Here is a 140,183-nt window from a genome sequence, read left to right as displayed (position 1 = left end):
TACTGACCATCATACGTCAGTTCACGTATCTTGGTGAAGGGAATACGAATGGAGACCAAGCGTGTCTCTACGAGGTTTAGATCTGACACGAAGGGAAGCGTTGGATTGAACCCTGTCTCTTGCAAGCTCCACAGGCGGTTGCTATTGCTTGTCAAGTGTTTCTTGCACTGGTTGCAGACGTACACATCCACATAGCGTCTTCGCTTCCTTGAAGTGGATTCCACAACTGAAGGTAGAAGCTGACGTGTTAGCTGGCAGCGGAAAAGCAAGCGTCCACATTTTTCGCAAGGTGTAATGGGCTTGTCCTTGATGCTTTTGTTGTATCTCTTAATCGCCTTGCTCAACCTGGCATGGGTGCGTCGTATCTAAGCACCGGTGACCAAGCCCTTCTTGCTCTTCAGGCGTGAAAGCTTGCATTTCACGGCCCGGGTTGTGTGCAACGTGTGTGGGTGTTTGGCTTGGAACATGCGGACGACCTCAATATCTGGCAAAGCCTCATGCAACAAGGATAGTTGATGCAAAGTGGCCACCTCATCTTCTTTCCATCGAACACGTGCACGGCTTGAGCACGTTGTGAAGGTGGGAAGGTATGTGATGCCGTTGCTTGTTTCGGAGAGCAGAATGCCCTTTGCAAGAAATGGTTTCGATGGCATCCACAAGATGATTTTTCTCACGCTTCCATTTCTTTTCAAATACACTTTTAACCTACAAGTCCCAAAGCGAGCGAAGGCCGTTAATATGTCGAGGCTAAGGGCAAGTGAGTTGGTGCATGTTGAATACAAAGACGAGAATTTTGTGACTGTCATTGCGCTAGTGGCCCCATCAGTACAGAAGAAGAGGCATGCACCCGGGACAGCATGTCTATCATGAAAGAAGGTCTAAAACAAGTCGTTGAGCAAATTTGATCTAAGGTCATGCGGTGCACCTGTTGAGTTTTGGAGATAGTGTAGCACGAGGAAGATGTCTGAATTGTTCGGAAACTGTGCCGCAAAAATGCTATAGACATCGTGTTCGGCCAAGTGAGTCATTGGAAAGACACACAAAGATTGTAAACATTAAGTTAGCTTGTGTGTTTGTTTGTGTACGTGTGTTAGAGAGAGAGAGAGAGAGAGAGAGAGAGAGAGAGAGAGAGAGAGAGAGAGAGAGAGAGAGAGAGAGAGAGAGAGAGAGAGAGAAAGTCTGTGCTTTGGAAGGTTGAAAAGATGGAGAGGAAGGAAGAGTAGAGAGCGAGTTATGGAGAGACACCACGGACTTTCTTCTGAAACGGGATATACAATGGACAAGCCAAAATTTAGTTCATCGATTGTAGAGGGGTCTAGGTAAGGAAGGATAGTTATTCGTGGTGAAAGGCCAAAAGCTATTCAAATACATGCTCTCAAAGCATCTAGGTTTCCAACCGAGGAGTGAAAGATATCATAGACCCATTTGTGTCAATTTTGAACACACCCTCGACAACAGATGTCGATAAAATATCCCTTGCCTCTGGAATGCTCTCCATGTACACCTCCTTGAAGCTCCTTGGCAAGCCCAGAAGACGATCCACCATAGATCCTGACACTTGAACTGCCACAACACGTCTGTCAATGCTGCTTCGAATCTGTGTCTCCAGTCTGAGCGTCGTGTTGATGACGTGATCTTTATCACAAAGAGAACAAAACAGTCGGCCTTCAACCTTCTTCACCTTCGGTGAGTCACAAACTAAGCACTGGGAATGCAAGAGAGCTCTATTGAAGTTCACAAAGCGCAAAGTACCCACAACGTACAAAAAAAAACAAACGTGTAAAGACCACTAAAGATGTCTTCATCCGGTTGAGTGCAAACCATGCAAAGTCACCTCTCTATTGTAGCCGAGAGTCTCACACTATCTATGAAATGCTATAGTCAATTCTTCCTTCAAACGTGATCCTCGCACGGGGGCCAAAGTTGTGACATCTAGAACAGACAATGTGTGCACCTTGCCAACAAAGAGGCCAATATTCCTAGCCACAAACATAATCATGTCCTCCCTAGCCATCTGGGCCATGACCCGATCGTACTCTTGCTTTCGAGAGTTGACAAAGCTGACCTACATATGACAAAAGGTTTGTCAATATCGAAAGAAAGAAATGTTGAAGCCAATGCTTCTGATACGTAAAACTGCTTTGTCGTATGGGGTCGGGCCATCAGCAACAACCAAATCCCCAAATGTAGTACCAATTCTTTGATGGAAATTACGACTTTTCAGGACAACAAACGCCAGTGTCGCTAAGGGCGGACGTGGGCTAGTAGTCTCAGAAATTGCAGCGTCATCAAGAAATGTGCTTATCTTGGTGTAATGGGAATGGCCTATGAACTTAGAGAATAGCGGAATTTAGAGTGAGCAATTTTGAGAGCATAGAGGGTGAACTTAATTGGTAGTAGCAACTCTATCATAACACTTAATTAACTAGGCATGAACAATACTTTTACAAGAGAGAGAGTATAGAGAATATGACAACAGTTGAGGACCGGATTTATGTGGAGCCGGTCCCCCCTCCAAAAGGCATTTGTATTATAGATTCTCTCATTAAGAGAGACTTGGTACAATACAATCTTTGTGTTCCTTGAGACCTCCTTGGCAATATGGAGATAGAAGGTTCACACACCAAGCTTTTGCATAATCTCAACAATCAATCTTAGCTTGATAACAATCAAGAACTTGTGAACATCATTAATCTTTGTGTTCCCTAAATCATTTGAGTGCATGAAGATGTATACTTTTATGCATCAACTTGTGCTTAAAGCAATAATTAATCTACCTTGCAATACAATTAATCTACTTGCAATAAACCATTAGCCTTCTTGCAATAAGCATAACATGCACTTGTAGAAAGCATTAACTATCCCAAGCCTCAATCCCAAGACCTCAAACACCTTCGAAGGTGGAGAGAGCTAGCAGGGAATGAGGGTAGGGAAGAGGAAGAAGAAACATTTCATAGGAGAAAGAATTAGTTCCTCACTTATCATACTCTTGTTGCTAGCATACATAATAGCATAGTAATGGAGAAGAAGAAGATGGCAAGCTTAAGCATTGAAGCATAGCTCTTGGTTGGATTTGCATTCCATAGCCAAGAGAGTTGGTGTAGGCTCTCAACTTCTCCAGGAGCTTCGAGAAGGAGATGGAGCTCTTGCACTTTGCATAGCACCCCATGAGAGTGTTTGTGAGTGTGTGTGGGTGAGTATACCCCCTAAGCAACCCCCTAGCTTGCTTGGGTCGACCCCCCCTTGTAGCTCATGCTTGAAGCTCATTGGACCCCTCCAGGCCTAGCCAATCACAAGCAGGAGCCATTACAAGCAATAGGGGTAGCCTTGGGACAAGTGTCCCCCTTTCCCCTTTGAGAGAGAGGACTTGATAAATGCAAAATCAATTAATTAAATATCCTAAATTATCATTGGACCCCTTGGGTGGCCAACCAATAGGCTTCAGGCACACCATGAGGGCAACATGAGGAGGAACTTGACAAGTGTCCTTGCTGCCTCTTCAAGCTGGGGTTTCCCTTGTGTGTGTGTGTGTGTGTGTGTGTGTGTGTGTTCTCTCTCATCCCCCCCCTTGTAGGCTCGCCCCCCTCCTTGTAGGGATCTTTTTGACTTTGGATGAGCAAGTCCCTTAGTCATCAAGCATGACAAAGCACTTGAACTAGGGGGTGTTCCCACAAGCATCTCAAGGCACCTCAAGCACCTTAATCATGTAGCAAGTGAAGCACCTCAAGCATGGAGCCAGTCAAGCACCTCAAGCAGGACAAGCACCTCGAGCTTAGGCCGGGTTCCCACCTCAAGCTCAGCCCTAGCTTGCCTAAGGTCAAAGGACTTTTACACACATTATTGGAGGTCTTCAATGAAGCTAACCCTAAGGTCTTATGCTCCATTGGTTAGCCTTGCTCTTTGATAGACCATCTCTCATTTGGGCCCCTTAACCATTGGCCCCGTGTTGAGATAGATCTATAAGCGCATGTCTATATCTTAACCCTTGTTCCCGTGTATTCTCCCACATTAAGTGATCAGTTTAATATGAGAAAATCATTTGGGTTGGATAGATATTAATTTTTATGACATTACCTCTCTCTTGAAATCATAGTCGTCCTCGACTATGAGGTAGAGATGGTAAAGTCTCACCCATTAGTCCATTGGTCTTAGCGGGTAGAGGATCCATTTTTACCCTACGACATCATTCCAGAGTGGATGACTAATCCACTTGGTGCTTGAGAGACATTGTCTGCCGCAAGCATGTCTACTCTCTTTAGTCCATATCATACTTCCAAAGTAGAGTGACAAGGTCTACTTGGTGTTTGGGAGACGTAGTCACCACAAACATGATCCTAAGTATGCATACTTTAAAATTTGTGCACAAAACATAAAAAGAGAGTCTTATAAGACAAAAACATTGATCATTTAAAATGCATTTCTTTTACATTTGCTTACTCTTTTGTGTCATTGTAAGAATCATTAACAAGGTTCATATTATCCTTAAGCCATGTTCTTTGCATGCATTTAGCATCTTTGAAAGGATAATTAAATAAGATACTGTCAGTAATCTTACCATTTCTTAATACCTTGTCTTCTTGTTGAAGGATGAACTTGGGTTGGAGATCCTCTGCTTCATCCTCGATCTGTGGCGGGTCTTCATTTGTGTGTAATTTGCCTTAGATGAGCCTTGGGAAAGTTTAGTAAGACCCAACCTTTAAAAAAAAAAAGAAAGGATAAGGCTCTTTTGTGCCTAACGGCAAGAGCCTCTTTTGCCTAGCTAATAATTTGATATAGCCTGTTTAATCTTGTAAAAAGATTCTTTTTTATCTCGGCTATACTCTTTTGCAATGAAGATCTTCCCAGGTATCTTAAGCTACAAGGGACTTTCGGATCTTCCGTCTTTAGCCTTGAAAGGTAGTTTCTCCTTAGAAGTATGTTCACGTTATTAGAGACATATTGTTGTTAAGATAAGTACTTCTCTCATTTTGAGCATTGATCTACTTCGAATCACAGGCTTTTAGTAGATCAAGGGTTATTAGTTTTGTATCTTTTGGCCATCCATTGGAATAGTAGGCCGACATAAGAGGGTTACTCTAGTTCTGATAGAGATTCTATCAAAAATTAATGGTCATGGTAGGATTTCTATCCAACACTATTAGATGTTGGAAAGCCATGGTCCTTTTTTCATACTTCATCTTTTGGTATACCATACATTTTGAAACATTCTCTTGTATGTTATTGTTTCTTGGTAAGCCAATACAAGTATGCTTCTACTCCTAGCAGAGCAAATTCGAATTCCTCTTTGCCCCGCATATGGAAGGAGCATGGGAAGCAAGGAAGATATAGCCTATTGAGGTATGGAAGATAACCATCCTTTTACGTGAGTGGTTCTTTTTCTTCCATTTGTAAGGCTATTATCATATCCCTAAAGCCTGGGTTAGAAGCATATTTAACTATCATAAAACATAGCTCATTGTAAGTTGCTATTGATATCCTATCTACCCTTGGCCATTGGGAAAGTGCATCGGCTACATGATTGTGCTTGCCAGCAATGTGAGCAAAGTAGAATTTAAGATGCAAAAAGAAATTTTCCTACCTCATTTGATTGTCCGAGAGCTTGGTTTGCATCATGAATAGAGTCCGCAAGAAGTACTTCCGTGTGTCTAGAGCATTTAAAACAGCTCATAGGTCCTTTTGTATATGACCAACATTCGCTCATTGGAGTTGAGTCTTTGAATCTCGTATGCTATGGTATTCCCTTCTTGAAGCAAAGTTTTGCTCAAAGGCAGTCATCCAGGCATTGCATTGGACCTCAAATAGCTTTGAGAGATCCCAGAAGTTGAGAAATAAGTTTCTCTTTAAACTTTTTAGAAGTATTTTTCTCTCTTTGCGGTCCATGTGTACTTAACGTTCTTTTTTGTTAAGTCATGTATTGGACCTTCTATAAGCATGGATTTTTCCTATGAAGCATCTTTAGTATGCACTCATACCTTTAGAGCTTTGCAACTCATGTAGATTCCTTGGATTAGGCCATCTTTTATTACCTCTACTTTTTGTGGATCCATAGAAATACCACCTTTAGAGATAATGTGACCTAATTAGTGAATCTCTCTCGAAACTTACCAGTCCATGTTATTGCCTTTTTGAACTCCTCTTGTGGAGCTTGTAAAGCTCAATAAGGAGGCTTATTAGGCAATGAGCTTCATGGTAAAAGCTCCATTGTATGGCCATTGTCCCCTCATTGTGGAGATAGCTCACGGGGGTATCATCATTAAAAACATTTTGGAATCCATTTAGGAATTTAGACAATTCTTATTCCTCTTGATTCCCGTTATTTATTTATTTATTTAATAATATTGTAATTGGTTGAAACATTAAATTCATTTATAGACTTTCTAACAGAAATCATATATATGAAAATACAAATTTTCATTAACTTATGAAAGCATGCATATTTACAAGGGATAGGATACTACCCGACTCATAAACATGTATGTACATATCTTCTAGCATAGGAAAAACAAAAGCCTTTTTCTATAAGCATCCTCTTTTGGAGTTTCCAACATAGAAACTCAAGGTGGCTTGTTGCGTGCATTTCTTTGGGGACAAGCACGATAGACATGCCCTTGTTGTCCACACTTGTAGCATTTGTTATCCTTACGATAACACTCTAGCTCTATTGCAGAGAGTTTATTCTTACCTTTATAGACTCCTTTCTCCTTAACTTTGTTATCGGTGTTGCTAGAGTTGCCTTTGGAGGAAGTTTGAGCATTAGTCCTCCCTCTAGGCTCATTTTGATCCTTGACTTCCATGGGTTTAGAGTTTTTCTTAACCCCTTGTTGGGAATCGATTTGAGAGGCGACCATAGTATGGTGTATGACCGCCGATATGGTATTAGGCCTTTGTGAGTTAATATACTCAGCCTTCTCTTCAGAAATACCCGCACATAATTGTTGCTCTTGCTCCCCAAAGTCTATCTTTTTGTAGATAGTGGCTTTGAGAAATAAATCCCAAAACTTATCTACATACTTTTGGATAGACTCGTAGGGAGAGAGTTTCAAGTTTTGCCATTCTGTGAGGACATTTTCTTGAGCGTTGCTTGCCAGAAACTGTTTTATGATGGAGGCTCTTAAAGCCTTCCATGTCTTTGGAGCATTTCTTTGAGCTTGTAGGCTATCCCACCATTGTCGAGCGGAACTTTGGTAATGCATAGATACTTGACGCAGTTTAGAGGACTCTATGAAGCCCTCATCACCAAAGGCCGCATCAAGCTGTTGGATGAAGGCCAAGACCTTGTCCATAGCACCAAAGGTGCCAGCATAGGCAAGGAAAGTGGTGTTCTTCCCTCCCTCTTTGAACTTCTTTAGCTTCTTGGACCTTCTCCATACCGGATAGAACTTACGATGGCCTTTCCTCTTGGGCTCTTTGAGAGAAGAGCCGCTACCTTCATTGGAATATGAGGAAGTTGATGAAGATGGAGAAGAGGGTGACCTCTTTCTCTTCTTTTCCTTTATTTGGTACCTCTCTTCCCTTTTGTGATAACGAGGAGGAGGACTTTGCAGTGATCTTTCCCTCTTGGGGGAAGTTGGAGATTGTTGAGGCTGCCGTCTTCTTGGAGCCATATCTTTGGAAGTATTGGAAGACTCACTTCCTTCTCCTCCTCTTGGTGAAGGCTCTAAAGTAGAGACTTTATCTTTCTTCTTGGATGGAGGTAAGCCTGCTAGTAAACATTTAAGCGCTTCGTATGGGTTCTCCTCTTCTCTCGCCGTAGAGAGCCCTCTCTTGGAAATCTCATGAAGAGACTTCTCAGGTGCTCTCTCTTTTGGGGGAGTTTGGAGAATCCCATAACTATGAAGTTGTTGGAAAACTTCACCTTGTAGGAATGGGTTTTCCTTAGCTTGTTGCAGCTTAGAAACAAGACATTTGATAAACATGGGAGCATCATCATTAGCACTTTCATGTGCAAAATCAAAGTTATCAATGTTCATTCTACTCTCTTGATTATTGTCAGCCATGTTAACAAAATTTATGTATGTACTTAGTGTATGCTTTGGCAATTCAAAACCTTAGTTGCCACTCCTCTTAGCCTTTGAAAATCAGCTCTCAAGTATCTACACCCACGGCTCAAAGTGGTTAATTATAGAGAGTAGAGGAGTAGGTCTAACATAGAAGAATTGCCAAGGGCTAGCTCCTTTCAGACTTCTTATGGCTCAATAATGGTAAAGCCGTAGGCATGTCTAAAAAGACTCCATTATTAAGTCCAAAGCTCCCGAGGTGTGCACCATCCCCCACATAGTGGGCTTAACAAAACCGATATTAGATCCCAGTTCCACTTACCCTATTATAATTAACAACATCAACCATTTATAGGCTACTTAAGGACCCCTCTTCTTAAGCAAGAAAAGAGAAACCAAAGGCTCTGATACCAATGTAATGGGAATGGCCTATGAACTTAGAGAATAGCGAAATTTAGAGTGAGCAATTTTGAGAGCATAGAGGGTGAACTTAATTGGTAGTAGCAACTCTATCATAACACTTAATTAACTAGGCATGAACAATACTTTTACAAGAGAGAGAGTATAGAGAATATGACAACAGTTGAGGACCGGATTTATGTGGAGCCGGTCCCCCCTCCAAAAAGCATTTGTATTATAGATTCTCTCATTAAGAGAGACTTGGTACAATACAATCTTTGTGTTCCTTGAGACCTCCTTGGCAATATGGAGATGGAAGGTTCACACACCAAGCTTTTGCATAATCTCAACAATCAATCTTAGCTTGATAACAATCAAGAACTTGTGAACATCATTAATCTTTGTGTTCCCTAAATCATTTGAGTGCATGAAGATGTATACTTTTATGCATCAACTTGTGCTTAAAGCAATAATTAATCTACCTTGCAATACAATTAATCTACTTGCAATAAACCATTAGCCTTCTTGCAATAAGCATAACATGCACTTGTAGAAAGCATTAACTATCCCAAGCCTCAATCCCAAGACCTCAAACACCTTCGAAGGTGGAGAGAGCTAGCAGGGAATGAGGGTAGGGAAGAGGAAGAAGAAACATTTCATAGGAGAAAGAATTAGTTCCTCACTTATCATACTCTTGTTGCTAGCATACATAATAGCATAGTAATGGAGAAGAAGAAGATGGCAAGCTTAAGCATTGAAGCATAGCTCTTGGTTGGATTTTCATTCCATAGCCAAGAGAGTTGGTGTAGGCTCTCAACTTCTCCAGGAGCTTCGAGAAGGAGATGGAGCTCTTGCACTTTGCATAGCACCCCATGAGAGTGTTTGTGAGTGTGTGTGGGTGAGTATACCCCCTAAGCAACCCCCTAGCTTGCTTGGGTCGACCCCCCCTTGTAGGGATCTTTTTGACTTTGGATGAGCAAGTCCCTTAGTCATCAAGCATGACAAAGCACTTGAACTAGGGGGTGTTCCCACAAGCATCTCAGGCAAGCATCTCAAGGCACCTCAAGCACCTTAATCATGTAGCAAGTGAAGCACCTCAAGCATGGAGCCAGTCAAGCACCTCAAGCAGGACAAGCACCTCGAGCTTAGGCCGGGTTCCCACCTCAAGCTCAGCCCTAGCTTGCCTAAGGTCAAAGGACTTTTACACACATTATTGGAGGTCTTCAATGAAGCTAACCCTAAGGTCTTATGCTCCATTGGTTAGCCTTGCTCTTTGATAGACCATCTCTCATTTGGGCCCCTTAACCATTGGCCCCGTGTTGAGATAGATCTATAAGCGCATGTCTATATCTTAACCCTTGTTCCCGTGTATTCTCCCACATTAAGTGATCAGTTTAATATGAGAAAATCATTTGGGTTGGATAGATATTAATTTTTATGACACTTGGTCTCATGATAGAAAGCTAAAGTAACAGGGAATGGGTCACAAGGTCTAATGGTTTTCGACACATCGACATGCAAGGAGAACAAAGCTGACCCAGCACCGTTATGGTTTTTAGCCCTCACAAGAGGACAGTCAAGCCTGACGAACAAGCTGATCTTGAGCTCCCTGGTGTAGGTCTCAATGAAGGGATCCACAATCACGACCGTGATCGTGTCAATGCACTCGGCATCGACGATGTCGAACTTGAAGTAACGTGCATTTTTCTTTTGCCCAGACGAGATGGAATGGTATGTGCCATACCAATTCAAGATTTTCCCCTCTATGGAAAAAGGTTTACTATCCTCATCTATATCGCTGATCATGAATAGCGGCAAGGTTTCCTTGACTAACAAGCTTTTCCCTTTGTCCAGTAGCTTGCCACTGTCCAAGACATTCTGAGCAGTTGAAGATTGGCCAACTTTAGAAAATGAGGCTACAGCTTTCCCTAATTCGCGAGATGGGCAAAAAAGTTGTTGTTGATAAGAAGACGGTGCTTGTGCGCACTCCTCTCCTAGTGGAGAGTATCCTTTGCTTGCAAAAAAAAAGCAGAGCACCATCTTAACGCAACTCGACAGTAAAGAATGCACTGTAGCGAAGAACACCGTAGACACGTTAAGGCTGTTCCACAAAGAAGGATTGTGCGCATCGGCCATACCTGCAGTGCCAACGGGATCGGTAGAAGGGCTTCCTTGAAGCAACGCACGCCTACACCTCTTCCCAGTTGCGATTTCCTCGAAGGCCGGATCTGGCGGCGACCCGACAGAGCTTGACACCACCCGTTGCGATGAACGTTTTCCTGCAGGACATGGAGGAGACTCAACGAACCTACGCAGTTCTGCAAGAGGAAAAGAAAAGCAAGAATCCAATTAACCATACCATTGACTAGTTGAGGAAAGCAAAGAGAGTGTAAAAAACATCCTCCAAGCAGCACACTCACAAAAGCAAAGGAAGAACGAGGCGTGGAAATGAACTTATTGAAAGGATGCGAACAAGCTTGCACAGAATATGATTTCTTTTTGGGTGAGCAAGCAAACAAGCTATTTAATCTTGGAAAATGTCACGTTTCAAATCCCTCGCCAGGTTGCATACACAAGAAGATTTAGAAATTTTCTCATCCAGGAAAACAGAGTCTCTCAATGTTTTTCATACAATGCATAACATCATGAGCCTCTCCTCGAGAGGCAACGTATATGGAGGCCTCCGAGCCAGGAAGCAACATTGCGAGTTACTCAAGCGAGCATGAACATAAAGAGCGTCAGATGGAGCCTCTTAATTCACTCCCCTCAGGCGAGCGAGAAATGCGAGCATGTGTAGACATGCATAAGTCAAAAGCTAATGAAGGACTGATGCCCGAGCTTGGCCTTGCTAAGTCTTGTGAGCTGTTGCATGTAGAGACAGCTCGGAAAAGGTATAACCAGAGCATAAGAAGAGTGGGGCTGCGGGATACGAGACAACCGTTGCGTGTGCATGATGCTACTGCTAAGCCCCTTGCCCCGAATCGTACCTAGCCAGGTATACGGTGCCCCCCTCACAGAAGCTCATGATGTTGAGGTAAGTCACGCTGTGAGAATTCTTGTGCTTCTTGTGATACGCTACACATGACATGTATGGTATGGCAACAAGGAGTTAGGTGTGTGAATTATTACAGCCTTGCAATGGTCTCCATGCTGACAAGGAGTCTACATTGCTTGCACCCATCCGATCCCAACAGAAATACGCAAAGTATGAAGGCCATCCTTTACCGACCGAGCCCCATTACTCAAGTTAATCAATGCTCACATATCCCAGTTTGAAGCATAGATTTCCCCGTTTCAATTTAATTCAACCTTTGATTTCCAAGGTCAAAATTTGGGCAATATAGTTCTAAACACCTTATTTTGGACATTGATTCTGATTATCTATTTGAATGGACCCTAAAAAACAAGATCTAGTAGTGTTTTAGACGTAAGACCCACACACACACACACACACACACTCTCTCTCTCTCTCTCTCACTCTCTTACTCACTGTGACACACAATGACAATGTCGGAGCGTGCTGTCCTGGAACAGGATGCATCGGTGGCATTTGCTGAGCCATACAATACTTACAGAACAGATGATATGTTCTCAATTTGCAGCAGCTTTAGATCAAGCAGGGAGGAGAAAGCAAAGCAATCGCTAGCAAGAAGCAGGGTCAAACAACCTTTAGTGAACCTAGGGCCACGTGGCATTCATCCAGTAAATATATCGAACGGCCAAAAAATTGCAACAACTTTGCAGCCCAAACCCTATGGCCTTCCACAGGCCAAAAACAAAAAGAATATTTCAATTGTTCACAAACAAAAGGGGAAGTCCAAATCAATGCAAGAAATATAAAGCATTCAAATGTACTTCTAACTCTCTTCATCTTGAGGCTTGTTTCAGAAAGCAAAAAAGAAGCATCATGGAAGCTCTTTTAAGGTTTGTTCTAGGTACTTATGATAGAAATGCTTTCTAGGGGTTTTTGTGAGCCATGTCGCGTGGGTCTAAGAGGAGAGTGGGCAAGGAGGCCTATGCTACAGGGAATAACCTATGGGGGAGCCTAGTCGGGCAACCTTCTTCTCCTTTCCTTTACTACAAAACTGCTGTTTTTTTGGAAACGAGGGCAACGAAGCCATCCCTTTCCTTCGAAGATAAAGACTAACCCCTGTGTAGGTGGAAGATGCAAATCTAGCATCTCCCAAAGAGCTAGACCTCCTTGGTGGTGGGAGCACCTACCTACTGTTTGTCCAGCTCTCCTTACCATGATGCATAGCGACGGGCGATGTAGGGCCTATATCATCTTATAGAAGGACTCCTCGTCAGTCTATACATGCATGGGGTGTTTGGTTTGGGAATATGAACTATGGTGCCATGGCTCAATTCAAGCACGATGTTATTGTAATTATTTTTAGTTTTCAATGAGCTCTAATCACATGTATTTTTAGTTTTCAATGAGCTCTAATCACATGTTGTGTTGCAAAATATAAAATAATTTTTTTTCTCTTCCATTTAGTTTGTGAAGCTAATAGAGATTTTCTTTTTACAGTAATGCATCACTTTGCCCGACACCACCAGGCGCAGTTCCAGTGGCAACCTCTTAGGTATTTCTCTTCCTCGAGGGTGGCTCCCTGGTCAGCCAAGTTTATGTTGCTTTCTGCAATGGGGTGGCTCCCCGATTAGCCATTGTATCTATCTAGTTATGATATGTCTCTGAGATGATGATTGGCATGTTTTTTATATGTGGATGTGCTTGTCGATAGTAGTTGGGTTGTATTACTGTGATGACATGGCTCTTTTGGAGCATGGATGCTCTTGTAATTCTTTTTGCTTATTAATATATATACTACTTGCTATTGTGAGTAAAGTTAAAAAAAAAGTAATGCACCATTTTATCAATTTGTTTGATTCACTTATTGGCTTATAAACAAGCCTTATTGAAGAAGGGGGTCATGAGTACATTTGAATATGTATTTTTCTACGGTACTAATAGACCTATGTTATATAGGGTGCCTTGAAATAATTTTTTTTCTAGATTTGTAAGTAGTTCCCTTTATTTCATAGCCTCAAATAACTTTTTTTTTAGTTTTTGCTTCTAGAATGCTAATGCAAGTCTCACCTTGTCTTATTTAAAATAAGTACATTCGTGTATTGCAGCGAACAAGGTCTGTACCTGGTGGGATGTCAAGAAGCCTAAGCCAAAGAATCTGGTAGTAAATGTGGGAGTTGGCTTGAAGGTCATCCCTTTGTACTTTGGCACTTTTTTTGGTGCATGCTTTGAGTCTAACAAATTTAGGCATTCTGCAAGATCTTGCCGTACTGCTTTGGTCAAAATAGAGGGCCTCAAGGATGGGGAAAGCGACGTGCATCCAACGCCATAGTTAGGTACTAAAAATGGGAATCCACCAGATAAGAACACCAAGGAAGGAGAAGGAGCAGAATTATAGTGTGAAATACCTTGGAAGTTTAGAGAAGCCCACACAAGCCCCGGCAAGGCAATGGAAAGGCCACCCCAAGATATCGCTTCTCTTCCACCGCCTAGTAGAAAACGGCAACCCTAGTGTGTCAGAAGATTGTGCTATCACCCTCCTTTATGAAGAAGGATGAAAGATAGTAGATCTCAAACATCTCATGCAAGCACTTAAAATCCCGAGCTAGGGCGATTGGACAACAAAAAGAATGCCTCCCTGATATTCACAAAACCCCTTTCTTATATGACAACCTGTTGCGGGATACAGTCCATGAGTACTTTATGACTGGTAGGCTTGCAAACCCCCATGCTAAAACTAGGAAGGTGCCAATGGAGGAGGACAACACGAAAGAGGACAATGGGAAGAGTTCGTCGAGGCGAAGGAGTATGTACCCCTCTCCCAATGATGGAAGATTTAGCTATCCAATCATGGAATATGAAGGGATTGAAAACTCGGAAGAAGAACACCCTCTTATGGGAGGAAGTTAGGAGGGGTAAGGAGGTAAATTGCTGGGCCATTTAGGAGCATCACCTAGATGCTCCAGCAAAAGAAAGCAATCATTTGGGAAGAAGTTGGTGTTCTGTAGAGAGGGAATGGACAAGTACATTGGCATCCTCTCTATTGTGAACAGGGACCTAGAGCCAAAAGTGGTTTTGAATCATCCCTCTAAGACAGCTCTAGGAGTGGGAGTCATTTGGGTAGATCATCCAATCACCATAATAAACATTTATGGCCCCTACAATGTTAAGGAAAGAGCCAGATTGTGGATGCACCTCAGAGATTCCCCTATTGAGGGTGATTGGCTCCTCCTTGGAGGCTTCAATATGGTGGAGAATAGAAAAGCTCCTCAAGCCTATTGAATGATCGGGAAAAACTAAATGGTTGAGCCTTTGTGAGAACGGGGCTCTAATGGACTTGTGGGAGATACTTCCATGGGATAACACGTCGATTATTATGTACACCATCCTGTAACATGCAGGCACAGCCTCCCGGCTAGATAGATACTACTATTCTCACCAAGCTGACTAGATCCCGTCACTTTTTGAAATGAAGGTGGTGACAACACATAGCATGTTTGATCACTTGCCTCTATACATGAAACTCAAAAAACCCAAAGGGAGGGGCAGTGTCCCAAAGGGTCTAGAAGTTGCTTAACAAAGGGGAACACCTGCTCAAAGACCCCTTGTTTCAAAGTCTAACCAAAAAATCTTTGTGCAAGGTAAATAAATATGTTGGTCTAGCTAACCCTATAGCTTGGGATTTTTTTGCCAAAACTATTCAAAAAGCGCCCAAAACCTCAAGCCCTAGAGTGAAAAAGGCATGTGAGGAGTGACTAAAGCAACTAGAAGATGAAGATGACAAGGTCGGCTTTCGAAAAAGAGCACAAGAGGTGGCTAGAAGTAAAAGCTGGCCTCGATGAACAACTTGAGGAGGCTAGGAGGGCAAGATTACTTTCCAGGGAGACCTTTCTTCAGCCAGAGACCACCAATCAGACACACTTTTTCAGGGCCATGAAAATCAAGAGGAGTCGAGGCCTTGTCCACTCCCTTACGGATGGGGAAGGGAATCTTGTACGAGACCAAGATGAAATAGCTAAGCTAATACTTGATCATTTAAGCTAGATTATAGGCCAACATAAGCCCCGCTCTCAAGAAGTGGATGAAGCAAAAGCTACTATGCTAGTGAGTGTTAGTAAGACGGCCTCCCATTCGGAAGCCAACCTGCTTGAGAAGGCTTTTTTTGAAGATGAATGCTCGCTTGATCTGCAAGCTTTAGGGAAGGAGATGTTCCTTGGTTAGGACGGTTTGGCTACGAAATTATTCAAGGAATTTTGGGCTGATCTCAAGTCTCCGATTATGTGTATGGCTAACCAAGCCTTTCTCGAAGGGGCTTTGGACTCATGCATAAAGAGAGGGCTCATTAAACCTATCCTAAAGCAAGCCTAGTGCTCATAATTGAAGCACTAGCGTCCCATATCTATGATGTATGTGGCCTATAAAATCATTGCTAGAGCTGTCGCCCCTTAGGCTCTCCCACATCCTGGACAAAGCCATCTCCCCTCCTGACTACGGATTTACTTAAGGAAGGTCAATTTATGGGAGAACACCAACACTCACCAAGCAAGAGTGCATTCTTCTTCAACTCGACCTAGACAAAGCATATGATAGGATTACTTGGGCTTTCATAAGAGATATCATGAAATCGTTGGGCTTTGGGCCTCAGCTTTGTGAGTTGCTTCACACCCTTGGCGTTGGTAGCCACTCTAATCTCTTGTTCAATAATATGTGGGCCCTTTTGAACTCTTAAGATCTATTAAGCAAGGATGTTCTTTAGCCCCCTTGCCTTTTTCCATTGGCTCTCATCCTCTGATTACTATGCTCGAAGCTAGTGTTGTGACAGGGGAGATCCAAGGGTTGACCTTGCCTGGTAATGCCCAACTCTTGGCAAAGCTTTTCATGGATGATTCCCTCTTCTTCTCAAAATATTTCTCTTAGATAGTCAAGAAAGCTCTTGATATTGTGCAAACAATTGTTATAGCCTTTGGATCAAAGTGCAATATCAAGAAATCGAGATTGATCTCTCTCTTCGAAAATGACTCATTCGATCCATTTTTTGGGATGGGAGAGATTGTATCAAAAGGAACGATCTTCCGACATCTGGGAGCCCCCTTGTGGATTGACATAATGCAGAAGCAAAGATTCCAGTGGGTGTTGGAAAAGGTCAGATGTAAAATGAGAAGGTAGGAGTATGTGTTATTGTCCTTTCCAAGACGAGTTAAAGTGATTATTTTTTTATGATCCCTTACATTGCCTTTACTTTTACCATATACATGTGGTAGTGATGTCTGCGAACACACTAGGACCGTAGGGGCATTTTTCCCCTCTTTAGGAGGTTTTTTCCCCCTAGCATTGTATATATGCCCATCACTCTAGGGCTATCTAGATTTTCATTGCATACCAAGTAACACACTCTCTATTGTGTGCTTTGAGCTTCCTTCGTCTTCTCCAAGCTGTGTCCGCTTCTCTGCAACCCTAATTCCAACAATTGGTATAAGAGCAGGTTGCGTCCTCCCGGGCTCAGTCGCCGGCTGCTCCAGCACACGCCTGCTCACTCTCTTCGATTTCAGTGAGCTTTGGCGAGCGTTCGCAGGTCGAAAAATATTTCGGGTATGCTCATAGAGCGTAGTTTGCTCAGATTTTTTATTCGGGCTCATTTCGGGCTCCGTTTCCACTACAGGTAGTACTGCAAAGGCTATTTCGTCATTTTGTGCAGAGTTTCTGTCGGTGCCGTTTTCTGCATAACAGGTGCCTTATAGTCTTCTACGGTTTGTGCTATATAGCACGTGTTGTTCCCGCTACGTTTCTCCTATTTTCGGGCAGTTTTCACATCAGGTGCAACATTTACCATGGCTGACAACAACAACACAGATGTGTTCAAGATGTTTGCTACTGAGGACAGTTTCGATGGGGACAATTACCCTATGTGGGCTTATATGATGCAACATGTTCTTGTGTCAAAGGGCCTCTGGAAGATTGTGCATGGCATTGATGTACGTCCTGGTTATGAGGATGTAGGCGATGTTACAGGTCTGTTAGAGTTGTTTTGCCTACGGCAGAACGGATGTTAAGGATGCGCAAGCTCATGCATTGATTGAGTTGTCTATGAAGCGCACCATTGTTCCTCACATCCGTTCAGCAAAATCTGCAAAACAGGCTTGGGATATTTTGGTTGGTCTTTATGCAAGTCTCAATGAGGCTAAAATTGCTTTGCTGCGTAAAGAGCTGGAGTCGAAGATTATGCATGAGAAAGATGATATGGACACTTTCCTTGCTAGTGTCAAGGATATCAATGAGCAACTTATTTCTACAGGAGAAGTCATTTCAGAAAGTTCCCTTTTGCAGACTGTTCTTGATGCCTTACCAGATTCTTACCAGACTTTTGCTAGTAGTTCGAGACTTATGACCCAAGGAAATCCAGAAGTTGTCAAGTTTGATGCATTATGCACATTGTTGTTGCAAGAGTCACTTTCCCAAAAAAAGAAGGACTAGACAGCGTGTAGTTGAACAAGCTATTATTGCTTCTCAAAGAAATGGTGGTAACAACAATGCAACCACTTCTTATGGTTTTGCTGCGAGTGGCAAAACTTTTGTTCCTAATGCTTCTGCTGGCAGCACTTCGTCGGGAAATTCTGGTGACAAGGGCAAAAAGAAGATGCGTTGCCATTATTGTAAAGCTAATGATCACTTGATCAAGTCGTGTCCTAAGTTGAAGGCCAAAGAGGCTAAGAAGAAAGAGGGTGGTTCCACTACAAATGCAGCCATTGTTGCGTCTTCTGTGAAAGGAGACTGTGTTGCTGATGTTGATGCAGAATGGGCTTTTAGCGTAGAGTGCACTTACAATCCTGTTGTCCTTGATGCATGCTTGTCAGTTTGCTGCAGATTCACATGTGTGGTATTTCGATAGTGGTGCTACAAAGCACATTACCTCACATCGTGAATTGTTTACCTCTCTCAAGTCTGTCCCTCATGGGAATTCAGTCACTTGTGCCAACAATGCCTCTTGTCCGGTTCAGGGAGTTGGAAAGATTGTGCTTACTGCTGCAAATGGCAGTTCCTTCACACTTGTTGATGCACTTTATGTACCTGGAATCAAGAAGAATCTCTTGTCTATATCCGCACTTGCTAGACTTGGACTTGTAGTCAAATGTGGATGACAGATGTACAGTTCATGATCTCAGTTTTGGTGATGAAATTGTTGCATCTGGCCTTTTGTGTCGTGGACTGTATAAGCTCACTTTGTATGACAAGTGTGGACAAAATTGTTGTTGCAGATTCAAGGGCTATTTCAGATGCAAAACTTTGGCATGCACGTTTTGGTCATTTGAATTTTGCCAGTTTGCTGCGTTTGCAGAAATGTGATATGGTTGCTTCTTTGCCGCCTCTTGAAGCAACTGTCAAACATGTTTGTGAAGGCTGTATTTTGGGTAAGATGTAGCGTTCTAAGTTTCCCAAGGATGGTTCAGTTTGGGCCACATGGAGGTTGCAGCTTGTGCATAGTGATGTTTGTGGGCCCATGCAAACTCTGTCCTTGGGCAATTACCTTTACTTCGTGACTTTTATTGATGATTACTCCAGGCATGCATGGGTATTTCCTCTTAAAGCGAAGTCCAAAGTTTTTATGTGCTTCAAACAATTTCTGGCTATAGCTGAAAATGTCTCGAAATGTACTATGGACACCCTCCGTTCCGATCGAGGGGGGGAGTATATGTCTCATGAATTTAATGCATTTCTGGCTAGTCATGGGATAAAACACCAATGTACACTGCCTTATACACCTCAACAAAATGGTGTTGCTGAGAGGAAAAACAGGTCACTGATGAAAACGGCACGATGTATGGTCAAAAGTCAAGCTTTGCCGCATTCTTTTTGGCTTGAGGCCATCATGTGTGCCACTTATGTACTTAACAGGTGTCCTACGAAAGCTTTGTAGTCTATTACTCCATATGAAGCATGGCATGATAGAAAGCCTTCTATTGAGCACATGCGTGTTTTTGGCTGTTTGGCATCTGCTTTGGTGCCACAAACACAACGCAGAAAATTGGATAATAAGGTTGTCAAATGTATTTTTGTTGGTTATAGTGCTGAAAGCAAAGGTTACAGGTTATATCACCCGCAAACAAAGCATATTCTGGTTTCACGGGATGTAGTGTTTGTGAAAGATTCTGTTCAGCCCTTGCTGTCATGTACTAGAGACAGTAATGTAAGCTCATAGGACATTTATGACACTTTGTTGCCTCTTTTCAGTGGTGGAAATACGAATGTAAGTTCCAATGAGGCAAATGTACAGCCTATGGGAGTTTTTGAAAATGTTACAGATCAGCCTATTACTGATGCAGATGTACATGATGTACTTGATGAGGAAAGGGCTGAAAATGAGCACGCTAGAGGTATGCCAAAATGGATGGTGCACACTTTGCGTGATAGTAAATTGGATGTACCTTTGTCTAGTCGTACTTGTTCAGGCTCTTGCCATGCATCTTATGCATCAGATCGTTATGCTTTGGTTGTGTCTAGCTTACATGATATTGAGGAGCCTCTGTCTTTTGATGAAGCAGAATTCAAAAAATTGGATGGCTATCATGCAATTAGAATATGATGCACTTATAGAAAATGACACATGGACTTTATGTGATTTGCCTCCTGGCAAAAAGGCCATTGGTACGAAGTTGGTTTACAAGTTGAAATGCAAGCCGGATGGTGAGATTGATTGCCATAAGGCTCGACTTGTTGCAAAGGGTTATGCACAACAAAAAGGCATAGATTATGAAGAGACTTTTGCTCCCACTTGTCGTATGACTACTGTGAGTTTTCTATGTGCATTGGCAGCTCATTTTGGTTGGGATGTACATCAATCATACATTGTTACTGCTTTCTTGAATGGTGACATATATGAGGAAGTTTATGTAACGCAGCCTCGTGGTTTTGTCATAAAAGGACAAGAGGACAAAGTGTGCAGATGTAAGAAGGCTTTGTATGGGTTGAAGCAATCTCCTCGTGCTTGGTATGAGAAAACTGACACTCATTTGGTCAAACGAGGCTTTCGTAACAGTCCAACAAAAAGCACATTGTATGTAAAGCGTGAAGATGATGTACTTCTCATTGTGGTTCTTTATGTCGATGATTTGCTGATCACTGGACCAAATGAGAGACATATTGCTGAATTTAAGGCTGATTTGAATGCTACTTTCAAGATGAAAGATTTGGGACTGTTGCATCATTATTTGGGTATACAGTTTAAGCAGTGTGATGGTGGTATTGCCTTGTGTCAGAAAAGTTACATAGAGACATTGCTATGTAAGTTTGGACTTGAGGATTGCAAACTTATTGCCACTCCCATGTAAACAGGTTTGAAGTTGAGTCTACATGATGCTGGCGATCCTGCTGATGTCACTCTTTACCAAACTGTTGTTGGCTACCTCATTTTATGTATGCAACACGAGGCTAGATATTTAGTTTGGAGTCTCACAGGTCAGTAGATTTATGCATAGCCCAGGGTCTAAGCATTGGCAGGCTATCAAGAGGATTTTCCGCTACCATAGTGGCACTTTACATCTTGGCTTGTTTTATCCCAGGGGGGGATCATTGCCGCCAGACTTACATGCTTTTTTGGACTCAGATTGGGCTGGTTGTTTTGACATGAAAGTGTCCACAAGTGGTTTTTGTTTCATGCTTGGCAGTTCATGTATATCATGGTTGAGCAAGAAGCAACTTATTGTGGCCACTTCGAGTTGTGAGGCTGAGTACAGGGCAGTCTTCACAACTACGGTTGAGTGTGTATGGCTCAGACGCCTTATGGCTGATTTGGGTGTTGGACAGGACACTGCCAACACTATCTACACTCACAGTCAGAGCGCATTGGCAGTTGCAAGGAACCCAGGTTTTCATGCTCGCACAAAGCACATTGAGGTGCATTACCACTATGTGAGGGAGAGGCTCTCAGCAGGAGAGATCAACTTGGCTTATGTGCCAACACAGGACAACCTTGCAAATCTTTTCACAAAGGCATTGTCTCATGAAAAGCTTGAAGCTTTCCGCAAAGCTTTGGGCTTACTCCCCTTTGTGGACTGATCATGTCCTCGGGGCATGGCACTTCCCTTTACTCATGTGCCAGCTCTCGTTCACCACATCACTCCAGGGGGGATTTATTACCATATACATGTGGTAGTGATGTCTGTGAACACACTAGGACCGTCGGGGCATTTTTTCCCTCTTTAGGATGTTTTTTCCCCCGAGCATTGTATATACGCCCATCACTCTAGGGCTATCTATCTTTTCATTGCATACCAAGTAACACACTCTCCAAGCTGTGTGCGCTTCTTTGCAACCCTAATTCCAACATTTACTAGTCCGTTCCTCGATCAAAATAGCCAAATGTAACTGGAAAAAGATTTTGAAACAGATTTCTATGGAAAAATAACATTAATGACTTGATGCCTTGGCAATGGGCAAAATGAGAGTCAGTCGCTAGGCTAGTGGAGCAAGGTTGTATCGGGATAACCCAGTTCTCATGTTGAGGCGCCACATTTGTGGTCACGTTTGCAAAAAAATACTAGGCATGGCCTATTATGACAAAGTATATGATGGACAAGGCGAAGCTTTGCTCTAAAGGTGGTCATTGGAAAGGGTTAGAGACTTATGACAAACTTCTAGCCTGAGACTTGGTGGCATAATGAGTGAACTGGTTCAAAAATGTAACAGAGCATCAGAGGCATTGGAGTGGGGAGAGATAACCAGATATTTCCACAACTCCATAACACATTGGCCCCCTTTGGCTCTCAAGCTAGTGGCATATTATTGAACCCTTTTTTAAGAGAGATTGCAAGGAAGGTAAATAACAAACGGCTCCAACGACTAACCCATTTTTGGGATAACAATAGTAAGGGTTGGAAAGAAACAGACCTTTTGGCTACCCAGTATCACCTCAAAGGCACTAAGAGACTGCTAGTCAACAAAGCTGTAAAAAGGATGGAAAATCTCTTGTTGACTCTGTGCAAATCCATGTTTGAGTGGAAAGACTGTCCTTTAATATGGTCCTTCCCCCTCCCCTCTTACTCTCTCCTCTCTAATACACTATTTTTCTAACTTGGAAAGAAGCTACCAACTCAAGCTCTTTTTTAAAGAAGTCTCGCCATGCTCAACTCCCTTCTCCCTCCCCAATGCCTCTTGGTTCCCACTAGCTCCCTCTCTTAATGTCAAACATATTTTCTTCTCGCTCTCTTCACAACTGAACACTTTTTGTAAAACCTCCTTCTCTTCTTCTCGCTTCTCACCCCCTTCCTTTCTAAAAAAGGCCCTTCTTTCCTTAAAAAATGATCCTTCCATTACCATCAAGCTAGCGGACAAAAAGTTAGGACCTATCATCTTATCCAAATCCTAGTATATAGAGGAAGCTTCTAATCATCTCCTAGCTACCTACACCCCCGTGGCTTCAACTTTCCTCTCCTTTGTCTCCTCCCTTATTACTAATTGCGCTCTTCTTTCTTTTAAAGAGCAGACTTTTATCCTTAAGCCTGCTTCTTCTAAACCCCAACCTTGTCCCTTTTTTTTTGCTTCCTAAAATCCACAAACTCTCCTTAGTAGGAATTTGCTCTTACATAGGATATATTCTAGAGACCTCTATATGGCTCCACTTCCAGCTTCTCCCTATCCTTCTCACAAAGAAGCAACACCTTAAGGACTCTTTTTCACTCATCAAGGATATCTCCTCAACAAGGTTTGCTTTCCCTCTCTGACTCTGTCCAGCACCACTTTTCCTTACCCAAAAGGAGCCTCATTCTCTCTTTGGCCTCTCTTGTTCTTAACCACCACTACATCTCCTTCCAAGGGAACTGTTGGCCACATCGAAGGTACTGCCATGGGTTCCAATTTTGATGTCATCTATGCCTGCCTCGTTCTTTGTCACTTAGAGGATAGTATCAATCTTCCCTCCCATCCCTCTCTCCACTATTTCAAAAGATAAATTGACGATTCCTTTGGCATTTGGCAGGGCTCCTTTCTTTATCTTGAAAAAATCCTCAAGCTTTATGGGTCACCACTCCAAAACCATATCAAAATTTCTCGGGTTAAGGACCCTCCTTTTCTCATTCAAGGACTCTTGATTCTCACTGCTTTCAAAAAAGTCTTAACTCTTACAACTACATTCCCTGGCAATCTTGGCACCCACCCACTAGAAAGTTGCAATGATCTAGATCGACTATAAGCTCCAAAAACAATGGGAACCATGATCTAGTGTCATTCTAGATGGAGGTGCTGGAGTGAACATTCTTGGCGAGCATCCCATACAAAAATTGGGGATAATTGAGATGAAGCCTGTTCCATTCAGAATAAGGTTGGTAGGTCATAGAGTAGTCCAATCCACTGGTCTTATTGAAAACATGCAGATAAGGGTGGGGAAAGAGAAATTGAAAACCAACTTTCTGGTGTTGGACGTTCAAGGAGCTTATGGTATGTTGTTGGGAGAACCGTGACTCAGAATTGTTGGAGATATACATGACTATGCAAACCAAACATGAATGATTCAAGGCTCTAATAGAAGAATTCATATAAAGATATACAACACCAAGACATGGAGGCAAGCACGAAGACCAAAAGAGTTGTGTAAGAAGTATGGAACGAAGAAGATCGAGAGGATGCTAGCCTCCATGAATATCTTTCCCTTAATAGAGATCGACCTTTCAATGCAATACTGATGGACAATGAACAAGCTGAACGACAAAAGCAACAATACCCAAAACAATTTAGTGAATTCAACACTGAACAAAGACCAGTCTAGATTGATGGTAGAATACCATATCAGTTTACACCAAAAAAGCTTAACTTCAAATCAAAACCCAGTTCTAGTAAATGATTCAGTTGTTGATGAAGAAATTCTAGTAGTACTGCAACCAAATGTTCAAAATGATCTACTGAAAGTCAGCAATCCATTTAATGACTATGTTGCTGGTATCCAGACAGACAAGGAAACAGAGTCATTGGCCAAGAGAAAGGGAGGTGGGCCAAATTGGCTGCTTCCAGATGATCAAGAATTATAAGAATGGAATCTTGGCTAAGTGGAGAGTCCCAGAAGGATTAAAATCAACAAACATATGAAGCCAGAGATCAAGGAATACAAAGATGTATTCACCTCAGAACATAAGGATATGAAGGGAGTAGATCCAGAAGTGTGCCGGCATCACATACCACTGAAACTTGATGCCAGACTAGTACGTAAGTGTGATCATTGACATGTCTTTTCCCTTTTTAAAACGATCGATCCTAATCCCACAATTGTTCTAGACGTGAACAAAGACCTTGCAATATGTGCACTGGGAACACTCATTTGACATATGGTCCTTTTATCTGCATTTAGAGCACCATATTTCTGCTTTCCATATTGAGGGTCTTGTCTTGGCTATCTCAGTAGTTTGTGTGGACATTTTTTCAATCTTCTTGGTCCAAGACCCTTTCTTAGTTACCTTTGTGATCTGGTTGGCTTTCAAAAGAACTGGAACTGGAAGTGAATCCAGAACTCTTTTCAGTAGAGGATTCATCATCACTGGATTGTCTTCTCCTGTGGCCCTTCTCCTTTTTTGCATGCTGCTCCAATTTTGGTGCTCTTTGTACTAGGTCATGGAATTTCTTTATCGGTGTTGGTACCTCTTGCTCCCTCAACTTCTAACTCTTAAAGCCATTTAGGAAGCAAGCTCTCATCCTTTTCTCTGAGGATGGTTCTTGTAGTTGTCAGGTCAATTCTTCTATTTTTTCCACATAACTTTGACCAACAATTTGCCCACCTTGATCTTATCAAGCTCACAAAGAATATCTTCATCCCTCCTATTGTTTGAGTTTTGCAACTTAACGGCTTTAATGAGCTTGTGATGTGATCTTAGTCGATGGTAATACCATTTCCTAGCTGCGGCCTTCAGTGTTTGAAGACAATACTTTCCCCATTTATCTTCACCAATAACTTTCAGTTCTGCATACTGCTCAAAAGCTTTTATGTGTAATTGGGGTCATCCTTTTTCCCTCCTTTGAATATTGGAAAATAAATTTTCAGATGCTTAGCCAACTAATCCCTTGAATGTCCCAGTTAGAGTGCGCCTCTCATCGGCGATCACTATTACCCTTTTCTTATTGGTCCGACAAGCCCGATACCTGACTCTACCAAATACATAATACACGTCCGTCGTAGGTGATGGGGTGTCCGTGAGCCGTGAGGCTTAACATGCCCCCCTTCCTGATGTAGATTCCGTCTTCGGAAGCTATTGAGTTGAAGCTCGTTCGTCGAGGTGGAAGAGCATTTGAGATGAATGTCCTTAGCCTTCTTCAGTCATTGCAAAATCAAACAACATTGGCACAGTAATTGCATTCTCATAAGTGATTAAAAAGCATATGCAGTTTTAGGTAGACAAATTGATTGGTAAAAGAATTTCAAACAATTTGTCAGCAATGAACATTAAATTGCAATGTAATCAAATGCATAAACAGATGTAAAGGTAAAAAATTAAACAAGTCTGGGGTCGCTAATTTGACGGTCGAAAGGCACTAGAGATCGAATATTAATACCATGGGTAAGCTTCTTAATTTTCTGTGGTAAATTAAGTTGTTTAATCGCGAGAGCCAAGTATTCATGTTCGAGGGCTGACTAGAGGCTATATCTAGAAGACCTTGTAGTTAAGCTACCATAAAAGGAATTTCTCATGAAATCATCGCCTGATTGATTACTTTTTCTTTGACCCCCCAAAGTGTTTTCACAGTGATTCAATTTGATGTGTGTGCTTATTTTGTATGCCTTGGGTTTTTTGCTTTTCAAGGAAAAGCGCCCACACTGGGAACCTCTAGGGCTCTAGTACCATAGGCAATACATGTGAGTGAAGTACCAAATCAAGCTGAGATTTCTCTTCAAGCTTAAGATTTTACATTGTGGCACTTTGATTTTTTGTTTGTTCCTTTTCAACATTTTAATTTTGTAACTTTGGGGGGTCATATAACACTGATACACCTCCCCAGGCTCATCACACTAGTAAACTCCCTTTATAATACTTAAGCGAAAGGTCAATAGGGTCAAGCCCACTAGAAATCCCTAGTACATTTCACACAATGCTGCCTAAATCGGATTAAGAACCTAAGTAACCATTGATTATTAGGAAGGCATTCCCCATGGTATTAAGAGAAGATCTCTAACACCTAACTTGGTCAAACTAGCTTAGTTGGACTGCTTGATTTTTAAACCTAGACAAGTGATTATGAAAAAAAATTACATTGAATTAAATGTTTGATACTAAGCAAATGCGGTGAATATTAGGCTACCAATCACAATTAAAGCAGACAATCATAGATGCAAAAAAGATAAGGGGCAATGCTAATGGACAAGAAACACCTGTTTGTGTCGATGGTCGCGCTTGATTTGAGAGTGACTCGAGATAAAGATTCCATGAAGGTCCAAATCCTATCAATAGCAACACGCTCCTGTACACACTAGGAAACAAAAGGAATACCTCCAGGAGGCACATTAGTGGAAAAAGGTACCAACACTTATTGAACACAACAAAAAACATAAGGAACCCTAACCTAATTATTTGCACTCCCCCTAGAGAGTCAAGGGAATAGGATATTGTAGAGGTTGGGGGGAAACCTTAAGGCTAAACCCCTATCCTCGTCGTCGAGATAAACAAAGTCATCATCCATGAGACCATATGTGGCATCCGTGTAGTCAGGTAAATTTTCTTCTTCATCATAGGTGCCCATGTTTACTAAGAAGGTCACTAGACGCCTATAGTCATCTTGGTCAAAAAGGTAGGCTTGCGCAATGGGAGAAACGCTCTCTACTAAGTATGGATCAGACGTGGTCAAGAGACGTATCAGCCATTCTAACTCCTCAAAATTCCTCTCACATGCTAGCGTACCTATCAAATCCCATTCATATGCAAGCACTGGAAAGACCATGTGAAATATTTGTGAAAAGTAATGAGGGTACCTCTCGCCCAAGGCAGGAGTAGATGACTCTAGCGTACTAGCCATATCTGTACACGCAAATAGATGATGGTTAGAGTGCAAATATTACAAGGGTCGTGTTCTTGTGCATAATTTTTTTTTATGATTTTGTGTTATGGCTCTTGCTCTTTTACTTTTTTATCTTGTTTTTGTGAGTATAAGGCTTTATATATACATTCCTTGAGTTAACTTCTCAATACCCAACTCTTGCACTGCATATTGGTTTGAATTGCATTCACCTTCAAAGCACGATAGAGCCAACCACGGCTATCCATAGACACAATTGTTCAACCCATACACAAAGTCGTCACGGAGTACTCCATCTAGGAGGGGTGGAAGGGAACTTCAATAGTTTTTGCAGAATGACCTAATAATGCCCTTAAAAAATCATAATCAAAAAAATTTCAACTGATAACATCTCCCCGATAAGTGTAAATAGTGTAATAAGAAAATACATTTAAAAATAGCCTTTTTGGCTTGTTTTCATTAGTTTTTCTTGGTATTGAAGCTTAAAAATGGACAAATCCACCAAAAAGTAATAATATAGTATTCTCCAATGGATTTTCTTAATTGTTGATTTTTTAATTTTCTTTTTTATTATATTTTATTATTTTCTTTTATTTTTTTAATAAACAGGTCAAACATTAATAATAAATAGCAACTGAGCTCAAATGGAGAAAGTGAAGATATGCCGATGATCAGAGAACAAGACGGAATGCACGAAAAATTTGAATCAAAACGATAGACGAAAGCGGGAAGCCTAAATTAGGCTGCCAAGGCCTGTTTCTGCAGATTCTCGCAGAATGAGTTAACGGAGTCCGATTGAAGAAATTTTTGAATCTAACATAGATTTCACGGCCTAATAGGACTAACAGGGGAATTTGGGGGAAAATAGTTTGGGAAGTCCGAGTATAAATATCCAAGGTAGCCCAAAATCACCTCATTTCCACTAGTCACTCTTGGAGGAGAGAGCTTTCTACCTTCTTCGAGAGAGATTTTCAGAGTCCACAGTCGCCCATTTTCAGCACCATCTCACACGAGACATGAGGGGTAAGTTATAAACTCATCAAAGAACGTTTCTATACAGTCCGGTAGCAGGTCTAGGCTGCACGAACTCCTACGACATAAAAACGATCATAGCGGCCTGTCAGCTCAATCGAATCGGATGAGACTTGAACTGTAGCATGTCCCTAGATATTAGAACACCTCCATATCATTAGATGACCATTTGGCAGGTGTCGAGGGGGTTCCAAATAAGTAATCTAGGTTTTTGCCACATGCTAGAATTAGATTCTGACTCCACGGGTAGCTTATAGGCAAGGTCTATACACAATGTACCTAAATGGTTTCAAGAAAACAGTCAAGGCAAGCTCTCAAACAGCAGCAAACATTTCGAAGACTACAAAGTGTCAAATTTGACATATGAAGTTAAACTGAATCCGAATGAGCCCAAACTGGAGGAGCAGCATTAGGACTATGTAGTGGGCAAGTCCATGGCTTCAAAAGTAACCAAACAACTCTACACACCAAGTAGTAACAAAAACCCGTGATTTTAGAGTCGACAAGAGCACGAAGTGATGCCAGCACGACCAAACCTTACCAAATTCATTTTAGGACTTGTTTTAGATGTATTAAAGATGTTTAGGTCATCAAATTATCTTTTCATGCAAAAAAAGTGACTGTTGTAAATAATTATGATTATTTACTTTTGTACACATTTGGCTTGAAAATTATCTTGTCACTTCACCTATCCCTTGTACACATCTATCACATGCCGTGTGTCAAGTATGAGCCCAAAAGATCAAGAAAATCTTTGATTTTGTCAGAAAACGCACTAAAGGTTCTTCTGTCCAAATTTTAAGTTAATTGTCACATTTTTTTATCCAAATCACCCCATATCTCACGCAGAGGCTCTATATCATGTCTAAAACCAACTTGCAACAAAAAATGTCCAATGTGATGAAAAAGTTAATAATCACGACTATTTACTTTTTTACCAAAATGGGTTCAAACTTCAACTTTGACCTTATGGGACCAAAGTACATGATTTATCAATCCCACCAATCAAGTTTGATCAACTTTGGATCACAAAAACCCAAAATCCCTCTATATCTATCGTTTCAGACTCTGAAGCCTAAATCTAAAGCCCACACTCACTCAGATGATCTAAATCACATATGCTTCAAGCCTATGATATCAAAAATTCAAAAAGTTGGACAATTTTCCCAGTTGTAAATAATCGCCATTATTTATTTTAGTAATTAAAACTCAAGACATTTCAGAGCAAAATCTATGGAATTTTCTAACTTTGACATTGTAGTCTCCTATTAGGTGGAGTGCAAGCAGCTAAAAAAGCAAAGAAGAGGATGACTTAGAAGGAGAAGTTGCAAGAATTGCCACCATACCAGTTGGAGCCGAGCTCTGTGGAAACGGCAAAGGCAATCTACCTATCTAAAGAACAGCTTGAAGAAAACAACACTACAGTCTTCACCGGCAGGTTCAAGAGTGAAGATGGAAACCAGTTAGAGTTACAAATGCTACCCAAGAAAGTTTATGATACATCCGCAAAGCCAGACACTAAAGAAGCCAACAGAAGACTGAGACTTCAAGAATTCTACAACCAAGAGCCATGTGGATTAGATTTTTAGCTGGCCTATAAACTATTATCCACTATCAAAGAGGATGGATCTGCTCAGATCACGGATCAGCAAGGCCAGAAAGTTGAAGTGGTTATCAACAAAGGACATAGTGGTTGAGGCAATAAAGTAGCCAACTGAAGGAATGACAATGAGGGACAGGGATAGGAAGACGGTTGGCACATTCACCAAGGATACAGCTACTGTCACTTTCTCTGACCTAATTTTGAAGCAAGGGGAGGATCCCGCCCGTCTTTATCACCAACACTTCCACTTCCTCTCAAAGAGACCGTCAAACTACTCCGAATCATGCGGTTGCGACTACTTTCACACAGGTGTTGAAGTCAACAACAAGGCAAACAATAGATCATGCTCACTACGTGCTTACAACACTCAAGAGCACAAAGAAAGAAGAAAAGATAACATATCTGGGTGCTTCAGAAGTTCTAACAAGAATCACATACCATGCTATTGGAATGGCTGACAACTTGTCGCCAGCCCCAGATAAGAATACATGGATAGTCTCAGCTCAACCCTCTCCACGAACCACTAGATTAAAAGAAGAAAAGGGTATATAAATCAGATGAGGAATTAGCAGAAAGCGCGCCTAAAGCCCACATTAGTGAAAGCTCGGACAATGAAGAAACGAGGGCAAGAAGAAAGGAAATGAAGAAGAAAGCAGTGGTAGCCCACCATCTTGAAGAACCTCAGCAGAAGAAAGCAAGGTTTGAAAGAGAAAAAGAGTCTTATGAAAGAAGCCACCAAGCTATAGGAGAAAACCCGGAATCATGGAGTCTAAGGGAGATCAAGGGTCCAAGGGCTAAGAACCCCAAGAAGAGTCGTCCTAGAAGATCCGAAGGATTTGCTTGAGCGAATGTATGCAGAAGTCAAAGCCTTGAAGATACAAGAAGCTCTAGAAGCGCAAACGAAAGCAAGAGAAGAGTCGGCTGCACAACTAAGGCAAGCAGAAGCTACACAACAAAGTGAACCACAACACAAACAAGGAGAAATGTCTCCAAGACCCACTTCACCCACTACGGAACAAGAAGACCATCCAATGCCTAGTCCAAGCTCTTCACCAACTACCGAATCCAATGAAGGCGAGGAAGCAAAGGGAAAAGAGGAACAATAGGAGGAAGCGAGTTTTGAACAGCCCAAGGAAATAGAAAAATATGAAGCTAGACCTTCTACAACAACACAAGAAGAATCAGCTGAAGTGGCTACAAAGACTCAAGAAGATTCAGGTGAACCATCTACAAAGTCGCAAGCCGAATCTGCTGGAACTTCTAAGCAGCCTAAGGTAGAACCTAAAGAATGGGAAACAACGGATGAGGTGATAATCCAGGTTAATGAGTATGCAAAGCAGATGCAGCTAGTGACAAAAAAAATATGAACAGCAGCGCTTAGCCGTAGTGCCAAAGCTAAAGAATTGGAACAGGTAATAAATTCTCTATAAGGTGAGATCAAAGACAGGATGAGCATCATCGAGGATCTTCAAGGACAGATTAAAGAGCTAAAAAATGAAACGGAAGAACATCAAATTGTAAGGGAAAGGCAACAAAAAGAGATGGAAGATTTAGGGGAGCTCCTCACGAAGCTATCAGATGCATGCAAAAGCAAGGACCAACAACTGACAGAAGTGACCAACGAACTTTTAATCACTACTTAGTCAGTCCAAAATATCCAAGTACAATTAGATGTAGCCAATGCCTCATTGGAATACTCCAAGCAAAGAATCAATGAGACCAAGCGACATTTCTAAGGCAGAGCAGGGAAAACAAGGACCTAGAACTTGAGTTGAAGCTTGAACAGGCACAAAGATAATATCTCGCCTTAATGCTAGTACAAATAGAAGAGCAGTTGCTCAAGGAAATAGAGGATTTAAAGAGAGCCAACCACTTGCTGAGAGAAGGACATACAGAAGCTCAAGAGGTGGCAGGAACCTCTAAATAGCCAAGGATAGACATACCATCAATCTCCTTTGTGGATATAGAAACACAACCGACAGAAGGGCAAACTGGAGATTTTGAATTTCAAGTACCAATCACTAAAGAAGAACAATTGTCAATGGTCTAGCTTTCTAAAGCTAAAGAAGATGCACTGGAAGAGCAGATTGTCCATGAAGTAGATGCTAAATGGAAAGAGGCAATGGATTGGGAGTTGAGAGTTCTTCACTCAGTCAATGTAACCCACCTCACTCCCAACCAAATCAATGCTCAATGACATCAAAAGTCGTTGTCCTACCCTTTAATAAAGGTGGAGCTACTGCAAGTCAAGGAAAGACTTTACAAGGATATGCAGGAAGAAGGTTCAAATGCTCTCCATCCTGAGCATACTGCTCAAAGGCTTGTATGTGAACATTGGGGTCATCCTTCTTTCCCCCTTTGAATATAGAAAAGGAATTGGTTTCTTCCCACGTGGGCTTCTTCTTGTTGTAATGAGCAGTCTCACTGTCATCAGTTTCCATCTCTGTCACTCTCTCTTCGATTGTTTGCTTGGTTCCCTTGTGTAGTGAGTGATGAGTTTTTGAACTCCTATCTCTCTCATCAGTCTCCTTTTGACTTTTGGATCCTTGAGTCCTATTCCGTCTAGCAGCCCTTGTAGCTCTTTGACGCCTGGAATGACTAGAATGTTGCGACGCCCTTGATTTATCAGTAGTACCCCCTCGTGGAGCGACCTCGGTCTCATTCCTAGGTTGCGGCTCAGTTTTCAGAGCCTACTTCAGTCTCCTCTGGAATTGGACTGACTGTCTCTTGATTTTCCATAAAGAGAGTTTCTCGCCAACGACCTTTGGTACTTGTTTTGGTTGGCATTGTGTACATACAATAGCTCTAATACCAGCTAGGAGATATTTTGCCTGTCTCAGAGCTTCTTAGCTCAAACCACTGTGATTGCCAAAATGGCATGAGTTGGATGCGTTCAGATAGCTATTCCAGGTTGGTACTTAGAACTAAAGATGTCTGACTTAGAAGACTCAATGATTACTGGAAAACAATGCTAGAACTGAAAGAGGAAACATCAGAATCGACAGATGAAATACTAGAACTAAAAGAGATGACATTGCTGAGAGCATTCAATATCCCAAGAGCTGGCTTTGTCATTACAGAAGGGAGAGAAATTGCACCAAACTGATTACAAGAGCACAAGTACCTTCGGATGTAGACTAGTGAAGATTCTAAGGAGTCAAAAGCTATACAAAATGAGTAATGGGTCATATTTATAAACTGTCGGACTGGTGTCTGACTGACTGTGCACTATCAGTTGATGCGGTAACTCGCTGGTTACTCCTCCTAGAAGCTTCCTTCACCCACTAGTCCAACTTAAGGTCGGTTCCCGCCTACTACAGATGGTAACATAAACACCTTGCTTTCTTGACACATGCAACCCACACACACACACACACACACACACACAAGTAAAAATTAGACAAAATGCCTAGAGAGAGAGAGGGACAGAGAGAGAGAGAGAGAGACCTAGCATCTTGTGTGTCGAACGTCAACTATGGAGTTTTCTTACGTAGCATGCAGTGAGGCCGCTAGGGATGGGTAGCGATGACGAGAAGGACAATGCAAAGGACAATACCACTAGTAGTGATAATCATGCCTTAACTTGGACATTTGAATTTAATATATTGTTAAACTATGCCCTGCTAGTCTTGTAAGCTTTACAAGGGGAGGTATATAACTCATATAGCTATCTACCTAGCCATGCTTTCATCCACTAGTGGCAGCTATTAACTATTGTATATTAAGTTCCAAATTGTTGGACTTATCCAATGAAATTAAGATTAATAAAACGAAATTTAGTCTATGTGTGTAACAATTTTCAGAAACTTACGTACCAATTGCTAGATCAATCATGCTTAATACACTTGTATTGATAAGAAAGAAAGAGAGACTAATTGAGGGCTAGAATTATGGAGCTAAACCCTCCCCCTGATCAAAAGGATTTATATTCATTAACTCTCTTTATGAGAGAAACTTCAAATCCATACATGTTTTCCCATTCTCACCGTGACATTTTCAAATCAACAAGATTGAAAACTCTAGATATCGGCATCACCATAGTTGATTAGATGATTGTTTAGGAAGACAAGAAAGAATATATTATTTGTAGCAGATAGCAATAGCTTGATGTGTACATAATTAACGGAGATTTTTGGTTATGACTCATGTGTGTAAAGGAAGCATGAGAAGGGATCTCTAAGAGGAACCTATCAACTTGCAAAACCATCCATAAATCAGCCCTACACAACGAAAACCAACCCCTCACTCATGTGCATGCTATTCTTTATGAAAAAATCCTTGCTTTGTGGTCTAAAGGTTTGGCACAAACGGGGTGAAGGCATCTAGGACCCATTTTGATGTCTTAGCGATTCCTTAAAAATATGTCAAAATCTCCAATGAATTCCTAGGCACGTTTCTAGCATTAATAGGCCATGAATGCACCAGTTTTCCAAGTGCTCGTCTTTAAGTTGACCCGTAAGAACACTCTCAAAGCTCTTTGGGACCCTTTTAATGTCGTTCGGATACAATAAAGGCATATCGAAATCCCAAATAAATTTCCTATGCACTTTTGAAGGTAGCATCATTTTTTGGCACTTATAAGCCATGGATACAACCTTCTACCATCTTAAAGTTCTTCATTATTTGACTATTTGTACTTTCTCTCTCTATAATGGCCAATTCTAGTGAGAGAAATTTAAAGCAAATCAAAAGTTACTAGTGACATTACGTCACCCTTGAAATCATTAATCGTCCTCCTTTATGAGCATATACAAGGGATGTTGATCTTGGTCTCTTTACATTTAGCAAAGAATCCACTTCAAGCTCTTGACATCAATCACTAAATGGGAAATCTATTTGATGCTTAGGAGTGATATTGCCATAAAATACTAGCAAAAACATCATTCCGCAGTAAATTGCAAGTTTACTCAAAAAGAAAATCTATGTCGCAAATGTGTGATATTTGTATGCAAACACTTAAACTTGAAATCTTAAATTAGGAAAATTTAAATAAAAGAATTAAATTGAGAACATTTAAATAAAATAATTGACAAAAAGAAAAAATCTTCATTTGTCATCACACATGGAAAGGTTAGGCAGTGTATGTAAAATATTCTAAACATTTACCGAATGTTATCCTTCATTGAGGTTTCTGCATCTAATTAGTATCGTTCAAAGGATAGTTCTTAAACTTTCTTAAATACTTATGCCACTTAGTGGTTGAAACACTACATTGAGGTGCTTTTTGGTTTATTCTAAGGACATGGGAGAAAACTATCATGTCATCCAAGAAATACTTCTATATAGACTCTATGCTGGCAAAAACTTCTTCCTATCATTCTATTGAATGTGGAAAGAGCATTTGTTAGCCCAAAGGGCATAGCCAAATATGATGTTGATCTTAGTCATATCATAAAATATTCTCTACTAGCAATTGATTGTATTGTAGGCCTCATTCATACGGACAATTCATAATAAAGGTTTTTGTTCATGGTCATACTAAACGAGATAGCTTGATAGCATTATTAGGATGTTCGATTATGTGCTTACCCATTAGCTCGTGGTGAGGAAATTTCCATATTTTCTATCCTTTATTGCTTTATGGATCAAGGCTGAGTGAATTGGATTCGAGTTACAGGTAGTCCATTTCAAGAATGTTGATTTTGTAGCTCTCTTTTCTCTCTTAGCCCCAAAGTTTTGATGGCTTCATCATACAACAAATTGGTATAGAAGTTTGACTACCAAATTTTTGGATGATGGGTTTTATCAAATTACTTACTAGTTAGAAATTTGGTATAGGTGTTAACAAGAAGTCAGGTTGGCTACCGTCTGATGGTAGTGTGATGACCTACAAAGGGAAGCACCATCTTGGTTCATAACTTCAAAATGGTTAATTTTCTTTTGCAAGAAATGATAGATCAGTTACATGTGTTCATTGTAGGTGTCAACTTTGTCTCCTTTTCTGTGGAGTGCATGTGACAATAAAAGTGGGTTTTGAGATTTTTGGAGGATGTTATCCAACACTTTTAATTTGATTAGAAGCCTATTGGCTAGGATGAATAGTGATTTTTGTTGAGGATTATGATAACATGAGAAGTGCTAGGTACTTTTGATCTCCTTAAAAGGTGATTGTCTTGCTTAATTTGAGCTATCATCTTTGTATTGGCTCTATGAAAAATTTGTATGGATCCCTTGCTCCAATTGACTTTTGATGTTTGTCATAGAAGTCAAGAATTTACTCGCCTCCTATGGGGGCTTCTTAGCTAGTGCCAACCTTTCGTATACGGTATGAACTCTTTAATGGTCTTACAAGATCTAGAGCATGTGGACATGAACTCTATCTAAAGGAAGTATAGTTCCTTAGTTGGATATACCTTTGTAGATTCATGTTGAGAAATGTCTTACAGCATTTTACTGCATTGGAAAAAGAGATGTTTTCCGAATAGTGTTGAGATTGGCATTGATGTCTTGCCCCCTCGACGTCCTGCTTACAGCTGTATATCTCGAACCAAGGGCTAACAAATAACTCTTATTTGTTCTTAATAACTCCTCTGATACAAAGCTCTATTTCGGATTATCAATACTTACAAAAATGTTTCAAGCTAAAGCCCTTTCAAGCCATTGTAACCAGAGCTCCATTATGCCATGACAATATGCCAAGCTCTCTTACTTGTTCTTCTTAGTTGACCGACTTTTTATATATGTGTAAATCTGTTGGAATTAGGGTTGCAAAAAACACACACAGCTTGGAGAAGACGAAGGAAGCTCAAGGCACACAATAGAGACTGTATAACTTAGTGTGCAATGGAAAGATAGATAGCCCTAGAGTGATGGGCGTATATACAATGCACGGGGGAAAAAACCTCCTAAAGAGGAAAAAAATGCCCCGGTGGTCCTAATGTGTTCACACACATCACTACCACATGTATATGGTAACAAATCCCCCCTGGAGTGATGCGGTGAACGAGAGTTGGCACATGAGTAAAGAGAAGTGCCATGCCCTGAGGACAGGATCACTCCACAAAGGGGAGTAAGCCCAAAGCTTTGCAGAAAGCTTCAAGCTTCTCACGAGACAATGCCTTTGTGAAAAGATCTGCAAGGTTGTCCTATGTTGGCACATAAGCCAAGCTGATCTCTCCTGCTGAGAGCCTCTCCCTGACATAGTGGTAATGCACCTCAATGTGCTTTGTGCGAGCATGAGAAATTGGGTTCCTCGCAACAACTGCCAATGCGCCCTGACTGTCAGTGTAGATAGTGTTGGCAGTGTCCTGTCCAACACCCAAATCAGCCATAAGGCGTCTGAGCCATACACACTCAACCGTAGTTGTGAAGACTGCCTTGTACTCAGCCTCACAACTTGAAGTGGCCACAGTAAGTTGCTTCTTGCTCAACCATGATATACATGAACTGCCAAGCATGAAACAAAAACCACTTGTGAACACTCCCGTGTCAAAACAACCAGCCCAATCTGAGTCCGAAAAAGCATGTAAGTATGGCGGCAATGATCCCCCCTTGGGATAAAACAAGCCAAGATGTAAAGTGCCACTAAGGTAGCGGAAAATCCTCTTGACAGCCTGCCAATGCTTAGACCCTGGGCTATGCATAAATCTACTGACCTGTGAGACTGCAAACTAAATATCCGGCCTCGTGTTGCATACATAAATGAGGCAGCCAACAGCAGTTTGGTAAAGAGTGACATCAACAAGATCGCCAGCATCATGTAGACTCAACTTCAAACCTGTTTCCAGGGGAGTGGCAATAGGTTTGCAATCCTCAAGTCCAAACTTACATAGCAATGTCTCTATTTAACTTTTCTGACACAAGGCAATACCACCATGACACTGCTTAAATTGTATACCCAAGTAATGATGCAACAGCTCCAAATCTTTCATCTTGAAAGTAGCATTTAAATCAGTCTTGAATTCAGCAATATGTCTCTCATTTGGTCCAGTGATCAGCAAATCATCAACATAAAGAACCACAATGAGAAGTACATCACCCTCACGCTTTACATACAATGTGCTTTCTGTTGGACTGTTACGAAAGCCTCGTTTAACCAAATGAGTGTCATCTTTCTTATACCAAGCACGAGGAGATTGCTTCAACCCATACAAAGCCTTCTTACATCTGCACACTTTGTCCTCTTGTCCTTTTATGACAAAACCGCGAGGCTGTGTTACATAAACTTCCTCATATATGTCACCATTCAAGAAAGCAGTAACAATGTCTGATTGATGTACATCCCAACCAAAATGAGCTGCCAATGCACATAGAAAACGCACAGTAGTCATACGACAAGTGGGAGCAAAAGTCTCTTCATAATCTATGCCTTTTTGTTGTGCATAACCCTTTGCAACAAGTCGAGCCTTATGGCAATCAATCTCACCATCCGGCTTGCATTTCAATTTGTAAACCCACTTCGTACCAATGGCCTTTTTTCCAGGAGGCAAATCACATAAAGTCCATGTGTCATTTTCTATGAGTGCATCATATTCTGATTGCATGGCAGCCATCTAATTTTCTAAACTCTGTGCTTCATCAAAAGACAGAGGCTCCTCAATATCATGTAAGCTACACATAGCCAAAGCATAACAATCTGATGCATAAGATGCATGGCGAGAGCCTGAACGAGTACGACTAAACAAAGGTGCATCCAATTTACTGTCACGCAAAGTGTGCACCAGCCATTTTGGCATACCTCCTCATTTTCAGCCCTTTCCTCATCAAGTACATCATGTACATTTGCATCAGTAATAGGCTGATCTAAAACATTTTCAGAAACCCCCATAGGGTGTACATTTGCCTCATTGGAACTTACATTCGTATTTCCACCACTGAAAAGAGGCAACAAAGTGTCATAAATGTCCTGTGAGCTTACATTACTGTCTCTAGTACATGACAGCAAGGGCTGAACAGAATCTTCCACAAACACTACATCCCGTGAAACCAGAATACGTTTAGTTTGCGGATGATACAACATGTAACCTTTGCTTTCAGCACTATAACAAACAAAAATACATTTTATCATCCAATTTTCTGCGGTGCACTTGTGGCACCAAAGCATATGCCAAACAGCCAAAAACACGCATGTGCTCAATAGAAGGCTTTCTATCATGCCATACTTCATATGGAGTAATAGACTGCAAAGCTTTCGTAGGACACCTGTTTAGTACATAAGTGGCACACATGATGGCCTCAAGCCAAAAAGAATGTGGTAAAGCTTGACTTTTGACCATACATCGTGCCATTTTTGTCAGTGACCTGTTTTTCTTCTCAGCCACACCATTTTGCTGAGGTGTATAAGTCACTGTACATTGGTGTTTTATCCCACGACTAGCCAGAAATGCATTAAATTCATGAGACATATACTCCCCCCCTCGATCGGAACGGAGGGTGCCCATAGTACATTTCGAGACATTTTCAGCCATAGCCAAAAATTGTTTGAAGCAAATAAAAACTTCGGACTTCGCTTTAAGCGGAAATACCCATGCATGCCTGGAGTAATCATCAATGAAAGTCACGAAGTACAGGTAATTGCCCAAGGACTGAGTTTGTATGGGCCCACAAATATCACTATGCACAAGCTGCAACCTGCATGTGGCCCGAACTGAACCATCCTTTGGAAACCTAGAACGCTGCATCTTACCCAAAATACAGCCTTTACAAACATGTTTGACAGGTGCTTCAAGAGGCTGCAAAGAAGCAACCATATTAGATTTCTGCAAACGCAGCAAACTGGCAAAATCCAGATGACCAAAACGTGCATGCCAAAGTTTTGCATCTGAAATAGCCCTTGAATTTGCAACAGCATTTGCAAAATTTTGTCTCCACTTGTCATACAAAGTGAGCTTATATATCCCACGGCACAAAAGGCCAGATGCAACAATTTCATCACCAAAACTAAGATCATGAACTGTACATCTGTCATCCACAAATTTGACTACAAGTCCAAGTCTAGCAAGCACGGATACAGACAAGAGATTCTTCTTGATCCCAGGTACATAAAGTGTATCAACAAGTGTGAAGGAACTGCCATTAGCAGTAGTGAGCACAATCTTTCCAACTCCCTGAATTGGATAAGAGGCGTTGTTAGCACAAGTGACAGAATTCCCATGAGGGACAGACTCAAGAGAGGTAAACAATTCACGATGTGTCGTAATGTGCTTTGTAGCACCTCTGTCGAAATACCACACATGTGAATCTGCAACACCAACTGACAAGCATGCATCATGGACAGTAGGATTATAAGTGCACTATGCGCTAAAAGCCCATTCTGCATCAAGATCAGCAACACAGTCTCCTGTCACAGAAGACTCAACAATGGCTGTATTTGTAGTGGAACCAGCATTTGCAGTGGAACCACCCTCTTTCTTCTTAGCCTCTTTGGTCTTCCACTTAGGATACGACTTGATCAAGTGATCATTGGCTTTACAATAATGGCAATGCATTTTCTTTTTGCCCTTATCACCAGAATTTCCAAACGAATTGCTGCAAGCAGAAGCATTAGGAATAGAATTTTTGCCACTCGCAGCAGAACCATAAGAAGTGGCTGCATTGTTGTTACCACCCTTTCTTTGAGAAGCAATAAAAACCTGTTCAACTGCACGCTGTCTAGTCCTGTTTTTTCTGAAAAGTGACTCTTGCAACAGCAATGTGCATAATGCATCAAACTTGACAACTTCTGGATTTCCTTGGGTCATAAGTCTCCAAGTACTAGCAAAAGTCTGGTAAGGCATCAAGAACAGTCTGCACAAGGGAACTGTCTGAAATAACTTCACCTGCAGAAATAAGTTGCTCATTGATATCCTTGACACTAGCAAGGAAAGTGTCCATATAATCTTCCTCATGCATAATCTTCGACTCCAGCTCTTTACGCAGCAAGGCAATTTTAGCCTCATTGCGGCTTGCATAAAGACCTGCTAGAATATCCCAAGCCTGTTTTGCAAATTTTGTTGAACGGATGTGAGGAACAATGGTGCGCTTCACAGACAACGCAATCAATGCATGAGACTGCGCATCCTTAACATCCCAACGAGCTTGTTCTGCCGTAGGCAAAAGAACTCTAACAGTTGTAATCCTTGCAACAAGACCTGCAACATCCTCAACATCGCCTACAATGTTCCAGACACCCTTTGACACAAGAACATGTTGCATCATATAAGCCCACATAAGGTAGTTGTCCCCATCCAACCTATCCTCAACAACAAACATCTTGAACACATCTGTGTTGTTGTTGTCAACCATGGTAAATATTGCACCTGATGTGAAAATTGTCTGAAAATAAGAGAAATGGAGCGAGAACAACCTGTGCTATATAGCACAAACCGTAGAAGATTATAAGGCACGTGTTATACAGAAAACGACACTGACAGAAATTCTGCACAAAAAGACGAAATAGCATGTGCAGTACTGCCTGTAGTGAAAACGGAGGCCAAAATGAGCCCAAATCAAAATTATGAGCAGACCGAGCTCTACTAGCATTCCCAAAATATTTGTCGACCTGCGAACGCTTGTCAAAGCTCACTGAAATCGGAGAAAGTGAGCAGGCGTGTACTGGAGCAATTGACGACTAAGCCCGGGAGGACGTGACCTGCTCTGATACCAATTGTTGGAATTAGGGTTACAGAGAAACACACACAGCTTGGAGAAGATGAAGGAAGCTCAATGCACACAATAGAGAGTGTATAACTTAGTGTGCAATGGAAAGATAGATAGCCCTAGAGTGATGGACGTATATACAATGCACGGGGTAAAAAACCTCCTAAAGAGGAAAAAAATGCCCCGGTTGTCCTAATGTATTCACACACATCACTACCACATGTATATGGTAACAAAATCAACTTCCCATCTCTAGCAATTTGCTACTTGTACAAGCCTCCTTGGTTCTCCCGTAACCTTGTCCTAAAAGGAGCTTCAAGTCTCCACAGCTTTGGAAAAATAAAAATCCTTTCAAAACATCTCGAATGCAGAAGTGAAGTGTGAGTTTAGGAAATGAAAAGCCTAATGAAAGTGGAAAATTCAATTACTTTTGCAAGTTTCAACACTAGTTTAATACCACAACTTGATACTAGGATGTCCTTCTTAGGTTATTTCCATACATCTATTGTGAAAAGACCACCAAAAATCAGTGCTTCAATTTGTGCTATGGCCGACATATATACTTCCTAAGATAAGAAGTATGTAGTAGTTTTGTGAACCATATCTAGGTTGCAGACATGCCTCTATATAAATTTGCAATGAAGCTAAGAACCCCCCATCATCTCAAATATACATAAGAATTGGCTGTTTGCCACACATGTGATAGAAAAAGAATCCTTTTCACCCTCGAAAAAAATCTATATATGCAAGTGAGTGTGACTAAAAACAGAGGACATTATAATGTAAGACTTCAGAAGTTGTTTTCTTTTACTCAAATAAGTGCCCAAACAAATGGACCAATTTTCTCCTATCGGGCAGCACAAAAACGTCCTTTGGAAATTTCGGTGTCCAAGTACCGAACTAGTGTTAAGAAGATTCAAAACCAGGTCTCATTGCTTTCCAAGGAATTTGTCCTGCTAATTGATTTTCATTGTAACCATAGCAAAATCTACAACCATCGCACATCCACCAATCATTGCAAACCTGCAAAGCCAAGCTTACTTTGCTGCTTCAATTTTTGCTTTTCATATCAACAAGGGAAGTGGCATGTTTAAAGCACCTACCTATCTCAGAAGTTGACATCAAGATGCAAAATTGATGTGGCCATACAAAGAAAGCTACTTCTGATGGGGGCATAGAGTCCTCTGAAGCTCTTTTGTGACTCAAAATACAATACAGGCCATGAAGTGAAACTGTTTGCAAGCGACACAAGGGAGTCGATAGGTCTCAAAGTATCACGACCTTCTTCAGAGACTCATAAGACCGTCTTACAAATCGTAACTGCACCACAATGCCATTTTCACCAACTTGGCCACCAAAAATTACAAAGACTCCTCAAAAATCGGACGGCCAACAATTTGTTTCTTGGTTGGCTGTCAGCAACCCCCAAGATATGAAACAGGAAAAAGAGCCCAATGTCTTCCTTTATTTGAGTGAAGATGGACAATGTGAGCGTCAAAATACAACCATCAGTGTACATGATTCCTAGTTATAGCCGGCATCTCTACCCAAAAATACACAGGCGTGCAACCAGTAGATACATGGACCTCCTCCAGAAAACTCGCTTTCTTCAAAAGCTCTCAGAACTCTTCAATCTTTGATTGGTTTCTTTGTACCTACCACTAGCCTCTATCCCCAAGGATCATCCCAACCTTTTGGGCCTTCTCTCTTTACAAAGTCTATAATTGCATTGACAGCTTCTTTGACTCGGTTTGATAAGCTGTGATTTCCCCACTCTATCTCGACTTTCTCTGCTCCTCCCATAGCCTTGCAAAGCCTGCTTGGTAAAATGGAAGTTAGGCTTGAATCTCAATTTGCTACATAGAAAAAAATCAGCTTTAAATATGCAAAGTTGAAATTTGAATGGATAGATAAGAGCGAATGCCGAAGAATAGTTTGGGAGAAATGCGCACCTTTCTACTAACGCCTTTTTGTTTACATACTCTGGTACATACTCATCAGCCATGGAAAAAATAACCTGCATTGAACAGGATCCAGATCAAAATTAAAACCTCGAAGCTCTCCTTAAATATGTTCTGTTTCATGGCCCCACTTCAGCCTCAAACAATTCATTGTTAACACTAGGGTTGTGTTAACACAACTAACGTTTGTGTGAATTCTTGTTCTGTTAATCCACAAAAAACCTCATGAAGACCTTTTAGACATTTGTTCTCAAGGCTTCTTCTTGGCTCAATGATACCCTATCTTCTTGGTTTCTTGAAAAATACCGAGTCTCAAAGCCTATTTTATAGACTGAGGTGTTAAGCCAATAAAGTGGCTCAAGCCTCGAGCCCCTTACATGGCTAAAACACAAACCTAGCGTTAATGAGTCTAGAATGGGAGGGCACCACGTGCCAATGGAAAAGAATAGACTGAAAAAATTTGAGCACTTTAAATAACACGCACCACACACAAGACAAGGAGTGGCGGAGTTCCACCTCAAGAGAGCGCTAGCCCCAAGCCCTGGAGTCCCTTTTGGTATTTCTTTATATTGTTGCAACACAGTACAAGCCGCTACTCTGTCCTCTGCACTCCCATGCGGAGACGTGCCAGAGACTGAGCCCATGGCACATATTTAAAGGCTCTCCGCCTATCCAAAAGCAATACATGAAAAGCATCCAGTCCTAAAAGCATCTAGCCTCTAAAACAGCTAGCGTATTTTAGGAATTCCATACACCTGCTGCCACGTCAGCCAGCTGTTAACGCAAATCGCGGAAATCCGTCCTCCTCCACATGACACTGTCCACGCGATTTCCTGGTGCAGTCCGTATAGTAATCACGCTAGGCCTCCAAGGTTATCAGCTTGAGAAGAGTCACCTGTTGCGAGCTGTCGAAAAATTTCAAGTCGTAATTTGCTAGGGTTTCCATGGCAAGCATTTCAAGATGTCATAGGACGGGCGCCACGTGCCAATAGAAAAGAACAAACTGAACAGACTTTTACCACTTCAATAACAATTGAACTGAAAGAGAGAGACGACATGCGACACGGAGTGGCGGAATTCCACCCAAGAGAGTATTGGCCCCAAACCTTGGCACCCCTTTCGGTGTTTCTTTATATTGCATCAACACAGTACAAGCCGGTACTCCAGACTCTGCACCTTCTCCAGGAAGCATGCCAGAGAATGAGCCCATGGCCTCATATCTAAAGGCCCAAAAGGAGTTTACATGAAAAGCCTTCAAACTCAAAAGCATTTGGTCCAAAAACAATGCCCAAAAGCTGCCAACGTAATTTACAGAAATCCGTACAACTGCCACATCAACAGCGCAAATCGCGGAAATCCGTACAAGCTGCCACGTCAACATGTCAACGCAACTTCCGGAGCATCTGTACTGCTGCCACATCATCAGCTGCGCAAGTCTTTGTGTGTGTGTGTGTGGGTCCAGCTTTATTTTAATCCCTTTATATCACCTGGGCCCCATCGAACGGGGTCCCATAAGTTGGTAGGACTTCTTCTTCCGCTGTTGCTTGTTCTTCTTAGGTTTTAGGCCCCTCGGCCGTGATCTGAAGGTTGGCTCTGCTCTTCAGTGACTTGACACGTAGCAGTTTGTGACATCCCTCTTTTTGAAAGAAAGTAATCGTCCGCGATTACAGCATATCTGCAAAACAATTCAAGTTAGCTCAAACATTTCCGAGGGTCATTCCAAGGGACCAATAAATTTGCTCTTTTTTTTATTAAGGAGTTGGCTTCTCCTTTCGGCTCTTTTGATCAAGGAGTTGGCTTCTCCTTTCGTCCACATCAGAACTCTTGATATTCCGACGTAGTAAAATTAGCCATCACACCCAGACCGTATTGATCTTCTACGGGTGTCTTGATGCACTAAAATTACATACCCAGGCAATCTCATCCAATTAGAAATATTCAGTGGTTGACACATCACAATGCAACGCAAATGCTCACATATCCGAAGATACTCAAATAAAATTCAAGTAGTCTCTGGTTTGCTCTGTCTACTCTTCTTTAGGACCGGTATGCTTTCAAAAAAGCACACGCCTGATGCTCTGATACACTGTCACAAGACAGGCACCACGTGCCAATAGAAAAGAACAAACTGAACAGACTTTTAGCACTTCAATAACAGCTGAACTAAAAGAGAGAGACGACACGCGACACGGAGTTGCGGAATTCCATCCCAGAGAGTATTGGCCCCAAACCTTGGCGCCCCTTTCGATATTTCTTTATATTGCATCAACACAGTACAAGCAGGTACTCCAGACTCTGCACCTTGTCTAGGAAGCATGCCAAAGAATGAGCCCATGGCCTCATATTTAAAGGCCCTAGGCCCAAAAGCAGTTTACATGAAAAGCCTTCAAACTCAAAAGCATTTGGTCCAAAAGCAATGGCCAAAAGCTGCCAGCGTAATTTACGAAAATCCGTACAACTGCCACGTCAACAACGCAAATCGCGTAAATCCGTACAGGCTGCCATGTCAGCATGTCAATGCAATTTTCGGAGCGTTCGTATTGCTGCCACGTCATCAGCTACGCAAGTCTTGTGTGTGTGTGTGTGTGGGTCCTGCTTTATTTTAATCCCTTTATGTCACTTGGGCCCCATCGAACGGGGTCCCATAAGTTGGTAGGACTTCTTCTTCTGTTGTTGCTTATTCTTCTTAGGTCTTAGGCCCCTCAGCCGTGATCTGAAGGTTGGCTCTGCTCTTCAGTGACTTGACACGTCAACAGTTTGTGACACAAGATACCCACTATGCAAGAAACTACACTCCGAAGGAAGATGTCCAAAAAGCATGCAACTTCAGGCAAAAAATTACTTTACAGCTTGCCAAGTCCTTGGAGTGTGCGACTTGATAGCTATAAACATCCACCATTGCATGGCACTGCTTCTGAGAAAAGCTGTGGCCCGAAAGATCTGCCCGAGTCAATGCGTAGGGTTTGTCGAGAGGAGCTTCTTCTCTTGCAAGTGGTCTTGGGTTCTTTATGACTTATGCCCCGTAAGACGAAGCAATGAAGACGAGAGCGCGCTCGATGCACGATGGACTGAGGGTGGGAGTGGCTAATAAGTTCAGGGCAGGGACAAAAAGATTTCTTTGAATAAATAAAAAAATCTGTAAAATCTAGAAGAGCCGTCTTGCTCTATCTGCTTTTGAAGGACCGGTATGCTTTCAGAAACACACCTCAAGCTCAAATTCCATTGTAACAGAAGGGCACCAAGTGCCAACAAAAAAGAACAGACTAAACAACTTTAAGCACTTCAAATAACAACTGAATTGAAAGAGATGAGTGACACACGAGACGGAGAGTGGCAGAGTTCCACCCCAAGAGAGCACTAGCCCCAAACCCTACGCCCCTTTTGGTGTTTCTTTATATTGCTGCAACACAATACAAGCCAGTACTCTCTCTTCTGTACTTTTGGTATTTCTTTATATTGTTGCAACACAGTACAAACCCGTACTCTCTCCCACGCGAAGACGTGCCAAAGACTAAGCCCATTTATAGGCCCAGGGCGTATCCAAAAGCAATACATGAAAAACATCGATTCCTAAAAGCATTTGGCCTCTAAAAACAGCCATTGTAATTTTAGGAATTCCATACACCTGCTGCCACGTCAACCAGCTGTTAGTGCAGAACGCGGAAATATGAACTCCTACCAAATGGCACTGTCAACGCGATTTCCAAATGCAGTCTGGACAGCCTATCAACGTAAATTCCGGGGCTACTGTACAGTTGTGTTACGTCATCTGTTTTGCGCTATGTAGAGTTTTGGGTGTGTGAACTGCTTTATTTTAATGTTTTTAAAGCCTACGAACTTGGGCCACCATCAAACGGGGTCCCATAATTTAACATTTAGGCCACTCGGCAAGACTTTTGTAAGTTGATAAAACTTCTTCCCACCCGAGCACAAACGACGTTTTGGGAGTATGCCCTAGAACAGTTGGTATGATGAGGAGTGTAGAGAGATGAGAGCCACACTTCAGAGAGAGGTGTTCCTGGGAGCCATTACTCATAGGCAGTCATAGATAGCCTTCCGACGCCTAGTAGACGGAAGAAGAGGACTTACCTTGCTCAGTTAGAGGAGGAGTTGTGCAAGCTATTCATGAACCAAGACTCAGGCGAGGCATGTAGATTTTTTCGTGAGCATTTCCCCCACCAGCTATCACATCAACTGAGATTCGGGACGCATATGCAGCATTTCTTTACACAATTCCATGACAGCAATCTCTACCCGACCCTCCGGAGCCAGGCCTACAGACATGCACTTTCTTTACCGCTGAGATGGTAAAGAAAGTCATTGATAGGATGAGGACCAGGAGAGCATATGATCATGATGGATTGATGGTGGAGCACATTATACATGCTAGAGATATGCTTGCAGAGGTTCTTGCAGTAATGTTCAACTGAGCCATATGTGAGGGTTTTCCAGATGCATGTCTACTATGGCCTATATTCAAGGCAGGAGACCCCATGATACCGAGGAATTACCGTACTATCATAATTGGGCACACAATAGCTAGGTTGTATGCATCCATTCTTGAGCAAAGGTCGAGTAGATTGGCAGCAAGAGCAGGCATACGGGTATCAGGCCAGGCAGGTTTCACGAGGGGCTTTTCTACTCTTGATCATATATTGACACTCAGAGCTGTATCACATGGTAGGAGGATTTATTGTACCTTTGTGGATTTTCGCAAAGCATTTGAGACGCTTCCTTGAACTCGACTAATGCAAAGACTACAGAAGATGGGAGTACCAACAGAGCTGATTTGGGGAGTCATGGCTTCATACAAGACACTCGTGGGGCAGGTTCGTACTCTCGAGGTTATCTTAGCAGATTCACTCCATTGTTGGAGTGAAACAGGGATGCCACTCTCCCCTACATTGCTGACAAGAGCATATGCACCTTTGGGGAGCATGGAGAGAATGTGTTCGCAGATTCAGTTTCGGGAACCTCAAACAAAGTTGTGTCTATTTGACACATTGGTTACTTCAGCTATGCTCTATGGGTGCAGATATGGGAATCATCAGTAGGCCATCATAGGCGAGCTGGCAATACTGATGGATGGAGATGGATGGAGAGGTCTCTATGATTTCTCGGATGATTAGGGCAAAGGCCTCTATACCGCACAAGATTATTTGTGCAGAGCTTGCTGCTCCCCCGGGTCTCCCCAAAGATAGATATGCTCGCCTAGCTGTGGAGTCTTCCTCCGTTCTCGCATTCCTTCGCGTGGCACTGTGCGTACTTGAAGGGGATTAGCAATTAGCTAATCCGGTTCCTGTACAGAAAGCTCTTGCCTTGGCAAACGTGCATAAAACCCCCGAATTATACATGGTCATCTGAGAATCCCAACTAGTGGGGCATAACCATATGTGCAAAGGGGAGAGAGATGCGCGAGAGCAAATTGAGGGTCCCAAAAATTAAACAAAAATCATTGAAAAGAAACCAACAACTCAAGTTAGCAATTGCCACGTACTCGTGACACCTCTCATCTTAACATACTCAATTGAAAACTTTTTAGGTTTAAGATGTCCAAAGTCCAAAATATTCATTCACACGCGCGCGCGCACACACAACACACACAATTCCCTCAAAAAGTATCAATCTCGTCTATCTGCATCGGCCGGTAAACTAAGTTATCCATGTCAGCGAACTATACAATATAGGCTAATGGTTGTAAAAATTCCACTAATAGCATCGCGAGTCCCAATAATACAAGTACACAACTCTAGAGCTCAACAAGGAAAAATTTCACGTAAGGAAATGCAGGCTATTCCAAAGGGTAAGATAAAATAAAAAATGACAATGTTAGGGCTCAATTGCCCCAAATCTTTCATGTTTCAAATGTGCCAAACAGCATCCTGGAGGAGTGTGGCATCTAGTTTATAATCCCAAGTTCAACCATTGGCACTAATGGCACTATCTTCAAACTTATACAAGAGGATAAATACAGTGAAGACCTAAAGAACAGTAACCTGCAATGTTGTGTGAGGACATTGCATGCTTTTTTCCTACAATCTAGTATAGCAGATTTGAAATCTGATTATGGGCATGTGCTGAGCTTGAGCTTTTTCAGCAAGAATCTGACAGTGCTAGTCATGCTACCGTTCTGAACACCTTGCCAAGACTATAAACTTTATGCAACATCAGTACCATGAAGAACATGAAAAAGAGACTGTCTCCTGCCTTTGTAAACAACAAAACACCTTTTCATAGAATCCTATGAATATACACTGACCTGGCAATGAACTCTCGACATATGTCCAAGTCTCACACGGAGCTGTTGGTCTGTCAAATCAGAACTGAACATGTCATCATCTCCCAAGAAAGCGCATAAAGAATGGTACCTTCGCAGAATACGCATGGAGAGTTCATGTCAATCAATTTGGCACTGCTAATGAAAGAGTAAAACTGAAACTAAGATCAGAAAGACACACTTGCACATAATTTGAAACAAAAGCATTACCATTGCATACCATCAAATTTTCACAGAAACATGGACTTTAGTGCATGTTCCAGAAACTTACCTATATGCTGTAATTGGGGCCTCTGGTGATGCTTCACGAGGCATAAGATCCATTGATCTGCCTTGTTTTATCATTTCAGCAGCTAAATCAATCATTCCTGCTGTTCCAGGAAGAGTAGCCCTGTACTCTCTATCACTGACAGGAGCCTGCTCAGACAGGAGGCCTGCTCAGACATGCATTTCTGCTTCGAACGATTTTCTTTGACCAATAAGCAATAATAAATGACTCCAAAAACGCACGTTTGAGACATGTCACCTGTAAGATTGTCCCTCTAACAGCTCTTGAGTAGTGTGTTCCCACGCGCATGTAATGCACAATGTCCTACATTCAGAGAATGCACTATCTTGTCGATGAAAATCCTCAAAAGAAAGTAAAAGAGATGGAATTAATACTACGGGATGGTTTTTGACAGTGAACTAGTTTGTCAATGCCAGCTCTAATGATACTTACTTGGCAACCAGTGCTGTGTCCCAGAAGCATTACACCATTGGACCCCTCTTTATCAATCAAGTACGTAATAAGTTGATCAAGCTCCATAGCATCCTACAGAGTAAGGTTGCATTACTTGCTGAATGCATAACAAGAGACATTAACATTGATGAATAAACAGTTGGTTGCAAAAAGACGAGAAGATATTGCATGGCCAACCAACAGCCCTTGCTTATTGCAACTAACTTGCCATTGTACTTGCAATTAAGGTCCTCTGCCCACTGAAGAGGCTAGTTAGCAGTTTTCTCTACAAAACTTGTTACTAGAAGTTGGATTTACCCCATTAAAGAAATGACCATAAGAATCGACTGACATAAAGCATAACCTTTGAATTAGACCCATGTGTTTTAGGACCTCGTGTTCTGCAGAAAAATCTAAAGAAATAACGACATGTCAGAGCTCTAAAGCTTGCTACTTTAAAGTACATAGAAAGAATAATATCATTCAATAAAGATATTGTAGAACTTTAAAGCTCGCTCCATTAAATCTCATGGCAAGTCAGTTGGAATGGATCACAAAAGTAACCTAATATCTTTAAGCAGGCTGGTTGTTTCACCACTTGAAGCCACCAATAACTAAAGCCCATTCATTGAGCATCAACTCAAACACGGTTTAGAAGACTACGGAATGAAAATGACTTTGAATGCACGTGGGATCATGAGCAATGCGTATGGCACGACTATCCCCTAGTGAACCAGGCATGAGCAACCAGCCACGTAAATTACATCACGCAGGCAACCCATATATGCGACCAATCTATAAGGAGGGAAGGAACAACAAAGGCCCGCATGTATCAAGCACGTCTGATGTATCCCACCGACTCCAAAGAGAGTGGATAATGTCGAGCCAAAGGTTGGAGAGCACCTCCAGTAAAACCAATGGAGCCGCATTGAGAACGTGGAGGCAACGAGCCCTCATACGTTCCACAATGTGATGCTGACTAGTGTGGTATATATCTCACCTCTAGACTATGGATCGCCCTGTTTGACTATCTCTAGGATCATGTTCAAAGCGCCTCTGTAGTATCCGTCTGCTATCAGCATGAGCACCAGGTCAGTGTCAAAACACTCGTAAAAAAGCCGTTCTCCTTGTAGGTGCATGAGCCATGAAAATACACCCCACATGACGAAGCCAAACTGTATACCTACTCTCCTCAAAAGAAGGGCAAATGATATACCTAGATGAATCCAGGATAAGCCCACATTCACCCTTGAAGAAAAGTGCAAGGTATAGACCCATGGTAGTCACCCACAAGACGATATAACCATCAGCTCCATCATGCATAGTATTGACTAAATACCACGACATCCCCACTAACGTCGTCAGTGCCCAATAGTGGGTGTAGAACTAGGTACTAACATATGCTCCCCAACACAACACACACCACACGCGCACACACATGAGCATACATCAACACAAAGTTCAGCGTACTGAGTTTCTGTCATGACTCCGGAGATCAAGGGCAGACTCCGCCATAATGAAGCCTAGCACTAAAAGAAGCATGAAATCGAAAAAATTAGCACAAATGAGGTAGTTGATAGGGCATACGCACCACAAAAGATAGAAAGAATTAGCACAATATCAACTGGTCGTAACTCGGACGAAAACTTCACAATGTGAAGTCTGCATGTCCGCTATACGACTAAAAAATATACCTAGATGAATCCAGGATAAGCCCACATTCACCCTTGAAGAAAAGTGCAAGGTATAGACCCATGGTAGTCACCCACAAGATGATATAACCATCAGCTCCATCATGCATAGTATTGACTAAATACCACGACATCCCCACTAACGTCGTCAGTGCCCAATAGTGGGTGTAGAACTAGGTACTAACATATGCTCCCCAACACAACACACACCACACGCACACACGCATGAGCATACATCAACACAAACTTCAGCGTACTGAGTTTCTGTCATGACTCCGGAGATCAAGGGCAGACTCAGCCATAATGAAGCCTAGCACTAAAAGAAGTATGAAATCGAAAAAATTAGCACAAATGATCTCCAAATGATATGTGAGGAAGGGAAAATGTCACAAACCGTTGATGTGACGACCACTTAAGAGAAAGGGGGTTAGGACTCTCTGATCCTAAGCCTAGCCAACCTGTAGATCCAACCGAGGTGCCTAAACCCTAACAGAAGAAGAAGCAAAAAAAAAGTTGTACCAACTTACTGAAGCCGGCCGAGGGGCCTAAAAGATAAATTGGTTTAGAAATAAAAATCCTGACCCGACAACTTGCAGAACATTGGCGGAGGGGCCTAACCAAAAAAGCAAAGCAAACTCACAAACACATAGTTTTGAATAGAAACTAATATGGCATGTCTTACAGATAGCCCCACAATTTGCGGAAGTGGTAGCTCACATGGCAGCACTATACGGACAGCCCTCTGGGCAGGAGCTTTTGAACCACATGCGTTTAGATCATATGCTTTTCATGTGAGTTGCTTTTGGTGAGGCCAAGGACCTTTAAATAGTGTATTGGGCATTCACTACCCACAGGAGTTGCAGAGCAGAGCCACACGATTGTACTTTGTTGAAGTAATATAAAGAACTACCAAAAATGGCACCACAGTTTAGGGCCATTGTACTTCTCTATTCCGATTGGGGGAGTTTTCAGAAATATGGTGCAACCATCTGATGTTGACCCTGTGCAACCACCTCTGCCACTGTCGTTGCCACCACCTCCCCCACCGCCACCTAGATACAACAGTTGGAGTCCATATGCCAATCCCTACTATTGTAACGGGGACGGGCACCACGGCACCACGTGCCAACGGAAAAGAACAGACTAAACAAATTTAAGCACTTCAAATAACAACTAAATTAAAAGAGATGCACGACACATGAGACGAGGAGTGGCGGAGTTCCACCCCAAGAGAGCACTGGCCCCAAACGTTGGCGCCCCTTTCGGTATTTTTTTATATTGCTTCAACTTAGTACAATGCCAGTACTTCAGGCTCCGCACCTTCACATAGAAGCGTGCCAGAGAATGAGCCCTTGGCCTCCCAAAAGCAGTTTACAGGAAAAGCTATAAACTCAAAAGAAACTGGTCCAAAAGCTGGCGTGAAAAGATACCAGCACAAATTACGAAAATCCGTACAAGTGCCATGTGGCACTGTCAGCGCGAATCGCGGGACTATCCGTACAGCCTGCCACATCAGCATATTAGAGCGTTTTGCAACGGGGGTTCTGTATAGCAGCCATGTCATCAACTTTTTCGCCTTTATTTTATGCTTTAGGTTTCCTTGGCCCCATTGGACGGGGTCTCATAAGTTGGTGGGAACTCTTCTTTAAAAATAGGCCACTCGTCAAGAGTTTGCAAGTTGGTAAAACTTCTTCTGTTGCTTCTACTGTATCTAAGGTTTAGGCTCCTTGGCCCCGATCTGCATGTTGACTCTGTTCTTCAATGGCTTCACATGTCAACAGTTTGTGACATCCCCCCTTCTTGAAAGAAAGTAATCATCCGCAAGTACAGCATATCTGCAAAACAACTCAAGTTAGCTCAAAAATTTCTGAGGGACAATCAGTTTTTTCATTCCACATTGGAGCTCTTGATAACCTAGGTCGTTGGCTTCCCAGAAAAATCTCATCCAATAAGGAGTCTCATTCCAGATTGGAGCTCTTGATATCCTGGTCGTTGGTTTCCCACAAAAATCCCATCCAATAAGGAATGGTTGGCACATCACAATGTAGCACAAATGCTCGCATATGCATGTTACAAGACATAGAAACATAAAGTCGCCGATGAACACTCCCCTCGCCAATAACCATCCAGGTCCGGGCCATGAGCTGTCCAATGACTGCCTCATCACTCCTCCCACAAATAACCTAAAAAGGTCCGGGCCATGAGATAAACAGGCCTTTTACAACTAATTGCCCCCCAGGCCGCAACCTGCGTCGTTTCCTTGGCAAGCACCCCACTCTACCAGAAGCTGCACTCCGAAGAAACGATGTCTGAAGACATGTACCTTCGGGCAAAAATTTTCTTGAAAGCTTGCCAAGTCATTGGAGTGTGCGGCTTGGTAGCAATAGACATCCACCACTGCATGGCGATACCTCTGAGAAAAATGCCAGTTGGAAAATTCTTTGATCCTTCTGTTGCAAGTAATCTTTACGGCTTATGCCCTATAAGATAGAGCGATGAAGACGAGAGCTCGGCCGATAAGCGATGGAGTAAGGGTGGAAGTGGCTCATAAGTCCCAGGTCGAGACACGAAGGTTCTTTAATAAAATTCCCAGCATGAAGATTCTTGCTCTGTCTGCTCTTTGGTAGGATCGGTGTGATTTCAGAAAAGCACACGCCTAAAGCTCTGGTACCACTGTAACAGGGATGCACACAACAAGACCACGTGCCAATAGAAAAGAACAGATTGAACAACTTTAAGCGCTTCAAATAAGAACTAAACTAAAAGAGATGCACAACACACGAGACAAGGAGTGGCCGAGTCCCAAAAGCAGTTTACATAAAAAGCTATAACTGAAAAGCAATTGGTCCAAAAGCTGGCGTGAAAAGTTGCCAGCACAAATTACAAAAATCTGTACAAGTGCCAAATGGCACTATCAGCGCGAATTGCAGGCCTATCTGTTATAGCCTGCCACGTCAGCATATCGACACGTCTCGCGGGGGTTCCGTATAGCAGTCACGTCATCAACTTTTTCGCCTTTATTTTATGCTTTAGGTTCCCTGGTCCCATCGGACAGGGTCCCATAAGTTAATGGAGCTCTTCTTTAAAAATAGGCCACTCATCAAGACTTTGCAAGTTGGTAAAACTGTTTCTCTTGTTTCTAGGGTTTAGGCTCCTCGGCCGGGATCTGAAGGTTGGCTCCGTTCTTCACTGCCTTACACGTCAGCAGTTTGTGACATCCCCTCTTCTTGAAAGAAAGTAATCGTCCACGATTACAGCATATCTGCAAAACAACTCAAGTTAGCTCAAAAATTTCCAAGGGACAATCACTTTTCTCATTCCAGATGAGGGCTCTTGATATCGTGGGTCGTTGCCTTCCCACAAAAATCTCATCTATTAAGGAGTCTCATTCCAGATTAGAGCTCTTGATATCCTTGGTCATTGGTTTCCCAAAAAAATCTCATCCAATAAGGAATATTCCATGGTTGGCACATCACAATGCAACATAAATGCTCACATACGCATGTTACAAGACATTGAAACATAAAGTCGCCGATGAACACCCCCCTACAAATAACCATCCAGCACAGGGCATGCGTTGTTCATCGACTCCCTCAACTTCCGCAAATAACCTAAAAAGGTCCGGGCCATGAGATATAGAGGCCTTTTACAACAACACGCCCCCCAGACTGTTACAGACTTAATCACCCCAAGTCGGAAATCGACCACGATACACGAGAGAATCACTTAAAATACTTCACAACTTTATCACACTTTAAAAAATTGGAGTCAACACGGCCCAGCATAGTTCCGTGCCTAGAGGTATTGGCCCCAAAATCTAGCGCCCCTTTCAGTGTTTCTTTTTATATTAATGCTTGAGCAAAGTTACAACTCCCGCGGGACCTCTGCTCTCAGACTCTCCGTCCATATGCTCTGCAGAGTGAGACCCCAAGGGCTCTATTTATTCTTACAAGGGATGCCGCAAAAGCAATTGATTCAAAAGCAATCAATCCCAAAAGTATCTGGTCCAAAAATTGCCCCCAAAAGCAATTAGCACAAATTGCGGAAATCCGTACACATGTCAGCACGAAACACAAAGGTCAGTACAACTGCCACGTCAGCATGCCGACACAATTCAAGAGATTCCGTACTGCTGTCCACGTCTTCTGTAGAAATCCGTATTGTTGTCCACGTCAACGGGCACGACCGCCACGTCATCAATTTGTGACGTACCCCTCTCTCGAAAGAATTGTAATCGCTCTCACAAACTCGTGACGTGGCATGCTCGGACACACTCACAGCAACGTATAGGCCCGCAAAACGCGGAGATAGGTTGACGTGGCAGTTCCGGATTTTCCGCCGCGTTTTGCGCTGACAATGCTGACGTGGCCTGCCGTACGGATTTCCGCTTTTTACGCTGACAGTGTACGGAATTCCTTGATTTGCGTTGAATAACTTTTGGGCCAGTCGCTTTATTTAAGAAGCTTTTAAAGTTGACAGCTTTTGGGGGTCTGCTTTTGGACATCCCTTGTAACCAACAAATAAGTGGACAGGGCCTCACTTCTCACAGTATCTGGACGCAGAGTCTAAGAGTGAGCACCTTCCCACTCTCTTGTACTTTGAACACAAATTAATACAAAAAGAAATACCGAAAGGGGAGAAAATCTTTGAGACCAATATCTCTAGGCACGGAACTACGCCATGTTGTGTCGAATCAACTGTGAATTGTAAACTGTTTTGAAGTGAATCTCTGCTACGTCGCAGTAGAATCTTGACTTGGAGTGTCCAAGTTTGTTACGGTGATATCAGAGCGCGGCCGATTTCTTTTCTGCCGGGAAATCCGATCCTTTTCTGGCGACACTTATGGATTCCAACAAAGAACAGTTGACTTCTTCTACATCTGGGGATGCGGGAAGAGATCACGAAGAAGATTCTCACGAAGAATACGGCCCACCTCGGCCTACTCAGGCAGAGATTGAAGAGATGGAACGTCGACAATTGGTTTACGAGTGACAAAGATGATGATCAACATTGCGAAGAATACGAAATTTGCAAAAATTTTGACTCAGACATCCTTCGAAGAGGAGCACACACAGTGGCACAAGGCCACAGAGCCACTGTAACCGGCCCGTAGGGCGGTAGGCGTTGGCTTTCACCCGAAAATCTTTACTTTACACACACACACACAGAGCACTTTGCAAAGAGAACCTGCGACGGGAGTTAACACTTGAATACACACGGCTCGGAAGCTAGAATGCTCCGAGCAGACGCCGACAACTTGTAGGCCCCAAAATTGGCGCCCCTTTCGGTATTTCTTTATTCTTTAGGAGGGTAAATTACAAGGTAAGGTCCTGGGAATCCTTCACGTGTATCCACCTAGATACCATTTGATTTGGCCAAATTTCGACAGCATAACAGCCCCAAAACTTGTGCGAAACCAATTCCCCTGCTGGAACTCGCTTGCACTGTCGTATACCCTCTGATTCCTGTCCAAAAACAGTAAATTCAGCACGCTGTATTTACTGGTTTTTGCCCTGTTTTCAGCCCCAAACAGTCCCCTAACTGTCCTCTGCCAGTGTGGCACGATTCCCAATGGTCCTGGCATCCGTATGGGTGAAAAACAGTGAATTTACAGCGCATACACAGTGCTGATTTTGTACCTGTACGGTGAGGTTATGACCCTCACTAGTGCCTGCTTTGGAGCAGCAGCTAGCTACCCCTGTTCCTGCTCAAGGAGGCTCTTGCCTCAACACAAAAGCATGAACCCACACAACTATACATCAGTCAAATGAGGAGCCCTCTTGTGGGGCATCACATAACTGCACGTAGGGGAGAGAGAGAGAGCAGTGTGTAGTGTGCAGGGCATCACTCCTAGCACCACACTGTACATGAGAGGGAAAGGAAGCACTCCATAGCTCTTAACCTGTGACAAAAGCTGAAATGAGGCCTCTCCCAGCATAAAAATCAGCGCCCATTTTTTTGCAAGAGGAAAGTTTACGAAAATGTGACACTTGGCGCATTTTCAAGCATTTTCCCGTTTCAGGTTCGCCGCTTAAAAATATCCCAACCGACGCGTCAGTTGACTTCGCGGCAGAGTTATAAAATGTTCCCCTAGTCATACCGGAGGTAATGACGCGAACACATTTCACGGCCCAAAATAGCAGTTCCCTAAATTTTAGGAGATGCTTCCGTTGGGCTCCCACTGGTCTTCTGACCATCTATCCTCATTGGGACCGCATCCAAAAATGTAATGTGGCCCAACTGTCGGATACTTTTTGTTGGTAGTCCCACCTTGACTTTACGCCTTAATTGAGTTCACTTCCTAGTATCCACCAACTTGCTAAGTGCGACAGGGGGACCTATATGATCTTGCTCTGAGCCTAGACATCCTCTTACCATACGAATTCCAGTGCCGACCACTTCCCGTCTGCGGGTGAATCTACCGTTCACATTGGCCATACAATGTCCGACCGTTTGCTACTTCAAAAAGAGGGTCTTAAACAAATAAAATAAACCCCATTGGAAAGAAACCAACAACCAAGGTTAGCAGTTGCCACATCTCTGTGACATGGTTAATAACTGCCACGTCCTCGTGACATACCCCCCTCTTGAAATCGCAAACGTCCTCGATTGCATACCATAAATACACGCCATTGATGATCTTGTGCTATTAACACTCTTTTATCATCGCATGTATCCGCAAGAAAGGTCGTAACATACATAGATACAAATGACTTAATGAGGCCTTCATACTTTTGCCATTTCCATCTATGGCACTGAATTCATATGTACATTTGATGTACTAGCTCTATCATTACCCCTCCTTTGCACACGTTGGGTTGGGGCATAAGTAGGCTGTAACCCAAAGGCTTCAAGGTAAAGCTGCAATACATTTGGTGACTCTGACAGTTCATGCTCTTCCATCCACTTTGCATCCATAGGCGGATAGTTCTTGAACTTCACCAAATAACGTCTTGCAACTTTTCCTTTAACTTTTCTGTCCTTATGTGCCAAAACTTGCTCAGGTACCAGGATCTCATCAAGTTCCTCAACTTCTAGCTGATCCTCAACTGGCATATCTTCTGGCACATCACCCACGAAGGGTCTTAGAAGACTCACGTGAAACGCATTATGAATCTTCCACGCATCAGGCAATTTCAGCCTGTAAGCCACATCACTGATCTTGTCAAGCACTTGAAAAGGCCCATAGTAACGCATGCTGAGCTTAGGAAACAGCCGTTCCTTGCCCTTCATCTTCTTTAACCTTGCCTTTTCGAACCTTAAGAGAACCCAATCACCAGGTGATAGTAGCAATTCACGACGGTGACGATCAGCAGCCTTTTTCTGTTTTGCCTGAGTCTTCTCTAAGGCAACTTTAATCTTCTTATACATCTCATCCATGTTCTCAACATATCGATCTGCCTCAAAGATCTTGTCCTTTGTGTGCAAAATGGGAGGAACCTTTTTGCCGCCTTCAACAATTTCAAAAGGTGCTTTGCCAGTAGACGAATGCACCGTATTATTGTACGCATACTCAAGCATAGGCAAATACTGTTCCCACTTGCCCTTATTATCTGACACATAGCATTTCAGCAGATCTAAGACAGTAGAATTGGCCTCTTCTGACTGTCTATCAGTTTGTGGATGAAACGAAGACGAGAACTTGAGCGTAGTACCCATGTTCTCAAACAATCCTCTCCAGAACAAACTAGTCATGCGAGGATCACGATCACTGATAATCGATTGTGGCATACCATGGTACTTAAACACATTGTACATGAACAAGCGTGCCATCTGATCAGATTTTATCTTCTTCCTGACAGGGATAAAATGGGCTTGCTTGCTGAACCTGCAGATAATGGTCCATATACCATCATTCCCTGTTGGCGTCCTTGGAAGATCAAAGATAAAGTCCATAGCAATGCTTTCCCATGGCTTATCCGGAATCGGCAGTGGTTGTAACAACCCTGGTGCCTTTTGCCTGTCAAACTTGACCTTTTGGCAAACTATGCATGCTCGCACAAAGGCATCCACATCTCTCCTCAAGGTAGGCCAATAGAAGAACGTCTCTACCGCTTTAACTGTTGCATCAATGCCACGATGCCCTGCATACGGTGGGACATGACTCTCTTCCATGACCTTATGTCGCAGTGGCCTAGTGACACAAAGTCTGCCATGCATCATCATAAAACCATCTCTGAGGAGGTAGTGCTCGTGATGTTGCCCCTCTTGTAACTGTTCAAAGATCCTTGCAAAATCTTCATCAGCAGTATATTGTTCCTTCATGTCATCTAACTCATGATGATAAGGAATTGACACAGCTGAAATTTGTGGCTTTCTTGATAACGCATCAGCCACAACATTCTTCTTGCCTTCCACATGCATAATCTGGAAGTGGAACATGGAAAGAATGTTTGCCCATCGCATATGCTTTTCGGATAACTTTGACTGTGTCAAGAAGTATCGCAAGGTCTGATGATCTGTTTGGAAAACAAAATCAGCACCTAAGAGGTAGTGCTTCCAGCTAGAAAGCGCATGAATAACGGCCAAGAGTTCTTTCTCATAGACTTGCATAGTCCTCTCTGGCCCTTGCAAAATTCGGCTTTCATAGGCTACAACCCGTCCATCTTGCATTAGCACTGCTCCGATGCTACTGCCACACGCGTCACACTGGACCACAAATGACTTCCTGAGATCTGGCAAAACAATAACTGGATTTGAAGTCAACTTTTCCTTTAAGAGACTAAAAGCTGAAATCTCTTTTTGGGTCCATCTGAAAGTGACCTCTTTCTTTTGCAATGCGTGAAGAGGCGATGCTATCTCTGCAAAATTTATGATAAACCTTCTATAGTAGGAACACAATCCCAAGAAGCTTCTGACATCGTGCACAGTCTTCAAGTCTGGCCATGTCTTGATAGCTTCGACCTTTGCGGGATCCATTCTAACACCATCCTTTGAGACTATGTGGCCCAGAAAGTGGATCTCTTCGAGGAAGAATTCACTTTTCTTAGGATTGACAAGTAACCTGTGACTGCTCAGCTCTTCGAACACAATGGTCAAGTGACGCCTATGCTCCTCTTCATTCTTCGAATACACAATCATGTCATCGAAGAATGTTCCAACAAACTGTTGATGCGAGCGGAAAATCCGGTCCATCATTCTGTTGAACGTGGCAAGAGCATTTGTTAGCCCAAACGGCATCACTAGAAACTCATAAAGACCAAATGTCGTTCTAAACGCAGTCTTGTACACATCCTCTGGGCTTATATGAATCTGATGGTACCCACTCTTAAGGTCTATCCTGCTGAAAATTGCAGCACCCTCTAAACGATCAAGAATATCATCAATGCGAGGAATAGGAAACCTATTCTTGATGGTATTCTTATTCAACGCACGGTAATCAATACACATGCGCCATGAGCCATCCTTCTTCTGCACTAGGAGCACTGGGGAGCAAAAAGGTGAAGAACTAGGCTGAGTCAGTCCCTTCTCTAATAACTCCTCAACCTGGCCCATAATCTCTTTCTGTTGCGCCGCACTAACCCTGTAGGGAGGTCTATTTGGTGGGCTACACCCTGGCACCAAATCTATCCGATGGTCCTCAGGTCTCTCTGGTGGCAATTGCGACGGTAATGAATAAAAAAAACAGTCACTAAACTTTTGCAAAAATGCTGACCTTTCTTTATCTAACACAGATAAATTTGATTGATCACTATCTGAGACATCACGTGCAAAAATCAAGTACACAGAAAGATGATTCTTTATTACAGAAGTGATAGCAGAAGCAGATACAATAGGGACTGACTCTCCTTTAAGCTTTACATCCAAGATGTGAGTTTTGCCCCTATGCTGTACAGTGATCTTTTTGTTGTAGGCATCCAAGACTCCATGCACTCGGAACATCCACGGGATCCCCAACAAGGCGTCACAACCTTCCAGCGGCATGATGTAAAACTCTTCCGTGTCCACATACGACTGAATATGCAGACGCAGTTTTCCAATGATGGGAGTAACACACTCTGAGTGGCCAGGACATGCCAACCCTGCCTCTGCGGTGTACCCCATCTCTTCAGCTCTGATGCCCAGCTTCATAGCTAACTCTGGTGAGATAAAGTTGGCTTTGGCACCTGGATCAAAGAAGATGAGTGCCGTCTGATCCCTAACTTTACCCCATGCCCTGCATAACTCACTGGCATCTGTGCTGGGCCTGTCACCCACCATGTCTGGCACTAAACCTGCCGTGGGTTTAGGCTTCTTGCCTTTCTGGTCTTCTTTATCCTCTGAGTCAGCTGGCCTTTTCCTTTGTGGACAATTTATAGAAATATGACCAGGCTGCTCGCATATAAAGCATTTGTTTTCAGCCATTAGGACCTTCTTTTCCTCGAGCGACTTGCGCACAAAAGGCTTCCTTTTCTGTTTCTTTGCCTGCGCTCCAGAAGTCCCAGCTGAATCCTTGTCCTTGGTGGCCTTTTCTAACCCCTGTGACGCATCAGGAGCCGTTTTCACAAAGGGCTTCTTCGCTGAATTTTTCTTTTGTTGCCCTCCTTTATCACTGCTCGGAAATCCACTGTCCTCTCCTTTCAACAGGGCAAGACCAGTGTTCGCAACTTCCATAAGCTGAGTAAGGGTAGCCACTCTATTCTTTGTACAGTAATCGCGAAGCCCTTTAGGCAGCCCACAACAATACTTCTCTATCTGCTCTGTCAATGGCACAAATCTGTAGGAGGTCACTGAGAGTAATGCTTTACAAAACCTCCTATTGTACTCCAGCAAGCTCTTGCACGAAGCTGCCGTAAGCTGGTGCCAATCTGTCAGGACATCGGCTTCAAATTCATTTGATAGCCAAGCAGATGCAAACATTTGCTTGAAGTAAACCCAAGTGGCGGGTGCCTGTCCTTGCATTAACAATGTCGTCCACCATGTCAGCGCATTGTCCTTTAAGAAAGTGGCAGCTTTCCTGACCTTCGAGGCCTCTGTAAAATTCCCTCCCGCATAAGCTGTATCAAACTGCTGGAGGAAAGTGAGTGCCTTTGTCTTATCCTCGAAACCACTGAAGGTACTGAACTTTACCGCTGCACCACCTTCTTTGTAAGCCTTCGGCTTCTCTAGTGCCCCCAAGTTGTCATACGGGATGGTCTGCAACATGGGCACTGTACTAGGCATGATCGGCACGTGTTGGCCATTCACATTTTGCGTCAGAGGTGTGATATCTGGCTGCTGTCCAGAAAAACCAGCCATGCCAAAATGACCCTGTGGCACCCCAAACTGGCCCTGGTTGCCGTGGAAACCTTGCTGCATGCCGATAGTACCATACATGGGGTTTGGCATGATGCCTTGCATACCCCCGAACACTGTTCCTGGCATGTACGGATGACTTTCAGACGCATAACCAGCCATACTTTGGAACACTGATCCACCCCCGAAATACCCAGGATGTACCGTGGGTGGTGGAAAAACTGAGTGCATAGCCTGGTATCCAGCTCCCTGCCCATTCAAGACAGCATGCTGGCTCTGAAAGGTGGCGGGCTGAACTGGCATAACCTGTGGAATAGGCGTTCTAGCCACCTGTTCAAGCACGGGAGGAGCCTGCTTTGGAGCCCCCGACTCCGCAACATGCGAGTGTTCCCTTTCCTCCTGCGCCTCATGAAGTACCTGGGCTTGAGCTTCAACAAGCTCCGTACGCGGCGTAGGTTGCCTATTTTGCTGTTGCACTGGTGGCGCTTGCAAGAATTCCATAAACCTCGGATTCTGCACCAGCTGCGAAAAGACATTCACCGCGGCAACTAACTGAGTCTTAAACGCATCATCCTCAAGTTGCCCTGTCATAAAGCCCTGTACTACTGGAGGGACATTCACGTTGACAGGAGGTACAGACTGACGTGGCCGTGAGCTCTCGCCAATCTCAAAAACCATAGGAATCTCCTGCCTGTCCTTTGGAGAGGAACCCTCTTCCATAATTCCCTTCCCCTTGTCAGCCATAGTGTAATCCCCGCGTTCTTGCACTGTGTGTCTTTACCCTGAACAATCCAGGCTCACTCTTTGAGGAAAGAGTGATTGATATCCCGGCAATGGAACCATGTAACCGGCCCGTAGGGCGGTAGGCGTTGGCTTTCACCCGAAAATCTTTACTTTACACACACACACAGAGCACTTTGCAAAGAGAACCTGCGACGGGAGTTAACACTTGAATACACACACGGCTCGGAAGCTAGAATGCTCCGAGCAGACGCCGACAACCTGTAGGCCCCAAAATTGGCGCCCCTTTCGGTATTTCTTTATTCTTTAGGAGGGTAAATTACAAGGTAAGGTCCTGGGAATCCTTCACGTGTATCCACCTAGATACCATTTGATTTGGCCAAATTTCGGTAGCATAACAGCCCCAAAACTTGCGCGAAACCAATTCCCCTGCTGGAACTCGCTTGCACTGTCGTATACCCTCTGCTTCCTGTCCAAAAACAGTAAATTCAGCACGCTGTATTTACTGGTTTTTGCCCTGTTTTCAGCCCCAAACAGTCCCCTAACTATCCTCTGCCAGTGGGGCACGATTCCCAATGGTCCTGGCATCCGTATGGCTGAAAAACAGTGAATTTACAGCGCATACACAGTGCTGATTTTGCACCTGTACGGTGAGGTTATGACCCTCACCAGTGCCTACTTTGGAGCAGCAGCTAGCTACCCCTGTTCCTGCTCAAGGAGGCTCTTGCCTCAGCACAAAAGCATGAACCCACACAACTGTACATCAGTCAAATGAGGAGCCCTCTTGTGGGGCATCACATAACTGCACGTAGGGGAGAGAGAGAGAGCAGTGTGTAGTGTGCAGGGCATCACTCCTAGCACCACACTGTACATGAGAGGGAAAGGAAGCACTCCATAGCTCTTAACCTGTGACAAAAGCTGAAATGAGGCCTCTCCCAGCATAAAAATCAGCGCCCATTTTTCTGCAAGAGGAAAGTTCACGAAAATGTGACACTTGGCGCATTTTCAAGCATTTTCCCGTTTCAGGTTCGCCGCTTAAAAATATCCCAACCGACGCGTCAGTTGACTTCGCGGCAGAGTTATAAAATGTTCCCCTAGTCATACCGGAGGTAATGACGCGAACACATTTCACGGCCCAAAATAGCAGTTCCCTAAATTTTAGGAGATGCTTCCGTTGGGCTCCCACTGGTCTTCTGACCATCTATCCTCATTGGGACCGCATCCAAAAATGCAATGTGGCCCAACTGTCGGATACTTTTTGTTGGTAGTCCCACCTTGACTTTACGCCTTAATTGAGTTCACTTCCTAGTATCCACCAACTTGCTAAGTGCGACGGGGGGACCTATATGATCTTTCTCTGAGCCTAGACATCCTCTTACCATACGAATTCCAGTGCCGACCACTTCCCGTCTGCGGGTGAATCTACCGTTCACATTGGTCATACAATGTCCGACCGTTTGCTACTTCAAAAAGAGGGTCTTAAACAAATAAAATAAACCCCATTGGAAAGAAACCAACAACCAAGGTTAGCAGTTGCCACATCTCTGTGACATGGTTAATAACTGCCACGTCCTCGTGACAGCCACCCATCAAATCGGCACTCAAGAAACCTCCTGCTCCGAGGATGTTTAAAAAGCAAGAATTGGAAGAGGTGGTTGATACACGGATCAGTCAGCTTTTGGACGCAAACAACAAAGCCAAAAAGCACGACAAAAAGCAGAAGAAAGTTATTTGGGTCGTCAATCTACCTTTGCATCGCCAAGAAAGCAGAAGAAGAGTGTGCGATTTGAAGGAGTATCCAGTTCTTCTTCTTCTTCTTCTGACAGTTCTTCTAGCTCTTCTGACTCGAGCAAAGAAGACGGGAAAGAGAAAAAGCGAAGCAAAAAGCAAAGCTTTGGAAAGGGCAAGAAAAAGGCAAAGAAGCCTAAGTTTCGCCCAGTGTCTGAAAATCCTACAAATACCTCATCCTCAGATAGTTCGGACTCCGACGATCACAGATTTTACGCAAAGAAGAAGCATTTTTATAAAGCCAACGAGTAAGACTTCCTCGAAGATAAAAGCAAGAAAGCTAGAGAATTTAAAGAAGGTGGACAGTCAATTAAGTTTGACACTTTTTCTGGATTCCGAGATGCTTTGAGGGCTTTGGCCTTCATACAGCAGTTTGACATAGCTCTCTCTCAAGGGCATTACTCAGAGCACTCCAAGATTCGGAGGGCACTCTTTCTGTAAGGGAAATGCTTGAACATAGTGGTCCACCCTTCTACTGAACAAGGAAGCTCCGGTTAAATCGTTGAAATTCAAAAGGCTTTTTATTTCTTCTTGGCTGACTAGGGAGTATGAACGAGATATACGATCTGCTGGAATCATCTTCTGATGACCGGCAGAGATTCTCTGGACGCGTATTGCGAGAGATTTTGAAGCTCTTTTCTACTAGCTTCTTCATTTAAGAAGATCTCGTTTAAAGAACAGATTGAGCGGTTTTGCTACGGACTTCCTACAGAGATCCGAGATCACTGCTTAAAACAAAAGTCAGATTCTATTAAAGAATTGATGGGTCGTGCAAAACAGGGTTTTGCCATACATTCAGGCAATCTGACTTACCCCACACATAAGATCTTAACTCAGAGAACCGAACAGACTTCTAATAATGAAAGTAGAAAGAAAAAGAGCCCCCAAGAAAAGAAAGATAAGGATTCACGACCCCGGCTCACTCTTCGAGAGAGGGCCAACTACATCAAAGAGGAAAAGTGTTTTGAATGCGGAGAACATGGGCACATCTCCGCGAAGTGCCCTAAAAAGGCACAACAAAAACAGAATGAAGACAAACCAGAGAGTTCGAAAGCAGCTGAGCAACGTGGACGAAAAGGCAAGATGAAAGCAGGACTAGTTCCAGATTGCATGGGTACTGACCCAAGCACGATTGATGAAAGTACAGAACTTTGCCGAGCTTGGGGCAAAGTGAAAGATCAAGAAGCCCTGATTTTCTTTCATGGAGGAGCCAAGGCCAACTTCATTTCACCTGAATTGGCAGGGCGGCTCGAGATTACACCCGATTGGATGGGACCACAAGTAGAGGCAATTCTAGCGGCACCCAGCAGGGACATGGCCATTACACCTGTCATTGGCAAACTTAGGTTGCATTGTCGAGGGTATTTGGGGCACGAGGACTTCTATATAATGCCCTTGGAAGGTTGTGATGTCCTCCTAGGAGTCCCTTGGTACCATAAGAACAACGCCGTGGTCGATTATCGGGCGAAGAAAGCGACATTGACTACTGAAAAGGGCCGAAACATTGTACTTGATGTGAAACTGAAGAGCGAGTCTGTCCCTATTCTATCGGCTTTGGCCGTTTCGAAATTAATGAAATCCAGTCTGTTTGTTTACTCAATCTTTCTGAAAGAGTTGAATGATGAACATAGGACAAATATGTCTGACCTTGATAAAAAACGCCAAGATTTTCTCCACACTCATGCCGATTGCTTTTCTGAGGGCCTGCCAGGCGAGTTGCCACCAGCTCGTCCTGAGGATCATACCATTGATCTGATACTTGGAAGCACACCACTGAACCGGCCGCCTTACCGTGTGAGCCGAGCTTAGAATGAAGAGATTATGAACCAAGTGAAAGACCTCTTGGAAAAGGGTCTTATCCAGCCAAGTACTTCACCTTACTGCTCTCCAGTGTTGTTGGTTTTGAAAAAAGACGGATCTTGGAGAATGTGCATTGATTATAGAGCTCTTAATAAAATCACCATCAAGAACAGATTTCCAATTCCGAGGATCGATGATATTCTTAACGGACTACAGGGATCCTCTTGTTTCAGCAGGATCGATTTGAAGAGCGGATATCATTAGATCCGTATCGCGCCGGGAGATGTCTACAAGACAGCTTTTCGGACAATCTTCAATTTATTTGAATTTTTGGTGATGCCTTTTGGCCTTACCAATGCTTTAGCGACCTTTAACCGAATGATGGACAAGATTTTCAGAGAGTACAGATCTTTTGTTGGCACTCTCTTTGATGACATTATTGTCTTCTCCAAGGATGACAGGTCTTTCATGGATTGAGAGATCACAAGTTGGTGATCAATGCAAAGAAAAGTGAATTTTTCTTATCAGAGATACACTTCTTGGGACACATCGTCTCAGCAGCAGGAGTGCAGATGGACCCAGCCAAGATTGAGACTAGACGAGATTGGCCCTTATTTGAAGAATGTCCATGAAGTTAGAAGCTTCTTGGGCTTATGTTCTTACTATCGGCGGTTCATTAGAAAGTTTGCAAAGGTTGCTTCCCCTTTGCATATCTTGACACAGAAAGAAGTCCCTTTCTCGTGGGGACCCACACACGTGACTGCTTTTTAGGCATTGAAAGAGAAATTGACTAAAGGACTAGTTTTGACTTTGCCAATTTGCAGAAGTCATTCGAAGTATCGTAGTCTGGGTGCCTCTTAATACAAGAAGGCCATGTCATTGCCTATGAGAGCCGATTGTTTTCAAGGCCAGAATTGACAGCATAGATATATGAGAAAGAGCTTTTGGCAGTTATCCATGCTCTTACTCAATGGCGACATTACCTACTCGGAGCCGATTTTACGGTCTTCACAGATCACCAGAGTTTACGCTACTTCTTGTCACAGAAGCAGCTATCGAAAAAGCACATGCGGTGGGCGAACATCTTGTCACAGTTTCACTTCCACATTGTCCATGTGCAGGGATAGAAGAACTTGGTGGCAGATGCTTTGTGTCCCAGAAGCAGTTGGTCTTGGCTATTTCCGCGATACATCATAGAAACTTCGAGGACATGGTCGATCAGTACACCACAGATCCAGATTTTACAGATGTATTCGGTCGAATACAGAATGGGGAGGTAGTAGCGGGATATTCCATTCGGGATGGCTACTTGATGAAGAAAACGATGTTCTGCGTTACACAACCGTTGAGGGAAAAGGTTCTAACCGAATGCCACTCTTCACCATTTACGGGTCACCGTGGCATTGATACCACCTTGAAAGGTGTAAAGCAATACTTCTTTTGGCCGAGACTCGAGAAGGACGTGGACAATTTGTACACAGTTGCTTGGTATGCCAGAAGGTCAAGTTTGACAGGCATAAAGCACAGGGATTGTTACAGCCTTTACCCATTCCCACCCACCCCTCGGAAAGTTGTGCTATGGATTTCATTTTTTATCTCCCAAAGACACAGAGTGGGCACGATTGTATCTGGACTGTTATTGACAGATTTAGCAAACAGGTTCATTTCATTCCAGTGAAGAAAACAGTCAAGCCAGATCACTTAGCGAGACTGTTCACTGCCCAGATATTCAGATTAGATGGCATGCATGAGACAATTGTCTCTGACAGAGATCCCCGATTTACGAGTTTGTTTTGGAAGGCGATATGGGAGAACATTGACACACGGTTGCAGTTCTTGTCATCTTTCCACCCGCAGACAGATGGGCAATCTGAGATTGCATATTCCGTCGTACTGGATTTATTGAAGTCTTACGTTTCGGATCAAAAGACTCAATGGGAAAGGTTTTTACCTTTGGTGGAATTTGCCTACAATAACACGATTCACTCTTAGACGGGGAAGGCGCCATTTGAGATTATTGAAGGTGCTCAAAAGGTTCCACCCTTCCTAAGTACGAAAGATAAGATTTTTGAAGCCAACAATACACGAGGAAGCAGGGCCTCACTTCTCAGAGTATCTGGACGCAGAATCTGAGAGTGAGCACCCTCCCACTCTCTTGTACTTTGAACACAGATTGATACATAAAGAAATACTAAAAGGCGCGCCAGTCTTTGGGGCCAATATCTCTAGGCACGGAACTACGCCAGGCCGTGTCGAATCAAGTGTGAATTGTGAACTGTTTTGAAGTAAATCTCTGCTGTGTCGCGGTAGAACCTTGACTTGGAGTGTCCAAGTTTGTTACAATCGCCCTCGATTACGCCTGCAAAAAAAGACATAAGCTATAAACCAATTCAGTAGACACTAACTCTAAGTACCGACACACTAGACGACACAAATCCAACACTTGTACAAAGACGACAGTCACATCACATTCAAATCATATCACATAGAATCCATTCTGATCTAGCACCATGATTCCTGGCAATGTATTTAGCAATCGCATCTAGATCCGTACTCAACCTCAATGATGTCGGATTAACTAATCCTTATTGCAATCATGTTCATAGATTTTTGAAGACCGAAATGCTGCAGTCATTTCGTCAATCATTCAATGTTTCAATCTTGCACTCAAACTGAACAGAGTGTTTCAATCATTCACCTCTAGTCATCGTATCACTGTGGAGCCATCTCATCCCTCTGGAACTTTTGATGCCCTCACCACAGTTTCATTCAATCATCAATCATCATGATTGAAAATTCATGATTCTTATCTCGAGTATGATCGAATTCATTCTGGAGTTGTCATTGCTCCCAATTTGTTATCATCTCATTCTCGATTTCATCTGTTATCTGTACACAAATAGTAGAATCTTTCAAAAAACATTCAATTCATACATAAATCAAAGTCATCTTGAGGAATACCTATTTCGAGGAATTCCTATTTCATAATTATTCGTTCATAAATTCATAAAGCCGAATATCGTCAGCTCATCAATATCTTTTTCAATTTTCTATCTAGTATCTGTTTTAGAGCGAGTATCTCCTCACAAAATTCTATTTTCAATCTGTCAGTTGTTCTCATTCTTGTGCCTTTTTAGGGCACTGCGCAAATATATGTCCTTGTTCCCCGCATTCAAAACACTTTCTCGTTTTGAGATATTTGTCTTTTTGTTCCTTTGTCAGTCCGAGTCGTGAATCTTTCTGTCTTTAGCTTATGTCATCACTTGTTGAAGGTTGATCTCATGGATAAGTCAAGTTACCCGAATGCATAGCAAAGCCTTGCTTAGCATGTCCCATCAACTGCTTTATGGATTCAGATTTTTGTAACAAGCAGTAATCTCGTATTTCTTTGGGCAGTCCATAGCAGAATCGCTCGATTTGCTGCGTAAAACTGATCTTTTTTTAAAGGATGAAGTAGGTAGAAAAACATCCCAAAATCTCTCGCAATGAGTATCTAGGGTATCTGCCTTCACCATCCAAAGATTCCATGCGGTAATCACGTCACATTCATACTCTTGAGTGAGCCATGAGGAAATAAAAAGTCTCTTGAACTTCAGCCACTTTGTTGTGCTTATTTTCTTAATAGAAGAGTGAATCACCATGTCCGTGCATTTCCTTTCAAATAAAATGTTGCACTTCTAATCTTGAAGCGCTCTATATAACGCCCTCCAGAAAAATCTATGTCAAACTGTTCGAAAGTCTGAAAAGCTTTCAAATTTTACTACCTGTCCACCCTCCTTGAATTCTTTGGTCTTCTTGCTCTTATCTTCGAGAAAGCCGTATTGATTGGCTCTATAAAAGTGTTTCCTCTTAGAATAAAACATCTGGTCATTTGAGTCCGAACTCCCAAAAGAGTATGAATCCTCCTTCTATCCTCATCACTGGAATCAGAAGAGAAAGAGCTATCGGTACTGTCAAAAGAGGATGATTAGGAACTGGACACACCCTTGAAGCGTACACACTTCTTTTGTTTCCGTGCATTTGCAAAAGAAGATTGTCGACACAAATAACCGGGGTAATCTGTTCCCTTGCTGCGTTTCTTTGGAGACTTCGTGGCCTTCAATATTTGGTTGACTCGTCGCTCGATCACATCAACAAGTTCATCTTCAATGCACATCCGTAGAACAGGTGGTTTCTTCAATGTCGACTTTAATGTGACTCGATGGCCGTACCCCATCCACGTCAACATGTCAACGCAATTCACGGGATTCCGTACTGTTGTCCACGTCATTTGCCGGAATCCATACGTTGTCCACGTCAACGGGCAGAGCTGCCACGTCATCAGTTTGTGACAGAATCCGCAACCTACGTCCTTTCGAGATGCTGAAAGTAACCACTGTTCAGACTTCTTAATACTTCCCCCGTAAATAACCACAAGGGTCCGGGCCATGAGTAACAACAACAATACTCCCCCCGTAAATAACCACAAGTGTCTGGCCATGAGTTAAAACAACACTTTTCAAACATTCAATACTCCCCCCGCAAATAACCGCAAGCATTCTCAAACATCATTTTTCCCTACTCTACCCGGGAGTAAAATCACCAATCACTAAAACCAGCATTAAAACCGGAGTCAAACAATTCAAATCGGCACCAAGAGAGATTCAAAACAGATACCATCCATTTCAAACGAATTCCAAACAAGATCACCAAACAAGTTCTCAACACAACTAAGAAAACTGCTAAAAAAGCATTCTCAACGTCAATTGCACTCGAAAGTCGACTAGGCTTTCATGAAACCTGCACCAAAATTGGGGTTGGATTGCTTCCAGAAGGTTGTAGCCGACCGCAGCATGGTCCATAAACTCTCGAATAGTCGAAACAACCCTTGACAAACAGTGTTCCTGTGGCATTGGTGGTAGCCCCAAGACATAGCAATCACACTGCACCTCCAAGGTTATCAGCTCGAGAAGAGACACCTATTGCGAGCATAGTTACCAAGAACGGGAAACGGGAACAGGGAACGCGAAACGGCAACTGCCACAAAATGCCATTTCCTATTATGGGTACTCACGTTTGAGACATGGAACCGGGATTCGGAATGGGAACTTAGAATGGGAACGGGGAACGGAGACCTGAAAACGGCCATTCCCTGTTACTATGATTGCGAGATGTCCAAAAAATTTTAAGTTGTAATCTAGGGTTTCCGTGCCAAGCACTTCAGGATACCCCACTCTGCCAGAAGCTGCACTCTGAAGAAAGATGTTTGAAGGCATGTACCTTCAGGCAAAAAAAATCTTGAAAGCTTACCAAGTCCTTGGAGTGTGCAGCTTGGTAGCAGTAAACATCCACCACTGCATGACACTATCTCTGAGAAAAAACAGCAATTGGAAAATTCTTTGATCCTTTTGTTGCAAGTGATCTTTATAGCTTATGCCCTGTAAGACAGAGCGATGAAGACAGGAGCGCGCCTGATAAGCGATGGAGAAAGGGTGGAAGTAGCTGATAAGTCTAGGGTGAGGACACGAAGGTTCTTTAATAAAATTCCTAGCACGAAGATTCTTGCTCTGTCTACTCTTTGGTAGGACCGGTCTTCTTTCAAAAAAGCACACGCCTAAAGCTATGGTATCACTATAACAAGGACGGGCACCACTTCACCGGCGACCCTTTTTGTATTTCTTTATATTGCTTCAACTCAGTACAATGCCGGTACTCCAAAGCTCTGCACCTTTACGCAAAAGCGTGTCAAAGAATGAGCCCTTGGCCTCCCAAAAGCAGTTTACATGAAAAGCTATAAACTCAAAAGCAATTGGTCCAAAAGCTGGTGTAAAAAGCTGTCAGTACACATTACGGAAATCTGTACAGGTGCCACGTGGCACTGTCAGCGGCGCGAATCGTGGGAGTGTAAATACAGCTTGCCACGTCAGCATGTCAACGTGTTTTGCAAGGGTTCCATACAACAGCCAGATCATCAACTTTTTCGCCTTTATTTTATGCTTTAGGTTCCCTGGCCCCATCGGACGAGGTCCCATAAGTTGGTGGTAACTCTTTTTTAAAAATAGGCCACTCGTCAAGTCTTTGCAAGTTGGTAAAACTTCTTCTGCTTCTAGGGTTTAGGCTCCTAAGCGGGGATCTACATGTTGGCTCCGTTCTTCAGTGGCACGTCAACAATTTGTGACAAATACCCTTATCCTCGCTTTGCACTCCATCAGTGTCACGTGACACATCCAACCCTATGTGTCCGTGGACAAGCTACAACATGATCAGGGTTCAGTCAATCCATTCAGTTTAGATTAGAAGTGATCTGGCACTTTTGTGAGTCTATTCGTAGACCGTGCATGCCCAGTCACTTAGTGTAGATGAATATCCGCTGGTTGCACACAGCATGATCATAAGCATTCCCATCAGAATCCATAAGAATCCTTCAGGGGAATTTTCCAATGCATTTAGCCTATTTTCCCTATTTTTGACATTTTTCACTTATTATTTTTAAGTGACTTTTGTTGGAAAGTAGGTAGGGCAAATTGAATAAGTTTGTATATAAGCAAACCTAGACTAGCACTATTTGGCAGAAGAGGCAACAGGAGCCAAGCTCAGCAGGCAACTTCTCCAACAAGACCCTTGGTGGATTCCCTTCAAGCCAAAAGAACCTCCCCTAGCGTTTCCATCTTCAGCATCTCATAGCGTTTCCAGCAGATGCACCATCGCCAGCAAGCCCAGCCCTTTGACCGCCGGCATAGCCCATCACCTAGCGTTTTTGATCCCCACATCTCTAGCGTTTTTGACAGTTCAAGCATGGCGATTTTCAGCAGGTATGCGCAGCGTTTTTCAGCCATGAAGAGCCTGTGATTTAGCCCTAATAAGGTAGCAGATTCAGCCCGGAAAGACCATCAGTTTTCAGCCTTTAAGAACCTCAGTTTTCAGCCCTAAACCTGCAGATTTTCAGCGTCAAAGACCCACAGGAAACAGCCCCCAAATCAGCGTTTTTGGACTAGTCGCAGATTTCAGCCCATAGCGTTTTGGACAGCAGTAGAAAGATTGCAGATTTCAGCGCTTAGGTCGACTTCGTCATCATCGACATAGCCTAGACTTGCATCAGTCTCATGCATCACCATTGTACCAGTTTGTGCAATGGTAAGTAGACCACTCTCGCCGACGAGAGTGGGGCCTTCGGAGGAGGGTTTTCCAATGTCTCTGGTGTCGTATCTCTCTTCTCTCTCTATCTCTGTCTCATACACTTGCACGCACAGTGTCCATTCACTTTGTTTGTGATCATAGCATTCTCTCATTAAGAACGGAAGGCTCTACCTTCCATAAGAACAAAAGGAACCTTGAGCACAGTTCGAAGCACTCATCTTGAGCAAAGCGCAAACATTCATTCCGCTGCACCTTACATTGGTATCAGAGCTTTGGCACTGTTCTGTATCACTCAAGGAAAGAACCACAAGAACCACAAAAAAAAAATTTGCTTGTTGCGGTCGCACGAACCCAAGTTCACTTGGGCGTGTTGATTCCTAATCGTGTTTTTGAAGAGTGACAGGAATCCCAGGAAAGAAGCGCTTGTCCAACCTCCCCTTGTGTCTCTTTTCACTCATTGAGAGCGGACCGTGCAATTAGCGGCCGGCCAATCGACGTGAGGTGGGAAAAAGCAACCTTGGTGTGAGCGCAAGGCCACAAAGGGGTGCGCCCGCCGCAGAAAGGAGTAGAACTCGGGTGAAGAGAACATCCTTCTCAAACACGGTTTGCAAGCGAAAGAAAACCTTAAGAACCCAAGACCCTCAAGAACCAAAGTTCCTCGTGAACTTAAGAACCAAAGATCACAGTGCATGGTCGTCACCCGAAGCGGAATGGATACTTCGCATACAGGTGATGAGCATGAGAGAGGAGACGAAGAATTTTCCCCACCAAGAGATTTTTCCGACCCTCCCCCTTCGCCATCTACGCCACAAAGTGTACCAAACCCTATGGAGGCAATGGTCAAGCAAATGATGGACATGATGGCCAAACAAGAAGAGACTCGCATGAACATGATGGCCCAACAACAAGAAGCGAATCGAATTGCGTTGGCAAAACAAGAAGCAAATCGCATTGCTTTAGAACGCGAGCGCGATAAACGAAAAGAAAGAAAAGCACAAAGAAAGGAGGAACGAGAAGCTCAAAGCGCGGCCTTGGAGGCCGAGTGTGCACCTCAAAGAGTGGCCTTGGAGGCCGAGCATGAAGCTCAAAGAGTGACCTTCGAGGTCGAGCGTGAGGCTCAACGAGAACTACGCACTCAAGAATTGATTCGACAAGTGCTTGCCTCAAAGTCCGAACCAACCAAAGATCGTGGGAGTTCCTCAAGTGGCGCAGGCCATGATGCGGATCCCAACCATCCAGTCACAGAGAAGTTGACTTTCAGTAAGTATGATGGTAAGATGGATGCTACGGTTACTCATTCTTGGTTGCATCAATTTAATGTTTATTTTGTGACAACTAAGAAGACAGGGAATAGCAAAGTTTTGACAGCAGCTATGTACCTTGCCGGTGATGCCATCAATTGGTACCACGCATGGCAAGAGACACAGCTAGCTGCGCACATAGAGGAAGCCGACGAATTCACGCCCCTTTCCTTCAATTGGGCTGATTTCCGAGACAAGCTCAAGGCGCAATTTATGCCACCTCAGTACCTCGCACGATTGAAGGACGATTGGCGCGCTCTCAAGCAAAATGGTATGCCAGTTATGTCTTTTTCTAATCGTGTTTTGCAGCTAGGTACCCAATTATGCAAGTTGGATGATGAACGCAAAGAGGCATTCCTTTATGGATTGGACGAGTATATCAAGTACGATGTCGAGGTGCTCAATCCAATCGATCTCAACAAGGCGGTAGTGATTGCTCTCCCACAGGAGATGAAGCACAACAAGGGAAAGCCTAAGGAGAACAAGACTTCCACAAGTACCTCGCAGACTTCTCAGAATCCTCAGAACGGTAAGAACGGTAAGAATGGTAACTCTTCTAACCAATCTTCTAACCGTCTCTCAGAAAAGAATTCTTCCAATGAACCTAAGGGTAAGGCTAACACAATTGCTAAACCTAAGCTTACTCCAGATGAAAAGGTAGCACAAGGAGTTGTAGGAGGATACATCACGTCGGAAGAGCAAAGCACTTATTCTAAGGAAGGTTGTTGTTTTCATTGTCCCATTAAGGGTCACATAAAAAGAACATGTCCTAAGCTTGAATCAAATCAATCTAAAGAATCCACAGAACCCACTTCCTCCGTCAATGCAATTAATGATAACACGAGTGTGCCCCAAGTTTCTCTTGACCCTCCCATTGATGATTCTCTCATTAAATGTTACGGTCAGGTGTCAGGGCAGTGTTTTGTCATATTGTTTCACCCAGGTAGTATGCATGATGTGATCAATCCCTCTCTTGTTGAGAGAGCCCGCCTAGAAGTTAGTCAGAAATCTCCTCTCGAGGTCTCTGGCTTTGTTCCCGGTATGGACGCTCTCATCACGCAGGAGTGTCTTGGTGTGTTGTTTGCAATTCAACAAGCTGCCTTCACTAGAAGATTTATTGTCTCTCCTCTCTCAGGATACGATATGATTTTGGGCATTCGATGGTTTCGTGATGTTAACCCTCTCATTGATTGGGAGGCTAACACTCTCCCTCTCCATGTCAAAAGTGATTCTCCCATTGTCATTCGTGGAGAGGACGACGTTCATTCTCCATCTCTCATTGCTAATATGCAGGACAAGATTGAACGGATTCATGAAAAGGAGACTCTCTCAGTCTCTTTTTCTCCAAAGCATGACACACAGGATTTGAATGATTATGAGGAGCATGATGAATTAAATGATAATGATTTGCATGATGATTTGAAGGACAACGATAAGCATGATGATTTGGATGCGGATGATTTGCATGATCAAGATGTGATTTCTCACAAGCACGATGAGTTGCATGAAGATGATGTGATTGTTCACAAGGATGATGTGTTAGTGGATGCTTTTTCTAGCGAAGCTAACCTCGTTGTAGATTCGATCCATCACGAAGAACCGATCTCGGCTTCCGAGTCGAGGTCCAAAGAACCCCCACAGGACGATTCGATCATTCAAGAAGAACCGATCTTGGCTCTCGAGCCTAGGTCCAAAGAACCCTCACAGGAAGTATTATGTGTTCGCATGATTGATGCGCACGCATTGTTCGAGTGTTTCATTCGTGATATTTTCCTGTATTTTAGTCAGCGTCTTTATGTGATCCCTTTTCCTAGGCATGACATATTGTACGTTGAGCACGTTTCACTCATGGATGAGCACGAATGTATGCGGATTTTTCATGAAAAGCTGAAAAGTATGCATGTAAGGAAGTCACATTCCATGTCTCTTCCTTGGCATGATACATTTCTAGACAGAGCTCATGAAAGTATGAGAACCAAGCATGGGCATTTCCGTTGTGAATTGCCACAGTTGATTGCTTTAAATCAGAAGAGAAAGATTCGATCTCATTGTTTGCGTGTGTGTGGTGAACGGTTTGGCACTCCGTCTATTTGTTCATCTACATTGCATGTATAGTCTTTGAGGATGACAGGAATTTTTCCACTCACTTTACATGGAATAGGTATGTTCATGTTTTTGTGTTGGAAATGGTTTCAGGAATTTTCAGCCATGGAGATTCTTGAAGAAGAAAGAAGCAGGACTCTAGACGAAGTTGAAGCATCGAAGGAGCCACAAAAGACTTTGTCGCTTTCGGCACGGCCCAAAGAAGCAAGCTTTGCAGACCTTTATGAAGTTCAAGTATCGCACAACCCACGCATCAAAGTGGGCCGGCAAAGAGTCGCTTCCAGGATTCCGGATGCTATCGGCGATCTCCCTCGACGCCATACAATTCGGTACCAGTACCTCACTTTGAAAAGGAGGGGATGTCACGTGACACATCCAACCCTATGTGTCCGTGGACAAGCTACAGCATGATCAGGGTTCAGTCAGTCCAGTCAGTCTAGATTAGAAGTGATCTGGCACTTTTGTGAGTCTATTCGTAGACCGTGCATGCCCAGTCACTTAGTGTAGATGCATATTCTCTAGTTGCACACAGCATGATTATAAAAGCAACCCTTTGTGGCATCACTTGCACACACAGAGATTGCTTGCAGATTTCCGCCACGTGATTGTATGAGCACCAACTCTCGGATTTAAACCCTTCAACTCCTTGTACAAGAAAATTTCAATTGATAAAGAAATACCAGAATGAGGGAGCTGACAGTGGCAGTTCAAGGCCACCAATTGTGTATAGGGATATCCCTCTCTCTCTCTCTCTCTCTCTCTCTCTCTCTCTCTCTCTCTCTCTCTCTCTCTCTCTCTCTCTCTCTCTCTCTCTCTCTCTCTGTGTGTGTGTGTGTGTGTGTGTGTGCGCGCGCGCTTCAATTAATTCTTTCAAGTAATAAAGTGTTCCCAAGCTTTGCAAATTGTGGTTTCTGTGTTTATTCCGTCAGATCACTCGCCGAAAGTGTGGTATCAGAGCTTCAACTTCTTCCTTGCCCTCTACAAATCAAAGCACGGTCTTGTTAGAGTTCAGATTCCTGACCCATGGTGGCTCTAGTATCTAACACAAGCAGATTAGGGAGTGAGGGCTGTTTCGTGGTTGTCCCCAGTGGTATCTGAGGTACGCATACCTTTTCTCGGCAATGCACTCTACAATGTTGCCCACCTGGTAGGCTGGCATCATAAGGCGGGACCCCCGTTCCCAGGGTTTCTATCCCATGGCGGCTCTAGTATCTAACAGGAGCAGATTAGAGACTGAGACTGTTTTGTGGCTGTGCCCAATGGTATATGAGGTAGACGTACCTTTTCTCGGCGATGCACTCCATGGTGTTGCCCACCCAATAGGCTGGCATCATGAGGCAGGACCCCCGTTCCTAGGGTTTCCCACGGTCAAAGTCTCAAGTGTTCTGCAATTCTGCTACTCTCTCTCGCGCGCGCGCGCGTTTTTCTCAAACAATCTCTTCCTCTCTCTAGCCCTCCCTCTCCTTTGCGTGTAACACCCTGCACCCGGTGTTTGTGGTTGCGGTGCACCTACAGTGGGCAGTTCGCATTGGGAGCTTGTGTACGAGGAGATCTACCGCGATAGATCCGAGATCCGTCGCCTATCCGGTCCCGAGAGGAGGTTGCTCGCCGTTGCAGACGAGGTCATCACCGGATTCACCCTTTTCCGCTGCACCTTTGACATGTTATCAGAGCCACAGCGTGCTCTCAAATCGGATTTGTAATCTGTGCGAGTTTCTTCGTGTCAAATTTCCGCCACGAAAAGAGAGGGTTTGCTGTTCTTTCTACATTTTTCACTCATTTGGAGGTGAGTTTGGCTACAGTGGGCAGATTTGAAAATTTTCCTTTGTCTACCTCGACCTAGCCTTGTCACATCCCCAATTTCTCACACACTATGGAGAGGAGTGATGATTCTGACATGAATTTGGTCCGTGATGAAGAAGCACATCCTGAGCTAGCTACCAACGGTGGTGGTGAACCACCCGCCAACAAGGAGTGGGGAGGTTTGTCCTAGTTCTACTCTGACGTAGGTGATCACCAATCAAGATACCTACCTTTCCCTCCGATCGGCAATTGAATGGCGACAACTATGCCATTTGGAAATCGACCGTGATGGCGGTCTTCCACTCTTACGAGCGTCGAGGCTTTGTTACAAGCAACTTTCAAAAGTCAAAGAATCCTGCAGGAGCGAAGTTATGGGAGCGTGTCAACGCTCAAACCCGGTCTTTCATAATCCTGATTAGTACACCATCACTCTCATCAGTCACATCCGATTGATGAAGGGCGCGAAGTTGATTTGTCATCCGCTTTCTTCACTATATTATCGAGTCTCTCCAATGAAGCGGATAGCCTTGGAAGTGCAGTTGAGGACCCTAGATGCGAAGATTTCATCCATGAGGGATCACATCGACAAGGTGTAGGAGCTTCAGCGTCATATCGAAAAGCTTATCAAATTAGAGAACATGGCCATCCAGCTTTTGGCCCAGTTACCTCCTCGGTATATCAATTTCTATTCTTCACTAATTACAAGTGGTCGACTGAATACTAATTTCTTGTGACGAGATTGTTCCAATGGTGTTCGACTAGGGAGAGCAATTCAATACAGGGAAGAAGTATGGCTTCGAATGGTGTTCAACTAGGGAGAGCAATTCAATACAGGGAAGAAGTATGGCTTCGAAGCCTTGACCAATTCTTCCAACAACAACAAGCAGAAGGGTAAGAAGAAAAGCAACAACAAAGAAAAGAAGAGTAATGCTGAAAAGGAAGCCTTGAAGGCGGATCCTCATTGCAATCATTGGCGGAAGTGTCCAAAGCGAGTTATAGATGCTTCAACTTCTTCAAACTTGGCGGTGTAGTCACCAACCTTTGTTCATTTGAAAATTTTACCCTTAGAGGACTCTCCACGGACATTGGATGGCATGTGCGCATTACACTAGAGCCACGTGGACACGTACTGCTATAGTTTAGCATCAGTCTTAGTTAGCTTAGGAGCTAGCCTGGCACTTCGTGAGCCTCTAGAAGGACATGCATGATCAGGCAAGTCATAGTTGTATATTCTCACTTGCATAGTACAATCACTTAAGCATATAGGTAAATGAACGATCACTTAAATCATTTATTAATAAGTGACTTTGACATGACATTTACAAAAAGTAGGTAGGAAAAATGGTGAAAGAACCTATATAAGCAACCCCTTGGTCCCCAGAGGGAGTATCAGAAGATCAATACCCAGCAGTACCCTAGCGTTTTCCCTTAGCATCCATCAGCGTTTCAATCGCCATCATCTTCAACATTAGCAAATCAGCCCTTGCGTTTTTACATCAGATCAGTCCTTGCATTTTTGCATCAGATAAGCCCTTGCGTATTTGCATCAGTATCATTATCTAGCGTTTTTGCACATCATCAGCATGGAGCACTCAGTATTCAGCATTTAGCCATTGTATCAGCATTTGTGCAGATTAAAGCAAGTACTTGTGTGGCAACAAAGCAAGGGGGCCCTTGAGGGTGGTTGGGACCCGACATGAGGTGCTCTCTCTCTCTCTCTCTCTCTCTCTCTCTCTCTCTCTCTCTCTCTCTCTCTCTCTCTCGTTGTGTTCAGTACAGGTTCTTTCAAGTGAAGTAAGGTAACCTTGTGTTTATCCAAAGTACTAGATCCAAGTCAAAATCCTTAAACCCTTCCACTGCACCTGATATTGGAGGTTGAGATGCCTCTTGTGGTCCAACATGGTCGTGATTGGGTTCTGGATAGTGGTGCCACACGACACATGACACGTTTGAAGGATCTTTTGTTGAATATATGGCGACATTGTGGTACTATTTTCATTAGCAAAATTCCTATTCACAACGAGGGATCTTTGGAGTTGATTCCAGGCGACAGAGGGGATATGTATATCTTTGAAGCTGGTGTCTATGCACAAGGTGTGCAAGCTAGGCATAGAGGTGATTTTTACAAAGGATGTGGTGTCTATTTGGGATCTTGACTCTGGCAAGCAGGTCAGAAGGGCTCAGTGGAGGATGGACTCTACAGGCTCCATACTCTTTCTTCACTAACCAAGATACCTATAGGTGATCTTTGGCATTACAGATTTGGTCATTTGAACAATGATGCTCTTCTGCTTGCTTTTCGTGAGCATCTGCTTGCAAACTTACCAGATATTGAGAGGAAGCATGGGAAATGCATTACTTGGATTCGTGAAAATCAACATCGAGATGTTATTCAGAAGCATGCTACACGTCGAGCTATTGCCGCTTTGAGTTGATTCACACCGACCTTTCTGGACCTATGTAGACTCCTTCCCCTGACAAAGCTCTCTATTTCATGTTGGTGGTGGATAATTTCAGCCCCTTTACTTGGGTATATTTTCTACGACACAAGTCAGACCCCAGAGGCATTTGGCATCTTCAACAATTGGCACACTCTTGTAGAGAAGGAGAGTTTACCTCCAGAGCATTTATTCAATCTTTTGCGGACCATGGCATTAAGTGAGAGCTTACGTGTACCAGATCACCCTTAGAGAATGGAGTTGTGTAGCGGACGAATAGGACAGTGGTTGCGATGGCGCCAACTATGCTTAAGCATCGAGACCTGCCAAAGTCTCTATGGGCGGATGCAGTTGCGACAGCAATTCATATAATAAACCAATCTCCGGCCTCTTCAGTTCCAAGAAAGATCCCATTCGAGGCTTACTTTGGTAGAAAGCCAGATGCCTCTCATTTTCGGATATTTAGAAGCAATGCATGCGTCCATGTACTGAAGGAACAGAGGGGGAAGTTTGACCCCTAGTCCAAGAGAATGTTTTTTATCCGCTACAATACTCTGAATATCAACTTTATGATTCCATAAAGAAGGATGTTGTACTCAGTCATGATGTCGTCTTTGACGAGATTCTTCCTTTAAAGGGGGCTTTCACTCCCAAGCCTTCCACGACAACTTCAAATTTGCCAATACTTGGAGATCCAAATTATGAATTGCCTCTTGAGGTTGATAAACCCTCTTCTCCTATTCCTATCTCTCAGTTTAAGGAGAAGGATGCACCTGTTCCTAATGATATCAATGACAATGGTTCTCACCATGGTGCAAAGATAGAGCCAAATGTACCAGTAGCTCCTCCCCCCAAGAGCAAGCGAGACGAGTTACCGAAGTGGCTGTTGGAGACCTTACAAGATGTGCAGACACCTCCAATGCGTCTAACAATTATCGTATGGCCCTAATCATAGACAATGCCTATAAAGAGGGATTGGGTCATGCTTGGATATCGATCAAGCACCCAAAATCATCATAATCATAATCATCTTTTGTCATAACAAATTTCATAACATAAAACAAAGTTCATCTTTATTTCTCCAATCCAAAAATTATAAGATTCATTCCTAAGCCGCCGTCGCTCCTCGATCTGCTCGTATACTCAAGTTTAATAATAACTCCTCCTTTTTGTACTTCAGTTGGATCGTTTGTTCTCTTGCATCCAAAGCTCTGACATGAAGACGTAACAATGGGATAATGAGAAAGAGTAGAAGAAAGAGAAGTAGATCTGAAAATTTTGTCAAGAGATAGCAGAAGTAACAAGAGGATTAAGAGAACCCAAGTAGCGGTGCAAAGCCTCCAAATCAATCAAATCATCCATCTGGTTTTGCTTTTGTTGCTTCGCAACATAGACCAATTGTTGTACGGTGTACCACATACGAAGCATACGTCTCTTCTACATGCTTCTAGGTGCAAGGACTCACTCCATTTTTGCCTTGTCTGTTCTGATGATCTCTATGTTCTCCGTCCATGTTGTTAGGACCATGTTTCGATTTGCAAAGGATAAGAAAGAAGTTGAAGCTCTGATACCACACTTCCAGCGAGTGATCTGGCATAACAAGAACCACAATCTACAAAACTTGGGAACACGTTATCACTTCAAACAACTTAAGTGAAGCACAGAGAGAGAGAGAGAGAGAGAGAGAGAGAGAGAGAGAGAGAGAGAGAGAGAAGGATGCCCCTATACATAGTGGCCCTAAACTATACTATCTCTTCCCTCAAATCCTCCAGTGTCAGCCAAAGCACGATCCACGCAAATTCTGAATTGTTATCACTATTACTACTCTTAAATTATTATCGCTATTATTAATTTTGAATATTTTATCAATTTTGCTTAATGTAAATAGAACTCTCCTTTACCTATTATTCTCAAAGTTTAAGTGAAAAGAAACCACTTCTATTTTGGGTTCATGCATGCAAGTGATAAAGGGAGAAAGGGAGTCCCAAAAAAACGTCATCACGCGTGTCGCACTTTCTCAACAGGAATCATCTTTTTGACCCTTCACGAGGAAGACGAAGTATCTTGATCAAGCAACCAGATGGTTTAACCCCCTTCTGAAGCCAACGGAGCCATTAGAATCTCTATTAGAGCCAAGCTGCAGAAGCTACACTTTTGCCTCCTTTTATAATATTTTCTCTCTTAATCATGGCATACATTCTCTTGATTATGTAACTCATACTCTCTTATCTTTCATATATTTATCTTATTGTAATTCATACTTCATAAGATGAATAAAGAGATGAAAGCAAACACCTTACCATATTGATTGAGGGTGATGGTTGATACCCAGTATGATGTCTTGTTGATTTTTAGTTATGTTGTTATATTTATATGTTGTGATTATTCAATAAATTGTTTTGTTAAAGTTATTTTGATTTAATTATTCAAGTTGTGTTGAAAGTGTTCAGAAGTTATCAGGAAGCCAACAGTGATATCAAAGATTTGAAAACGCTCCAAACAATGTGAAGAAGCAAAAAAGAGTGTTTCTTGTAAGCAAGTCAATTAAATTTCGACATAAAAACTCTTGAGAAGATCGCTTTTGAAAGGCTCTCTTTTTGTAGAGATGCAAGAATAACAAGATTCCTCATCTCAATAGTTTCAATCACAACTACGAAAAACCTACTTCAAACAAAACAATGCAAGCAATTGAAGAAAAGCAACAAAGGCAATTCATGCATCACTTACACCCTCAAGAGACAATCATAAAGTATTTCAATTGGGCTTTAAAATCAATCAAAGTATCTACGATCATCAACAAAACCAAAAGACGCTCTCTCAACTGCTTCTATCTACAGTTTTAGATTGTTTAAAGGCATTACATATTCACAAAAGGTCTTTTGAAATTTTTTTGGCTCGTTCTCTCTATAAAGATATTATCTTATTCGTCTTCTTATGTTCTTTTTTCTTGTTGTAATTTAACTCTTACATAAATTTTGGATTTACATCTATATTTTCACTTTTTTTTACTTGAGTTAACCAACTATGACCATCCAAGATTCTCTTGGTATGAATCAAAAGATTGATGTTCTTTTTGAAAAGCTTGAAAAAGAAAGCACTACACGTAATCTCCTTCACCAAAAGCTTGAGAAGATACAAAAGCAAGGTTTCCACTAACGCAATCATGAAGATAACAGCGAAGACATGCATATACAAATGATTAAGCATACTTTGAATGCTCAACCTAAGATTAAAAAAAAGTAAGAGTGGTAGACATGCCGATCCATGGCTTTAAGACAAGTATGAACTACCATCTCTTGCATCTTTTGGAGAGTAAAGCAATCACAAGAAGAGAAAATTTGCAATGCTGAGTGAAATCCGTACTTAATGCAAGAACCAAAGTCCAAAATTCTTATGTCTCAAAGCGCAGCATGCTAGAAATCAATTAGAAAAGTACTTCACAATACACCAAATCGGATGTTGGAAAAAGAAGATGGTCTTGAGAGTGAAGTACACCAATAATGTAAGTATCGCTAAAGATCTTGCTCTTGTCTACACAACACGTCTACAAAGAAGACAGACACCACCATTACCAACAAAAATGAAGTGACTCTCAAGATGCTTGGATATCATAAACAAGATCTTTAAAAAGACATTTACTTTTATTAAGTATGATGGGAAAATGGATGCGCATATGCTTCTCTCTTGGTTATAATCCTTAGATAGCTACTTTCAAGAAGAAACATTCAATGAACGAAACAAAATCAAGTGTGCAGCAAACCAAAAGACTGAACGTGCTTCTCTTTGGGGGAATGTGACTCATAAACGACACAAATGACCACGACCATAGAAAAAATTACAAAGAATGATAATTAAGTACTCTCTTCCTTCTCAATACAAAGAGAAAGCTAGACATACATGGGATACTCTTCGATCTAGAATATGGGAAATGTCACACAAGTAACAAACAGATTTTGGCAAATTCTATTTGTTCTTCAAAATGTAAAAAACGTTTCTCACTCTACTTTCAAACGTAAACATACAACTGGTTTGGAATATACTTTTGCGTGTTGAGGTCAACAAATTTCGTCCTCATACATTGAAGAGAGCTATTTCTTCAGCTCACAATGCTAAAGATACAAAAGTAAAAATCCAATTCCAAAAGAGCAACCAATCAGAAAGAGTTATCCTTCTCTTCCACCACAACGTACAAATCCTACTACTTCTCAAACAAGGACAAATGGAATCAATGACAACGATAAATGTAACATTACAATCATATCGATCATAATCAATCAAAATGGTTTTAAACAAAGAGATGTAGTTCAAGTAATGCTTTTAAACTTTACATGTTCCTTTCTTAAAGTCACATAACAAAGCTCCACATAATCACGACAACAAGAATAATAGAAAACTTCATATGAAAATTGTTGTTTACTACACTTGTCACAACATGACACATACAGCTAGCAAGTATTCTAAAAGCAAATCAACACTTGCCTTAGACTTTATTGAGAGGTTAAAGATAATAATGACCATCAAGTGCACAACATGAAGATGGATATCAACATTGCAAACACTTTTGATGATAGCAATCAAAAACATCCAAATAACTTAAACTACCAAAATCACACACGTACCCCTACTGCTGAGCTACATAGTCTCTTACGTATGCAACTTAAAATTAGTCATCATGCTTTTAAGTTTTTATACGATCGTGAAAGCATAAATAATTTTATTTCTAACGTATTACATAATAGTTGAAATTGCATATGACTCTCACGAATCATAAAATAAAAGCAGCTTTCAAAAGAAATAATTTAAATTGTGTAAAGATTTGCAATACCCATTTGGAGACTTCATTGAATTACGAGATTTCCTCATAGTAATATTGCAAATCACAGCTTTAATTTTGGTCATACCTTGGAGACATCATTTTAATCCAAAGATTAATCATCATAAGCATACACTCAACTGTCACACATAATGAACGATCTTTCACATTATAAACTAACCAAAAGCTAGAATTAGAACCTTTTCTTAATCACATTCAAGCTAAAAGATAACTTGAAAAAGATAACAAACAATTTTTTATTTTAATCAATAAAATTGAAACGCACGAAGATCAATTGCATTCTTTTCAAGAGAACATTTTAATGAAATATAACAAAAATATTGTTGAATATCGACCTTCACGATTATCTCTTTTTAAAATAAAAAACCACACAATAGAGTTCTTGCAAGTAGTGGATCATCTTGTCAAACACCATATCATAAAAATCAAATTAAACAAAGAGAAATTCAACATTAAATTGAGAAATAATCCAATCGTTGTTTAATTAAATCAAGTGCTTCATATTTTGACACACTAGTTTTTTTAATCAAAAAAATTGATATTTATTATTTGTACATTGTTGATTATAGAGCACTTAATAAAATCACAACAAAGAATTGTTTTTTAATTCCTTATATTGATAACTTACTTGATAAGTTAAAAGTACAACCATTTTTAATAAAGTAGATTTTAAATCTGGATATCATCACGTGCGTGTAGTAGAAAAATGATTTTACAAAACTGTGTTTCAAACACAATTTGATCATTATAAATTCTTTGTAATGTCTTTCGGTTTAATAAATGTCACTGTTACATTTTCACGCATGATGAATCGTAGCTTTTTGAAACATCAAGATTGTGTTGCTTTTTTTAATGACATTTTGGTTGTTAGTAAGAACAAGAAAGACCATTATACACATTTGAAATTGGTTTTCAAATTGTTGCATGAAAATAAATTTCATTTGAATCTTGAAAATACTTCGTTTTTAAAACTAAAATTGAATATTTAGATCATATTATCTCTGGCAAAAGAAATTGTGTGAATTCTACGTAGGCTAAATATATGAAAGAATTACATAAATCTTGATCTATTCATGAGATTCGTTCTTTTCTTGACTTGTATAGTTATTATGAAAGTTCATTCGAAATTTCTCAAACTTAACTTTACTCCTCACAAATTTTTTGAAAAAGAATTTATTCTTGACTTATGATGACCGATATTAAAAATCATTTTGAACACTCATATATCTCTATCTTACTACAAATTTCGCTTTCAAAGCCATGATGCTTAAGCAAATATTTGCAATGCAACATACTACTACGTATCAAAGTGTCTTTATAGTCTATAATACTTTGGGTGCAAGAATTTCATAATCTTCTTTTAAAAAAAGTGGATCATCAATGATAGAGAGTAATAGTAGAGAATCTTTGAAAGGTCAAAGAAGACTTATGTGAAATATGTTGTGAATTTTTGAAGTCAGAAAGAGCTAATTGAAAGTAATTAGCATTAATACGATTAGTGATTTTAAAGAGACCATAATACCCTGGTGTTGACTTGACAACAAGACTCGTCTCTACGCTCTTAAGACGTTTCTTTTCAATACAAAGCTATATGAATTTCTTGTTTTGCTTGCTCCAAGATTTGGGTATGTTCACGAGCGATTTCATCAATATGTAATTCTTCGTGAGAAATGTGAGAAAGGAGTAAGCAATGAGTACTCATATACAATTTAAAATAGTGATTTTTCCGTGGATAAATGAGGAGTATTGTTTACAAATTCAAGCACGTGGATGTATGTGTCCCAAGCACCAAGCATAGCAGTCACGGTATGTGAAACTTTTTTAGATATGATACTTTAATAAGGACAAATGAAGTGGATCATACAGCTCCTCAATGACTTTAATTTTTAATCATAGCATACATAAACAATGAAGCTCTAAAATACACTTGATAAACTAGTAAAAGACATTAGAATTAATTACGTTTTGACTAAAAAAACACTGAAATAGAAAACGTTATAAGACGTACTGTACGTTTTAACAAGGGACGTCCCGTATTCTAAATAAAGTACGCGTATTATAGCTGCTCGCCGCCAACTCTCTCATGAATATATGTTATTGAAAGCTTTAGAACGGTACTATTGGTCGCTTCTGTTTGTCCATTTGGAGTGAAGTCTATTCAAGTGCTCAAATTTGTAAAAAGTGTCACTCAAAAATCATTGCAAAAATGTCTATTTCGATTAGATATGATAGATTTAGGTATTTCATTTAAAACAAAAATATGCTTAAGAAACAATAGAACCGTTTGCTTACTTGAGAGGGTCTTCTTACAAGATAGAAAATAAACATGTCCAAAGAAAGTTTGCTTAGTGGTAAAAGTGAGACCTTTAAGCGTACCCACTATGGTTCCACCCTTGAGACATAAGGGTGTGAGTAAGTGACCACAATCCCATAAAACTAGTCAAAGAGAAGCTTCGAATGGCTCTTTTTTTTTTTTGTAAGATAGAAAGTAAACATGTTTGCTAAATCTATCTATGATGATCCAAATCATATCGTTTTGTGCACGAGTGAGTAGCAATCTAATCATAAAATCCATAGAAATATGTTACCAAAGAGAGTCCCGAATAAGTAAAGACATCAATAAACCGTATTGTTTATCATGATGACGTTTCAATCGTTCACAAACGAAACATTGTGCAACATATGTAACATCTTTTCGAAGGTATAGCCAATAAAATTGAGATTCTACTAGGTAAATAATTGTGGCAATTCCACGGTAACTTAAATAAGGTGATTCATGACACTCTTCAAGACAAGTTGACAAAATGCAATGGTTACGTACAATTGCTTTCCAAAGAAAAAATACCCATTATGAAAAGAGTATTGTGCACGATCGAAAGATGTATGATTACAAAAGTAAGCATAAAAATTAGCAAAGTCGAAGTTATGAGCGGGTATAAAAATAAGGTTGCAGATGCAGTAAGTCGCATTGATTGATATTGATTGAGTAGATAAAAACTTTGCATAAACGATGGCCACAACATGCACAAGGTCTAGCAATTCATTGTCATAATTAAGTTCATTTGCTTTCAACTTTCTACTTTTACATACAATGGCACGATTATCTTGCATTAATATCATACGAATTCCACATTTACTAACCTTAGTCATAACCAAAAAGATTCTTGAAATCAACAATTTACAAGAGCATGTGTCAGTGTATATTTTAGTGCTTTAAAGATTTTTAATGTTGATCATCCAAAGTGAAAGATGTATTCTTTTTCAGAAGGTTGTAAGTAATAGCTGAGTATGAAAAATTTAGAATGAATTTCTATAATATCTACACAACTCAAGAAAAGAACAAATATCATAAACAAATAAAGATTTAAGAAATCGTTTCATCTTTTTAGCCTACTAAGAATTTACACGAATTCTTCCGCAAGAAATGATGTGACTTGAACAACGAATTTTTATCAAGATTCAAATAAAATTTATTTTCATGCAACAATTTAAAAACGGAATCCAAATGTGCCTAATCTTTTTCATTCTTACTAAAAATCAAAATGTCATTCAAAAAAACAACATTGTCTTTATGTTTCAAAAAGCTACGGTTCATTATGCGTGAAAATGTAACAGGTAGATTTGTTAACCAAAAGATATTGCAAAGGATTCATAATGATCTAAAAACCACCGTACGGACTTGAAGATATCCAGATTTAAGAATTATTTTCTTATAAATAGATACACCCTTAACTTATCACGTAAGTCATTAACATCAAAAATAGAAAAACAATGCTTTATTGTGATTATATTCTATAATCAATGTACAAACCATTAAGTATCATTTTTCTTTTTTGACTAAAAAAACTAATGCGTCAAAAAATTAACTACTTGACTCAAGTACTTAACGATTTAATAATTTATCGATTTGATGTTGAATTTTTCATTGTTCAATTTGAGTTTACGATATAGTGTTTGACAAGATGACACACTACCTGAAATCAACTCTATTGTGAAGTCTTCTATTTTAAAAAGATTCGAGCTAGATCTTTAGCAAAAATATATATATATTTCATCAAAAAGTTCTCTTCAGAAAAACACAATTTGTCTGCGCGCGTTCTATTTTCATTGATTAAAACCAAAAATTGTTTGTTATCATTTCAAGTTGATTTTTTAGCTTAAATGTAACTAAGAAGAGATTCTAATTTTAGCTTTTGGTTAGCTTATATATGAAAGATTTTCCATTATGGCCGACAATGAGTATATGCTTATGATAGTCAATCTTTGCATTAAACCGATGTCTCCAAAGTATACCCAAAATTAAAACTGTCTTTTGCAATGGTGCTATTAGAAAATCTTATGATTCAATGAACTCTTCTAATTGATATTACAAAACTTTTACCATATACACACAATTCAATTTGTGTATTTAGAAAACTATTTTTACTTTATAATTTTGTGGAAGTCATATATAGTTTCAACTTTTATGTAAGACGTGTAAAAATGAAATCATGTGTGCTTCCATCATCATATAATAACTTGAAAGCATAATTATCAATCTTAACGTGCATATGTAAGAGACTATGTAGCTCAGAAGTAAGAGTACTTGTGTGATCTTGGTAGTTTGAATTATCTGGAGGTTCTTGATTGCTATCTTTTAAAAGTGTTGATGGTGTTAATATCCATCTCCATGTTGTGCACTTGATAGTCATTATCATCTTTAATCTTCTCAATAAAGTGTCAGTATCTTGCTGACTTGCTTTTGAAGTACTTGTTAGATGTATGTCTTATATTGTAATAAACAATAATTTTCATATAAAGTTTTCGTTATTCTTGCGTTATTGTTTTTGTTGTGAATATGTGGAGCTTTGTTTTGTGACTTCAAGAAAAGAACAAATAAGGTTTAAAAGCATTACTTAACCATCAAGCAATTTCAATCAAAAAGATTTCATTGGAGTTACTTGATTGTTATCGATATTGATTGTGATGTTGCATCCATCGTTGTACATTGGTGTCAATTCGTTTTTAGTTTAAGTAGTAGCATTTATACGAGTGATGCTAGTGGACGTAGTATTGGTGTTGTATTAATGTCAATTAATCATCCCATTGCACATAAAAGTAGAAAGTCAAAACCCAATGAGCTCGATAATAGCACTTATGACAAAGAATAGCTAGCTGTTATGCATGCTTTGAAATTGTGGAAACATCACTTAATGAAATCTGAATTTTTTGTTAAAACCAATTGACAAAGCAATTGTCATTTGCTTTCACAACCAACAATCTCTGATCGTTGTATAAAATCGGCATCATTTATTCAAAGTCTTCATCCACTTATTCAATTTCAACCAGACATAAAGATAAAGTTACACATGTACTATTGCAAAATTGATTATCCTCTTATTTTTTGAGTAATTTCTATTTGATGATATTTAAATGTGTGCCCTTCAACCGTTAAGTTCGGATGTTACGAGCCGGTGACAACCACTAACCTTAGTTGTTAGTTTCTTTCCCTTGATTTTTAATTAATTTTTACAACCCTCTTTTTCAAGTCACAAATGGCCGGACATTGTATGGCCATTGTGAAATGGCCGACGGCCAAGAGTTTCAACCAGAGCAGTAAAGGCCAGGTCACCACGAGTTGCTTGGACCGATCCGCACTCAAAGCCAAGTAGTAAAAGGTTGGCTAGGCTCAGTTCAAAGTCATTTAGGCCCCATGCAACACTTTGTAAGTTGGTGGGTACTAGGAAATTAACTAAAAGGAGCAAATTGGACAATTGGCGACCAATGAGCAATCTAGAAGGCCACATCAGCTTAGGGGCGCCCAATTTTGAGAGAGCAAGCTCATTTTTTGCTGCCTTTTTCTTCATTAAGAAGCCTACAGTGTGAATGTGAGTAGTGGGTGCAGGTTTGCAGCTTTAATGAAAAGCTACCTTCTCCCTTGTTCTATGTAGCACCATGATCCGCTCTCGTGCACCTCTCTTCTTTTTTGAATACAGAATCGTGATGCCCAGCTCAAGGGCTACTCATCTGTATGTACAGTTGTGTGGGTTTATGCACAGTTGTCGAGGCAAGAGCCTCTTGCACAAGTACATTAGCTAATTGCTAATCCCCCGCAAGTACAGGTCCGATTAGAAGAGATTCTTGTAAGAAACCTCGGCCAAATCAAAAGGCAAGTAGCCCTACAGGTGTGGAAGCTTGAGGGCTTGCTACAGATATGATCGGCACGTAAAACGGAGCCCGAAACAAGGAATTACAGCCTAATGTGTTTTTCTGCACGTTTAGGGTTTTGACCCCTTTTTATCCTGAATAGTCCCCGGGGCTTTGGGGTAGCTAGGGAACTGCGAAACAGGTGATCCAAGGTATTTTAGAGGTAAATAACAAAAATTTCAACGTGCTATATTTTCTCACCAGGCTTACCAAAGTGCTCTAATGCATGCGAAAAGACACCTAGGGTATAGGGATTTTGTCTGTGAAGCCTCCTACTGCAGTTATGCTGTCGAAATCGGGCTAGAGTAGGTCATTTTCAGCCCAATAAAAGTGGGACCGCTCGTAGGAATTTACAAGATTTTCTCCAACGTTTAATTAAATAAAGAAATGCCGAAAGGGACGCCAACCTTTGGGGGCAACGGGGTCACTGTCTGCTGGGGGAGCATTCTAGCTACCAAGCTGTGGTTTGTTTGAAGTGTTTAATTCCACTCACAAGTTTCTTTGTGAAGCAGCTCCTTTGTGTCGTAAAGTTAAACAATGTAGATCGGGTGAAAGCTAAAGTCTACCGCCCTTTAGCAAGCCTACCGGCCGGTTCCATGGTTCCGTTGTCGAGACAGAATCATTTTTTCCTCAAGAAAGTGCCTTGGTTGCTTTTCAGCGAAGACACAAGCACAGGAACTCGGAATTACATTATGGTTGGCAGGACGAATGATACCAGATGATACCAGGGAAGAGGATTTCTCTTCCCAGACATGGTGTTCCTCCATATTGGAGGTTGGCAAGGGCTCACCCACTATATGTACCTTTTGTTGATGTGAATGCTCCACAAGGTCAAGAGTTTATGACTAGGCAACTAGACAAGGATTCATTCAGGACACAGTTGGTTGTTGTTGTGAATGTGTTTTCTCAATTGGTAAAGAACGCGAGGTTTATAAAGTTGCTGCAAGCTCCATATGTCACAGCAGGTAGGGCAACTTACTCTGCCAATAAAGCTTATTAAGGCTCAAGCCCAGGTCCCTTATGCGTCCCAATAGCACTGCGAGCACTCGCATGTTGCGGAGTCAGTTGGGGCTCCAAGCCAAATTCCTTCTGCCCATGAAAAGGTGATTAGGACGCCAATTCCACGGGCTATACCAGTTCAGCCAGCCACCTACCAAAGCCAAAATGTCGGATTAAATGGACAGGGAGTTAATTTCCAGGGTATGCATCAAGTTTTCTCACCACCCACGGTGCATCCTAGGTATTTTGGGGGTGGATCTGTGTTTCAAAGCGCGGTTATGCGCTTGTTGAAAACCAACAATACATGCTAGGAACAGTCTTTGGGGGTATGTATTATGTCCCCAGACATCAGGATCGACGCCTACAGTTGTGCCCGACCAGTGTGAACCTGGCTGTAACAAACTGCTGACGTGTCAAAGCCCTGAAGAATGGAGTCAATTTGCATGTCGGCCGAGGGGCCTAAACCCTAAGAAGAACAAGTAACAGAAGAAGAAGTCCTACCAACTTATGGGGACCCGTTCGATGGGGCCCCAAGTGACAAAGGATTAATATAAAGCAGGACCTACGCACACACACAGAAACTGATGACGTGGCAGAATTCCAAAAATTGCGTTGACATGATGATGTGGCAAGTTGTACGGATTTTCACGTTTTGCGATGGCTGATGACGTGGTAGGCTGTACGGATTTTCGTGATTTACGCTGGCAGCTTTTTGGCTTTACTTTTGGACCAGAAGCTTTTGAGTTTGAAGGTTTTTTATGTAAAACTGCTTTTGGGGCCTAGGGCCTTTAAATATGAGGTAGGGCTCATTCTCTGGCATGCTTCCTGGCAAAGGTGCAGAGTCTTAAGTATCGGCTTGTACTGTGTTGATGCAATATAAAGAAATATCGAAAGGGATGCCAAGGTTTGGGGCCAATACTCTCTGAAGTGGAATTCCGTCACTCCGTGTCGCGTGTCGTCTCTCTCTCTCAATTCAGTTGTTATTGAAGTGTTAAATGTCTGTTCAATCTGTTCTTTTCTATTGGCCCGTGGTGCCCGTCTTGTGACACTGGCCCTTTGGTTATGAAGTCCTATAAATAGGACTTGAGCCTCATTTGTGAGTGATCTGGTGTGATCACCACACTTGGGACTCTAGACCCTTGGCAACTCTGCCCGCACACCCGTATTGGTGTGGGCCTGGTGGTATGGGACACCGGCCCTTGTGGCAGAGGCTAACCCGCTTGGTTGCAAGCTCCAAGGCTCGGGGGTGACCCCGTATTGGCTCCATGGCTGGGAGGTGAGCCTGATGTCTGCTCACTACGTGTGTCTAGGTGTGAGTTTGGATTGCGTCATATCATGTGTACAGAATGGATCCGGCAAGGGAATTACATTGGTATCAGAGCCTCCTTCCTGCTTGTATGCACGACACTACGATGTGCACAAAACCACTAGAGCTCATGAGGCCGTGATGGCCCACCCTGACAGGCTCTCCCAACTCTTCTCTAGGGTGGTATGCGACGCTACTAGCGAGAGAGGAGGGCAAGGGAGGCACATGCATTTTTTTACTCAGGCAGCACACCTTAGGTCGCACTCGGTTATTTTTTCCCCTTTCATATTACCTTGGCTTTTTTTAATTTAAGAGTGTAGGCCGTCTGTCACAAATCGGGAGCGCATAGCAATACAAAATACATTCGGCTAAATAGGATTTATCACTTATTATTAAAGCCAGAGGATATAGAGAGAAATAGATAGAGAGAGATAGAGAGAGAGAGAAGATCGACACAATACTGGGGACAAGAAGATGGGTTGGTCCCCCCCCCCCAGTAATAGTATCTTTATTACTCAGGAGAAGTCTATACAAGCACTTGAACCGAACGTCTTACCACGTTCCTTCTAGAATAAGACTTGATGGTTCCCGGAAGCCTCAACTTCCGATTCCTAGGGTAAAACCCTATTCCAAGGAACTTCCGTTCCTTATTCTAAATCCTCGAGAACTAAGGTTCTCGCCTCTGGATCTCACCTTTCCGGACTCGGGGCATGGCATCCCTGCAACTCTCTTTTCCCACTCTGTTTCCATAGTCCTCTTCCCGCAGAACAACTCTGCTTTCCCGAACACAAAGTCCTTACTTGGGAATCCCAACTTCCGGATCAAAACTCGAGAGACTACCTCTCTCCGATCTGTGGATCTACTTCCCAAACATGGGTACGAAACCCTTGGGCTGATCTTGCTCTAGTTCCTCATAGCGCTTTCTCTTGCAAAGGCTCATGCCTTCCTCTGCTCCTACTCCCTCACTAACAGGAAGTACACCTGCAAACAAATACTTAAAGAGATCATAACATGAAAATCGTTACCTTCAAAGCCTCGACGCTCGAAACGCAACTCGGTTCTCGAAAAGCAATTCCCCGGAAGAGATCTCCACATAGAAAATCCTCTCTTCCAATCCTACACACAAAAGAAGTGTGTTCTCGGGTTCCTTCTCGTAAATCAACCCCGTCTACGATGTTTATGGGCTGAAAACAGAGAAAAACAGTAACTTGTCGCGATGGAAACACGCTCCGTAGGCACTTCTTCACAAGGGAACTCGCACTGTAACAGACTTAGGACACTCCAAGTCAAGAATCTACCATGACAGCACCAAATAACCACTTCAAAACAGTTCACAGTTCACAACTTAATTCAACACTGGCCCGGCGGAGTTCTGTGCCTAGAGATTTTGGCCCCAAAGACTGGCCCCCCTTTCGATATTTCTTTTCATATTAATCTGAGTTCAAAGTACAAGAGTGCGGGCAGGAGCTCACACTCAGACTCTGTGTCCAGATGCTCTGAGTTGTGAGAGGCCAGCCCACTTATTTGAAGAGTACAAGGGATGACAAAAGCAACGTCCCAAAAGCTGAAAATCAAAAGCTCAAAGCTTTTCAAAAATAAAGCAGTTTCAATCTCTCTTTCTCTCTCAAGCTCCCTCTTGAGCCTTTGAAATAAAAAGCAAAAGAGTTTCTCTCTCTCTCTCTCTCTCTCTCTCTCTCTCTCTCTCTCTCTCTCTCTCTCTCTCTCTCTCTCTCTCTCTCTCTCTCTCTATTGCTTAATAAATAAAGCATAAAGCTTTTCTCTCTTCCCATTGCGTAGAACAAAAGCAAAAAGTGCTGCTAGTGCTTTTTCCCGAAAAATCCGCCGCAAATCACGGAGATCCGTACAACTGCCAAGTGTCAACTACCACGTTAGCTAGATTCAGGGTTAGGGTTAGGGTTAGGATTAGGGAAGAATTAGGGTTTTTTTATTTCAAGGTTAGGGTTTCAACAGAATTAGGGTCAGAGATTTTTTCAAGGTTAGAGTTAGGGTTTCTGCAAAGCGGGCAGCCACATCATCACTTTGTGACATACCCCCCTCTTGAAAGCATTGTAATCGCCCTCGATTACGGCCTGCAAAACAGACAGAGGCCATAAATCGTCTTAGCAGACACTGACTGTTAGTACCTACGTACTAGGAACACACATCTAGCACATGTACCAATCGACAGGACATCACATGACATTCAACATTCATTCGGATCTTAGACCATGATTTATCGGCAATGTAGCTAGCAATCACATCTAGATCCAGTCGGAACCTCATCGATGCCCGATTGACTAACCCCTATTGCAACCATGTCTATTCGTGATCAATTAGACCAAAATGCTGCAGTCATTTCGTCTATCAGTTCCTGTACTTAAAAACAAGTCAAGAACAAATCAGTTTCATATTCCGGAATTCCATTTCATAAAGTCATACAACAGAATACTGTCAGCTTTCAGTATCCTGAAGCTCAAAGAGACATCACTGACTCTAGTACAAAAATCAAGGCATCTGTTGACAAAGGAGCGGAGTAACTCCCCTCTTGTGCATCCCACTCCACCAGATCTCCGGCCAAGCTGAATTCTGGGTTCCATCTAGAATAGACTATGCTAAACCAAAAGCTTCGAGGTAAAGTTTCACAATCTAAGGAGTATCTGCTAGGTCCTCCTCCTCCATTAACCAAGAACCGCCTTCAGACTTTACCTTTATTCTTTGTGTCCTTATGTGCCAAAATCTGTTCAGGAACAAGGATCTCCTCGTTTTCTTCCCCTTCGGGTTGCTCATCAGGCTCCCCAGGCACATCACCTTTAAAAGGTTTCAAGAGACTCACATGGAATGCATTGTGAATCCTCCAAGTGTCAGGCAGTTTCAATCGGAAGGAGACATCATTGATCTTTTCAGAGATCTGGAAAGGTCCGTAGTATCGCATAATAAGCTTTGAAAAAAGGCTCTCCTTTCCCTTCTTCTTTCTCAGGCGTGCCTTCTCAAAACGTAAGAGCACCCAATCATCCTCCTTCAATTTCAAATCGCGACGATGGCGATCCGCTGCCTTTTTCTATCGTTCTTGAGATTTCTGCAAAGCCTTGCGGACCTTGGCAAAAGCCATGTCTAAGTCACGCGTATACTCATCCGCTTCAAAAATCTTATCTTTCGTGCTTAGGAAGGGTGGAACCTTCGCAGCACCTTCAACAATCTCAAATAGCGTCTTCCCCATCGAAGAGTGTATCGTGTTATTGTAGGCAAATTCCACCAAAGATAGATACTTTTCCCATTGAGTCTTCTGATCCAAAATATAAGACTTCAATAAATCTAAAACCACTGAATTAGCAATCTCAGATTGCTCCTCAGCAGTCTGCGGGTGGAACGATGAAAAGAACTACAACCACGTACCAATGTTCTCCCAAATTGCCTTCCAAAACAAACTCGTAAATCTGGCGCCCCTGTCGGAGACAATCGTCTCAGGCATGCCATGTAATCTGAAAATCTGGGCCACAAGAAGTCTCGCTAAGTGATCCGGCTTGACTGTTTTCTTCACTGGAATGAAATGAGCCTGCTTGCTAAATCTGTCAATAACAGTCCAGAAACCATCGTGACCCTCTGTGTTCTCGGGAGATCAAAAATGAAATCCATTGCAATACTTTCCCAGGGGCGGGTGGGTATGGGCAAAGGCTGTAACAATCCTTGCGCTTTATGCCTGTCAAACTTGACCTTCTGGAATACCAAGCAACTGCGCACAAACTCTTCCACATCCTTCTTCAGTCTCGGCCAAAAGAAGTATCTCTCTACCCCCTTTCATGGTGGTAGCAATGCCACGATGACCAGTAAAAGGTGGACAGTGGCATTCGGTCATAACCTTTTCTCTTAACGGCTGTGTAACACACAACATGGTTTTTCTCATCAAGTAGCCATCCCGAATGGAATATCCCACTACTGTCTCCCCATCTCTCCTCATCCCCTATCCGTGTGAAAACGTCTACAAAATCTGTATCTGTGGCATATTGGTCGACCATATCCTCGAAGCTCCTATGATGTATCGCGGAAATAGCCAGCACCAACGGCTTCCGAGACAAAGCATCTGCCACCACGTTCTTATGTCCCTGCACATGGACAATCTGGAAGTGAAACTGTGACAAGATATTTGCCCACCACATCTGCTTTTCCAATAGCTGCTTCTGTGATAAGAAGTAGCGTAAACTCTGATGGTCTGTAAAGACAGTAAAATACGCTCCGAGTTGGTAGTGCCGCCACTGAGTAAGAGCATGGATAACCGCCAAAAGCTCTTTCTCATAAATCTGTGCTGTCACTTCCGTCCTTGAGAACAATCGGCTCTTGTAAGCAATGACATGGCCTTCTTGCATTAAGATCGCACCCAGACTACGACCACAAGCATCACAATATACTTCAAATGACTTCTGCAATTCCGGCAAAGTCAAAACTGGTCCCGTAGTCAACTTCTCTTTCAATGTCTGAAAGGCAATCACCTCTGTGGATCCCCACGAGAAAGGGACTCCTTTCTGTGTCAAGATATGCAAAGGGGAAGCAACCTCTGCAAAATTTCGAATGAACCGCCTGTAGTACGAACACAGTCCCAAGAAGCTTCTAACTTCATGGACATTCTTCAAATCGGGCCAATCACGGATAGTCTCTATCTTGGCCGGATCCATTTGCACTCCTACTGGTGACACAATATGTCCCAAAAAGTATATCTCTGGTAGGAAGAATTCACTTTTCTTTGCATTCATCACTAACTTGTGATCTCGTAATGCTTGAAAGACCTGAAGCAGATGATCTCTATGTTCTGCCTCATTCTTAGAAAAACAATGATATCGTCAAAGAAAGTGCCAACAAATAGCCTGTACTCTCGAAAATTCATGTCCATTATCTGGTTAAATGTCGCAGGAGCATTGGTTAAGCCAAAAGGCATCACCAAAAACTCAAATAACCCAAGAGTCGTCCGAAATGTTGTCTTGTAGACGTCTCCCGACACGATTCTGATCTAATGATATCCACTCTTCAAATCAATCCTGCTAAAGAACGACAATCCCTGTAATCTGTCGAGTATATCATCGATCCTAGGAATCGGAAATCTGTTCCTGATGGTGATTTTGTTGAGAGCTCTATAATCGATGCACATTCTCCAAGATCCGTCTTTCTTCAAAACCAACAACACTGAAGAGCAATACGGTGAAGTACTAGGCTGGACAAGACCTTTTTTCAAGAGGTCTTTCACTTGGTTCATAATCTCTTCATTCTATGCTCGGCTCACACGGTAAGGTGGCCGGTTCGGTGGTGTGCTTCCAGGTATCAGATCAATCGTATGATCTTCAGGACGAGCAGGTGGTAACTCGCCTGGAAGGCCCTCTGAGAAGCAATCGGCGTGAGAGTGGAGAAAATCTTGGCGTTCTTTATCAAGTTTAGACATGTTTGTCCTATCCTCATCACTCAACTCTTTCATAAAGATCGAGTAAACAAACAGACTAGATTTTATTAATTGAGAAATGGTCGAAGCCGATACAATAGGGACAGACTCGCCCTTCAGTTTAATGTCAAGTACAATGGTTTTGCCCTTCTCTGTAGTCAAAGTCGCTTTCCTCGCTCGATAGTCGACCACGGTGTTGTTCTTGTGGTACCAAGAAATTCCCAAGAGAACATCACAACCTTCCGAAGGCATTATGTAAAAGTCCTCATGCCCCAAATACCCCTGACAATGCAACCGAAGTTTGCCAATGACAGGTGTAATGGCTACGTCCCTGCCGGGTGCTGCTAGAACAACCTTTGCAAGTGGTCCCATCCGATTGGGAGTGATCTCGAGCCGCGCTGCCAGTTCCGGTGAAATGAAGTTGGCCTTGGATCAGGGCCTCTTGGTCTTTCACTTTGCCCCAAGCTCGGCAAAGTTCTGTACTCTCGCCCATTGTGTTGGGATCGGTACCCGCACAATCTGGAACCAATCCTGTTTTCCTCTTGCCTTTTCTTCCACGTTCCTCAGCTGCTCTCGAACTCTCACGCCTTTCGTCGTCCTTGTCATTCTGTCCTTTCTGTGCCTTTTTAGGGCACTTCGTGGAAATGTCCAGGTTCCCCGCATCCGAAGCACTTCCCCTCCCTGATGAAGCGAGCTCTCTCCTGAGGAGTAAGCTTGGGTCGTGCATCCTTCTTTTCTGGGTTGCTCTTTCTCTTTCCACTTTCATTTGCTAAACTCTGTTCGGCTCGTTGTGTCATGACCTCATCGATGGGGTAGGTCAGACTGCCAGATAGAATAGCAAAACCCCGTTTCGCATGACTCATCAACTCCTGAATAGAAGCTGACTTTTGCTCCAAGCAGTGACCTCGTAGGTAGACCCAAGGTAAACCGCTCAATCTGTTCTCTGAACGAGATCTTCTTAAATGAAGAGGCGGGTAGAAAAGAGCTCCAGAATCTCTCGCAATAAGCGTCCATTGTATCTTTCTTGGTCATCCGAAGATAGTTCCAAGCAGCTCGTATATCGCATTCATACTCTTGAGCCAGCCAAGAAGAAATAAAAAGCTTCTTAAATTTCAGCCATTTAACTCGCGCAGTCTTGTTTAAAAGAAGCGTGGACCACCAAGTTCGAGCATTCCCCTTAAAGTAAGAGGCAGCTCTCCGAATCTTAGTGCTCTGAGTATCGTCCTCCCGCGAAAGCGATGTCAAACTGTTGTACAAAAGACAAAGCCTTCGAAGCATCTCTATATCCCGAAAACGTGTCAGATTTAATTGACTGTCCACCTTCCTTAAACTCTCGGATTTTCTTGCTTTTATCTTCCAGAAAGTCATATTGGTTGGCTTTATAAAAATTCTTCTTTGCATAAAAGTTGTTGAGTCTGAACTGTCTATGGATGAGTCCTCTGCAGAACAGTCACTCACTGGGCGACATTTAGACTTCTTTGTCTTTTTCTTTCCCTTTCCCAAGCGTTGTTTCTTGCTTCGCTTTTTGCCTTTGCGGTCTTCTTTGCTCGAGTCAGATGAGCTAGAAGAACTCGAAGAAGAAGAAGAAGAAGAAGAAGAAGAACTGGGTACTTCTTCAAATCGAGCACGCTTCTTCTGTTTCTTTGCCTTTTCAAATGTCGACTGACGACCCAAATAACCCGGGAAGTCAGTGCCTTTCTTCTGCTTTTTGCCGTGCTTTTTAGCTTTGTTTTGCGCGTCAAAAAGCTGAGCAATCCGTGCATCAACCACCTCTTCTAATTCCTTCTCTAAATATTTCTTGTGAGCAGAAGGCTTCTTGAGAGCGGGTTTTGGGAGTGGTGGTGTGGTTTTCTGCCACTGCGCATGCACTTCCTGAAAAGAAGTCTCGCTCATATATTTTGCAAATTTTGGGTCCTTCACAAGATTGAGCATCATCTTTGTTGCATCGCCGATCAATTGACGACGCTCCATCTCTCGACACTCCGCCTAAGTAGGCCGAGGCGGGCCCTACTCCTTGCCGGAATCTTCGTTGTGATCCCTTCCCGCATCTCCAGATGCAGAGGGAATCGACTGATCAATGCCTGAAGCCATAGGTGCCGCGGAAAAAAAAATTGGGATCGGATTTCCCGTAGAAGAGAAATCGGCCGTGCTCTGATACCACTGTAACAAACTTGGACACTCCAAGTCAAGAACCTACCGTGACAGCACCAAATAACCACTTCAAAATAGTTCACAATTCACAATTTAATTCGACACTGGCCCGGCAGAGTTCCGTGCCTAGAGATATTGGCCCCAAAGACTGGCGCCCCTTTCGATATTTCTTTTTATATTAATGTAAGTTCAAAGTACAAGAGTGCAGGCAGGCGCTCACACTCAGACTATGCGTCCAGATGCTCTGAGTTGTGAGACGCCAGCCCACTTATTTAAAGAGTACAAGGGATGCCAAAAGCAGAGCCCCAAATGCTGAAAATCAAAAGCTCAAAGCTTTTCAAAAATAAAGCAATTTCAATCTCTCTCTTTCTCTCTCAAGCTCCCTTTTGAGCCTTTGAAATAAAAAGCAACAGAGTTTCTCTCTCTCTCTATTGCTTAATAAATAAAGCATAAAGCTTTTCTCTCTTCCCATTGCGTAGAACAAAAGCAAAAACTGCAGCAAGTGCTTTTTCCAAAAAATCCGCCGCAAATCACGGAGATCCACAACTGCCACATCAACTAGATTCAAGGTTAGGGTTAGGGTTAGGATAGAATTAGGGTTTTCGGATTTTAGGGTTAGGGTTTCAACAAAATTAGGGTTTTAGTTTTTTTAGGGTTGGAGTTAGGGTTTTTGCAGAGCGGGCAGCCACGTCATCACTTTGTGACACGCACACTGGGTCTTGGCGACATCTGGTACACTTGGGGCAGCCACGGGCATCACTGGCAACGTCTTCTTTGCGGATTAAATTTGCAGCAACATCTTCTTCTTGCAAGAACTGAACTTCTCCTCTAAGTGAGGGTCTACGATGCTTTTATAGCTCATGGCCACGGCACGAATAGCTGAGCGCAGGCTGCTCGCGTAGAGATCGCGGCCTTTTTTTTTTTTTTTGCGCTGTTTTCCCAAAAAAAGAGAGAAAAATCGATGGCTGGTTGATACTGCTCTATTTAATAATAGGCTGCTTACTTATAAAGTGGGCGGCCGATCACCTTTAAAAATGGTCTGAATCTATCCAAAAACTTGATAAAACCTTATACGTTAAAAACAATGCTTTCACAACACTTCCCAGGCGTCCCTGGATGCAATCACATGCACAATTGCAATGCAGACATAGACTTCCTTGCGGGAAAGCCATAGTTACCAGGAACGGGAAACCGGAACGAGGAACACGGAACGGCAAATGCCACTCCCTGCTATGGGAACTCGCGTTTGAAACACGGAACGGGGATTCGGAACGGGAAGTTAGAATGAGAACGCGGAACGGAGACCTAAAAACGGCCATTCCCTGTTACTATGGGGAAAGCAGATTGCTTTCCCGAGAAGCAGTTCCGCTTCCTTAGAAAGACCCAATACAACAACCAAATGATATGTGGGACCTGGGTACCCCCCCTGGCTCCATAAATAGATGCCAAAGGGGAGGTAGGGCAAAGCCTGGAAAATTCCCCCACGACCCAACAAGAAATAAATGAAACATGAGGGTGCCCGGCCAAGGTGGGCAGCCGGCCTAGAACTAGGCGGTCGGACAGTGCTGAGAAAATACATATGCAAAGGGTGGCCAGCCCGGAGGCACACTAGCCATACATGCATGCCATAAGACCTGTGAAGAAGCAAAGTGGTGTAAGCCTTAACACTCCCAAGGATCGTATGCCCGTAGATGATCAAGCCGATGTAAAATCTACCGTGTACTGCAACAGTCACTGAGAGACCGCATGGACCACCAACGGATGGTGTCCTGGCAGGAGGTAACTTCATCCTCTCTGAAAAATACAAGCCCTGAGGCTGCTTCCACCCAAAATCGCAATTGTGAGGTGATGAAAAAAGCTGTCCAGCGAATTTCAGCGTGGTCGTACGCTCCAAGCAAGGTCCTGAGCGGTGCAGAGGGTCTTGGGAGGGTGGGGAATCAAGGTAACAACCACAGGTTGGCTGAAAACAGAGAAAACAGCAGGGGATATATGGCTGAATCTGAAGAATTGAAGAGGATTGTCGCCGGCAAGACACCGAATGCCAAGCCAGATAGGAAGGTAAGATCCAAGCGGGTGGGGCTAGCGCTCCCCCTCTCTAGCAAAAACGCTGCCCTGCTGTCCAAAAACGCAGGCATTTCAGCCCTGAAAATGCAGAATTGCCACAAAACATAAATTGCTGGCTGAAAACGCAGGTGGTAGAGAGGATTTTCCGGCGACAAAAGTGCCTGGTGTAGAGGCCAAAACGCAGGTGGAGGTGGAGTCCTCCGCGACAGAAGCACCAAGAACTCCTTCGCTTGCCTGGCTATGGCTAAAACGCTGGCAGATTTTGCAGAAAAGCTGGCTGATCCAGCGCTTGGGAGAGAAGCCTGATGCGGATAAAAGCGCCTGGTCCCAGACCATGGAAAGCAGAGGCTGTTGATACCATGTGAGAGTGCGCGTGTGCGAGAGAGAGAGAGAGAGAGAGAGAGAGAGAGAGAGAGAGAGAGAGAGAGAATACAAACCCGGATATGAGGAAGAGGGGGCGATCAGTCTCCCCATGACTACCAGAGCATAAGACATGTCTATACAACGTATCAGTCTATGTGAAATGGGTACCCCCCTTGTCCCATATATAGGAGTGCCCAAGGTGGGCACACAGCTCAAGTGGGCGGCTGGCCCCAAACTCAGGGGGCCGGACAAGGTACAACCTAGACTATGGGTGGCCAGCTCAGAGACACTAGTCGTACAAGGAAGTGCCCTAGACCTATGTGAAGCAGCGGAGTGGTGTAAATATAACAATCAGATGAACGAAAATATTAAAGTTTGCACAGCATGGGGCAAAGTGCGAGACCAAGAAGCCCTTAACTTCTTTGATGGAGAAGCCAAGGCTAACTTCAACTAAATTGGCGGCTCGATTTGGAATTACGCCCAAGGACATGGGGCCACAGCCGAGGCTGTTCTCGCGGAACCTGGACGGGATGTTGCCATTACGCGTGTCATTGGTAAACTACTTTTGCATTGTCAGGGGTATTTAGGGCACAAGGACTTTTACATCATGCCTTTGGAAGGGTATGACGTCCTCCGACGAATCCCTTGGTTCCCCAATAACAGTGCCGTGGTCGATTATAGGGCATCTTGAAGAATGAGAAGGGCAAAGAGATTGTACTTGATGTAAAATTGAAAGGCAAAGTACGTTTGATGAAATCCAATCTTTTTATTTATTCGATCTTCTTGAAAGAACTGAATGAAGAACAAAGGTCAAATATGTTTGACCTCGAAAAGAAATGACAAGATTGCTTTTCTGCAAACTTAGGCTGATTGTTTCTCTAAGAGCGTACCAGGCGAGTTGCCTCCTCCATGTCCTGAAGATCACATGATTGATTCCTAGTAGTACACCACCAAACCGGCCACCTACAGAGTCAGCCGAGCCCAAAATAAGAAATAATGAACCAGAACAGATTTCCCCATTTGGAGGATCGATAATATACTCGACACAGTTCAGGGTTCTACTTGCGAACTGATCTGAAGAGTGGTTATTCATCAGATCCAAATTGCTCTGGAGACGGCTACAAGACAGTTTTCAAGACGACTTTTGGTTTGTTCAAATATTTGGTGATGCCATTTGGGCTTACGAATGCTCTGGCTACATTCAACCGCATGATGGATAGCATTTTCAAAGAGTACCAATCATTCGTGGGTACTTTCTTTGACAACATTATTGTCTTCTCCAAGAATGAAGCAAAACACAAACACTATCTGTTGCAGGTTTTCCAAGCACTGCGGAAGTATAAGTTGGTTATAAATGCAAAAAAGAGCAAGTTTTTCTTGCCTGAGATACATTCCTTGAGACACATTGTCTCAACAGAAGGGGTAAAGATGGACCCGGCCAAAATTGAGACTATTCGTAATTGGCCTCATTTGAAGAATCCTCAAGAGATTCGAAGCTTATCTGGGCTTGTGCTCATAATATCGGTGGTTCATTCGGAAATTTGCAGAGATAGCTTCTCCTTTGCATATGCTAACTCAGAAAGGAGTTCCTTCTTTACTTGGGGATCAACAGAGATTCCAGCCTTTGAGACACTCAAAGAAAAGTTGACTATTGGACCCGTGTTGGCCTTACCAAACTTGCAAAAGCCATTTGAGGTTTATTGTGATGCTTGTGGAAGCAGATTGGGAGAACTCTTGATGCAAGAAGGCCATGTAAAGGATGTTTTTACGTCCTGAAATGGTTGCACAAATTTATGCGAAAGAGCTTTTGGTAGTTATCCATGCTCTTACGCAATGGCGACACTATCTACTCGCAGCCGACTTTACAGTCTTTACAGATCAACAAAATTTATGCTACTTCTTGTCGCAGAAGCAACTTTCGGAAAAGCAGATGAGGTGGGCTAACATCTTGTCATAGTTTCACTTTCAGATAGTCCATGTTTACAGACACAAAAACTTTGTGGTAGATGCATTGTCTTGGAAGGCCTTGGTTCTGGCTATTTTCGTGATACATCATCGAAGCTTCAAGGATATGGCAGATCTGTACTCCCCCTATCCTAACTTTGCAGCCATCTTTCACCCAATACAGAATGGGGAGCTAGTTGCAGGCTATTCCATACGAGACAGCTATACTATGTGTGTTATACAGCCTTTGAGGGACAAGGTTTTGACACAATGCCATTGTCCACTTTTCTTTTTTCCGGCCACCGCAATATATATACCACCTTGAAGGGTGTTGATCGTTACTTTTACTAGCAGAGGCTCAAAAAAGGATGTGGACGAGTTTGTTCGCAGTTGCTTAGTATACCAAAAGGTCAAGTTTGACAGGCATAAGGCACCAGAATTTCTACAGCCTTTACCCATACCCTCCCTTCCCTGGGAAACCATTGCCATAGACTTTAGTTTTGATCTTCCCTAGACTCAAAGTGGACATGATGGCATTTGGACAGTCACTGACAGATTCAGTAAGAAGGCCCAATTCATTCCGGTAAAGAAGACAGTTAAGCCCAACCATTTGGCCAAACTGTTTGTTTCACAAATTTCCGAATATATGGCATGCCTGAGTCCATTGCTTCGGACAGAGATCCCCGGTTTACTAGTTTGTTTTGGAGGGCAATCTGGGAGAACATTGGCACGCGGTTGCACCCACAGACAGATGAGCAATTTGAGATAGCCAACTCAATGGTTTTGGATTTGTTGAAGTCTCTTATTTGAATCAGAAGACTTAATGAAAAAAGTATTTGCCCTTGGTGGAGTTTTCCTACAACAACACACGGGGGAGGCGCCATTTGAAGTATTCGAGGGTGCTAAGAAGGTTCCTCAATTTCTAAGCCCCAAAGACAAGATTCTTTTGAAGTAGATTTTTGAAAAAAAGTCTAGAAGCCATGGAAGGCCATCTAGCCGTTTAGAGGAGGAGAGCTCGTTCTCTTTTGAAAGTGACCAGATCAACAAGAAAACCAAAAAGTTCAAGGAAGGGAGTCGGGCCGTCAGATTTGAGACGTTTTCAAGCTACCTCGACACCCATCGAGCCCTTGAGTTCGTATAACAGTTTGACATCGCCTTCTCTGGAGGATGGTTCTCAAAACATTCAAGGGTGCGAAAGGCGGCATCTTACTTGAAAGGAACTGTACAGACATGGTGGTCTACTCTCTTGTTACGCAAAGAAGCACCTGCGACATGATTAAAATTCAAGACAAATTTCACGTCAAATTGGATATCAAATGAATATGCAGCAGATGTCATCACGGCTTGGCATCACTTGAAAATGACTAAGAACGATACATTGGATGACTAGTGCCAGACGTTTTGGGATACTTATTTTGCCACTGTCTTCACTTCGGAAGATTACTTTGAAAGACAAGTCGAGCGGTTTTGTTATGGTTTGCTAAAAGAGACTCGAGACTATTGACTAACCCAGAAGTCTAACTCTAATCAGAGACTTATGCAACATGCTAAGAACGATTTGGAACGCATGCCAGCTCATTGACTTATCTTACGAACAGGATAGTATCCACCTCAACAAGGCAAGAGTTCGTCAGATTGAAATGAATAAATCAGGGGAATCGGATGACAGCTCATCACACGATTCTGGAGAATCACATGGTAGCACATCCGAAGGTTCCATCGAACTAAGAAAACCAGATGCAAGTTCATCAAAGGATTCCAGAGAAAGGGGATCAAATGACACTACGTCTTAGGGTTCCGATGATTGAGACTGACGTGCCAATAGACAGGGAAAGCTACCCACAGGTCTCAGGGCACAAAGAAAGAAAGGAAAAAGGGAATCAACTCGTAATTCAGAGAACTCCCCAGACCCAGCATAAGATTTTTGAAGCAGATCAGTATGATCTAGATCTGGATACTTCTTTTGCGAAGGTGCACGCTGCTCTTGAGAAGTCTCAAGCACGGCATAAGAGGGCAGTCGACAAGATTCGACGCAACTTGCAGCTGAAGGAAGATGATTGGGGGCTCTTACGGTTTGAGAAGGCACGCCCACGGAAACGAAAAGGAAAGGAGCGGCTTCTTCCATAGCTAAGAATGACTATGGCCCTTTCCAGATTCAAGAGAAGATAAATGATGTATCCTTCAGACTCAAGTTGCCAGAAACTTGGAAGATTCACAATGTTTTTCATGTGAGTCTATTGAAAAATTTAAAGGGTGAGGTGTCAGTCAACAGGGAGCCTAAACAGCAACCGGAAGTGGAAGAGAGTAAGGAGATACTCGTTCCACAACAGATACTGGCTCACCAAGCAAGGAAAGAGAAGGGTAAAGTGAACGGCGGTTCTTAGTCAAGAACTAGGCATTGGATGCGAAGTGGATGGCGGAGGAGGACCTAGCAGATACTCCTCAGATTTGGAACTTTACCTTTAGATTTTCGATCTAGCTTCGACTATTCCGAGAGATCTCGTGGATTAGCAGGGTTGAATCCGCTCCTTTGTCCCAGGTTACCTAGATGGAATAAAGTCACTTATTTTCCTTTGGACTTCAGGGATACAGATGTCCTGACAGTATTCTGCTGGATACTTTATGAAAAAAGTACTCGACATGGGAATTCCCAGAATGAATCTCATTTTTTGTGCTCACTCATGTGATTGTGTTTGAGCGCAGGTTTGAAAGACGAGATGACTGCAGCATTTCGGTCTTGAGAATCTATGGACATGATTGCAATAAGTATTAGTTAATCAGACATCAGTGAGGTCCTATGTGGATCTAGATGCGATTGCTAAATACGTTGCTAGGAATCATGGTCCTAGATCAGAATGAGTCTATGGACATGATCGCAATAAGGATTAGTTAATCCGACATCAATGAGGTCCTATGTGGATCTAAATGCGATTGCTAAATACGTTGCCACGAATCATGGTCCTAGAACTCCATGGATTCTATGTGATTTGATTTGAATGTGACGTGAACATTCAATGACTGTCGTCTTTGTGTAAGTGCTGGATTGGTCTCGTCTAGTGCGTCGGTACTTAGAGTCGGTGTCTACTGAACTGGTTTATGGCCTCTGTCTGTTTTGCAAGCGTAATCGAGGGCAATTACAATTCTTTCAAGAGGGGGCTATGTCACAAACTGATGACGAAAGCAGTCTCAACCAGGTGATGAGTCATGACATGGCAGAACCGTGCGGAACCCCCGGAATTTGCACTCAAATGCTGATGTGGCAGTACAGATTTCCGCGTTTTGCACTGACATCAGTTTACGTCGACTGCTGTACGAAATTCTGTAATTTGGGCTGGCTGCTTTTCGTCAATTTTTGGGACCAAATGCTTTTGAGACAGATTGCTTTTGCGTTTACTCTTTTTGGGGCTCTATTTTGGGGCATCCCTTGTAAGAAATTGAACCCTTGGGGCCTCACGCTGTAGAGCATCTGGACGCAGAGTCCGATAGCAGAGGTCCCTCGGGAGCTGGACTCTGCAATGATTAATGATAAGGAAATACCGAAAGGGGCGCCAGACTTTGGGGCCAATACCTCTGGGCACGGAACTCCGCCGAACCGTGTCGACACTCTCTCTCTCTCTCTCTCTCTCTCTCTCTCTCTCTCTCTCTCTCTCTCTCTCTCTCTCTCTCTCGCTCTCTCTATGTATATACATCTACATGTAGATGTATATATATATGTGTATATATGTATATATACACACACACACACGCATATATATATATATATATATAATATATATATATATATGTGTGTGTGTGTGTGTGTGTTTGTGTGTGATTGTGTGTGTATGTGTATACATATACATACATATATATATGTATATACATATATATATACATATTTACATACATATATATATATATACATATTTACATATATACATATATATATACATATATATATACGTATTGGTGTGGGCTTGGTGGTATGGGACACCGGCCCTTGTGGCAGGGGCTAGCCCGATCCGCTTCACGCTCCAAGGCTCAGGGGTGAGCCTGTATCGGCTCTATGGCTGGGAGGTGAGCCTGATGTCCGCTCACTACGTGTGTCTAGGTGTGAGTTTGGCTTCCATCATGTCATGTGTGCAGGATGGATCCGGCGAGGGAATAACAGTATGCAAGGCATGATTCCAAATCCCATGTATGGTAATATAATATATTGGCCTCCAGCAAGGGTTTCAATGCAATCAGGGCCAGTTTGGGGTGCCGCTGGCCGCTTTTGATATGGCTGGATTTTCAAATCAGTTATCAAATATGGCTCGAGGAAGTCAAAATCCTAATGGCCAAGGGGCACAGATGATCCCTACCATTGTACCCATGTTTCACACACTTCCCTATGACAATCTGGGAGTGCTCAAAAAGCCAAAACCATACAAAGAAGGTCGTGCAGCTGTGAAGTTTGATACTTTCAACCGATTTGAGGACAAGACGAGGCTCTTACTTTCCTCCAATAGTTTGATACAGCTTATGCAAGGGGGGGAATTTTACAAAGGCCTCCAAGGTCAAGAAAGCTCCCACCTTCTTGAAAGTAAATACGCATTCATGGTGGACGACTTTGTTGATGAAAGGACAGGCACCCGCCACATGGGTTCACTTCCAAAAAATGTTTGCATCTACATGGCTGTAACGGGACGGACACCACGTGCCACGTCATCAACTTTTTTCGTTGAGTAGTTTTGTGGGTGAGGATTCTGCTTTTTAACGTCTTTAATCTCTAGGGACTTGGGCCCCATGTTGCTGCTTCTCTGAGGGTTTAGGTGTAACGGGACCGGCACCACCTGCCAACGAAAAAGAACAGACTCAACAACTCTAAGCACTTCAGATGCACGACACCGACACAGAGAGTGACGCAGTTCCACCCCAAGAGAGCACTAGCCCCAAACCCTGGTGCCCTTTTCGGTATTTCTTTATATTGCATCAACAAGGTACAACTCGCACGGCTCTGCTCTGCATCTCCCACAAGTAGACTGCAACAGTGAGAGCTTATGGGTCATATTTAAAGGCCCTTGGCCTCTAAAAGCAGTTTACATGAAAAGCACTCAAAGGCCAAAAGCTGGCGCTGGAAGCTGCGAGCGCAAATTACGGAAATCTATACACCTGCCATGTTAGCATGTTGCAACACGAAATCAAGGCGTTCATACAACTGCTACATCATCAATTATTTACGAAAGTCTTTTTGTGAGTAACCAGCTTTATTTTGATGTCGTGTGTCCCTTGGGTCCCATCGGACGCGGGTCCCAAAAGTTTGTAGAACTCTCTTTGATAATTTGCCCCCACTTGGAGAGGATTAATAAGTTGGTGAGAACTCCTGCTTCCTCTATTGCTTCTACATTTAGGCCCCTTGGTCCGGATCTGCAAGTCGACTCAGGTCTTCAGTGGCCTGACACTTCAGCAGTTAATCATATGCGATTATAGTATATCTGCAAAACAACTCAAGTTAGCTAAAAAAAATTCCGAGGGATATTCGGAGGGTCATTTAATGGCACACCCAGACCACGCTGATCTTGAACGGGTGTCTCGATGCACTAATAATTATATACCCAAGCAAACTCACCCAAGTAGGAATATTCATTGGTTGGCACTGGGCGAGGATCGGTAAGTTGGTGAGAACTCTTGCTTCTTCTATTGCTTCTAGGGTTTAGGCCACTCGGCCGGGATCTACAAGTCGGCTCAAATCTTCCGTGGCTTGACACGTCAACAGTTTGTGACACTATCAAATGAAATTGAAGTTGATGTTATAACAGATTGGCACCAGCTTAATGCAGCTACTTGCAAAAGCTTAGAGGAGTACAATCGGAAGTTTTGTAAAGCGCTGCTTTCAGTAATTTCCTACAGGTTTCTGCCATTGACAAAGCAGATTGAGAAGTATTGTTGTGGGCTCCCTAAAGGGCTTAGAAACTACTATACAAAGAACAAAGTGGCCATCCTTACTCAGCTTATGGAAGTTGTCAACACTGGTCATGCCTTGTTGAAGGGAGAAGACAGTGGATTCCAGGGCAACGTAGTGTTAAAGTTTTGGCATCTCAAGTGAACTGCCCAATGTGATCCCATTATTTAGTTTGGCTTTTAGGTATTTATTTTACTTATTTGTCAAAGTCTTGTGTAGGGCAATTTACTAGGATTGCTATATAAGCAACCCCTTGCCTCCATTGTATACACATTCGGTTATTCATTGCCAAGGTTGATTAGTTCAGGAAACTCTCTCTCTCTCTCTCTCTCTCTCTCTCTCTCTCTCTCTCTCTTCCCCCCCCCCCCTTGGTCTCTACGTTTCCGTATCGTCGACTTGGACATGGTATCAGAGCTTGGTGTAGCTCGGTGATCGAAGAAGCCCTTGGTGTGAAAGAGCAGCCCAAAGAAGAGAACCCGAGCAAAGGAACCGAAGAGGCCTTGCTGCAGAGAGAAGAATCTTGAAAGAACAAGCACGAGGAGGTGCAATTGTAGACCATGGCAGAAGCTCAATAGTGACATTTTAAAAGCCGGCAGCAGAGTGAGCACTTCTTGTCTGTGGTCGTGTTAAGTATGGAGCCTGATTTACCCTCGTAATTTTCTGTGGTAAAAGCGCACATTTGTAAGGCCCCCATTATGAGGAGAAGCCATCGTGCGTGAAGGAAAATCACTCACCAAAAACCAAAATTTTCACGGACAAGAATCAAGGCCAACTTTAGAGGCCTCGGGGACGGAGGCCCCAGAGACTTTTTTTTTGCCGGAATATTCCTTTTTGCCGCAATATTATGGCCGGACAGCGGTCGGAAAGTGGTCAGAAAACAACCGGTCGGTTGGCCGGTGGCCGGTAGTCAATGGCCGATGGCCGGTGGTCAGAAGTCAATGGCCGGTGGTCGGAAGTCAACGGCCGGTGGCCGGTGGCTGAATTCAAAAGCGGACTTGTCTTCTCAAGGGCAGCCACACATGGGCGGATTGGAGGGTCCGATTTGGACTTATTTGCACAAGGGCGGCTACACATGGCTGTCTCTCATAAGAGAGGGCAACCCTTTTGGCCTATAAAAGGAGGGCATTTCTACACACATTTCTTAGTGTGAAGTTGATGCAACAAGGTGAGTGTGAGGTGGTGAGAGTGAAGCAAGGCGGGAGCTCTATCAAGGGTTTAATCCCTTTGTAAACTACTTCTTTTGAAGTGCTAAAGCCATTGAGTGGCTGCTTTCCCGTGGACGTAGCCCACATTGGGTGAACCACGTATATCTATAATCTCTCTCTCTACTCTATAATCTCTTGTGTGTGAAATCTATCTCTTTCCATTAAGTAATCTACTCAAAAATCTATTTAGCTACGTCTTATTTCCTAACAGGTCGTTGGCAACGTTTTGAGACGCCGACAACAGAGGACGACAATACCATTGGAGCTCGCAGTAAACAACCGTTAAGGCACTGCCTATGACTGCGTTTTGAAATGCATCCGGCAGTGGCTTCCCCCTCCATTCCAGTGCGCAAGCAGCATTTTAAAACGCTGCTGCATTTTGCACTCCGTTTCGACAGTGCCCCCCCCCCCCCCCTCCCATTCCTTGACGACGACAGGTTGGCCCTCGTGCAAACGACCTAAACTCGCCTCCTTGCCATAGCGATTTAAAACGCAACCAGGCTGAGGATATTGAGGTCCCCCTTGGGTGGGTCAACTGTCCCGGAGTCTGTGTGACGAGAGAGTGGAGGCAATAGAGAGCCCTCTATTGGCACAGTTTGGGGAACTGCTTGGGACTCGTCACGGCCACCCCCTTGGAGTGCGAGAAGGTATCCGATTACCAGATCTTGCAACTTCAAAATGGCCTCCCCTTGCTCGAGCACCCGCAACGACAACGACCAAAAGCAATAAGTGACTGTGGATAACGAATCGTCAACCATCCATTTAGCGGCCTATGCACCGGCACAGTTCTCAAGGAACCTGACAAATTGTTTGGCTCGAGTTTGTGAAGTCAAAAGCAAATGGAGGAGTTCGCTAGAGAACAACGGCAAAGGTCAATTGGACACGGATGGTAATACCAGTACTCAGTTAGCTGCCTCGATACTCGAGAGGTACGACCACAGTCATGATTGTGATTCGGCGCTTTGTTTGGCTCGAGAGTTTGAAGCCAAAAGCAAAAGTAGGAACTCATTACTCAAGGAAAGACAAGAATAAAGGCAAGCTGGACAGAGATTACGGTAATAAAGATTTGGCAAAGGAGATAGACATGGCACAAGTGGCGGTGGCCACAGTGGCCTCGACATCAGATTTCTAGTAAAATGACAGGTGTCACCACTAGCTTCAACTAGAGAGAGGCTTGTGAGTGGCAGAGAGGGGCAAGCACTGCTCCCTATAATTAATTTGGACCCTTGTGTTGGAGTTCAAGTTATTGGTGTTTGGACCCGTAGGTCCGAGTACAATGCACATGCATCTGGCAAAGAACCAATCAGACGTCTAAAACACTATGGATGAGTCCACCAATCCATTGTTGTTGGTCAGATTATAGACAGGATGTGTTCCAACAATTCATTATCTTGGAGTTTTATATTTTGGACGTGATGTGTTCACAGTTCACGAATGGGGATTATTGGACGTAGTATGGTCTACAGTTCAAAGTTTCTACAAAGGCAACCGATGCTCAAGATGGCATTACTTTCACGTACGAAGTTGAGAAGAGCAACATCGAGGTGTATCCAATACCCCAGCTGGTGCTGGGGTGTCCATGGTAGCTTCTACATCGACTTGATCTCACTATTGATGTCCACTATGAGCTACAGAGAGGGTGTTAAAGTTTTGGCATCTCAAGTGAACTGCCCAATGTAATCCCATTATTTAGTTTGGCCTTTAGGTATTTATTTTACTTATTTGTCAAAGTCTTGGGTAGAGCAATTTACAGGGATTGCTATATAAGCAGCCCCTTGCCTCCATTGTACACATATTCAATTATTCATTACCAAGGTGGATTGGTTCAGGAGTCTCTCTCTCTCTCTCTCTCTCTCTCCCCTTGGTCTCTACGCTTCCACATCGTCGACTTTGACACGTAAAAGTTGGTTAGCCAAAGAAAAATTCAGCAAAGAAGCCCTTTGGAAAAGCGACTCCTAAAGCATTCTAGGGGTCAAAAAAGGCAGAGAAAGCTAAGGACTCAACCGAGACCTCTGGAGGACAAGCAAAGAAACAAAAAGAAAGCCTTTGTGCGAAAGTCGTTTTAATGGCTGAGAATAAATGCTTTATTTGTGAGCAGCCTAATCATTTTGCTGCAAATTGTCCACAAAGAAAAGAGGCCAGCTTGCCTAGAGGACAAAGAGGACAAGAAAGGAAAGAAGCCCAAACCCACCACAGGTTTAGTGCCAAACATGGTGGGTGATGGACTGAACTCAAATGCCAGTGAGTTATGCAAAGCATGGGGTAAAGTTAAGGATTAATCAGCACTTATTTTATTTGATCCAGGTGCTAAGGCAAACTCTCTCTCACCAGAGTTGGCTATCGAATAGGGCATCAAAGCTGAAGAGATTGGGTACACAGCAAAGGCACGTTTGGCATGTCCTGGCCATTCAAAGTGTGTTACTCCCATCATTGGAAAGTTGCGTTTGCATATTCGGTCGTATGTGGACACAAAAGAATTTTATATAATGCCATTGGAAGGGTGCGATGCGTTGTTGGGAATCACATGGATGTTCCGTGTACATGGAGTATCGGATTTCTTCAACAAAAAGGTCACCCTCCAACATAGGGGCAAAACTCACATCCTAGATGTAAAGCTTAAAGGGGAGTTTGTCCCTATTGTATCAGCTTCGGCTATCACTTCTGTAATTAAAAATCATATTTTTGCGTACTTGATTTTTGCACGTGCTATTTCAGATAATTGTCAGTCAAATTTATCCGTGTTAGATAAAGAAAGGTCAACATTTTTGCAAGAGTTTACTGACTCTTTCTCTGATTCATTACCGTCTCGGTTGCCGCTAGAGAGGCCTCAGGATCATGCAATAGATTTGGTACCAGGTAGTAGTCCACCAAATAAAGTCTAGACCTCCCTACAAGGTTAGTACAGACCATCAGAAAGAGATTATGAGCCAAGTAGAGAAGCTCTTAGAAAAAGGGTTGATTCAACCTAGTTCTTCACCCTTTTGCTTCCCAATGCTTCTAGTGCAGAAGAAGGATGGCTCTTGGAGCGTGTGTATTAATTACTGTGCGTTGAATAAGAATACCATCAAGAATAGGTTTCCTATTCCAAGGATTGATGATATTCTTGACCGTTTAGAGGGTGCTGCAATTTTCAGCAACATAGACCTTAAAAGTGGATACTATCATATTCGTATTAGGCTAGAGGATGTGCACAAGACTGCGTTTAGAAGGACGTTTGGTCTGTATGAGTTCTTAGTGATGCCATTTGGTCTTACAAATGCTCCTGCTACGTTCAATTGGATGCTGGATCAGATCTTCCGCCCACAGCAAAAGTTTGTTGGTGCATTCTTTGATGACTACTCAAAGAATGAAGAGGAGCACAAGCATCACTTGACCATTGTGTTCAAAGAGCTACGCAGTCACACGTTGCTCATCAACCCCAAGAAAAGTGAATTCTTCTTGGAAGAGATTCACTTTCTAGGCCAAACAGTGTCAAAGGATGGTGTTCAAATGGATCTTACTAAGGTTGAAGCAATCAGGACATGGCCAGACTTAAAGACTATGCATGATGTCCGTAGCTTCTTGGGATTATGCTCTTACTACAAAAGGTTCATCCAGAACTTTGCCGAGATTGCTTCACCCTTACATGCTTTGCAAAAGAAAGAGGTTACTTTCAAATGGACACAGAGAAATTTCAGCTTTTAATCTCTTGAAGGATAAGATGACTTCGCATCCAGTAATTGTTTTGCCAGATCTCAGGAAGTCATTTTTGGTCCAGACTCCAGTGTGATGCATATGGCAATAGTATTGGGGCAGTGTTAATGCAAGATGGTCGGGTAGTAGCCTATGAGAGCAGAATCTTACAAGGGCTAGAAAAGACAATGGAAATCTATGAGAAAGAGCTACCGGTCGAGATTCATGTACTTTCAAGTTGGAAACACTACCTGTTAGGTGCTGATTTTGTTGTCCAAACAGATCATCAGACCTTGCGATACTTCTTGACACAGTCAAAGTTATTTGAAAAGCATATATCATGGGCAAACATTCTCTCTATGTTCCACTTTCAGATAATGCATGTGGAAGGCAAGAAGAATGTTGTGGCTGGTGCGTTATCAAGAAAGCCACAAATTTCAGCTATGTCAATTCCTTATCATCATGAGCTTGGTGACATGAAGGAACAGTATGCTACTGATGAAGATTTTGCAAGGATCTTTGAATAAATGCAAGATGGACAACGCCATGAGCACTATCTCCTCAAGGACGGTTTTACGATGATGCATGGCACACTATATGTCACTACGCCATTGCAGCATAAAGTTATGGTAGAAAAGTCATGTCCCACAGAATGCAGGGCATCATGATATAGATGCGATAGTGAAAGCAGTAGAGACATTCTTTTACTGCCCAGAGATGTGGATGCCTTTGAAGTTTGTGCGAGCATGTGTGATTTGCCAAAAGGTCAAGTTTGACATGCAAAAGGCACCAAGGTTGTTACAGCCACTGCCTACTCCAAATAAGCCATGGAAAAGTATTGCTATGGATTTTATCTTTGCTTTTCCAAGAACGTCGACAGGAAATGATGGTATATACTATATGGACCATTATTTGCAGGTTTAGCAAACAGGCCCATTTTATTCCTGTCAAGAAGAAGATAAAATCTTATCAGATGACACAACTGTTTATGTACAATGTGTTTAAGTACCATGGTAAGCCACAGTCTATAGTCAGTGATCATGATCCTCATATAACGAGCCTATTTAGGAGAGGCTTGTTTGAAAACATGGGCACTACGCTCAAGTTTTCCTCATCATTTCATCCACAAACTGATAAACAGTCAAAAGAGGCTATTTCTATTGTCTTAGATCTATTGAAATGCTATGTGTCAGATAATAAGGGCAAGTGGGAACAGTATTTACCCATGCTTGAGTATACATACAACAATACGGTGCATTCGTCAACAGGCAAGGCACCTTTTGAAATTGTTGAGGGTGGCAAAAAGGTTCCTCCCATCTTGCACACAAAGGACAACATTTTTGAAGCAAATCGATATGTAGAGAACATGGATGAAATGTATGAGAAAATCAAGCTTGCCTTGGAGAAGACTCAAGCAAAGCAGAAAAAGGCCGATGATCATCACCGTCATGAACTCTTGTTTTCACCTTGTGATTGGGTTCTTTTGCGGTTTGAAAAGGCTACATTGAAGAAGATGAAGGGCAAGGAAAGGTTGTTTCCGAAGCTCAGTATACGTTACTACGAGCCTTTTCAAGTACTTCGATATTGCTTATAGGCTGAAATTGCCGGACACTTGGAAGATTCATAATGCGTTTCATGTGAATCTTTTGAGACCCTTTGTGGGTGATCTGCTAGAAGATATGCCAAATGAGGATCGACCAGAAATTGAGGAACTTGATGAGATCTTGGTATCTGCGCAGATTTTGGCACATAAGGAAAGAAGGGACAAGTTGAACTATCCACCTATCGATGCAAAGTAGGTGGAAGAGAATGAACTTTTGGAGTTACCAAATGTGTTGTAGCTTTACCTTGAGGCCTTTGGGTTACAACCTACGTATGCCCCAACTCAACGTGCTCAAAAGAGGGGTGATGATGGAGCTAGAACATCATATGTACATACAGATTTAGTGCAATAGAAGTGTACATTGCTCGGCAAAGTGTTAAAGGTACAATGCTCATATCTATGATAGATGGAAATGACAAAAGTATGAAGGTTTCATTAAGTCATTTGTATCTATGTTCTATGACCTTTCGTGCAGATACATGTGATGATAAAAGGGTGCTAACAACACTAAATCATCCATGGCTACTAATGACAGCTTCTTTTGTCCATTAATCACATTTTTCTATAACACTATAATGACTCCTTATGGCAGGGAATAAGTCACATTTGATTTCTCACCAAGGAAAAATGCATGGCGCCACAAGGTTTGCCCATAAGGGCTTAAAAATTTTCAAATGTAATGTCTTAATACCACTCTTGACGTGCTTTGTTAACGTTCAATACAAAAGAGAGTATCAAGTGATCATGGGACACACCTGCTTCAAGCTTGAAGTTCCAAACCCAATATAAGAGGATGAAAGAAGCGGCTGGACTAAGGACCACTGTTCTGCTTCCAAGGCATGAGCAAGAGGCTCTATATATCTGCTCTACAGTGAAGTAAAAAAAGTTATTTACAAGCCGTTGCAGCATGTTTGTTGTTAGTATACTAGCACAAGTATTTAGTGAATTACTCTGTAGCGAGCAATCCATCAGTGAGGCCGCCTAGAAATATAACTTGCGCTGTAAAGTCACCACTGCGAAATGCCACCTGCAGCAATTATGATTCGATAGAACTTTCAAGATGCTTTAAGCTGTGTGGACCAAAAAAAGATCATTGCAGGTACAAAGAGACCCACAATCTTTTGGCAAAAGAAGTGACGTACACATGGAGGCAAACTCCATAATTTTTGAACTTAACTTAATCTTAAATGTCCCTAAACCAGAAAATGTGTCTCCACTGTCAGAGAGACACTGGAGACCCATTATCGTGGGCCGCACCAGCTAGCAACCTGTTTTCTCAGTCTCCAAAAAAGCTTTTAAACTGGAGCAACGCACATCTAATGATTGCAATGGAGGCCAAACAAATGCAAGTGTAAGGGTCTTGTCCAACTGGCAATGATATCGACCAACAAGAAAACATGGTTTAGCATCAAGTATGATTCCGAAATTCATCAGAGTTACTCAAATTCCTTAAGAAATAATGTGCAACACCAAAATGAAGTAGGTGTATAGCAGTGGGCACATTTGGTTTGGGTGGTTAAGCACAGGTGAAAATATGTGTCTCTATGCTGTCCAGCAGGGCTCAATGCACGTAAAAATATCCAAATTGTCCACTTCCAGCCGGGAAAACAATGGATAGTTACACGAGGAAAGGCATGATCTTACCTGCGCAGGATTGGCACCATAGCGAAAAAGGGTGCCTTTGAGCTGTGCACCAGAAGCCATGAGGGGAGGAGGAGAGCTGGAACACACGTTTTGTGAAGAGAGAGCAGATGCGGCCAATATATTACCACGGTATCTTGTCAGTGGCACCAATGACGCCTCCGCGCTGGATATAGACGCCCATTGCACAAGCAGAAGAAGGCGCGATGGAGATGCACGAATAGAGTTCACGCCACTTAAGGACGACGTCTTTGCAAGCATCGAGCCAAAGGCTGTACATGGAAGAGTGAACTACTTTTGACACAGACACTTTGCGAAGAGAGAGGGGCGAGAGAGTTTTCGTTCGCAGTACTTTCATCAAACTTGTAAATTACATAACTAAATTTTATTGGTCAGATTGAACAAGGCGTATGGAGACAGATTGGCAACTTGGCACTGCGATTGAAGAGAGAGATAGGCTGCGTACATGCACAGCGAGAGTCCGGTAGAGGATGGCCGGCTCAACCAGAAGAATCATCGCTCAGATTGGTTTGCATGTGCGTAAGCTGTCGATGTGTAGCAATAGGGTCCATAGCTTTTTGCACGTTGCAGACTACAAAGACCAGTCAACCCTCTTCCCGCCATGCGAACGGCTATCCACCGTTGTGAACGTTAGAACTTGTGCAATGACTTTACGGTGCAGGCGGTGAAGGAGGCGATGGCTATGTACAGGGCCGTGGTGGATCTATGGTGGGCTCAATGCGCTTTTCCATCAGAAGTGCTCACCGTCGGCTTGCATGTGCGCAGCCTAAGAGAAGAAGAGATAATACTATCGATTAAAAAGAAGAAGAATACACCATACCTTCCACAATTTGAAGGGTGCTTCGCTCCACAAGGGCTGAAACTCCCTCGGCATACACCCTCCCTTCCTGTCGAAAGGTAGTGCCAACAAAACTAGTTTGCATTTATCTTTGGAAGGAGGTGTAGCAATAGCGATGCATATGAATTAGATAGAAAAGAAACCAACAATGAATACCTGAGAAAGTTAGTGAAGGTAGTGAATGGCAATGTAAAGGAAGATGAGCAAGTTGATCGCTCAGTGTAGAAATGCACCGCAGAAGACTAAATTCAAAGTTTATTGATGTGGAACGGACATAGAAGTTAGTGAAACCACATCCATGAGAATCTGAGAAAGTAGTAGATGATAATTGTCTACCTATGAAACCAACAATAAGTACTTGAGAAAGCTAGTGGATGTTAGCAAAGGTAATGAGAGGCAATATAAAGGAAGATGAGCAAGCATATTGCTCGTGCAGGATAGAAGACAAAAATTGAAAGTTGTCAAAGTTTATCGATATGGAACATAAATAAAGGTTTTGTCAAAGATGAGCTACTAGATTTGTTGTATGGAAAATCTTATTACAAACGTAAGACGAAAGAACAACTTTGCGGATACAGTAATGATAGGGACCAAACGATCAGGTTTAGGAGAAATTGTGGGGAGTGCTTAGCTGAAGAGAATGGAAGTCTTTATCACTCGTAAATGAAGTTAATGGTTGTTGTTGATTTGAGCACTTCATAGTTATTATTCATAAATGAAGTTGATGGTTTTTGTTGATTTGAGCACTTCATAGTTACAATGTATTTTTATAAATTGTGTTATATCGATGGTATTATGTGGAGGAAGATTGTGGAAGTGGAAGTTGATCTGCTTAGGGATATAGAGTTTTTCCCACTATGGAAACAAACAGTAGTGTGTCATAAAATCTAATATCTAACCAACCCAAATGATTTTCTCATATTAAATTGATCACTTAATGTGGGAGAATAAACGGGAACAAGTGTTAAGATATAGATATGTGCTTATAGATCTATCTCAACACGGGGCCAATAGTAAAGGGGCCCAAATGGGAGATGGTCTATCAAGAGCAAGGCTAACCAATGGAGCATAAGACCTTAGGGTTAGCTTCATTGAAGACCTCCAATAATGTGTGTAAAAGTCCTTTGACCTTAGGTAAGCTAGGGTTGAGCTTGAGGTGGGAACCCGGCCCAAGCTCAAGGTGCTTGTCGTGCTTGAGGTGCTTGTCATGCTTGAGGTGCTTGATTAAGATGCTTGAGGTGCTTGACTGGCTCCATGCTTGAGGTGCTTGACTTGGTGCATGATTATGGTGCTTGAGGTGCCTTGAGAAGCTTGCCTGAGATGCTTGTGGGAACACCCCCTACTTCAAGTGCTTTGTCATGCTTAATGACTAAGGTGCTTGAGCTCCTAAAGTCAAAAGCATCCCTACAAGAGGGGGGGCGAGCCCTTTTCCTAGGGATTAGAGAGAGAGAACACACACTCACACTCACAAGGGAAGCCCCAGCTTGAAGAGGCAGCAAGGACACATGTCAGGTCCCTACCCATGTTACCTTCATGTGTTGCTTGAAGCCTATTGGCTAGGCTTCAAAGGGGTCCAATGATAAATTACTTGAATTATCTAATTGATTTTGCATATATCAAGTCCTCTCTCTCTCAAAGGGGAAAGGGGGACACTTGTCCCAAGGCTACCCATGTTGCTTGTAATGGCTCCTGCTTGTGATTGGCTAGGCCTGGAGGGGTCCAATGAGCTTCAAGCATGAGCTACAAGGGGGGGTCGACCCAAGCAAGCTAGGGGGGTGCTTAGGGGGTATACTCACCCACACACACTCACAAGCACTCTCATTGTGTACTATGCAAAGTGCAAGAGCTCCCTCTCCTTCTCCAAGCAAGTAGAGGTTGAGAGCCTACACCAACACTCTTGGCTATGGAGTGCAAATCCAACCAAGAGCCATGCTTCAATGCTTGAGCTTGTCATCTCCTTCTTCTTCATTACTATGCTATTATGTATGCTAGCTCAAGAGTTATGATAAGTGAGGAACTAGCTCTTTCTCGTATGAAATGTTTCTTCTTCCTCTTCCCTACCCTCATTCCCTGCTAGCTCTCTCCACCTTCGAAGGTGTTTGAGGTCTTGGGACTAAGGCTTGGTATAGTTAAAGCTTTCTTCAAGTTTAGGTTATGCTATGATGGTGATGCATGAAGCTTTCCATCTTCATTGCTTCACCTAGGTCACAAGGAACACAAAGAATGTATTGTAACAAGTCTCTCTTTATGGGAGAAATCATAATACAAATGCCTATTGGAGGGGGGACTGGCTCCACATAAATCCGGTCCTCAACTGTTGTCATGTTCTCTAAACTCTCTCTCTTGCAAAAGTATTGTCTATGCCAAGTTAACTAATTGCTATGATTATGTTGCTATCTTCAATTATGTCAACCCGCTATGCTCACAAAATCATTTCTTGAAAGTACTCTCATTAAATTTCGCTACTCTCACATATTAAGGCAAATTCCATTACATAGTGAGTGCCCTTAGAGCTGCAAGAACGTAGAAGATTGACCTTTATGTTTATTTTTCAATATCTTCATTCCACTGAGCGTGGTGAGGGATCTATAGATTGTAGCGGTGGTATGTTGTGAGCCAATCACTCTCGTCCAATCGCGAGGCTTGTTCTACTGCCCATGTGTATATGCATTTCTTTAGTATGTAAATTTGGATATGTATTGGCAAATGGTGTTGCAGTAGGTGAATTGCTAGGTAGAATGGATCAGCTTCCGATGGAATATATCGAGAAGTGTTCCATTACTTATGTTCGAACGATCATGTTGAAAACTGTACATGTCAACATTGATATTTCGTCAATGATATTTATTTTGACATCATTTATGACTATAAATCTCTTGTCAATGGGATGTATTGTTTGTGGAAAATGTTGCTTTGATGATGGAAATTTTGTTGATGCCAGGTTACTGAGGCATGCAGTTGTTGCTCATATGCATGCAGTGACGATAACATTTTTATTATCTCTAACAGACGCTAAGGTTAAGTATTTGGTGAGGAATTTCTTCCAAGTCTTTGGCACACCCGTTATGATGTGTAGGGCTTTGTTCTGCCTTGAAATCTTTTCAAGGATGTATTGCTTCTACGAAATCATAGCTGCATTGTTCATCTCAAGGAACTCCTTGGGGAGGTGGACCATTCTACTACAACTTTGCGAGGCTATTGACTCGAGAGCTTGCCCCATTGCACATGTAATTGGATTTTCACAAATGAGAATGTTTTTTTGTTTTTATTAGATTTAGAGTGTGTCCTGCATGTTCACACACAAGCATGTTGCATTGCGTGTACCTGTTTATATACATCTCTAAGTCTTCGTTGCTAAGAATCAATTCACGGATCTTGCACTCCATAAAGTAGGAAGAGGATGTATTAATTAGTGAGAGAAGCTCCATTTCATTCCTAAAGGAAATTGTTTGTAACACGACATTGAGAAAGAATCCCTCTATTTTGGGGGTTGAATTGTATTTTGTGAACTTGATAAGGTGTCTGTTCATGATGACATCCTTGTTGTATGAATCGAGGAAGACTTGGAAAAGGTTACATTCATCTATCTTTTGGATTTTGTACGTTTTCAGTACTCATGGAATATGATGTTTTTAGTTGAAATGGCCTTGTACAGTAAAAATCAATTGAATGTATGACACTAGTCTAGCTACAAGATAGTTGCCTTTGTCAAAGGGGTGGTAGGAAGGATTCAATGTGTTCGACGAGTTCACTCCTTGTGATCATAGGTATCTTCGAACATTTAATTGATGCTTCTACTTTGGAGATTAGCTTTGAGAATGAAGCTACAATCATGTCGAGTTTTACCTCGTCCAAGCCATGAAGTTGAAGCCTCAAAGCATCATCTATTGAAAGGTTTAGTCTTCCAAGGGATTCACGTTTCATTGCATTCTTGAGAAGTAATGTGATATAGATGAATTTGTGACTCTCTGAATGTTCATGTTGGCTTTGCATAAGAGTAGGATTGTGGGGTGGTATGGAAAAACATTTTGATGTTCATAACAGAGCTGATAGTAAAGTTATTGAAGTACAAGTGTATATAGTTATAGTTGTATTGTAGTGTGATTCAAATGGAAACCCATATTTATACACTTTTCCTTCTCCCATTACTCAGCAAGATTCCATGCACCTATGTATTTTTGTTGCGGTTATGAGGTTTGTGAGCTCAAAGGAGAAGCTATTTGTTATTTCCTACATATGAGAGATCCATAAATTAATATGTGCATGCAATGATCCTCGGTTTTGTATTTCATAACGTAACAGATGATGTTTGATGCATCCAAGTATGTTGCTTCCATAAAGGATATATCTATTCAAGAATGTGTGTAAGCGATGATGGAAGAGGGTTGCGTACTCAATAGGATAGTCCTACCACAAGAAAGTCATATTGTAGTCTTGAGCGAGTTTCTTGATTGTAGCCATCTCTTGCAATCTAGTTTGGGAAAACCTCATTAGCTATGAATGTCAAGAATAGATGCAGAAGTCCCATGTGTCCACCATTGCTATGAGGTCTCTTAAGTTTTTTTGATGCCACCATGGAGTATCTAGCATTGTCAATGCCAGGTTATGTCAAACAATGTGTTAAAATGCATCTTGGACAGACTCGTACTTTATGTGTCCACTTATAGGTGTTGATGTCTCTTTGAAGGAATGCGTTGTTGGTGGAATCTGCAATCATGATAGCTTGTATCAATAGGTACACTATGAGCAAGTACCGTTTGTACAATGTGTACATGGAGAAGGAACTTATCATCCTCATTTTGATGTACTGACTGAAGTCCATTTCTCCTTGGTGGTTGCCTTTTCATGTCCAAAAGAGGAAAGGGAGCATGCCTAAATCCATTGTAATCTCTCTAGCTTCAGACATGGGTTGGTAGTCCATTGTATCGAAAAGTGAATGGACAATAGGTAGTCCATTGTATCAAAAAGTGATCATCCATTTGCTGAGTCTAGAACTACCATGTATTTGAATAGAAACAAAGTCATGTGTGTCTTTTGTAAAATGAATGCTCTTCTCTTTGATGTGTTGTATAGATTATGCAAAATGCCAACCTCACATTGAGACTTTGGATCGTTGTCATAGTGGTTTCAAATTATATTTGCTACAGGTGATGATAATAGTATACATATGACCGTCTTTTTGTTAGGTTCTTTAGCAATAGCCTTGTTTATTATGAGAATCGGATTGTTCTTCATGTTGTGTGCTAGTATTGTTGCTAGTGGTGTGTATGTAAGGTGTACATTTGAGTGGCACATATTTAAGTCTGCTAACTAGCAAACCAATGGATTGTCAAGTAATGATGTTTTGTCAAGAAAACCATGTGTAACCATGTTTATTAAGGTGGTGACACTGATTGTGATGTCAATAGGGAGTTGCACTCTAAGGTGGTTTGCATTCATTATGATCTATATGTAGTCATGATATATGATAACAACACTACTTATTCTTGGCCTTTTTGACAAATTGAACAACATGCCGAATTTGTTGAGATATTCTGAATTCGAGCTTTCTGTAATAAGGTGGCACATGCTAACTTTGTATGTGTGTTGTCTATGTTCTTGTAATGCACGTCTTTTTTGGAAAGGTTGCAAATACCACACCCTCCACAAATGGTGATGTGATGTTGCATTCCTCTTTCTAGGCGTCATAAAGATCATGAATGTTGAGCCATGAAGAAGCTACAAGGTCGAGCTTTTATTATCAACTACTCATAGTTCGATATGTGGCATGTTCTCCGTGTCTTTTATGATAGGAATGGAGCAAAATTGCTAGTTTCAATTTGAGTGGCTATGTTTATTTGTGACTACAAATGTAAAATATAAAAATTGGCCTTTTTATTTGGTGTACATTAGAGTACTTTTTTACAACTATATGATGAGTTGTACAGACTCTATACTCTTAAGTGAAGGCAATCATTTTAAAAACAAAAAAGACTAATGTATTTAATTATGAGAAGCAAAAAGTATAATGAGAGTATAAACATACTATTCTTTCAAATCAAAAGAGATTGCAAGTTACAATGACACGTCTAAACATTGTTGAAGATAGATTTGCCCATTTTGGAGACAAGTGTCAAAAAAAGGTTTGAACATAATATTGCTTTAAATAAAAAGAGATTGCAAGTTATAATGACAAGTTATGACATGTGTAAACGTTGCCATAGAAAGGTATGCCCATTTGAGAGATAGGACGGTGAAAAAAATGATTGGGGTGTGTTAACCCTCGTGGCTCACGGACACCCTATCGCCTACGACGGCCGTCGTATTATTTATTTAGTACAGTCAGGCACCGGGCTTGTCGGTCCAATAGGAAAATGGTAGAGTGATCGCCGATGAGAGGCGCACTCTAACTGGAACACGCAAGGGTTAGTTGGCTAAGCATGGGGGCCCAAATGTGAATGGGGCGAGCTCATATAAAAGTCACCTAAACCTAAAATTGACCTATTCTCTCAGTGTGCGATAGAAGAAGTGCTCTTGCCCTATCTCCACCCCCATCTCCCTTGTGTGCTCACAGGTGTGTGTGTGTGTGTGCGCGCGCTTGAGGGAGAGAGTGTGTGTATGATCGAGCATTGCGACGGCAACTGCTGCGGCGAGGCGGTTGAGCGCAGTACGACGGCGACTCCCTCTTCTTCGCGGCGAGGAATCCTTCACGGCGACAAGCGCAGGGAGGTGAGTGACACACTCCTGCTCTCTGTGAGCTTGCTAGGCCTGCTAGTTGTGTGCTTGCAGCCTTCGTGGCTTGCACACGGTGCTCGGCAAGTCCCTAGCTCCGACACGTGCGGCAAACGCTCACATTTTTGGCGTCGTTGCCGGGGAGTTGCCTTGCACCAAGCTCCGGGAAGCACTCTGTGCTGCCCTGTGGAGACACCAAGCTTAAGTAGGAAGGTTGTGCTGTGTCATGGGTTAGCTCATTTCATTTTCTGCACAGTTAGCTCATTTCGGTTTCTGCACAAAAACAAAGAATATTTGTTCATTTCGTTTTCTGCACAGCTAGTTCATTTCGTTCTCTGCACAGCTAGTCCATTTCATTTTCTGCACAAAAACAGAGAATATTTCCTCATTACGTTTTCTGCACAACTAGACCATTTCGATTTTTGTAAAAAACAGAGAATATTTCGTTTTCTGCACAGAAAAACAAAAAACAAAAAACAAAAATGACAGAAAACGTAAAAAATGCAATGGCTAAAAAATAAATGTTGATTTATTGGCGGGGGGGAATATTTTAAGTTTTTCCAAAAAGGTAGATCGAGATGATTTGATGAGCGTGAGCTTGGTCTTGGTCTTGGACTTGTGATTCAAGGTAAATGCTATTCACTATATATAGGCTAGTGCTCAAGTGAAAGGAGAGAGCATGTGGGGCAAAGTCTTCACCTTTCCCTCCACAAGTCACCCTTCAACTTTCTATTTTAAGCCATGTGCCCAAGTAGAAACTAGGAGAAATTGACTATTTTAGGGACTTTGGGAGCTTCCGATAGTCAAACAGTGTTCTGTAAAGTGCGCCTAGATCTCCTAAGCGATACGCTTGTTTCGAGCTATCACACGTCCCAATCCGTTTTTCGAACCTCAAAAAACATCAAAAACAAGAAAAAATCGGGTAGAAAACGGGGTGCAAAACACCCACAAAACAAAGCAAGTAACCTTTGAGGGTACTTGCCGACACTTGTAGGGTGTCCAAAGCACATGTATCTATGCTCTGGTCGTGTGCTAGAGTCCGAACAACTAGCTAGTGCTTTGATTTACGGGGGTACTCACTATCCTTCCACGCTAGGGTCTACACCCTCGGCGGGGACCCAAGGTAGTGCAACCCAAGACCCAAATATAGCGGCTAGCGACTCTTCCTCTGACTACGATATTATGGAAGAACATCTTACACAAAGCCCCGGGGGAACAAATGAAACCGTACCTAGCTGGGCCCAACAACCTGGAACTAGTGTTTTTAGCCGTTTGATGGAAACTTTTAGTAGAGCTACGCGCTCTGAACCTACGGCTAGTGAAGTAAACGAAGGGGGTGGGGAAGTAGAATCACCATTCACATCTCCTGTAGACCCCACAATCCCTCAGAGTGTCCACGTGGACATTCTACCTACCTCATTTAATGAGGGCCCTACCGAGCTACCACCTTCCAAAGTCGCCTCTAAGGTAGCGGTGACTAAAAATCAAAACACGGGAAGCAACATTGCATCCACCTCACGGAAACCCTCTAGTACACCAAGTTTGGACGGGGTATTTCTCAATGAAAATTGGGAATATGACCTACACACGGAGACTTTGACCGACCTATATATGGGCTACACATACCATGTGGGTTGGTTAGAACTTGTACAATCCACATCTAGTGCCACTAGTCTAGAGGAACAACAACACATGATCTGCAATGTCATCCATATGATTATCCAGTCCGACAGGCAAAATCGAGGAATGAACATACCTTTGACGGGTCCTATGCAATTTTTAAACACGGGCAAAGGGAAACAACCCACTCTATCACAAAAGGAGACTCCCCCAGTGAGTCCCATCGATCCCCCATATGTTGTTTTGCCAGGGGTCTCAATGCAATCTGAGCCTACAAGTGATAGCTTTACTTTTCCAAGTCTAGCTCATCTTTCCCTGGATGACACCACGGATACCATGTCTACCCCAATGATGGGCATGCCAAGAAACACACCATGGACCTCGTTTGTTAGTAAAGCACTGCTACACGGAAGCTCAATGCCTACAATAGTACCTACAAGTGCATACCAATCGTATGCACCTATGGGTCCACGTACTCATGTAGTCCCTACCCCTCCCATTGTTTCAACTACCTATGCTCCACAACCACAATACACAAGTTCTTATTTCCATGGGACTATACCGGCTAGCATTAGCATGTCACATCCGACGTCTGCTATGCCTAGGGCCACTCATATGAACTATGGACCACCACATGGCACAACATCGTACCCAACGTGGAACCGAAGGGCTTTCTATGCGCCAAGCCCAATGCCAATACCTACTCCACATGTAGTCTCTGGCGCGCCTTCACCCACGGTGCCTGCTCACTTAGGTGACTTGGCAACATTTGCTCAAGCTATTGGTCGATCTATTGCTGAGAATATGCGTAACACGCCTGATAGAGAGCCTAGAAGTAAGGCAATACAAATAGCCAAGCTCACACAAAAATTTAGTGGAGACGGGGATGTGAGAAAGCATATCGAAGTGTTTGAACAAATATGCGATTCTCTAGGAGAACACAATGACCTACATAAGAGCAATGCTTTAAGTCTAACCTTAAGTGGAAAGGCTGGGGATTGGTATAGAACCCTAAGGGTAGAAGAAAAAACGATTTACCCTACTCTTAGTAGACTGTTCTTAAAAGAATACATACGAGAGGGAGTGCTTTGGGGTGTAGCCTCTCAGCTCCAAAAAGCCCAACGAGAGGAAGGAGAGTCGGTGAGAGACTTTATAAGTCGTTTGAAGCATTTGAATTCTCGTTGTAATCCAAATGAGTGCTTCAACAATAACCAATTGCTTGATAGATTCATTAGGGGATTACGACATGAGGATATCTACAATGGTCTAGTCATTAGAGGTATCACCACTTGGAAAGCAGTCACCACCAATGCGATCCAATTGGAGGATAATTTAATGATTCAAGGAGAAAGAGTGTCTGTTGAGACTAAATCTATTAGCTTGCAAGCATCAGGGCATCAGCCAATGACCCTAAAGCCTATTGCCAAGGAGCCAAAGATATCTAAGATTACTTTAGGAGATCTCACCAAGGCTATTCAAGAGAGTCTTAGAGATAATCGTGCTCCACAAAACACTCATATGTATCCAAGAAGGGAGCAACAATGGTGCTCAGTATGCTATGGACCGCATAGTACCAGTGAATGCCCTACTTTTAGAGTAAAATTCAATGGGAACTGCAATGCATGTGGGAGGTATGGTCATCAAGCTAAGGATTGCATAGTATTTAAGCCTGCGATGGCCAATAGACCAACCTTAGCATGGACAAACACACCTCAAGTGCCTGCATTGATGCCGGCCCCACCTCTTGAACAAACATCACAACATATGGTCCCTAGGGCCCAAAATGTTGTTCAAACAACACCCTTACCACCTCCAGTGCTAGGACCGCAACCACCACATCTGAGAATCACTTCTGTGAATCAAGTGGGTTGTGAGTCATCTATTTCTTGTTTGGAAGGCTATGAGGAAGTTATAGATCCTAATATCGCCTATGGGATGGATGTGCTTGAAGAAAGTCCACAATACTACATGGAGGACTATTGGGGACAAGTCAAACATGTATATCAAGTAGCTGCTCTTGCGGCAAGAGGCCAAAATATCAACTACACTACTAAGAGACCGCCTCTTCAATGCTATGAGTGTGGAGGTCCACATCGTGTAGCTGAGTGTCCTATTAGGCTACAAAAGAACGCCACACTAATGCAAACCAATCAAGCGAGCACGTCTACAATGCCGATACTCATGTGTAATTGATGTGGCATAGATCATTTGATTGCCCAATGTCCAAATAATCCAAATGCACCGAAGATCACGCCATTAAACTTGATTGAAGTTACCGAGGAGCCATCACCAAGTACACTCGTGGTACCAGTAAACGTACTCACACGATCGATGCTCCAAAAACAAAATTATATTCTTGAGGAAAGAGACACGACATCAATTGCCCAATCTCAGAAAAAGAAGAAAACACTAAGAAAGAGATCCCAAAAAGCAACGAAGTCAGACCCCAGTTCAAAGACCAACATAGGGATTGGTGATGACCCCGTATATATGAACGACGCTGAAGAAGATTCTGATTCAGGTGAAACCATGGAGATCAAAACGACCACTAACATAGAAACCAACAAGGAAGATCTTCATGAGCCACAATGGCCAGGATCTAAAAAGAAGATAGGAACTTACCCAAACCCTACAGAGGAGATCGAGCAAGTCAATCAATTAAGGAGTTTGGTAGAAGATACCCAAAGGGATCTAGAACCAGCACCTAGGAAGATCCAGATTACAAACACCGTGTTCCCTACGCAACAACAACCTCACCAAGTCCATAGACCCTTGGACATACCTAGTGTCATCCAAGAAGAAAGTGACTTAAAGTCATGGGAAAGTGGGCGTACTCACTTCTTGATGGAAAGAATGTTTACAGAGGGACTACCTGACCCTATCGAAGAAATGGAGATCCCATCTTCCCCACGTCAAGGGACTCAAGGTCAAAAGGTGCCGTTAAACATTGCCAAATTGATGGATTTCATGTCTTCAGAAGTTAGAACCACCATCATGTCCAAACTATATAAAGACCCCGAGCTAGTCTCAGCTCTTCGAGCCTTCCTCAATGGAGAACTGAAGTTTGGGCTACCACAATTTGCACAGATGGATGGAGCTGGGGAGATTCCAATAGAGGAGGAACACTTAGATCCACAACCCAACCTAGATGAGAACCTTGTTATAGAAATACCTGTTAACAAGTTGGGACAATACTTTGAGGGTGATGAATCCAATGCGACCGTACCAATCACTACTAAGGGATTAACTGTGAAGGGAATCCTTGATGGTGGCACTGGGGTTAGCATTGTGACTAAAAATTGCTGGGAAACTATGGGAAGACTTCACCTTGCGACCACAACCATAGTAGTGAAGATGGCCAATGGGTCTATTGTTAAACCTATTGGGATGCTAGAAGATCTCAAGATCAAGGTCTTTGGACATAAAATAAGGATTACCTTTACTGTTATGGATTTCTCCAAACACACTATGGAATCGGAGATGATCTTAGGACGTCCTTTCATGAGGGAAGCAAAAATGGTGCATGACTGGTCTAAAAACCATGTCTACTTGCAGTTCTAAGATTCTGTCATTCGAGTGGATCTTGTGACGGGTCGAGCACATCCTCTAGGAAACAGGTTTATAATTGATCATAGGTCTGACACCACAGTTCACTCGGCCCCATTGCAGTATTGTTACACGTGTAAAGCGGACACTGATGTTGGGGAAGATTCTCCTTATATGGATGTACTACCTGGAATGACTGAGTCGGACAATGTGGATTGGGTCCACCTAGCAGCAACCATAGACACTTGGGGAAATAGGGGGACGACCTGGGTAGCACCTGAGGGGGATGAAATACCACCACTTGTACCCTTAAACATGTTAGAAGCAAGGCATATAGCTTCTGATGATCTACAAGATGAAAGTTTGACTGGCAGTGAAACCAGTAGCGCCTCACAAGACTATAGCCCACACGATTTGGGGTTAGAATCATTAGTTGAAATTGACTATGAGGACGAAGAATCTGAGTTAAATCTTAGTGCAAATGTGGGGACAAACCATTCAGGGCCCAGTGGTAACCTAGATGATAATCTATCCAAGGGAGCAGAAGACACAAGTAGTGATTCATCTAGTGAGTCTTCACTAGAAATCGACCCTAATCGAGAATTAAACAAGAAGAGTAAGAGATATAAGAGGCGGCGATATCGAGCAAATGTGCGTGCTAGAATAAATGAAAAGAAATCTACCGCAGAATGGCTTAATTATATAGGGGCATGTGATGCTCATCGAAAGTTGGTAGATAACTGAGGTGAATGCCTTCAAAGCGTTATGTGGTGTAGTCCACAACCCATTGACATCGCACAACTAGAGGCTACAAAGAAGCCAAGGTTGAGCCGTACCGTAAGGAGACGACAAAATCAAGAGTTAACTCAACAACAAAAGGAATCAGAAGTTAAATCACAGTCCACAGAACAATAGGACCCCACAGACTTACACCCTACACCTAAACATTTCAAATCCTATACCACAGAGGAATGTAAGGTTGTGTATACAAAGGCCCAAAGAAAACCTATTGATGGGAGCAATGGAGTCTATGATGGTTCAACGATAGTTAAGAAAATAGAGTTAGCAGACCCAGGAGAAGGTCTAAACCTTTCTTCATTGCCCAAGATCTGACAGCGACTGAGGAGTGTGTACTTAAGAACTTCTCAAGGAATTCAGGGATATATTTGCTTGGACATATCATGATATGAAATGTGTCCCACCTTCCGTGGTGCAGCACACAATCCCCATGAATAGCATGGCTAAACCAGTTCAGCAACGACCCTACCCAATGAATCCTAAATATGCAAAGATGGTTCAAGAAGAGATTGAAAAGCTTGTGGAATGCGGATTCATATACCCTATTGAGCACTCAGAATGGGTGTCTCCAATAGTGATTGTGCCAAAAAAGAATGGGAAACTCAGAGTGTGCGTAGATTTCAAGAAGGTCAATGCCGCCACTAGGAGGGACCATTACCCCTTGCCATATTCGGAACATGTGCTTGAAAGAGTTGCAAGGAAGGAAGCTTATCGCTTTTTAGATGGGTACTCTAGCTACAATCAAATCACAATTGCGCTAGAGGACCAAGCTTAAACAGCCTTTATAACCGAATTTGGAGTGTTTACATTCTGTGTTATGGCCTTTGGCTTAACCAATGCCCCTGCTACCTTTCAAAGATTAATAAACACTGCTTTTAGAGAATATTTGAGGGAATTTTGCGAAGCTTTCTTAGATGACCTTTGTGTTTATTCCTCTTGGAAAGAATATCTATCATTCTTACGAAAAGTGTTTGAGAAGTGTAGATTGTATCACATCTCCTTAAATCCTTTAAAATGCCAATTTTGGGTTAAACATGGAGTCATTTTAGGGCATATAGTGTCCAAAAATGGGATTTCCACAGATGAGAGCAAAATTAAAGCCATTGCTGAATTGCCACCACCCACAAACTATAAGGGAGTTCAAAGATTCATGGGCCATGTTGGTTATTATCGACGGTTTATTTTAAACTTTGTCGAGATAGCTCGTCCTTTGTACAAGCTTCTTATTGAGTTCCACTGGACTGCGGAGTGTGACTATGCTTATGAGTCATTGAAAAAGACCTTGACTAGCGCTCCTATTCTACGAGTGCCCGATTGGAATGTAATTTTCCATGTGCATATTGATGCATTAAACTTTGCTATTGGGTGTGTTCTAGCTCAACTAGGAGAACATAAATTGGACTATCCCATCAACTTTGCAAGTCGTCAATTGAATGATGCCGAGAGAAACTACACCACTACAGAGCGAGAAGGTTTAGGTATGATTTATGCAGTGAAGAAATTTCGCTACTACCTTCTGGCCAACAAGTTTGTTTTCTATGTTAATCATCAAGCCTTGTTGTATCTCGTAAATAAACCTTGTTCCACGGGAAGAATTACACGATGGTTGCTAATTCTCCTTGAGTTTGATTTTGCCATTGTGGTGAGACCTGGTAAAAGACATGTCATGGCGGATCATTGTCTCGCATACCCAATGGTGAAGCCCCTACTGGAGTCGATGATGAATTACCCGATACTTCTCTATTCCTAGTTGAAACCATACCTGAATGGAGTGAGAAGATTGTGAACTTTCTAATTAATGATTTTCCACCCAAAGAGCTTCGTAAGGACATAGCTCGAAAACTGTTAAAAGAATGTGAACCTTACTCGCTCATTGCAGGAACTCTCTACAGGCTAGGGAAGGACAATATTCTGAGACGTTGTGCCCGTGAGAATGAGTATGTGTACATACTGCAAGAAGCCCACATGGGTATAGCCGGAGGACATTTCTCGGGGGGACTAACAGCTAGGAAGGTGTTGCAATCAGGCTATTGGTGGCCAACCTTATTTAAGGATGCATCACTTTTTGCAAAAGGATGTGATGAATGTCAACGTTACAAGATCACTCAACGAAAGGATAGGATGCCCTTACATCCTGTTAAAGTGACTCAACCATTTGAAAAATGGGGTTTGGACTTTGTAGGCCCAATTAGTCCGGCAGCTCGTAGCACTCAATCTCGATATATTATCGTTGCCACTGACTATGTAAGAAAGTGGACGGAAGCCAGGCGACACGAAAGGCTGATGCAAGGTCAACTGCCAAGTTTCTTTTTGAGAACATTATTACAAGATTTGGTTGTCCCTTTGAGATTATGAGTGACAATGGTACTCATTTTATAAATGGAGTAATCAAAGAACTCACTACTAACTGCATGATAGCTCACCATAAGTCCACACCTTATTATCCGCAAGCAAATGGCCAAGCTGAGAGCACCAATAAAACCTTAATCTCTATCTTGACCAAAATGGTGGAAGCTCATCGCACAGATTGGGATTTAAAGTTAACTTCAGCTTTATGGGCTTATCGTACTGCGTACAAAGTTGCCATTAATTGCACACCGTTTAAGATGGTGTATGGCCAAGAAGCGGTTATGCCATGGGAGTTTGTCGTTCCTAGTCTTCGAGTAGCTTCTTAAGAAGGTTGGGATGGTAACCCTTTAGTTGAGCGATTATATATCCTTGAAATGCTAGATGAAGAGAGGCAATTAGCTTTGCAAAATGCACTTGTGGAGAAAGATAGGAGGAAGAAATGGTTTGACCATCATCTAAAGAACAAAGATATCAATGTTGGTGATAAAGTCCTTATGTATGGAGTGCGTAACGAAAAGAAAAAGTTGAAATATGCGAGAAAAGGACCATATAGAGTATGTGAGATCACCCCACAAGGAACCATTTGTGTGGAGACTCTTGATGGAGTTGAACCCATTGGATTCTTCAATGGGAGCAAATTTAAAAGATACTATGATCCTTTAAGCCAAGAGGAGCTACGTGCCATCCATACGAAAAAGACAGCCAAGGCTCAAATAGAATTGAAAAAGATACAAGCTCAAGCTGAGGCGAAAGAGTGCCAACAACGCATAAGACGCCAGCGAGAGGCTAACCTTGGAGTTACACATGCATTCCACGTTGAAACAGAGGATGATTGGTTGGACTCTGACACGCCTCTACGATACCCTATTGAGTTAAATAATGCCTATGGAAAAGTGCTATATAACGTCTTATTGGACAAGGGTGCTAAATATAATCTGCTATCATATGGGGTGTGGTGTCAGTTAGGGAAGCCACCTCTATCTGAGAGTATTATCCAAGTCAAGGGTGTCAACAAGAAAAAAACTACGGTTTTTGGAATCTGGCACACTTCTGTCAGTTATGACAATGGGGTTGTAGCTCAAGACTTTTTGGTCATGCCTACTGGAACTATGAAGGGTAATATAAACCTAAGACGCACATGGATGATAGCCACCAAATGCACTATTGATTGGGGGACTGGGGGTGTCACAACGCAAAAACCAACTCTTATCCCTACCACTCAAGCCATAGTCCCTGAGATATTGCCTAAGGAAATAAAACCCAAGACATTGCATGTCCAGGAGGTTGAACCATACGTCCCCATAGCCCAACTCTCTAGAGCTTCAAATGATGTAGTTGAAAGAAAGCTTGAGACACACAAGAACCATCCTAATATAACAAAGAAAACATACAAGTGGGTCCCTAAAGCTTCTTTAGTGACCATGGCTGATGCTAAAAAACGGAAGCCTCGTAAGAAACGTCCCACTCACTCCAAGAAATGTAAAGAAACATTGCGTTGGATTCCTAAACGACTATTGGAAGCCCAAGGATACTATGAAGGAAATGATCAAATATGGGTGCTCAAACGTAAATTGTACTCTTACCTGTCACCTGGCCCATGTAAACCCAATCCTGTGGCTCCAAAACAAATTGAAAATCGTGGAAAGAAAAAAATCACGGAATGTTACACACCCGCTCTAGAGCTAGTTTGGGTACCAAAGAAAGAACGATTTGTTCTACCTAGCTCAGGAACAGGGAAATCAAATGAAGCTTCTTGCTCTTCATGTAGTTCCTATACGCAAATAGAAGCTTCGACACAACCTCCACCTACCATTGTACATATCCATACAAGCAAGAAAGAGTTTGCACCTCCCGTTGTAGGTTCACCACCTACAACAATGTTGCAAATAAAATCATGGGAGAGTACCTTACCACCCTTGCAACTAGATGAAACACATAGGGCGATCGAAAACTATTGGTTAAAGCCTTCACCCATAACAACTTGGAACAATTGGTTTCAAAAGTTGACGACATCATTCCAAAAGGTATGATCTACACAAGGAAGGGGGGAGTGTTTGCTGACATCCATCATTCACTTGCTTCCCTCTCAACCTTCCTCCCTGACCTCTCAATCTCCAATCCTAGGGAATGTATATATAAAGCCTTATACTAGTTCTAGCAAACAAACAAAAAAAAGATTAAAAAAAAAGAAAGTAAAAGAGCAAGAGCGACTAGCAACGAGAAAGCACCCTATCAGATCCTACACCTAAGTCGAAATTCACCATGTCACATCAAGCAGCACACAAAAACAACTCATGACCTAACCGAATCTATCTGTATTCTCAGAGATGGCTAGTTCACCGCAGGCATGCGCTTCTATTTTTGATGAAAGGTACCCTTTTTCTTTTTCTCAAGTGTTTCACATCTGCTACCT

The 140,183-nt window shown here is 42.5% G+C and overlaps 1 protein-coding gene and 1 pseudogene across 2 annotated transcripts; both read right to left on the bottom strand.

The window, feature by feature from the left end:
* Window positions 1–1,028, bottom strand: part of LOC147440593 (uncharacterized) — a 1,386-nt pseudogene extending 358 nt beyond the window's left edge.
* Window positions 1,029–42,632: 41,604 nt separating this feature from the next.
* LOC147440592 (alpha/beta-Hydrolases superfamily protein) lies at window positions 42,633–122,225 on the bottom strand. 2 transcript variants are annotated; one of them, XM_086530309.1, is made up of 9 exons: window positions 121,891–122,225; window positions 121,197–121,273; window positions 121,002–121,107; window positions 50,580–50,672; window positions 50,385–50,450; window positions 50,130–50,275; window positions 49,841–49,949; window positions 43,573–43,637; window positions 42,633–43,436 (listed from the first exon to the last, which is right to left on the bottom strand). In XM_086530309.1, exons 1-9 carry the CDS (start codon window positions 122,146–122,148, stop codon window positions 43,289–43,291), a joined length of 1,068 nt encoding a protein of 355 aa, XP_086386435.1. In that variant the 5' UTR covers window positions 122,149–122,225; the 3' UTR covers window positions 42,633–43,288. The 2 variants fall into 2 exon arrangements, with proteins under 2 accessions (XP_086386435.1, XP_086386436.1); XM_086530310.1 differs by having other exon boundaries at window positions 121,197–121,259; window positions 121,891–122,052.
* Window positions 122,226–140,183: the final 17,958 nt, after the last annotated feature.

Source organism: Adiantum capillus-veneris, chromosome 15, assembly GCF_014529385.1.
Source record: "Adiantum capillus-veneris isolate H3 chromosome 15, ASM1452938v2, whole genome shotgun sequence".
Taxonomy (NCBI): Eukaryota; Viridiplantae; Streptophyta; class Polypodiopsida; order Polypodiales; family Pteridaceae; genus Adiantum; species Adiantum capillus-veneris.
This window is presented reverse-complemented; position numbering and strand designations above follow the sequence as displayed.

Coding starts and splice junctions, on each gene's coding strand:
- LOC147440592 (XM_086530309.1), bottom strand. CDS start 122,148: ATGCTTGCAAAGACGTCGTCCTTAAGTGGCGTGAACTCTATTCGTGCA. Junction 50,451..50,579: donor GACACAGCACTGGTTGCCAA/GTAAGTATCATT, acceptor CTCTGAATGTAG/GACATTGTGCATTACATGCG. Junction 43,437..43,572: donor AAAAAGGCGTTAGTAGAAAG/GTGCGCATTTCT, acceptor TTTACCAAGCAG/GCTTTGCAAGGCTATGGGAG.